The 144,179-nt window shown below is 37.5% G+C and overlaps 6 protein-coding genes and 2 long non-coding RNA genes across 17 annotated transcripts in view; 4 read left to right on the forward strand and 4 right to left on the reverse strand.

Annotated features, from left to right (window-relative positions):
- Positions 1 to 13,835: 13,835 nt before the first annotated feature.
- On the reverse strand, positions 13,836 to 29,359 carry zbtb7a (zinc finger and BTB domain containing 7a). 4 transcript variants are annotated; one of them, XM_087304265.1, is made up of 4 exons: positions 29,255 to 29,359; positions 18,846 to 19,382; positions 17,914 to 18,758; positions 13,836 to 15,789 (listed from the first exon to the last, which is right to left on the reverse strand). In XM_087304265.1, exons 1-4 carry the CDS (start codon positions 29,261 to 29,263, stop codon positions 15,327 to 15,329), a joined length of 1,854 nt encoding a protein of 617 aa, XP_087160391.1. In that variant the 5' UTR covers positions 29,264 to 29,359; the 3' UTR covers positions 13,836 to 15,326. The 4 variants fall into 4 exon arrangements, with proteins under 4 accessions (XP_087160391.1, XP_087160392.1, XP_087160394.1 ...); XM_087304266.1 differs by lacking the exon at positions 29,255 to 29,359 and adding an exon at positions 28,484 to 28,623; XM_087304268.1 differs by lacking the exon at positions 29,255 to 29,359 and adding an exon at positions 27,183 to 28,623.
- A 2,030-nt stretch (positions 29,360 to 31,389) lies between these two features.
- Positions 31,390 to 44,825, reverse strand: map2k2a (mitogen-activated protein kinase kinase 2a). The gene is given in 11 exon segments (NM_001037391.2): positions 31,390 to 32,581; positions 32,975 to 33,020; positions 35,208 to 35,269; positions 35,408 to 35,472; positions 35,634 to 35,847; positions 36,043 to 36,167; positions 38,829 to 38,880; positions 41,252 to 41,329; positions 41,401 to 41,547; positions 43,945 to 44,155; positions 44,231 to 44,825. Coding segments are annotated over 11 exon segments (1,194 nt in total). The 5' UTR covers positions 44,314 to 44,825; the 3' UTR covers positions 31,390 to 32,470.
- Positions 44,826 to 48,412: 3,587 nt separating this feature from the next.
- Positions 48,413 to 61,223, reverse strand: pias4a (protein inhibitor of activated STAT, 4a). Its single transcript, NM_213403.2, is given in 11 exon segments — positions 48,413 to 50,808; positions 53,077 to 53,228; positions 53,327 to 53,487; positions 53,578 to 53,651; positions 55,121 to 55,226; positions 55,316 to 55,444; positions 55,604 to 55,694; positions 55,784 to 55,825; positions 58,805 to 58,889; positions 58,990 to 59,371; positions 61,179 to 61,223. Coding segments are annotated over 11 exon segments (1,518 nt in total). The 5' UTR covers positions 61,206 to 61,223; the 3' UTR covers positions 48,413 to 50,539.
- Positions 61,224 to 61,391: 168 nt separating this feature from the next.
- LOC147831564 (uncharacterized) lies at positions 61,392 to 64,580 on the forward strand. Its single transcript, XR_015521931.1, has 2 exons — positions 61,392 to 63,239; positions 63,301 to 64,580. It is a non-coding gene; the product is annotated as an uncharacterized LOC147831564 (long non-coding RNA).
- A 4,223-nt stretch (positions 64,581 to 68,803) lies between these two features.
- foxq2 (forkhead box Q2) lies at positions 68,804 to 71,002 on the forward strand. The gene is made up of 2 exons (NM_001104941.3): positions 68,804 to 69,289; positions 70,532 to 71,002. The coding sequence occupies exons 1-2, from the start codon at positions 68,909 to 68,911 to the stop codon at positions 70,883 to 70,885; spliced, it is 735 nt and encodes a 244-aa protein (NP_001098411.3). The 5' UTR covers positions 68,804 to 68,908; the 3' UTR covers positions 70,886 to 71,002.
- An 11,840-nt stretch (positions 71,003 to 82,842) lies between these two features.
- Positions 82,843 to 96,826, forward strand: LOC141380317 (uncharacterized). Of its 6 annotated transcripts, none has more exons than XR_015521928.1 (6): positions 87,340 to 87,370; positions 87,647 to 87,705; positions 88,749 to 88,808; positions 91,433 to 91,505; positions 94,739 to 94,775; positions 95,798 to 96,182. It is a non-coding gene; the product is annotated as an uncharacterized LOC141380317 (long non-coding RNA). The 6 variants fall into 6 exon arrangements; XR_015521929.1 differs by lacking the exon at positions 87,340 to 87,370 and adding an exon at positions 87,449 to 87,533 and having other exon boundaries at positions 95,798 to 96,826; XR_015521926.1 differs by lacking the exons at positions 87,340 to 87,370; positions 87,647 to 87,705 and adding an exon at positions 82,843 to 83,375.
- Positions 96,827 to 102,898: 6,072 nt separating this feature from the next.
- Positions 102,899 to 120,055, forward strand: onecut3a (one cut homeobox 3a). The gene is made up of 2 exons (XM_087304269.1): positions 102,899 to 104,457; positions 114,284 to 120,055. Exons 1-2 carry the CDS (start codon positions 103,407 to 103,409, stop codon positions 114,586 to 114,588), a joined length of 1,356 nt encoding a protein of 451 aa, XP_087160395.1. The 5' UTR covers positions 102,899 to 103,406; the 3' UTR covers positions 114,589 to 120,055.
- Positions 120,056 to 120,057: 2 nt separating this feature from the next.
- Positions 120,058 to 144,179, reverse strand: part of atp8b3 (ATPase phospholipid transporting 8B3) — a 34,312-nt gene continuing 10,190 nt past the window's right edge. The window contains exons 7-28 of one of the 2 annotated variants that reach the window (XM_087304263.1): positions 143,176 to 143,248; positions 142,933 to 143,003; positions 140,298 to 140,389; positions 140,018 to 140,176; positions 139,826 to 139,914; positions 138,265 to 138,458; positions 137,677 to 137,885; positions 137,578 to 137,600; positions 137,346 to 137,502; positions 135,238 to 135,426; positions 133,317 to 133,429; positions 130,229 to 130,393; positions 130,007 to 130,118; positions 129,851 to 129,926; positions 128,047 to 128,167; positions 126,927 to 127,113; positions 126,625 to 126,848; positions 126,165 to 126,248; positions 123,594 to 123,818; positions 123,372 to 123,510; positions 120,789 to 120,919; positions 120,058 to 120,711 (exon numbers count right to left, since the gene is read on the reverse strand). In XM_087304263.1, coding sequence (XP_087160389.1) covers positions 120,472 to 120,711; positions 120,789 to 120,919; positions 123,372 to 123,510; positions 123,594 to 123,818; positions 126,165 to 126,248; positions 126,625 to 126,848; positions 126,927 to 127,113; positions 128,047 to 128,167; positions 129,851 to 129,926; positions 130,007 to 130,118; positions 130,229 to 130,393; positions 133,317 to 133,429; positions 135,238 to 135,426; positions 137,346 to 137,502; positions 137,578 to 137,600; positions 137,677 to 137,885; positions 138,265 to 138,458; positions 139,826 to 139,914; positions 140,018 to 140,176; positions 140,298 to 140,389; positions 142,933 to 143,003; positions 143,176 to 143,248 — 3,073 coding nt within the window. In that variant the 3' untranslated portion in view covers positions 120,058 to 120,471. Of the gene's footprint in view, positions 120,712 to 120,788; positions 120,920 to 123,371; positions 123,511 to 123,593; positions 123,819 to 126,164; positions 126,249 to 126,624; positions 126,849 to 126,926; positions 127,114 to 128,046; positions 128,168 to 129,850; positions 129,927 to 130,006; positions 130,119 to 130,228; positions 130,394 to 133,316; positions 133,430 to 135,237; positions 135,427 to 137,345; positions 137,514 to 137,577; positions 137,601 to 137,672; positions 137,886 to 138,264; positions 138,459 to 139,825; positions 139,915 to 140,017; positions 140,177 to 140,297; positions 140,390 to 142,932; positions 143,004 to 143,175; positions 143,249 to 144,179 lie in introns of both variants that reach the window. The other variant, XM_087304264.1, reaches the window with a different exon arrangement.

A 144,179-nucleotide genomic window follows, 5' to 3' on the forward strand; every position in this document is an offset into this window, starting at 1 on the left:
CAAACACGCCTACAAGTTTAAACGATATATAGGTATTTTCTAAATGTGAGCATGTGGTTTGTAGATGTAGAGCTAGAAAAATGTTTCAGTGGGTGGTGGTATGTTTACGTTAAAGGGATAGTTTAGCAGAAAATAAAAATAAGTAATTATTTACTCACCTTTACCAAAATCCCCTTTCCTGTGGTTCACAAAATAAGAGACTCAAGCAGTACAAGTTGTTGCTTACTATAGAATTACAACTAAAAGTATAATTCACCCAGTTAAAGGGGTAGGTAACCCAAAAACGTCATTCAAATGTCAGAATCATCATTTACTCTCCCCCGTGTGGTTTTAAACCTTTAAACCTTTCTTACTTGTTTAACACAAAATTAGATATTTTGAAGAATGCTGGTTGCTGGGACCCAACAACTCCCATAATAAAAAAATACTATGAAGTCAATGAGTTTTTTTGTAATAAACTGAAGAATGACACAAGTGAAGGGTGAGTAAATGATGGCAGAATTTCCATATGAGAATGTTTGTCAACATCAAAAATAGTTCAAAATTGTTCTTATGCACTCAGGATTGTTTGCTAATAGTACATTCATTCATTTTCTTGTCGGCTTAGTCCCTTTATTAATCCGGGGTCGCCACAGCAGAATGAACCGCCAACTTATCCAGCAAGTTTTAAGTAGTGGATGCCCTTCCAGCCACAACCCATCTCTGGGAAACATCCACACACACACACACACATTCATACACTACGGACAATTTAGCCTACCTAATTCACCTGTACCGCATGTCTTTGGACTGTGTGGGAAACCAGAGCACTCTGAGGAAACCCACGCGAAGCCAGGGAGAACATGCAAACTCCACACAGAAACGCCAACAGAGCCGAGGTTCGAACCAGCGACCCAGCGATCTTCTTGCTGTGAGGCGACAGCACTGCCTACTGCGCCACTGCCTCGCCGCCAATAGTACATGACTTTTTAAAATACTTTTTACAATTTTACTATTTTTTACTATTTATAACGGGGCTCAGTGGTCGCTGGTTCTAGTCCTGGCTGGGCCAGTTGGCATTTCTGTGTGGAGTTTACATATTCTCCCGTGTTTGTGTGGGTTTCTTTCGGGTGCTCCGGTTTCCCCCACAGTCCAAAGACATGTGGTACAATTGAATTGAATAAACTAAATTGACCTTAGTGTGTGTGTGTGTGTGTGTGTGTGTGTTTCCCAGTACTTGGTTGCGGTTGGAAGTTAAATGCCGGATTAATTGACAGTTCATTCTGCTCAAAGTACATACCATTACAGACTCCTTTCTGAAGATGGTGATAGTGCATTTAAATAGTCATCAGCATCTTAAATCCTCTAAAGTTTTAAATATTGAATTACAAAAAAAAAATAGCTAAAGCTTATGCAAGGGATTTCTAATGGATCATCTATGGGCGGGAGAGTAAATTTGACAGTAAATTCTTCTGGATCCCATTATCAGTATCACACATTTTTTTAAGTATTGATAACACTATCGTAGAGTTTTCTTTTTGTTGTTTGGGCAAATTTAAATACAAAAAAGTTTAATTTAAAGTTTATCCAACTATGTATCCGCTAAGAAACCTGGAAAAAAGGGTCAACTGTGTAGGCTAAAACTATGATACCTTGTATGTTTTCAGTCTATAGGTGTATAAGTACTTTACAATCAGAATAATAAATTATGTGTTGGTGACAATGTGGCTCAGTGGTTAGCACTGTCACCTTAAAGCAAGAAGGTCACTAGTTTGAGTCCCGGCTGGGCCAGTTGACATTTGTGTGTGGAGTTTGCATGTTCTCCTCGTGTTAGTTTGGGTTTTGTCTGGGAATTCCGGTTTTTCTTATAGTCCAAAGACATGCGGTATAGGTGTATTAAATGAATTAAATTGGCAGTAGTGCATGTGAGAGTGTATGGGTGTTTTCCTGTACTGGGTTACAGCTAGAATTGCATCCGTTTTGTAAAACCATCACAATATCACAAAAATTCTTAATTTTTTGATTTAGTGGCTAATTCATATGAATTACTACAATCTTGTTTGTACAATTTGTTGATTCCCCAATGACAGTTGAGTGTAGGGGCGGGGTTAGGTGCCACTCATCCTTTATAATCGTACGTTTTTGCACTACCGTCATATGAATTTGTACGAATTAGCCACTAAACTGACAAAACATAAAATAGTTTTGTTTCCTCGTGCGATCAGGCTGGTAAAACATATGCTGGATAAGTTGGCGGTTCATTCTGCTGTGGTGACCCCTTATGAATAATGAGACTAAGCCCAAGGAAAATTAATGAAAAAAAGTGTGTGTTTCTTCTAGGGATGTCTAGTTTCGATCACGTAACAGGATATATATATATATATATATATATATATATATATATATATATATATATATATATATATATATATATGCAGGGCTTAATTTGTGCCGGAACACACCGAATCTTTATCCGCCACCTCATTTTACCGATCCCCCTCTTCAACCACCCTTGTTCCCATCCACTGTCCACTTTCACTTTCTTCCATGACTCCTCAACTCTCTTCACTTTCGTCTGCAACAACCCCCCACTCTTTACTTTCGACCTGCATCTGCAACACCCCATCCAATGCCCCCCCAATACCACCTACTCCCAACCACCAACCCAAACCCCAACCAAATATATATTTATATAAATAGCGTGACTATGTCTGTGATCTGAAGGTATTTTATGTATTATAAAAGTATTAGATTGTGTTTCGGTATCGGTAGATACTCAAAATCACATGACTTAGGCAAAAAAAAAAAACCTGATCGGGACATCCCTAGTTTCTTCACTATATGACATCGCCAACTACGGGCCTGGCATGCATTTTACAGTTTCTGTAGACATTGTCAACCAATGACAAAACTTTTCTACTACCCAATTTAAGTCTCTTGCTGGTAAGTTATGATGGGATCCTGAGCCAGGAGTGTTAAGCATGAATCAGACTGAACTGAATCAGCCTCATGGATTCACAGATGAATCATTTAGACAGGCTTTGTGAACTGACTCAACCAAAACTTATTCCTTATGTCTTCTTCTCCCATAGATGTTTAGTGACATAAGACTTAGCGTACAGAATATCCAAAATAATTTTCGCACATTTTGAATGAAGTTAACAAAGAAGAAGGCGCAGAATGTGAAGAGTAAGAGTAAAAGAAAGCGAGCCAGAGAGATGGATGTGGAGGGTGGAGGGGTGAAGCGGGAGATTGTGGGTGTCGTGGGACTACTTCAGTAACAATAACAGCATGTTTGTGTGTGCCTGTGTGAGAGAGAAAGAGAGAGAGAGCGAGGGAGTGTGAGTGGGGGGTGTTTTCGCTTGCAAAAGTGATGAAATAACATCTCCTCTCCACAACACAGCTGGTGCTGCCATGCAGACAGTCATGCTACCTGACCTCTCCGACATTCTCTCTGTCACTGTCTTTCTTAAGAACTCACCTTCACCGTGATATGCCGTGAAACAAGACGTCTGTCAGCCGGATGTACAGCATAGCCTTACAGTATCCTGTTTATTGTTTAGAGAGTCTTTCAGAGGGCCTTAGGAATGTCAGGGTTTTGGATACACTCTTATCAGGGCCAATTGTTAACATTTCTGGCCAATGTTTTTCGACATGGACGTCGGATGACCCATACACATTACCGCATTGTTACGGTACACGACTCGAGATAATAAATGAGATCTTTGCAGCTTCCATGGGGGATTATATGATTACATATAGAGGCGACTTTTTAATATTTTCCTCTTTTTGTCTGATTCTTTCATCCTTTTCTCCTCGCTCCCCTCCCCCCTTCTTTGCAGATTAGAATTCATTAGCAATCAAAGAGCCTCCAGAGAGCTCCAGCTCTTAATTACCCACTCATTTGCATTTTTGCATATTAATGACTGCAGAGTTTTGGTGGGGATTTTTGCCGCAGTGGTTTAAAGGCACCTCGCTTCTCAGTCTCTAGAGGCTGAGAGATGTCCAGAGGCGAGGCTCCGGGGCTGTGGTGCGGCCCTGAAAGCATTTTGTGTGGGGATTGGGGTTGGAGGGGGGGGCGCTGGCGTGGAGGGATGTGAGGTTCAGGGGTGAAAGGTCAAGGTCCCTAATCAACATATGAAAGGGGGTGTTGTCGAGCGGCACCAAATTATTGACATATGGAATAGTTACAGACAATTCCGTACTTGAAAGGAGACTAGAGTGATACTATTACCCTTTCCATCATTTAAATAACCAGTGCAGTGGGGTTATTTAAGTGTACCTGACAAGCCATTTAAACCACTCCAAGTGTGATTTTATTATCATTTGACTTCCTGTAATAATAGGCTGTCAATGAGACCGATTAAGACATATTTTTCCCTTGGAGATATACCTCCTGGAGTTCATTGTTGGAAAATCTGCAGGGGTTTTATCTAGTCTTGTCATAGCGTGAAATCTCTCTCAACTGACTCACACACACTTCGCAAGGGGGGAAAAAAAGGAAGAATACAGAGAGTGGGCCTGCAGATATCTTTAAAAAAAAACAACTCAACGGGCTGCTTCAGGGTTTTCTTTGATCCCTGTGACCCTGTTTCCAACTCAATCTGTTCGGACAGAAAAAACACCCCTGAGTGAGAAAAACAATGTAACCCCTTCGCCTGCTCTGTTCTGCTTAATTATTAATCACCCCATAATTCTCTGTTTTCATCCTGTTTCAGTCATGTCTGGGACGTTTGAAAGAGGAGGAGGACACTACCCATAGCCTCAAATTAGGGATTTACATAAGAGGTGGGAATAATAATCATATTATTTGAAAGTATAAAAACACAAATCACCACTTGACCTAATGTAAATTATTGTATAGGTATAAATTTATAAGCATTTTAAATGTTAGTGTCACACAAATTTTGTCATGCTGGATGTTTTAAAATGAGACAAACCAAGTAAAAGCGCACACACACACACACACACACACACACACACACACACACACACACACACACACACACACACACACACACACACACACACAAATCTTAAACATATAATAAAAGAAGAAACTGAATTAAAACTATACTTGACATAAGTAAAAACAAAAATAAATTAAATGGAAGGCTTGTAATTTGTGAAAAAAGCTAATTCTATATATAAATATATAAGAACATTATATATATATATATATATATATATATATATATATATATATATATATATATATATATATATATATATATCAATAAAATCTATGTTTTTGTCTCTAACATTGTGATCCAAAACGCAAAATTAAGAGACTACAAGAAATGTGCTGCATCACAAGAATGAACAATAGCTACATGAATTTTGTTAATTATTTGTATAGGAATAATTATTTGAGACAGGCATGTTATAAATGGCATTCACTACACACAAAGAACAATGCAGCTAATTTTTGAACATAAACTCAATCACGTGGGATAGCTGGAGAAGTTTGTGTCAAGAGAACCGTTAAGGTTTGGCGCCATCTTGTGGTCACACAACTACATAGACATTTAAGTTTTGAGGTAGACGAAATGTTCGAAAGTATGGATATAGGCTACTTGATTTCACATTATCTACGAATTAAATTTAACATTACAAATAATTCGTATAATCCGAAAGTCTGAACATCAAATTATTCTCAGCATCCAGTTGTTTATGTCGTAAAGCCTCGGTCTGATTATAATAGACGCGAACTCACCGTTTGTTAGTAACGTTAGCACGTTCTTCATTGCAAAATTGTCTTAGTTCTAATACATTTTTGTAAATATGAGGACCACTGCATCTGGCAATAACACAAGGTAAGCAATTATTTTTCAACAGCTGTTACACACGTCTTGTTGTAGTCACATAAACTGGTAGCAGTATTATAACACCTAGCTTATGGTTGTTTTGAGCTGATAATTAACCAGTCCAATGTGATTATTGGCTGACTGACAAAGTATCATCTTTAGAACCTGTGTTAATTTGCAGGCCAAGATGGACCATATTTATAAAACCTAACAACCTTTTTGTTTTAGCAGACTGATAACCTTTTACTTCAGTTTTAGTCACTGTTTGGGGGGAAAAACTGGTTGCCGAACTTCACTTAAAACAGTTTATAGCTGGGCAGAGCTGAGCAGAGATAATTTAGCCAACCATCTACAACCTTAAACTAGTATAACCATCTGGAAGTTTAGGACCAAGATTGTCTACCAGAAAATGACTATAAAGCCTCTTTGTATTTTCAAAATTGGCACAAACTCAGCATTAACTAGCCTACTGTAGTATTTGGAAATATATGAATTCACAATTTCAACTTGTAAATATGGAAGCCACTTCAACTGAAATAGAAAAGGTAAGCAGTGAAAAACTATGCAATAACTATCACACAAATCCTTTTATAGAGACAATATTAAATAGGTAAGATGTATTTCAAAATGTAGAAGCTAGCTTTAATCTGGTCAAAGCCAGGTCAACATAATTATTAGCTGGTTTACAAACCAACTGCCATTGGGTAGTATGCAGGACAAATGTGGTCTATACCCTTACGAAAATTAGACATATTTGTAGAGCGCAGTAATTGGCGAAACTGATTGTTAATTAGTCAGCTGTAGAATACATTTACCACGATATCAGAGAATACCTTCACTTTAATAAACTTTTGTAAATATGCTACTAAGTAATAATTATGCTATAGCTATCATACAAATCTTGTTGCAGACACAATATTAAACTGGTAGTTGTTTTGGAATGTATTATGCTAGCTTAAATAGCTGGCCTGAGCTGATAATTAACCAGTCCAAAAAGATTGTTAGTTGAGTCACAAATTCCCATAGATAAATAGTAAGACCATGTAGTAATTTAGATTTTGGAGGACCAGTGTGGTCCCAGCTACCAGCTTGTTTATGTCTGCTGTGATTTGTCCACATTCAGAACAGTAGTTTGTTTACAGTGATATTCATGCAGTGACACACACACACACACACACACACACGCACACGTGCACACACACACACACACGCGCGCGCGCACACACACGCACACACACACACACACTACAGATCTTTAAACGATTTAATACATGTTATCTAGTAAGATGAGCTAGTGTGCTTGTTTGAAAAGTATGGCCGGAAAAAAGAGTTTTTTACTCCATGAAGTGATCTTATGGGACATGTCTAGTTCAGATCAAACGACCAGTCATGTAGTGCTCACTTTATCTCTTTAACCTTCACTAAAAACAGATTTCATCTGAGGAACATGCTTGCAAAAATGGCCTCATTAACAAAAAGGTTGTGTAGTGCTGCATCCATGCTGATAGGTGTCAGTATTAAGATCTAAACTACTTAGGCATCTTTAAAGGGCATCCATGATGAAAATAGACAGAACTGTCTGTATGTATGGTGTGTCTTCTGTCATATTGGAGTGATACAAACACAATAACTCTATTTTTTTTTTATTTCCTGACTTTAAAATAGGACCCAAATCCCAGTGATTTTAAGGCCCACCGCAACATGACATAAGAGTACAGTTTTCCCCACCCACCGAATTGATTGACAGGTGCCATGTCTCCATAATATCATGTATAAACTGGGATTAAAACATGTTACAACTCTCTATGATCAGCAGCACTTTAATAATTCATTTTATAGGTTTAAACCTCTATGTTTGTAATAGAGTAAAATCACTATGTAATTCTTAACCAATATAATCACCACGGCCGCATGGTGTCAGTAACGCACATGTGTGCGTGTGTACTGCAAATTACATTGTTTCTGACTCATCGTTTCAGAAAGGCTTGAATGGATTCCACAACAAATAGATCAACTAAACTTTTATTTTTTGACTAATGAGCCATATTTCACCTTCATTTGTGTCTCTCTCTATCACTGACGGCTGTTTATCCGACGTAACGAAGAAGCATCAGACAGGCACGTCAGAGCGGTGTGCGGGGAGAAACAGCTCATTTGGATTTAAAGCCACAGGCTACAAAAGCATCTGAAATGTTTTCAGACACCTAAATGGGCTGATTTTACATCATATAATAAATAATGTGATGGTTATTGTGAGCTGAATTCTTATCTTATATCTTGTAAGGGTAAAATAGTTGCCCTTTAAAAAAATTCTACCAAAGATAAAAGCAAAACAGAGTTTTGTTGACTCTGAAAATAATTTTTAGACCTTAGCGCGGACTCACACTATACTATCCCAACCGTGCCCAGGCCCGTTTCCCGGATCGTTTGAGAAGTGAGAGTGCTCTAAATCGGGCTCAGGCTCGGTTCAGTTGGCCAGCTCTGGCCTGGTTGGAAGAGGTGTGCCAAAGCGCGGTTCACTTGGGCGCGGTACGCTTGTGGAATTTTGAGTGCAAAGTGCGCCTGAGCCCGAAACTAAAGATGAGACGTGACTTTTACAGGACTGTTTCATATGTGTTTATTAATCATTCTTATTGTTCAATGAATGCAAACTGTAGTAGATTATAATCATAACGTAAAGCCCTCATTACACAGCAGCTGCACCTTTAGCAGACCTCCTAATTTCTGGAGCACGAAGACCAGATGGTTGTTTATGAGCATCAAAAGTGGCTGATCTGTTCTGCAAAATATTTGCCGGCATGTTACTGCATCCCAAACAACTAAAAAGATATAACTAAAGAAATCTCCACTGTGCTGAGCGAGAGCGCTTATTGAACAGGGCATTATTGATGACAAAACCGTACTCAGGCGTGAATGAAATGTGAGTGCAGGGAGGGGGGCACAAACGTTCTTTGGCCTGGTTCAAGGCAAGTGTACATAGGGTGAGTATGTCCTAAGATTTCATGCTGAAAGCAGGTTAGTTGGTTTGTTTTAGGGGAGTTTTGGGCTTTTAACTTAATTTAAACACATTCATTTTAAACATACCATCAGTGAAGACTTGTCAGTTTTGAAATTATAGCAAACAAACACATGGAGGTCGTAAACATTCTGTTTTTAATAGAAATGTCTTAAATTTCTTAAACGTCAGACATTTTTGGATATACTTTGTAAAAAAAAAAAAAAAAAACAGAAAAAAAAGAATTAAATGAAAAAGGAAAACAACATGGAATTGTTTGATTTAGCCGATGTAGATTTAGTGGTCTCATATACAATACAAATTCATTTCATCGCCAAAAGTGCAAATTCTCCCAAATTCTCCTGTACATCTCAATAGCTTTAACACACACAGACAAACAATGGAAAGAAACAGGACTTGAATAAAAAAAAAAGGGTTTCTGTGGTCCAAGCCTGAGACACTGGGAATTTTCTGCCGCCCCAAAGTGTTAAAAAGTGCCCCCAAAGCAAGATAAAGGAATTACTGTTTTTTTTTTTTTTTTTTTGTGCAGAGCTTGCGTCCATTCAGCTATTGCCCACATGGTGAATTAAGCTAACAGATTTGATACAAGAAATGTGAAACGTACAAGAGATGATAGTTTGGAATAGAGTATATGATGAGTCCCTTATAAACTCTTACATTTTATGCAAAAACATTGTGGAAAATAGTTTACCGGCTAACAACATAGAATGAAGGTAATTAGAGAGAGTTTTTGTTGTCCATATGCAGGAAAGTAGTATAAATGGTCCAAACCTGACTGCCTTGGACAGGGTGGATTGCAAGTTGAGTATCTGTAGCGTTTTACTGGATGTTATTTGGGATAGTTGCACCCCAATAATCTAGATCTAATATTTCTATCTTATAAATTCTGTATTTGTCTACGAAGTATCTTGCAGAACAGTGGAAACCCAGGAAGAAATGTCCTTTGAAAAGTTCTTGTGATGAAATTTGGTTTTAAAAATGGCAAAAAAAGGAAAAGAAAAATGTACGACAACTTGAACGTGCCATTCTTTGTTTCATGTCTTTCCAGAGATCTGTGTGGTACGGGGCGGCAGTTCAAATGGACTTCAACCCAAATATATCGCATGTTCAAGTTTCTTTTCTTTTCATGTAGTTTTTGCATTTAAATAAATCATTACATCCACAATGAGATAACAAAACTCATCAACAAATTGAAAACAAAAACAACAACAAGAACAGTAATAATGAAAAGAGACAGCACACAATATTCTGGATGGCCTTTCGCAAAGTGCTTTTTTTTTGTTACAATCACAAAACTGCTTTCAGCTTGATGGCTTTGTGAAGCCCAACACGCTCCCTTCCCTGCACATTCTAGGTAGAGGAAAAAGAAACAAACTTAAAAAACCACCTCATTTCCGTCTACCGGCATCTGTTCGTTCTAACAACTATTTAGAGGAAGTTATGGAATGCATCCTTGACTTGTGGAGCGCATTAGACTTGATGTCTCCATTCCACAATTCACTGCTGTCTTGGCCTCATTCAAAGACAATACAGCCCTACTCGCTGTTCTAGAATGATAAAAACATGTCTAGAAACACTGCCGTTATTTTTCTACGCTAGAATAGAACATACAGTTATTAGGCAAAACAAAAAAGTGAGGGTGCCGTGGTCACATGGGTAGTTGGCTTTTCGGTATCACCTTCAAAACTCATAACATATATTCGGTTGGTGTACTCTCAGTACAATAAAGCTTTGATTACACAGAAGGCAAAATTTGAGCTTAAACCAAATAACAAAAGTGGACATGGACTGCCGTGACTGTTTAACCTGAGAAGCATAGACAATGGCCCATAATCCCCAAATCCCCCTGCCTCCTACAACAGCCTCTGACATCTGCTCTCCAGAACATCTCCTTGATCAGTGAAACATAACCAGCTGAGGCAGTCAAAGAAGTAGATGGCTATAAATTCCTTAGGTACACATGGCACAGCGATACCTGACAAGGCTTTCCAAAGCCCCTTCTTAAGACACAGTTCCCCTGCCCGACCTGCACAAAAACGCTACCCCACCCTCCCCAATCTGTGCAAACTAGTACCCACCACCCATGAGCCGCTCTCCTTGTGCAACGTGCCCACTGGGCATCAAACAGCAGTGGATCAGGTGAGAACAACTGTGCGGATCTAGCCATGTATTGTATCACCCTCAGCAAGCTGTGCTTCCACCCGGCCAGAGCATCTACAGAACATCTAAATCTTGCAATAAGATAAACCTCTATGATTATTACGGTTATCACTGTCATTGTAATCTTAAATATTTGTTTGACATCCTGGCCAATAAATTAAACATAATAGATTAAGATTTGGAAATTACAAACAGGGTGCTTCTGAAGTCATGGAAATGGGTTTTCTTTAAGACACTCCCACTGTAGTGTCTGTAAGGGGAGTCCCGAGATAAGGGCAGAAGCAATAAGCAGCGCTAAACGAAAGATGTCACAATCAGCAATCAACCCAGGAGACAATTTTAACTAGTTGTATTTACAAGTTGAGGTGCATTAGACAATCTCCGAACAAAGATTCAGCAACCTTTCTTCAGAAATGTTCACACATAAAACACAAGTATTCAAGAATTAATTGGGAAGCAGGAATGGAAGCCATCTTTTGAAGAATCCTCCAATCTTCTTTTTAAGTTAAGGCACGTTCTCTTCACAATCCTTCTCAACTTATCAAGCTTCAAGACTCTGCCCCGATTCCTTTTTGGACCCACTGAACAAAGCTTACATCCAGACCAAACCAATGAGTCTGTGTGAACTCACAAAGACCTCTAATAACTCCACCAAACTGCTACGTAGACACAGATGCTTAGGGTTTGATCCTGTTAACCATTGGAAATAAGCCATTCTGTGAATACTGTGTCTTTCCTCAAGCTGCTTATTTCTGTTGGAGTTGCATTGGACTCTTGACCTACACTCGTCTTATAATGATTTTGTTTACGTTGTTGTCAAATTTTTTCGGATTCGCCTCTTCCTTTTGTGGTCAAGAACTGTCTTGAAGTAATCCTAGTCTTACCCTACTTTGGTTTTCAAAGAGTTAATTGCAGATGTAAGTACAGGGAAGTGAAGTGGAGATTAAACAGACTTTGTGTTCACAGAAACTCAAAGGCCTTGCCCAGTTCTCTGGTCCCCCTCCTCCAAGGACAAGGACATGAGTGACTTTTAGTGCAAAAACTCTTTCTTAGCTAAAGCACCATTTCCAGTGCTATCAGGGTTTGTACCTCCCGTGCCCTCCCACCCAACCAAACCCTCCCTATAATCCACCACCATTTAACCCTAAAACCCATAAACACAGCTAGCATTATTTTTACTACAAAAAACAAACAAGCCCAGCAACATATTTTTCAACAAAATCAAAAAAGCATAACAAAAGTTTAACATTTCTCAATATCACAGAAGAAAAAAAACTATAAACAGAAAGGGAACTCAAGTAGGCTTATTCCACAACAATTCCACTCCAACTTCTGTTTTTGTAATGAGGGAAGATAAATTTGGGTTGTGGTATAAGGACAAAAACATCCCCGAAAATTAAATCTACAGCAAACTATTGGATGATCAGAGGAGATGAGTGAAAGTAGATAAGAGATGGTCTAGGTCAATGTGTTACCACACAAACGCTTGCAGGCATGTGATGTATTATTAACTGAGTGTTTTGGGGTGTGAAAACACTGGAATTTCCAGAAGGATTATTTCTGCCGTGGCGTCCAGTCACACAAAAACTTACAGTAGTGTGATGCTAAGGGTGTGGCCTTTAACAACAAATTCAAACAGAACACAACATTTGATCAGCCCAACTCAGCATATTAAAAGTCATTGACAGAATATAGTTGGTTTAAATGGAAACTGTAGTTGTAGATCTTTGACAATAATCCCTGCAGATGCTGCCACATCTTTACGGTCATCTGTATTAAGACAACATAGAGAACTTTTCAATCAGCTTCAAGTGCAATTAATCATTATGCATCTGCACATATATCCTTATCTAAATATATATATATATATATATATATATATATATATATATATATATATATATATATATATATATATATATATATATATAAAACCATCTTTTGTTAGCCTCTCTTAAGTTAAACGTCATCAATCAACAACTGGAACAAAATCTACACCCTGTACCTTCTCTTCAAAGACTGTGCACTTTTTTGGCAGCTCGGTGTCAAGACTTAAACAAATGGAACGCATACGAACAAGCCAAAATAATTACTATTTAAAAAAAAAAGTATCACCACTCGAATGGGCCTTTTTATTTTTAGCACATTTGCTTTTTTTGTTTGAAAGTACCCGTTTCTAAAAAGTGCCCTTCTAAGTAACAAAGTGCATTCAAATCTTTCTTCTTTAAGGTGCAAAAGGCCAACAAACAGGGTACAGCACTGCGGAAGAAATGATGCCACAAATTACATCCTCAAAACGGGTCATCCACAGCTATTGTATACATAGAGATCCACTTGAAAGATTTAGCAAGGATCACAGACTGCTTTTAGGATGCATGCGCCTGGAAAATCTCTTTCAAATCTGCCACTTCATCGGCTCCGCCTTTGTCAATTCTTGCCCTCACACATACCTTATTTAAAAGAGAGTCCTAACTTAACCAAAGCACCTATTCTGCTGGATTTTGGGGGAGCCTGTCTTAACGTGCCCACAAAGTGCATGCTGACGCTGCAGGCCCCTCTCAATGAGTCATCCTGCTCTGATGTGGCCATAGGATCTTGCTGCACCCGCTTCCAACAGTGCAAGGAAGCACATGTTACTTTAAAATAAAGGTCTCGTTTTCAGGACACTTGCTTTCAAAACTTTGGCCAATGATTTGCATTGTGAAAAGGTTATAAAGTCTGTATTATACTATTTTGTATTTATATACATTGCATTAATTGATGAAGTTTCAGATACTAAAAACTGGACCCTCTCCCTTACTCTACTACAGCTATGTGCTTATTTAGACTTAAACATTATTTTATTGCTCACCTTATCGCTCAGGTTCTTTCAGTTTTCTTTTCTGTGGTCCCTTGGACTAAGAACTCGAGTAAGCACTTTGTATCTCCTCAACCCAAACCGTCTCCTTAAATAGATATTTCTACATCTCCATTGGAAATCTTTAGTAAAGCAGTGCAAATGCATAAAAAGGTGCCTGGCTCTTTCTCTCTCCTTCTGCCAAACGGACAAACGAACAAATAAAAGAATCCCTGCTTAAGTTTTCCACTGACTGTCTGTATAACAGCAGTGCCCTCACTCATCTTTTGCATACAGTTTCACTCTCCTGCAGAAAGACTCGAAATGAAGCACATTTATCACAACTCATACTTTGGGCGGGAACTTCTGGGTTCCATTAAGTGCAGCTTAGGAAAAAAAATGGGTTTCTCAATTATAATGCTCTAAAACATCAAACAGCATATTCCCCCTGCAAACTTAACGCAGTGAGAAACCTGGAGTGAAGCTGAAGGAAGATGTGACCCTATCTATCTGTAATATATCTCTTATAAAGGGTATCATAAGATTACAACCTAATATATACACACGTATACAAATGTAAAGTGTCAAGTACCCAAAATAGTCAACTCAAAGTTCAAAAAGAGAAATCAAATAACAAATTATTAAGACAATCCCCAAAATAAGAGAAGGTAAAATGCAAGACTGCCAATAAGGAAAAGCAGGCCTGTGAGAGGTAAGATTTAACATGATTGTGCCCAGTGGCGATCAGATGAAGGTAGTGCTTTAGAAACACGGGACCTCATCCCTTGTCTTACCCTCTCCCTGCTAGAAACAAATGAACAAGTTCTCCCCATGTGAATTCATCTCGGATCGGTAACCTGTTACACCACATAAACTCTTAAAGAAAAAAAAAAAAGAAAGTTTATAGAGAAAGTAACACTTTAAATCAACCCCCTGCCCAATTCTTTCTGGAACATTTAGAAAAAAGGTGCTGCATCAGAACATTGCATATGTTGCAATCTGAGACGATATAACTTTATAGTGTATTTACATGTTGCTCGTTGCATTAGAAAAAGAGATCTACTGGTTGCATTGATCACATTATAGACCATTCATAGCTAACCTCTCGAAGCAGCAGTTAGCCTGGTGTTTGACACCTTACTTTTTAAGACAAGGCCCAGTAGATGCAACCCAGAGATGAGGAACTTGTTTAAACTGCATAGTAGCTTTTTCTCGTACGCACATGGCTATGCCATTATTATAAAAACACCAACAAAAAGACCCAGAAAGATGGTGACAGCACGGGTGAGTGATTTGAAGTGCTCTTCGCTCTTCCAACAGACCAGTATCTTGGTGGTTAAGTCTCTATTCGGAATGAAGAAGCTAAAAAATGAAGGAAAAAGTAACTAGAAGGTTAGATTTGCGTGACACCCTGATTTGTTTTGTGTTTTTTTAAAGAGGACCATGTAGTTTGTAGTTAATTTTTCTTATTTTTTCCAATAATTCTTCCTCTTGTTTTTGAGTAAAGCCCTCTCTGACAAAGTCTTATTCATGTAGTTGTGGGGTCCACTTGTCCCGAGGTCAAAACTTCACTACCTTCCCCATCGGCAACAGGACTGTGCGTGTGACTACCATGATTCTCCTCCATGACTGATGGTGACAGATGGTGACTAATGGTGCCCCTGTCCGGATGCCGTCGACCTCTTTCGATGTCTGTTTCCGGGCCATGAAGTTCCAGAGAACCTTCAAGAAGCTCAGAATCTCGAATGCGTGGCTTGCGGCCTCGTCTGGAGGGAATTCCATTGCATCCGTCTTTCTTGAGATGGCGGTGGAGGTGGTCCGAGCGCACAAAGGTTTTAAAACAGCTGGAGCACTGGTAGGGGCGCAGGCCTGTGTGCACACGCATGTGATTCTTCAGGTCATAGTTGTGGGCAAAGGCGGCACCACACTGAGTACACAAATAAGGCTTCTCTCCCGTATGCTTGCGCATGTGAACCTTTAGTTTGTCCTGCCTGGAAAGAAGCACATACAAAAAAAAAATAAGAGAGGCGCTACCCATGGGTTTGAACAAATTAAACAAATTACCAGTGACAGACTGAACAGGAATTCAAACTTAGGAAATCAACAATAGTGTGATATACAATACATAAGAACTTAATACACGCACCCACCTACAATACTTAATGTCCTAAAAAGTCTGTTTATTATGGTGGGATGAGTCACTAACTACTGCCTGATTAGGTTAAGCCTAAGGTTAGCCACATAGATCATTATTTAAAGCAAGCATTCACTAATATATAAACTACAAATAAAAACAAACCCAAGGAAATGAATACACAAAAATCTTTTCTTACACACCAGTGACAACATGTATCCTCAAAAGGAGTCTGACCTCCTTATCTTCACTTTCAAGTGTAAAGTCAAGTTTATTTATCATTCTTTTGTGCTGAAACACTCAAGGTCATATGAGGAAAAGAGCCATAAAGCTCAGAGCTTTATCGCAATAAATTTCTTTTTAGGCCAATGAGGCACTGAAGAGCTCAATGTTCATTTTATGGTCATAGTGGGCAACGGTTTCCCACAAGTGATATTTTCAAAATGGTGAAAGACCAAAAGTTGATATCTTCAGTAGAGGCTGAGTTCAACAGAGGAGAGCTTGTAGTTCATGGGAAGAAACTAATGTAAGATTAAAAATCAAAAGGTGTGCTGGGTTGATGAACAGGTTTGGAAGAATGCGGTTTAACCTTTAATGTCTTTCCTCAATTGTCCTCCAACCATTTCAAAGCACGGCTAAATCTGTAAAATAATCATTCAACAAATTGTGCACCTCATATAGTTTATTTTTTAAGCAAAACTAAGTTTTTAGTCTTTTGTTAGCATGTATTTCTGACATTGACACACCCTTGAGGCAAACTGGTCTGAATGGCTAAAGAGTAGACTATCTTCAACCAGAGACAGCTTACTGTCAAAGTGTATTGTTTTGCACCAATAAGGGAGCTATAGTGTGGTGTCAAATGCAAGGCCTTCTGTTGTAAGACTCTGCTCTCAGCTTACCCCTCAGAGTCCCTCCCTCTAAGCTTGTGACCAGGGCAGAGTACAGCTAAACAAACTAGGGTGGTTGACCCGTCCAGAATACTGAAGGCTTACTGAACACACAAAAGTGCTCACAAGCATCCATAGGCAGACACACACCCGAATATGTAAACATAGACATGTGCACACGTTGACGCCTGCTTGTGTATTCAAACATGTTTGAATGCATCTGGAGATTCTCACTCTTATTATTTCTCACCTTTCCTCCACTTTTTACATACATTTATCGAAATACAGGTTATATAAGGTATGCAGACGTTCCTCATGTGTTAAAACACACACCCCCATTGTCTTATGGAGTGGGTCACAGACAGATGAATTATTTAGAAGACAGGATTGATTTATTGCAGTGTGAGTGAAGTGCACTCTTAACCCTGATCAAACAGGATTAAGATTACAATTCCCCCTTCCCAATAGGTGGCGTATTTAGGTGGCAAATTTAGATCCATCCCTACACAAATAGGGTACTGGATATTTTTGGTGCAGTGTCTATTTCCAATGCGTGTCTCCTGATTAATTCATTAAGGCGATGGTTTCATGGAAGAGGTGATGCCCTTAAGTGCAGGGTAAGCCATGCTAACAGCTTGCGAACCATGATTCAGTCTTGTAACACAGCAGTATTTTTCATCAGCTATATGTTTGGAAGAGGGGCTGTATGTGCCAGGGGCAATAATCAACGCAACACCCAGGGTCACAAGTTCAGCTGACTCACTGGTGTAGAAAGGCCATCGTGCTGTAATCCCTTTCAATATCGGCATGGAGAGTTTTATAACAGCCTCATCCCTGATAACAGGAGACCAGGCTGTGCTACCACCACCCACTTTTATTGGACCCCCTTGTTAAAATTCCAGGACTTTGTCATGCAACCTTTCTGTCAACATAAAACACAATTTTATGGCTGACTGTATTGTCTTATGTGTGCTGAGACTCTTAGGTGAGACCCGACAAATGAAATGCGACCGCATTCAATAAGCTAAAGTGTATATAAAAATATAGCTTTCAATTCTCTACGAGTTATAATTGAAATTACTAAAGAAAATTACCTGGTGAATCGCACTTTGCATATCGCACACTCATAGGGCTTTTCTCCTGTGTGTGTACGGATGTGGCGTGGAAGCTTGCCTGCACCTTGGATGACCTTAGAGCAGATGGGGCACTTTTGAAAGGCCTTGGATCGCATTTTCCTTTCACCACTGTTGCCCCCTCCAGTTGCTTGGTTTCCACCTCCATTGCCCCTGACTGGCCACAGTGGTGCCAGACTTGGAGATATGGGAGCACTGGTGGGCCCCTCGGGCTGCGCACTAAAGTACTTCAAGTAAAACTCCACGTCTGGCTCATCACCAACAGGCCCATCGTCCTCACCCCCACCACCTGTTGTGCCCCGTTCCCTTTTCCGCTCCAAGGAGTCCATCATCTGTTGTAGCAAAGCACTGGCGGGGCCTTGGTTATGCTCCCTGTCACCCGTCACCTCCACTTCTCTCTCGGATTTGGGGTCTGCCTGATGGAGGTAGTAATGTCCATTCTGAGTGGGAGCAAAAAAGGGCATCAGACCCTCTGCAACTTTTTCTCGAGCTCGAGCTACATCCTGGCTCTCCTCATCCACATTTTCGTCTTCGGGGTCACGAGGCGGCTGTGAAAGGGCCTGGGCCAGTGGGGAGTAGTAGTCAGCAGGGCCGATGGGTATGCCATTTCTGTCAGCGCCATTGCGTTGGCTAAAGTGCAGGTGTGCGGGCAGGTCCCTGAGCTCTGGCGTGCTGCAGCTGCTACCCCAATGCGCCCCCCTCTGGAAGAACTCCAAGTATTCTCGGGCACGCAGCCGGATGCCCTGCTCCTTTCCATTTTTTCCTCGCTCCTCCTCTTCCTCATTGTCTTCTTGCTCATTGCCCGCCTGCAAAAAGAAATGGAACTACATAATCATATCACTCAAAAACATGCATCAGTTGAGCTAAAAAAAAAAAAAAAGTTGATTACCCACCGGCGGGGAGAGCACTTTGGTGTCCAGCAGGTGTGTGCAGACGTCTTGGACGGGTGAGATCTCCAGCACATGGGCGGCGCTTAAAATGTCAACCACACTGTTGCGGCTGACTGTAAGTGTGGCTGTGTAGGCAAAGTCCAAGAGAGCGGCCAGCGCCTCAGGCCGCACAAAGTCCAGCTCATAGACTTTCTGACGGTCAGCAGCCGGACCCGAGGTGAAAAGATTGTGGAAGTAGGTGCTGCAAGAGGCCAACACAGAGCGGTGGGCAGGGAATTCTGTTTCTTGAGCCACTAGAAGCACATCACACAACAGCCCACTTAGCCGTTGCCTGTTAAGACTGCCCAGCAGGTCAGCACTGTGCTCAGGGAAAGGGATGCCTACTGGTCCTTCTTCTATCTCGCCTGCACCCCCACAGGCTCTCCCATCACGTCTTCCCCGCCCACCTGCTCCCGACGACATTTTCCACCAGCCTGCCGCCGAGCCGCCAATCGCAGCCGCCACCCGTCCGTCCGTCCTGCCGTCTGTCCGTCTGCCTGTCTGAAAATGTTGAGGAACAATACCAGTTATTCACCATAAAATGATGATGTGGCAGGCAGATATTTGAATAAATCATTATTACTAATTGAGATTTTACATAAAACTACTACAGAGTAGAGAAGACATTTTCCAAACAAGTTTTAACTCATCACCATCAAACTAACCAAACACTATATTAAAAACAAGTTTTAAACTTGAGTAATTTATGTGGCTTCTTAAGATTAACACTTACAACAATATTTATCCTGTCACTGCTCTCTGCAGTCTATTACATGGTAGAAAAGCCAAGCCCTGTATGTAAATTAAGCAGAGAGGGTAATAGATATTGGCCAAATGGCAGTCATTATATTAAAGACCACTGGTCAAGAGTATCCACAATACAAACCGAGTCACAAATACACAATGTTTAGTGGCAACTGGTGTAAATCACAAAATAAGGAGGTTATTCATTGTGCTTTTTTACATGAGCCATGACTCAAACTCAGCATGCCCAAAGTTGCCCAAATGCATTCACAACCATCAAACAGCATATCTGTTATGTACAATGCCAACAAAAAATATAGTTTAACTTCAGCTTGTGTCAGTAGAGATGCCAAAGTGCAAACAGGAATCAGTTTAGGATGTTGACCGAATTCAGCGGGCAGCAGGCCTACTGTCATGATAGCAGTGGGAAAGGAGAATCTGTAACTGTGCTGCTTTGCTGGGGTGGGAGAGTACACACACAGTGTTGGGCTGGGCACCATGTGCTCTGAATTGCGTGTCAGTTGGCTTCTGGGCAAGGGGGTGGGGGCAGGGGGGTTACCGGCTAAAGGCTTGAGTGGAAAAAAACCCACCAGAGGAGTAGGAAGAGTAGGAGGACACACGCAGGGCTGCAAGGGAACAGTATTAAATAGGGAGGTTGTCAATCCGGTCTGAGCCGGTTACCCCACCCTGCACTGAATGCCAAGTTTCAGGAAAGGCCTGTCCCCTTGATCACATGTCTGTGTGTGTGTGTGTGTGGGGGGGGAGATTAAAATGATCGACCGCAGTACAGGCAAGGGTAGAGGGAGGGGGGCTCTGAAAGGCAACACTCCTTGATTTGTCCATTGGAAAACACACGCTCACGCGTGAAAGCCAAACAGCCTAACTACCCCCCGCCCCTCCATCTGCCAGAGTGACCCAGCAGGGGGTGAGGCCATGGGGGGATTATACTCAATAAGAGCAATGCATTCAAATGACATTCCTTCAGATCAAGCCCCTTGGTATGTATGCAAGACCTGCTCAACCTGGCTGCTTGCTCCGTCTCACAAAGCCTTCCTACACACCTAGAGAGCTGGCACAAAGTCAGATCACAATTGGTGTAGCACTAGAAATAGTGGGAAGGTAAAAAAACAGCATCAAATCCAACCCCCACTACCTGTCTTGCATGAACTATTACTGTGCAGGACATTCCAGCTCACCTTGTGGGTGCAGTTTTTACACACCATCTAACGTTAACACACACGGTGAAAGAGCTTCTCGTCAGAATATGATAGAAATGCTGTAATGTAGGGCATATACTGTATGCACTACACACTTCTATATAGCACACTTCAGTGAAGCTACTCCAATAATAGTGCCCCACTAGACCATGTCTTGACTTGTTTAAGTTAGATGATAATGCCCATAAGCCAATGGCTTAAGCCCTTCTCTCTGTCTCTCCCTTCACCTTTAAGATAAATGATGGGCACCTGTAGGGTAGGCTTTGAAGGCACACACATTTGTCTTTAGTCTTCCGTTATCTCTCTGATAACTCTCCCGCCCGTTTCTCATCTGCTTGACTAACAGGTGAATTCTATTTCATTGTTTTATCACAGAATTTGAATAAGTCAAGTTAGAGGCCAGGCTGGAGGTTGGGATAGACAACAGAAGTGTTTCCAGGCATTGCACAGGTTCCTCGTGAATCAAGGTAAACGGTTTGATTTAGAAATGGCTTTGTACTTAATGAAATCTGTCATTTACCCACCCTCATGTTTTTCCAAAGCAGAATGACTTTCTTGAAATGATTATTTAAAAACTGCTCTAGGGCTTATTCGCCCTGGAGGGATTCTAAACCTATATGAGTTTCTTTCTTCTGTTGAACACTTCTTTTTAAAGAAAGTGGACAACCTGTCACCACTGAGGACAAAACAAACACTATAGAATTCAATATGTATGTATTGGCCTCCATAAACAATAGAATATAAATGCAAAACTGTGCATTTAATTAAAAGGGAGTAGCTTGCTAACACAAGGGAAGTTCCTAGTAGGGAAACTCAAAACCAAAAGTCATCTCTGCACTTTAGTTTGTGGGTGATAGCAATTCACCAGTTAAGCAGCATCTCTGTCCCTGAATAAACCCACAGCAAGGCTGAAAGAAAGAGGAAACAGTGCAAACAAACCTGATCCTGACACCTTCGCAGGGCTCCCAACATTCTTCATCACTTATTCATGGCTATGGGTGACAGGGGCCATGCAACGGCCCCAACGTCTCATTTCCAGACCTCTTCTGCTGGCCGCACGCACAGGCCTCAACTACTTTGCAAGTCAAACCACAAGTTACTGCGAATGCTCATCCCACCCCAGCCCCCACCCAACCTAACAACCCCTCCCAGACAACCTTAAAGGTGCCATATAGTACATTGATTCAATGAGTTAAATTATTCTCAGCTATTTAAAACGAAAGTTTGCAACTTTGGGAAGTAAAAAAAAAAAAAAAATCTCCAGAAATAGTTTTATGTGCTCATTTCTAAACAGAATTACACCTAGAATAATATTGACCATATTTGTAATGATTGTGAATATCAATGAGCTCTGCTCTGATACTCCCACAGCTCAGTCCCTGCTCTCTCACACTCTCTGAAATCAACAAAATCAATAATTAGAATTAATTCTTCAAAGTATTTTAACATCGAGTAGATCCCTTCTTAAATCTTTTCAGCTAAAGTGGTGGACATTCCTGCTTCACCTATTTTTCAAAATTAGATTCCCATATACATAAAAGTTTAGATAAGCTTAGATTAACTTAAAAAATAAGGAAAGCTGATCATTGTCATAATCTCATTAGGAAACATGATCATGTGCGCAACACAACAGCATTTTGTTTTGATTAGTATTTTACACTCAGGATTTACATGAGAATGAGGAAACATTGGCTCACACTCCATTTCCATCTACTGACTTCTTGTTCAGCTTCACCTAGGTATATCCAAATTTTCATCATTATGGCAGCTTTAAGAAACATTTTCCAAAACAGTTTACAGAGACTTTTAAATAGTCTAAACCAAGAACTTTTTCTTATGAAGGGCCAAAAGCCAAACTAGATTAAGGCTAGTGGGCTGAAGGTAAACATAGCTGTCATGGGTACTTCCTGATTTATTTAATAATGTTTTATTTTGTTTTGATTTAACTTTGTATTAACAAATGCAGTATTATATAATTTATTACAGTAAAAACAATCTCATTTATAACAGAAGGGGGTTACGCTAGTCAAGCTGCACCTGATTTTGCCTTGATATGCTCGCAGATGTCTTTTGCATAGTCTAATCTATCAAGTGACTGTATTTACAATTTTACAATTGACGTTTAAATGAAACATGTAATTTCAGTTGGCTTTTTTTTTTGTGGCTCAGCAATAAAATAAAGAAATGACAATTTCTGTTAAACTCATTCGCTCTAACCCTACCCATCATTTATACTTCTTTCATAGATGGGATGGTGGGCCAAATTATAGGTTACAACAGGGAAACTTTAGCTCGCGGAACTTAGTTTGGGCATTTTAATGTGGTAAACTACTAGTCATTTTGACCAATCTGTTGAACACTTATGTCCTTAAATCTTTGAAAGAGCTTAAAACAGTTTAACTCCACGCTGCAATATCAGTCTATAGCAAGCTTTACAGTTGTAGTTGCAGTTACAGTACATGGTGCTCTGCAGTATAGCACTGTGTAAATAAGTCAAGTAATGACACATGACTGGCAAATGATAATGTGTTATCGTGTAAAATGTGCACTCAATCCAATGGCTTTGTTAGCTCATATAGAGGAATTATAAAGCGAAAAATGTACGTTAAAAAAAAAAAGTGCTTCGCTTTAAGGCAGTTTCGTTGAATGCGACTCCCTGGTAAGTGGAGATTACAGTTCTACATCATTACATCCTTACAATAAGAAATAATAACATTGCAGAATGATGTCCCACATTCTCGTCTCATTTTTATTAGTCAGCGAAAATGTCAGTATATTTTTAGAATAGTGGTCATCATCGTCACCTAATTTTATTTAGTTTCGCTAATAGAAACTTATTCGTAAAAAAAATTATGATAAAAAATTTTCAGCAACAAATTTAAGACTGATTCATCTAGACATGTACATCATGGTTGCACTTTTTTCATCTTATTCCATTATAAGCAGAAATAGTTCAGTGTTGTGTAACCAGTTGAAAATAACACCGCTATCACATTAAAATCTTTTTTTACAAGAATCCTGAGGTAACTACTGTCAATCAAATTGTGTCATGGTTATTTAATGCGTTCGGTGATTAAGTTCTTAGAATGCATCTGCTTCTCTTCTCAACTAACTTTGAAACAAAGCTAATCCACTGAACGACACCAAACAGCAAATCTACTTGCTCACATGAACTGCATAAGGCCACCTCAGAATGAAACATGTCCCTATATAAGCCCCCGCATCTTAGGCAAGGCCATGCATTCCAGGAACACACGCTGACTTATGACATAAGCTAAAACAAGTAGCATGGTTTTAAAATAGTTCAGCATCTCTTAACTAACTTTAGTCATCACTATAGGCCTTCAATTTGTATTTCTCAAGAGCATGGGAATCCTTCGAAAGAGTCTGTTGAGAGTATTAACGACAAACATGTGAGTTATGTACATAGGGCATCCCTCTGACATACATGTCAGCTCGCTAAGTATATAGAAGCTTGTGTGTGTAATTAGCTCCTCCTGCTTCATGAGGGAGGGAAGGGGAGTCACTACACTAGGTTGACAGGGTTCAAGGTCAAGGCAGAGAGGATATTACCGGATAATCGTAAACAGTATGGAGAGGGGCTGACTGGTTCCAAGAAGAACAGGATTTTGAGCAAGGCCCTGCTAATGAGTCACTCCTGCCAGCGTTGGTTAGGGAAGCATGATTGGTTGCAAAAAGCAAGCAGGAAGTGGGTGAACAACTGATAAAACTGGACTTGTAGTGCTGTGCTGTTTTGCTGGAGATATGTTAGCAGGCTGCCAAAAATCCAGACTTCTAATTCATAATGCCCCCCAAAAGGTATTAGGAAAGGCTGCTTGAAGCATGTGTACAGAAACGCTTGAGATAGTGTGACTTTCAATTTAACTTTTTTTGTCCTGAGATTTTCGTTTACACAAAATCCCCCTCCCTCATTTCAAAAAGTGTCATGAGGTCAAAAAAAAGTTTAGGTGCAAGCAAACTATGACCCTTGATGGAAAATTCGAGGCACAGTTCACCCAAAAACGAAAATTACCACATCATTTACTCTCCTTCATGTGGTTTTAAACCTTGAGTTTCTTTCTTCTGTTAAACACAAAATAAGATATTTAAAATAATGCTTGTTGTGGGATCCATTGACCCTTATAATTCAATAGGTCACAGCAACCAGATTTTTTTTTTTAAATCGTCTTCGATTTCTTCGATGGAAAAAGGAAACTCAAAAAGGTTTTGAACAAGTGAAGAATAAGTAAATGAAATTAAACTATCTCTTTAAAAGTCCTAGTTGTATGGAAGTTTATCAAATAGAAGCACAGCAAACTGAACAAAAGTTACAGTGAATGTCATAAGAGGTCCAACTGTGATTGCAAAAACGTGCCATGATCCCTCTAGACCAGCAGCAGCTTTGTTAGAAGATGAAGCCCACGTGTGAAAATGCCACGACGCCCCCTCATAGTTTGACCAAACTTTTCCAGACCCAACTCCCTGTGTGTTGTCTTTGAGCTGCTCACAACTTCGGAGTCTTTAGGACAATATGTGGCTGGGCCAGAAAAACAAGGAAAGAGCAAGCACACCGACATGTGAAACAGAAAACAAATGTACTAATGGAGGCAGCAATACTTCAGCCCTTCTGGTGCCCTTGTGCTCAGGCCATCACTTGTGTCTCGAGCTCTCTGCTGCGGCGGCAGCCTGGCCGGTTGGGCGGAAGAAGACTTCCTGCGTGACTCTGGTGATGGTGTAACAGAACCCGCTCTGTTATCAGATGACCAGCTCTCCCAGACACTGCACTGCACACTCCACCACCAGTCTACCACAGCTTCCACTTCCCTCTTCTGCCTCTGCTGAGGAGGCAAAAAGAAACGACAACCCACCCAGGATTCCTTTTTCAGCTCTACCTCACAGCAGATCTCTGAACGATCACGCTAAGGTAAGTATGTCAAGGACTCCTCCACCCTGCTGGAGGTCGAGCTCCACAATAGCGAATGGGGCGAGAGCATAAACTTACAGCAATCGGATTCCAAATTACTGTCAAGAAAAAAACAAGAGGAAGGCCTCGTGTCGACAGACTCTCAGCAGATAAGGACAAGTGGAAGAAGAAGGCCCTTTAAAGAGCACAATGAGAGAATAATGAGATGAGCTCTCTGATTACCGATAGCGATGCTAGCTTGCAGCAGCCCATCTCCAAGCATCAGTCTTTAACTTGATCACTTTAAAAAATGTTTCAGAATCTGCCACTGAACATATCAAAACTAAAACGTGTCCGGACAGCCAATTCAGAGTCCAAAAAGTTATGATGAATTAAACGGTTTGATCAAACTAAAGCTGAGGGTAACTTCTACTACCTTCATCCCTCAATCATCCACTGCATAAGAACAAATGCTTTATGTGTCCCTAAAAACAGTTCTGTGTTCACCATTTTACGTTTAATAAAGTTTGTATCTCAAGTATTCAAAATCTACTCCAATATTGTTTAATTCACACAGGATGTGAGTGAATGATTGAAACTTTAAATGCAGACAAAGTTTGACAAAACTAATGTTGAGGAGAAAAGAAGCATGGCTGCACTTTAAGTTAATACAAAAGTGAAAATACTGCACGATGTCTATCAGCATGAAGTTCACACATACCTTACCTGTCATAAAGGCTGACCTGAAACGACCCTGTCAGGTAAGTTAACTGTACAGAAACTGGTTTATGGTGGGTAAGAATCTCTTTGGCACTTAAACAAGCAAAAGACAATAAAGAACAGCCTCACCCCAGTGAGACAAGGAGCCTTGTCTGTGCATTATTCAGACACTGGGCGTCATCTATGAATAAAAATACCCCTTGCGTCCTCCCTGTACCCGCACTGGTAAAAACGAGTCGAGCAAGTATGGCTTGGAAATGATCTACATACATCTTTGAATAAAAAAAGAGAGAGAGCAAAACAGACTGCAGCTTCCTGCAACGCCTTTTGAGTCCTGGACAAACATGCAGTCTTACTGATTTGACAATTCATAAGACCCCAGCTAAAGACCCTTACCAAGGGAGAACATTGATGTGCATTATGACACAGCTAGAGAAGCCTACAAAGGATCTGCCAAAAGAAGAGGTAAAAACTAAGAGTTTGTGAAAGATCTGAATGAACAGGATGTATCTAATGTGTATGTGAAGAAAGTTCATTTAAAATAGTCCCACAGTCTTAACAGCAATGCCAATGTGTCAAATTTAATTCATCACCTGATCATGTGACTAAAACTTAAATGAAAGCAACTTTCATTTGACAGTCAGAACACTACAATCAAAACAACATTCAAGATCAGTTAAAGTGGAATTTGCAGCACAGAAGCTCACCAAGTCATACCTTAACACAGCAGGCCTGAGTTTTCCATCTCTATGCCATCTGCAAGTGGGTCAAGCGCTCTGAACTTAATCAAGCCAAGTCCCTCTCTTCCCCTTTTAAGATTCCATTATTTCTCTTCTAGCTTGTTTTTCCCCATCTCAGACACCAGAGAGAGTAAGAGTGCATTTTGAGCTCTTACCGGCCGGCCAGAATTGTGTTTCCCTGTGGGTCAGCTCAGTCTCCCTCTGCCTGCCTGCCTCTGTACTTGGGCAGGGCTCTGCTCTGAAGCAACTGCACAAGAAACTTCCGAGTGGCCCTAGTTACACAGGCAAGCCCTTGCCTGATCCCACACAAGCAGACACCTACTAACTCCCCCACTCTATTTTCAGCCCACTGCTCTGGCTTCACTTCACCCTCTTGTGATTGGCTAGCCTGCTGCTCAATCACCACACCTCCCCACTAGGATAGGCTACCGGCTGTTCCCTTTCCTGTATGGCCAAGGGCAAGGCACTCTGGGAAGTGCAGTTCTTAAATAGGACTTCACCTGCTTCTAAGCCATTGCTACGAACTACAAGTCCCAAACGGTCTACTTTTGCCACCCCCACATCCCCGAGCTTGCTTCAACGTAAGCATTGAGAGCTGAATTATACACTACCGTGTGTTGCTAGCAGGATGCCAGGTATTAAAAGTACAGACCAGCCAACAAGCAGTGCCAAGCTTTCTACGTATGAAAAAAGGATCCAACCACAACTCTGCAGAACTTTAATACAACAAGCTAATAGTCACACTACATCATTTGAAATATTCAGCATTCCCAATATTCCATAACAGATGTAACCAGCGTAAACAATTCAAGACTAGAAGAAACCAACGCTGAAGGGGTGTGCACAAGTTATCAGAGCTGGTATCCGAATGAATGACAGCAAAGATAAAAACTTGGACCCTAGTGCGTAGCATTACATCTTGTTCTATCAAATTAACTCTGCCCCCTTCCTACTACCTTCTCCAATATCTAGCAAACACACCCCTTAGGGCCCCCTCCAAAACAACAACAAAAAGTAAACATCTGTAGGGATCGGAAGTTCATTAAAGCAATGCCAGTTACCCAAACGTGCACTTAACCAGTTATTAGGATGACCAAAGAAAAAGAAGAATAATTCCTCACTGGCACAGGAGCCCCCTCCTACCCCCCACACACATTCTCTCTCTCTCTCTCCTCTCTGTCCCCCTCCCTCATTCCTTCCTCCTCAGCCTTTCTCCCTTCGGTCGATAGGCCCTGGGCAGACGACATGGGGACAAGCTGGGGGGTGGAACAGGCTCACCTGTGATGGCCGTGGCGGTGCTTGTTATGGGTTTGCTTCTCCCTCCTCTTCTCTCCTCCTCAGTGGAGCTCTCTCTCTCTCTCAGCTCTCCCTGCTGTTCAAAGCTCTGTATGCGCTAACCAAGCACCAGCACTCAACTCAATTCCCTTCCTGGTTTCTGGAGGGCAAAAAGGTCCCTCCCTTTCTCTCGCTCTCTCTCTTTCACTCCCTCTCTCTTAAAGAAACAGCATTCCCCCATGCTGCTCTCTTCTGCCCATCTCTGGGGAATACAGTAAAAAGGCTGTCATCATGCCAGAGTGGCCACCATCACCCATTAACACAACGGTGGAGTTCACAAGGATGTCACTGGTTAAACCGGCCTGTATTTGTATAAAGTTGTTTGCAGGAGTGTTGCACGTGTACTTTGGGCGAGCGTGTGTGCCAAAATAATGAGAGTTAACCGTCCTTCTTTCTCCCCTGTGTGTGCGAATGTAGTCGCACCCACCCATCCCATTGCCTGAGGTCATGGAGTCCCACCCCAAAACAAGCCATGGCACATTCCAGGACACTCAGGGTCTGCCAGCAGTCCCCCCCGCAACACATACACACACACACACACCCTCCACTGTCTCAAACTAAGAGCTCACAATGTGTACCTACTCTCAAGGGGTCGTCAGACAGAAGTGACTCTGTAACACCTTTCTGACACCTCTTCCTCCATTCAATGTAGCACACAAAAAAGAAAACAGATATTTAAAAGTAAATAAACACATACTGTGATTCCATACTCACCAAAATCATACTGGGAGAAGCGATGAGTGCTGTCAATCCGCGGGACAGACATGGATTGTCTTCTACCACTTAAGACCCGCTCGCCAGTTTACCTGCTGTTGGACTGAGACTTTCAAAAACAGGAGGAGCATATGACCTCTCTGAGAGTGACTGTACAATTGAGGACTCTCCCGTAAAACCGGGGTGTGGACTTAATAATTACTGAAGGCACTTCTTAAATGCTGGAGTATTGAGTAGGAGGCAAGTATGATGAAGTGATATACATTTGCAACAGAGGGCGGTATAATAAGGATATTTTTAAAATTTGTGATTAAAATAAGCCGCAAAGGTGAACGAGTTACTGAATTTGTATTTCTGCCTTTTCAGGAGCAGCTGCCAAAGTATTAAGACGTGTCTCTGCAGTTAGGTTTTTTGTAATAACTCGCTCCTACCTGGTGTGCAGTGCAGCAATGACTAATGCCGAGTTCAGACTGCACGATTTTCAAAATAGTCGCATCACAGATGTTTTCACACTGCATGACTATCTGTAGCAGCGTTTCTTTGCTGCTGTGTTTACACTGTAGAATGGTTTGGCAACACTGCATGATTTTAGAATAGGAAGAATTGCCGACAACTTTGTCTCAGTCCGCAAACTACATCTCAACCAAACGCACGCAAAAAATGACATGGAAACAATGCAATGTCACACAGTTTATCTTTTTCATTAACTACATAATGAGAATGAAGCACCTAGTGGGGTAGAAAATGTACTTATTTGCTCACATGGCTTTGAAGGGAATTAGCAATTTCACCTCAACTATTTTTTTTCGAACTGGTATATTGCTCAAATCTTCTTCTTCTTTGGCCTTAGTCCCGTATGGTTGCTGGGTCGGCTCTTTTGAAAAAGCCATTTTAGACTTGCATATGATAACGACTTTTTTTTTACTCATTCTAGCCGGCCTGTCCTCTTGGCCTGTCACCCTCATACACTTCGGACAATTTAGCCTACCCAATTCACCTGCAGCATGTCTTTGGACTGTGGGGAAAACCGGAGCACCCGGAGGAAACCCACGCGAACGAATGAAACGTCAAATTGACACGGCTGCTCCTGCCAAATTTTCACCAGCCATTTTTTGGGTCCAAATAGACCGAAAAAAGCACTTTTAACTCTCTTATTGCCTGTAGGGGATTGCTGATGTTATTTTCAATCAGAAAACATTTGACACAGCATGATTTGAATCGCCGAGAGACCCTGACATTAAGCATGCCAAATATCTCACGGGTGTCGGCGATTCATCGGTGAATCTCTCAGATTGCATTTTTGATTGTTCACACTGTGTGATTACTCACATGAACGAGAACCGCTTTGCCTGTGATTTCAGGCATTTGTCAGCGATTTTTCAAAACCTGTCGACGAGTCAAAATCGTACAATATACAAACTACATTGTCATGCAAATTGTGTATGTATTGACACTAGCTTAATTTAATTAAGATTGTTAAATAATACATATAAAAAATACAATTAAAAAAATGTCTTCTAATAAGTTGTCCCATTTCTTCCATTATTATCTGTTCATCTGGCTACATACTATATGTGCCCCTATTATTTTTTGTTTTTTAATAGACTGAATAATAGATTGAAATTGACGAGACTGACCACAACTACAGAAGTAATCATTCACAAATAAGTTTTATTTTTATATTAGAACTGTATTCAACACATTCCATATGGTAATAAAATGACTTAGATCCTCTTCTCGAAAGTAGTCAAAAAAACAAAACAAAAAAAAAATGCTATTTTTAAGACTGAAAAACAGTACCGTTTGTACTGTACATATTTTATTTTATACACGCAAGTGTGGCAATGCATTCACTTGGTCAGAGCTGAATGCCAGTGTGTAATACAGTTTCAATGTTACTGAAAAGTACTACAGAGAAGAAAAAAAAGAAACACAAAGCTATTCAGAACAAGTGGGCTTTAGCCACACTTCACAATGCCCATCTGTAACACCCGTGTATTTATAAGACCCACTAATACGGTAATATCTGCTGAGGTTCATTGGATCTGCATAGCACTGTACATGGTGGCCTGAGACATTACTTTGCACTTTATATACCACTAAAGTTCAAACCATGAGTGTACCTGTTGTGGTCTTAGTTGGAGTCATTTGGATGTGTTCAAATTCATAGAGTCCATGGAAAAAGCACTGTGCAACTCTGGTTGTACTCAAACTTAAATCAAAGACATTAAAGCATAAATTACAAACAATAATTTTACCCAAATATACTTTTCTACAGATTATTTCAATAAAGCACGTTCTAAGAAAACCGTTCAAGCGCTGGTCGCAAAAATGAGTCAAGCATGATTTAAACTATACTTGAGAAAGATGCGATGAAACATTTTTAAGGGCCAATGTTAAGGGGATCAAATGGTGTTCAAACCAGATATGAATACTAAAAGAGATCTTTTTAACAGGCACAGCAGAACTAAGGGCATCTGATACAGGAACTTTAATATAGCTTTTTTTAATATGTGGTAATGTGTGCAAACTCACGGCATGGCCATTTGTTGGTGTGACTGGCCATGCAATGCACAAATTAAAAACTTGTACACATGTGCTTGATAAATTGGGGATTTGGCCATCCTGCATTTATAATAATCGCCTTATAATAAGTAATAAACCAACCATAGTGTATAATCCATAGTAGCCCTCTTTGGTTTTCTCTCATTCTTTTATCTTGTTTTAAACGGCAGTTGATTCATAATGAAATGCTTGCCATTGAACCAGGCTATACATCTTAACACAGTGTAATGCTAATTGCCAACGAATGGCACATTAGCAACAGAGATTGTGATTGTGATTAATTAATAAACAGACGGTGAAAAGAAAAGCATCATAAAGCTAATGAAAATGCTGTTATACAAAACCAAAACCCAGTTGATCTTAACCATTTTGGACACATTCCTGAATAAGCTGGTCGTTAAAAATACAGCCACTTCACTTAAGTGACTATAAATCTCCATATTCGTTCAAATGACCAAGTGTTCCAACAACAGAGGCTCCTATAAAACAATGCCCCCAGAACGCACTGTAGCGGAAGGGAAGAGCAAGCAGAGAACGGCAAAAGAGTGCACAGCGGTGTGTCGGAGGCTTACAAGCATACAGGCCTGTGAGAGCAAAGAGGACAGAAGTAGAGTGGAGGATGGCATGGGTGGCAACGGTATGAGCCAGCATTCATTCAGCGCTATGAGTGGGTGTGCTAGGCTGGTGAAGGCCCATGGTTTTACACAACCATCCAGCAAAATCCACCTCCTCAACCTCAGCCCGCTTGATGAACGTGTGACCCTGTAAATGAAGAGCACGGTTAATTTCATCATCAGCAGATTCTGACTTCAAATAGTGAATGTGCTTTATTTGAAATATATGCTGGTTTGATTCTGATCACAAATGCAGTGATGCATGAACTTGTAGATTGCATCATGATGTTGCTGTTGTTAACCTACAGGCATTACAGGACTGATTGGGAGGTGAAGGGGGAATATTTCTTATTCAAGTCATAACTAGAGCTAATTGCTCAACCAACGCAGCCAAAAATTGACAAACGTGCATTACTTGTTATTTTTACGATCACAAAAATGAGCTTGCATTGTCGTACAATGTTATTTTTGCCATAAGAAACTTTTATTTTACTATCTTTTCAAGTCGTTTTACAAATACCCCTAAAGGAAATGTACTTACCATTAGCATCTTGAGGTCAGCTCTGTCAGCAGGGTTCTTTATGAGGCTGTAAAACACACACACACACACACACACACACACACACACACACACACACACACACACACACACACACACACACACACACACACACACACACACACACACACACACACACACACACACACACACACACACACACACACACACACACACACACACACACAAAAAATAAACAAATAAATAATCACTTATTTCAACAACAAATAAAAAAAAATCTAATCAAAAACATTGACCAGAAATGTTAAGTTAGGGTTTGGCTTAGAAATAAGACTCCTTGTTTTGTCTCTTTTTGCCTTCTGAGCACAGAATTGCACGTTTCAATACACCTTTTCTAATCAAGATACAACATTTGTTTTTTATAGTCCAGTTACACTGTTAAAGCTTCATTCACACAGCGGCAAATCGTCAAGCGACCGTTTATTTTAACGGAGAGGGAGCGACTTTCGGTCTCTTCCGGCCACACAAGCCAAATATCAACCATTGGCTCGACACCACAAAGTTGAGAATCCTTCAACGTTATGCAAATAATGAGCGACTTTGTTGAGCGACAGCCAATAGGAGTACCAGTAGAGCTCATATGATCCCCTCTCAGAGGCCGGTTGTATTCTCCGAGCTGTAGGCCTACACATACCTGCGTTTGCAGCAGGTCACCACCCAGAGCGACAGGCAGCTACAAATTTGCTGCTAGTGTGATAGAGGCATAAAGCCTGGTTTATACTCAATACACGCTAAAGTGTGTGCGGCGAATGTGACGCGTGTTTGCAGAGGTTTGCTTTTGGTGCACGTGACATGATTTTGGCCGGCGGAGTGCATGAAATTGTTTAAGACGCATTTTACAGTTCGCGTGGCTCCGAATTTGATTTGAGTTGAATATGAATCATTTTGAAGATATTTTGTTTGAAATGGGTACGACCATTCATAATCATAGGAAGAACCAGATAAACAATATTTATTGGCTAGAAAGGAAAAAAGTTTTTGTTAAAAAGTTTAGAAAAACAAAGGATAAGTTTGTTAAAACCAAAACAAAAGGCAATGGCAAAGGTGGAGACCCAGGCCATTCATAGGTTTTAATTTAACAGTTACATGAATTATTTCTTTGATAACTGGAAAAGAATATTTGAACCCATCAGTTTACAATATAGGTAGCACTGTCGCCTCCCAGCAAGAAGGTCGCTGGTTTGAGCCTCGGCTGGGTCAGTTGGTATTTCTGTGTGGAGTTTGCGTCTCCCTGCGTTAGCGTGGGTTTCCTCTGGGTGCTCTGGTTTCACCCACAAGTCCAAAGACATACGATACAGGTGAATTGGGAGGGCTAAATTGTCTGTATTGTATGTGTGTGAATGAATGTGAATGGATGTTTCCTTGTGATGGGTTGCGGCTGGAAGGGTATCTACAGCGCAAAAACGTGCTGGATAAGTTGGCAGTTCATTCCGCTGTGGCAACCCCAGATAAATAAAGGGACTAAGCCGAAAAGAAACACAATATACTGATGCCGTCTTTCAAGGCTTTATTAGTGATGGTTTATTCTTTCCAAAATAAAAAATATATTTGTAGAGCAACCTGTGTTCTGTTTATATTAATATTTTAATACATTTTTTAAAAAAAGTAGAACTGTCCAAGATATGAATGTTTATAAAAATCTTTATAATAACTTAAAAAAAAGATAAAAATAACAAAGTTAAAAAATTTTCAATAATATTAATTACATGACGTAGTTCTGGAAACTTCCTACTTCTTTGTTTATCCTTCTGATTTTATGGTGGGTTTCTTTAGACTGCCCCCTGTCGTTTTCAAGTATATCGTATAACGATAAGTATAACGGCGAACAAGTCAAGTATAAAAGCCTCATCCGTTTTGTGAGGTCAGTGTTTGATCAGGGTAGGAGCAACACTGTGTAGAGCTGCGGCCCTCCAGCAATTGACTTTGAGACCTATGGTTTAGATCTAATCCAAATTAAATATGCGCCAGCTAAACAAGTAATTTAAAATAACCAAAATTGTGTGTGCATGATGAAGTTAAAGTGTGCAAAAAATTGGGCCTTTCAGGAACTAAACTGAATAGCCCTTTACTTTAAGGTTTAATGTAGCCAACATGCATACGTGCCAACACTGCCACTGTTCTTTCAATTCTGAAAACAAATTAGTTTTTGTACATTGCACTGTAAAACATTCAAATATATGACACGGGATCTTACCATTTTGTCACAAACTCCTCAAAGTCTGTGGTGAAGACGCCATGGGGGAGCTTGGGTGGAGGCTGCAGATGCAAAGACAGGTGGGGAGCAGAGAAAGGGGGTGATATTGAAGTGAAACTGCTACATGAAATGCAGAAATACTATAAAAGGCAAAAATAAGCACAAAGGAAGTAAGTTGCATGCTAAGCAAATCCTCTGACCTCATTGACAATGTAGTCCAGTAGCTCAAATATAGCCATTGCTGGCCTGCTGTCCATTCCGTGTCCTGGGGGAAAACAATTCGCAAGGCTCGGCTAAAACACGCATATTACGTAGAATATGGAGGAAAAATATAATCAAATGCATTTTAAACAATGTTAACTATTGGATCTTGACACTTATATAATATGTATCAGTAGGTCTACCACACAAAATTAGATGTCTTACCACTAACTGGTCGTCCTGGAGGCCTGGGTCTTGGAGACATGCTGTGACCTTCTGCCCCACCTGCATCCAGCACTGGCCGGCCAAATATGGCCTCCAGTTCCTTAGCATCGGGAGGGGGGATGGGGTAGCGTCCAATAGCAAGCTCAACCAGTGATAGGCCCATGCTCCACACATCCGACTGAACCGAGTAGTGCGTGCCCTGGAGTCTCTCCGGCTGTCAAGGCAGAGAGCAAAGAGCAAGTCAAGGCTCTACTAGGGTGGGGCGCCGCACCCTGCAGGTGGCCAGGAGGAGTGGGCTAAAACCTGGCAGCGAGATCCTCCTCTCCACATGGAAGAATCCTGGGCACTGGCTCAGGCCTTGGAACAAGAAGGGCTGGGGGTTGGGGAGGGAAGTGGGAGGGTGACTCACCGACATGTACGACCGTGTTCCAACGAAGGAGTTGGCCATAGAGTCGATGAGCTGGCCACTCACACCAAAGTCGCACAGTTTGATCTCACCGCGCGAGTTCACCAGGATGTTGGAGGGCTTAACGTCTGGAAGAACCAGAGAGAAAGAGAGAGAGAGACCAAGTAAGATGAAAGGCTGGGGTCCAAATCCCAGCGGCACCACCTGGCTTTTCATCGCCCTTTCTCCAGTGTTCTGAATACTGCAAAGCTAGCTCTGACAAAACTGTTGCAGCAGTAAGGACAGAGAAACATGTCACTTTCCAACTCCCTCGTTTTAAACACAGGGCAAAACGAGCAAATAACAGTGCACATTTGCAACAATTCTGTACATGACGGGCCCTTCTTCAGCCCTAACACCCACTGGGAGTGGACAGAGGGGTGAGAGTGGGAGAGGAAAAAGAAGGGAGGGGGTTGCAGGGTGCGGCTGCCATGTAATCACATCCGAGAGGCTGTAATTACCGGCTGGGCTCCTCGACAGCTCCTCGCGAGCAGCCGAGCGCTCTCTGCCACAACAGCACAACTATAGGTCTGACCCTCCCTGTCTAACCCTTCAAACCCAGCGTGGCTCCTCTAGACCCTCACAGACATGACTGAGAAACTGATACTTTGCATTTCCAGACATAGTATTATTGTTGAAATGCTGGCTGTGCCACACTTGAAGACGCTAAAGATACTCCATGGCTAATGGTGATCTATTTGGAATGAAAAGTATATTGTAGAAGTTGGCACATTAGCAACAGAGATTGAAAATGTGACCAATTAATAAACAGAATGTGAAAAGAAAACATAAGCATCATAAAGCTAATGAAAATGCTGTTATACAAAACCAAAACCCAGTTGATCTTTACAATTTTGGACACATTCCTGAATAATCTGGTCGTTAAAACTAGAAGCACATTACACATGAATATTAAAAGCATTCATGAATGCAACTGATGCCTTTTCACTCTTTAGTTTTAGCTAAAGAGATAGATCATTCAAATGAGAAATTTGTCTTAATTTATGGCTTGTTTCCACTGAGTGGTGCAGTAAGAGTTGGTACGCTTCTATGTCCGTTTCCACTGTCAAAAGGTACCAAAAAGCGAACCACTTTTTGGGTACCCTGTCCTTTACAAAAGGATACCAAAAGGCAGAGGTAGACGCGCAACTGAATGCTTTTGGTTCACAGAGAAACGTCACTAGTGCATGCACAAGCCAGAAGAATGACAACAAAGGAAGCGTCATTTTTAAATACACAGCCGAGACATTTCACAGTAATAATATATACATATAATAACGAGCCATGGTCGACCAGAGCTCAAACCTTGTCTTGGTCTTGATGAACTGCTACAAATCCAAGAAGAGAAGACTCTGCGTGTGTCCTGTTGTTATTTACGAGGCTGTCTAAAGCACAAGTGGTTTCACTTTCTCCAAAGAGCTTGTGTGTGCTTGCCACGCATCTATATTTAAAATAACAAACTTCTTGCTCTCATAATAATAATGTGGACTTGATTATTGAAGAGCTTCCAACAGCTGATCTTTTCATAAATAGACTAACGCAAGAGAGAAGTGCAAAAGAAACAAACAAACAAACAAGCTCGAACAAAGGAGCAGATGATTCTTTCAGCAACATAAAAGATGAACAAACTGCCATGTTTATTAATTATCATCACCTTTTCAGACTATTATGAACTTGGAATGACGAACTTACTTTAACAAGATGTTGACGTTACATGTACTGGTATGCAATAAAGATGAGAGGTTTGTACTGACTGTATCAGTTTTATATCATTTATCAACCCAAATTAGAACTAAATGTAAGTTTTAGTTATATTTTATTTGAAATTTAACATTTCAGAGACTGTAAGTCTCTGTATGCGTTCAAAAATGTTTTATTTTATATAAATTGCAGACGTTACATTAGGCTTTACATTATCATTAATCTGCAACTATAATCAAATCCTGTTCATAGAAAGGTTAGAAATGAACATCAATTTATACACAAGTTTTTATGTATATAAAGCATTTAATAAAAAGTTCAAGCGAGAATGACGTTGACTGCAACTTTGTTGTACACAACACCATAGGTACCCTTTAGCAGTGGAGACACAAGCCAGATAAAGGTGACCTATACCGAACCGTACCGTACCGTATCACTCAGTGTAAACAAGGCTTTACTCAACCGCCATTTGTTTCAAAATTTTTGAGTGTAATTTATAACATTAAAAACAAAAAATATTTTACTTTTTGCAAGATTTGAACTGGTTACTATTGACTTCCCCTGTAGGTAGGAAATAAGGTTTTCATTAGCTACTGGTTTCCAAAATTTTTTTAAACTAATGTGTTCAAAAGAAGTAATTCATATTAATTCAATAATTCAGAAGACAAAAAAATGTATGTTGGGTTAACCCCTTTAATATTTTTTAGAAAAAGAATACCTAATGTTTTGATAATATTTAATTCAATAATTAATGTTATATTTAAAAAAATAACAGTAGAAGACGGTTGTTTCACATGTAAACTGGAACACATAACTTCTTTAATGACAGTGTTGTTTAATCTCAGGTTAACAATTACTGCAGAGATGAAGGTCTCTGGTTAGTTTCAGTAAAGACCTTGTGAGGCCTAATCTCTCTATAATAATCATTTTTAAGCTTCTTATGCAATTTCAATGGCTGCATTAGGGGGCTACTTCCTGCCGCCCTCCAGCGCGTGTATGTACATGTACGTTTCCTAAGATATTAGTAAGGAATGTTGCTTTGTGCGTACCTCTGTGCATTATTTGGTGCTTCTCCCGAAGATACGCCAAACCTCTGAGTACCTGTGGAGCGAGAGCGTTATAGATATCATCAATGAAGTTTATCTGTCAACGGCTAGTGTGGTATCTGGCTTCCTGAATTTACAGCATGCGCTATATGGTCTGGTCTTTACAAAACAACTTCTGCTTTCTAATTACCAAAAGATGAAATGCACATTCAATAAACATTATGGACGCATGCATAAACAGATCTCAGCACCTTTGTTTGGTCTTCATGCCCAAGTGTTTGTACTTTGTCAGGATTAAAAGCGAAACGCTAGTTTGACCCTATTCATTTGGCAGAAAATGGCTAAACGAGTGTTGAAAAACCTGCATGTTTTGCTGACTCTGACTTAAAAGGGAGTTTGCACATCGATGGGTGTGTTCACAGCTTTATTATATTGTGGTCTATGTGTAATACTGGCAGACATGTTACGATGGAGTCTACGTACCATCTTTTGGGTTCAGCTTTTAGCCAAGAACAAGAAGAGCAGGTTGTCCTCTCTACTTCCTGGTTTATATATTATTAGAGCCGTTTCACAGTAGCCTGATAGTATTACATGCGCACTGACAATAAGCATTTACTTTACATATGCAAATACTATAAGCAGAGTTAACGAAAGTTAAAAACGGCAAGGTGGTATTATAAAACTACATTTAAGCAAGTGGTAATTATGCAGAATACGGAGATTATTTTATTTTATACTCAATGTGGCCAATTAACAACAAATGCCTAATATTACCAATTATATTTTACAAATAAAAAACATTTCAATTAAATCAATCAATTTTAAACGATACAACTACATTTGAAGCATCACATCAAAATAATGTCTTTACAGAAAACTAAAATAATGGGATTTAATAAATATTTAATTTAGCAGTTTTTCAATGAAAAGTGCACTTATAATAGTTATTTTCTTTTATGCACAATTTTACAAATAGCAAATAACATGGAAAAGATACATTGTGAACAGTTATAGTTAAGAGTTTTGATATTATTATTGAGTATTGTTCAATACCTTTAATATTGACTGATAGACAGAAACAAATTACATAATCTCAAATTGGGCTGAACAATACAGTGCTCAGCATATATGCGTACACCCCATTTTGAAATATTTTTATCCATTTCTCAGTGAATATGGGTAATATATATTAATGCATTTAGAAAAAACAGATTAATTAAACAGATATATTTATTTAAATAATATTTTAGTCACAGAATATCTGTAAAAATGAAAATATAATATATTATAAATTCATGTAAAATATTGCTAAACAAATGATAAACTACAACATTTCAACAGAATTTTATGTTTTTTTTTTGCTTCTGTTGATTTTTGAAAATTTTATTTAATATTTTTCCCTAACATATCAATTTGGGCTACTAATTTTTGAACCATTATTGCAAGTTATTTTGTTAGATTAGCTCCAGATTTGGCTTCAGTAATGACTAAACTAATGTATATGCACAAATATAATAATGTAAAGCATCCAATAGAGAATATATTAATTTAAATGAGAGATTCTTATTGCAATATTTATCGCAGAAAAAATAAACACTGCAATATCAGATTTTCCCAATATCAAGCAGCCCTGCACTCAAATACTAAATCTAACCCTACAAATTAAAGCCAACAAGCTAATATAAGCAGCCAACCTTGCTTTTAGTATTAGTCAAATGTATCAGTAGCTTTGTTCAAAGGGGGCATATTTATGGAACATACTGTAATTAAAAAAAATATATACTTTGAGGAAAAATACAACAGAAATGTGCATTCCTAAATTATTCAAAGGATTTAAAATGTAATAACCACAGGAAAATAAATAGTTGATCTTACTTGGGCTGTGCAATTTATTTAAAATCGAATCACAATTTTTTACACTTTCATTCTACCCAATCAGAACTTTTTAATTTGCCTCTTGCCAGCCATGTTAGTTTACTGAGTGTTCCATATATTTTTATATATTATTTTTGTTTGTATGATAAGCTACAATATCTCCTAATTTGAGTTGAACATGTTTACAGAAAAGTAACATCGTTTTATTTGGCTTTACAGTTTGCTCTAGAGAAAAAATTAGTTCAATTTCTGAATATTTAAAAACAAATTTGAATAAGTGTTCAAGTTAATTTTTTTTTTCTTTTTTAACTAACACTCACTGCATTTTAGCAGAAAGAAGCTACGACACAGATTACTGAGCTGAATCTTGACTATAAAATTAAATCGCAAATCAAAATCGCAATATCTGTCAAAAAAACGAAACAGTTTGATATTTTCCCCAAATCGCACAGCCCTAGACCTTACTACACATCTGGATATTCTTGTATCAGTTATCAGCGTATCATTGTATAGTAGATTTATCAGTCTCTAAGGAGAACCGCAATACTTACAGCTATGCTAACTTTGCCCAAAATTTCCTCAGGGATTCTTCTGGCTTCTTTGAGCACTTGATCCAAAGAGCCTCCATCCTGTGGACAAACACATGTCAAAGTGCTGTAACGCTCTTGCTACAAACCACACACAAGACCATCGGCCTCACCATGTGCTCCATACAGATGCTGATTTCTCCATCACTGTAGAAGGCGCCGTAAAACCCTACAATGTACGGTGAGTTACACTCGTGTAGAACCTGCAGCTCTCGAATAATCTGGTTCCTGATGGCTGGTTTGATTTCCAAGTGTATAAGCTGGGGAAAACACAAAAAGTTCAGCCAATGATAAGAATATCACACCAAATGATACAAGCAGGAGTGCAAGGTTTCCAAAGGTTTCCAAGAGTCGAATTTAAGACTTTTTTAAAGGCTATTATAAATGAAATTTCAGACTTACAAGAGGTTAAATGCTTTTCTAAGGGCCCAGATAAAACATTAAAAAAACTGTTAAAACAAATGTTATTGTTCGATAATTCACATTTAAACACATTAAACACATTTTCTTGACTTTTCCAAAACATTTTGGATTTATTTGTTTTTCCAAGACTTTTCCAGGCCTGGAGAAGGCTTTCAAAATTTCATGACTTTTCCAGGTTGTCCAGGACCGTATGAACCCTGGTTATTAAAAAGAATATAATTAAACCCCATTGGTAAAAAATGTAAAGTATTGGTAAAAAAAATACATCTGTTAAAATACCCTGGAGTAGGGCTGTACATTATGACAAGATGTACATATCTATCTATCTATCTATCTATCTATCTATCTATCTATCTATCTATCTATCTATCTATCTATATTCATATCTATCTATCTATCTATCTATCTATCTATCTATCTATCTATCTATCTATCTATCTATCTATATATATATATATATTTGTATATATATATATATATATATATATATATATATATATATATATATATATATATTATATATATATATATATATATATATATATATATATATAAAACTCTATTGCTACATAGATTGCTACATGTATTGCTACTGTCTGTGTCTGTGACTTTGAAACTAAAATATTCCCATATTACAATTGCTGTTGTTTTTTGATATTATTTTGTCTATTACTGCTTTTGAAACAGCAGACGCCATTTTTCCACTTGTCAGCGCTTTCCTGTTTGTTTTCTTTCTTTTATTGTCGGCATAGTTTGGTTGCACAATTCTGATTGGGCAGAATGAAATTGTGCTCACTCAATTGGCTAGTAAGACTGTAACACACAGCCAGCAATCATGCATTTGCTCTGTGTAGATGAAATTAAATAATACATATACATTTCATATTGCAGCCTCTTGCGATTAGGCATGTTGTAGGCATGTAGGATTCTGACGGTATAATAATCTTGTATAAAAATATCACAGTTTCACATTTTTTATGATATTACGATTATCACTCTAAAATATATTCATTTTAAATGTTTGGGTAAAAAACAAAAACTTTTTTACCCTTTGAAGACAATTTATTTTATTTTGAGTAGCTTTTAAAATGTTTCGGAGCAGTAACCAATCACTTATTAATTTTCTTTTCAGCTTAGTCCCTTTATTAATCAGGGGTCACCACAGCGGAATGAACTGCCATCTTATCCAGCACGTTTTTACACAGCGGATGCCCTTCCAGCCGCAACCCATCTCTGGGAAACATCCACACACACACACACAAATAATTTAGCCTACCCAATTCACCTGTACCGCATGTCTTTGGACTGTGGGGGGAAACCAGAGCACCCGGAGGAAACCCACGCGAACGCAGGGCGAACATGCAAAGTCCACACAGAAACGCCAACTAACCCAGCCGAGGCTGAATCAGCGACCCGACAACGTTCTTGCTGTGAGGCGACAACACTACCTACTGCGCCACTGCGACGCCCAGCTGTAAACATGTTAGGCTAAATGATTACAATGAATCATCGACTTCTGCTGCCTTTATTAGTTTCAAAAACACAGATTTCATTACAATATAAGCAGCATTGTTGTCCTAAAAAATGTTTAACAAAACAAACAAAAAAAAAACGTACACATACCTTAGGAACGGTATAGCAGAAAATGTTGGCGGTTTTAAAAACTTAAACCGCGGTATACCTTAAAAACAGTTATCGCCCCATGCCTACTTGCAGTTAACTGATCTCAACATTTAAAATTGCGATTCAATTTAATCGCACAGCCCTAGCCGGTGACACTTTTTATTAAATAATTTATACGAGCTCAATCTAACATGCCATTATGAAAATGTTGACAGAAACATGAATAACAGCATCTTTAAAAAAATTTGCAATCTTGAAAGTACAAGGTTTACATTTGGCATTTTATTTTACTCTATTTATTCTCATGTTGGACTTGTAATCATTAGTTTTTGAAAAGTGCTTTATATCTTAATAATATTTCTACATTTTATTTCAAACATTTGATCACATATAAAAGAGTAAGCACTTTACAAACGTGTATAATCTTTTAAAGAAATAATTCTTTAAGTGTGGTCAATATATGTTGTGTATAAACTATTAACTGATTGGATTTACAGAAACTGTAGTATATTATAATGCATGTTGTTATCAAAACATGAGATTTGATCATGATATGAATTTTGCCAAATTGCCTAGCCCTAAGCAGGTGCATAAGATCCTTTATCGCTTACCTTCCTGGCCATAACCAGTCTCGAGGGTTTGTGACGGACTTTATGAACCACTCCACCATTACCAGCGCCAAGTTCACATATGGGTTCGAAATCTTCATCCTTGAGCTCGCCCACCTGGGCTTTCTGGGTGAGGAAAGCTTCGAGGCGCTTCCTCTGCTGTTCATCCAAATCCAGCTCACCTAACTTCCTCTGCAAGGCCTCCAGGTTGGCCCTAAAGACAAAAAGACGACCAGGTGAGACGTGTGCAGGTACATAAAGGGACTGATATAGCTAAATAAATACTTACTCTGCTGCTGCATCAATGTTGGTTGACTGTCCCTCTCCAGTGGGGGTTATAATCAAGGGGACTGGTCTTCTTTTTGGTGCCATACTTGCAAAGTTATCAATTTCAAAGAAAGCAACCAGGTTGTCTCTACTGACATCCAATACTTCAAACTGATACACAAACCCTTGTAGTGGAAGTTTCTGAGATTAGCAAGCCCCAAATTTCAACACCCAACCATGCTCTCAAAAGCTGCTCCAGGTGAAATTAAAGTGTCAAATGAAAAAGCGAGTGGCTCAGAGGTAAAAGTGCAGGAAATGCAGTTTATTTAAGCGCGTGCATCGCTGGAATGTCTCTCCGGCACGGCCTCTGACTCGCGAGCGCTCCCACAGACAAAAGGCGGCAAAAGACAAGTTAGGCCTATCGTTCACAGCCTCAGGACCGGGCGAGAAACGCTGTCCGAAATAGTTTGGCTCGGAGGAGCCGCGAAAACAGAAGTTGAAATTTCCCCCAAGAAAAAAGGAGGGGGAAAAAGTCCGGCCAGGAAGCCGCTATCCAACCAAGAGGAAGCGTTTGCTCGATCTCGCGAGAACTGCCGCCAGAGAACTTGCGTCATCGCGAGATTTGAGAAAAACAGTCATTATATGAGAAAGAACGACATCTGCTGGTGAGCATAAAATACGTTATAAAAAGTTTTAACCAATAACCAATGTCAGAAACGCGAGGATTGACGTTCCTGAGGCTCGTAGCCAGGGCACGTTTAGGTGGTTTGAAAGACCCCCCCCCCCCCCCCCCTACCGACAATGGTCCAGAATTTGTCCCATACATAAACTCATTTCCACTGCTATTCCATCATACATTGTGAAAATAACACATCGAAGAAGGCTTCCAATTGGAATCCTCTGTTGACTGTCCTGACTTCAGCTAATCAGTTTAGGCCACTGCTAACAATTATTTTTCATCTGTGCAAGAAAACATACAATCTGAGGTAAGTGGTCATCTTTCACTGCTGACCTACTGTATTATTGCTAAATAGAGTTACTTTTATTCTAAATCTTGGACTTTATTCATGAAACAAAAAGTATAAATGAAAGGTGTGAAGCACTAAAGTTAATAAGTTAATTTTAATGCTAATCAGGCTATTGTTATCCGTATTTTTTTATTGAACTTTTTTATATTTTTTATTGAAAAATCTAAAAATATTGTGAAGCTCTTTATTATCCTTTTTTATTTGTTTACTTTTTTAATCAAGTGGCCAAATTTTAACTGAGGAAAGTTGAATGTGCTGACCAAAGTGTTATATATATATTTAAACAATGAACAATTTCTATTTTTTTCTTAATGATAAATCATGTAATAAATTAGTATTTGAGAGTATGTTTTTTTTTTTTTGCAAAATCCTTAAGGAAATGTTTTTTGGAACATCAAAAAGACCATCTGACAAGCTATTTAAACAAAAAAAGTGCTTAAAACATCTTTGAAATACAATATTTAAACCTCTTAATTAAATAGAATATGAGGCGAATAACTGCAAATAGGTTCCCTTTTTGAGAAAAAAGAAGCACTCTTATTACCAGGCTGACTACGGGCCTGCATGCCCTGTCATCTACAGTTTTACCAGTACATAAGTAGTTAAAATTTACAAACAACCTGATTGTGTATCATACTTACGATTATGACTAAATATACTATAATTGTATTTAGGTTTTGTGTATGAATGCTTTAGTCTTTTAGTGCGTATCAAAATGCACATTGTAATAATTTGAAGTCTTGCAAACATGTTGGGATGTGATGATTATTAAAGTCCCTAAAAAATCTAAACTAACGATATGATTTTGTTATCTCACATTGCCAGTTTTGTGGTGAACAATTCATCTGTGCAGGTCATTAAGAAGAAGAAGAAAAAAAAAACAGTTTGCTCTTCTAATGTTTAATTGAAATCTAAAAATAAAATGATCAGATAACGTATAACTTAGCAAATGGGAGTGGCTAACATACTAAATCACCTCCTCCAACTGTCAGTTTTGACAACAAACAGAAATGGTGAACAGGAGGTATCTTTTAGGTTGTGACAACTCTCCTCGAACACTTTCCCCCATTTTTGAATGAAACACCTACACTACTACATCTATTTAGCTCACAGTAGAAAAAACAAGCCACACCCACTTTTGTGTCATTTAATATTATGTTTCTCTCGGAACTGCGTCACAATATGAAAAATAATGGTCGCAGCTTCCAGTTTATGGGGACGAAAAGGGATTTGCAAGCTTCAAAACAATAAGGTTTCTGATAAACGCGGTTTCTCACTTACATTCATACGTGCTTTGTGTTCCAAGCATAAAGCAATAACTCATACTTTTTAAGTTATTCAGCCACTAAAAGTCTTTCAGCCTACTCAAATACTAAGAAATCTTGTCAGATACATTTACAACAATCGCTTGCTGGCATATTAAAAGAAAGTTTCTCAGATTAATAGTTAACTCAGAGATGTAGTCTCTGTTAGGATCAGACAGAATCTGCAGGCTTTTTTTTTTTGCTATTCTGAGATTTTTGTAAAAAATCGGCAGATTTATGCAGAATTATTTTGGGAGTATCATAACTAAAAACTTCATATATGAAAAAAATAACAGCTTTTTAACTTTTAAATAATGTTTACAATGCAAATCCATCTAGATCCACTTATTAGGTAAACAAAGCAAGTCTCTCATATAATATCTCTTCTCAAAAAAGAAAACATTACTTAACAAACTGTACTGTAAATAAATCAAATGAACACAGATTCTGTGATACAAAAAGGTTGCTGATTTGAGCCCTATCTGGATGTTGGCATTTCTGTGTGGAGTTTGCATGTTCTCCCCATGTTTGCACGGGTTTCCTCTGGGTGAGCTGGTTTCCCCCACAGTCCAAAGACATGTGGTCCTGGTGAATTGGGTAAGCTAAACTGTATGTAGTGTGTGTGTGTTAATGAGTGTGTATGGGTGTTTCCCAGTGATTAGTTGCAGCTGGAGGGGCATCAGCTACATAAAACATATGCTGGATAAGTTGGCAGTTTATATAGTCTTGCTACCAATGTATTGTAGTAAAACTAGTGACTGGCATTCTAAAGGAAACCTGCATTTCAGCCACAGCCATATCATCCTACAGCCTAAGACCGGTTACTTACTGAAGCTAAGCAGGGCTGAGCCTGGTTAGTACCAGGATGGGAGACCACATGGGAAAACTAGGTTGCTGTTGGATGTAGTGTTAGTGAGGCCAGGAGGCGGCATTCAACCTGTGGTCTGTGTGGGTCCTAATGCCCCAGTATAGTAAAGGGGATGCTATACTCTCAGTGAGCGCCGTCTTTCTGATGAGACATTAAACTGAGGTCCTGCCCTTTTGTTAAAATTATAAATCCCAACATTTCTCGTAAAGAGTTGGGGTGTAGCCCCGGTGTCCTGGCCAAATTCCCTCAATCATCCCGATCCACCGAATTGGCTCTAACACCGTCTCTCCACTCCACCTATAGCTGGTGTGTGGTGAGCGCACTGGCGCCATTGCCCTGTGGCTGCCGTCGCATCATCCAAGTGGACGCTGCACACTGGTGGTAGTGTGGAGAGACCCCCCCCCCTCATTATTGTGAAGCACTTTGGGTGTACACGCTGAGAGCATTATATAAATACACACTTTACTTTACAAGGGACACTTGTTTGATATATTCCCTCAATAAATAAATGAAATAAATCCAAGATCTAAAAATCACTGCAAAGACAAAATCTAGATTTATTTTAAATCAGTTTAATTGCACACAATAATTGACAGGTGTTAGAGCTTTTACAGTTTGATTTCACTTCAGAGAGGAACAACTGATCCGCTCCTGTATTATCAAATCTAAAGCTGAGGACATCGTTGAAGGTCACCAATTTACATTATCCTCATGAAGTTTGAGAGTTGCCAATAACAATGCATTTGTGCCCACCTGCTGGAGCAACTGGAGGCAATTGGAAACTTGATAAAATATTATTATTTTTATTGGCTTTTATATGAACATATAAAAAGACACAAACAAAACATTTACATCAAGAACTGCAAGCCACTGCCCATGCTATCTTAAGCACTGTAACAAGAGGGGATGCCTCCATTCCCAAAAAAAAAACCCACTTCAACCTCACCTGGCTACACAGAGGCCATTTTCTCCTCTGAGCTGGAAATATATTGTCGTCGATCACCTTTTATTTACCTTTTAATCGTAAGCAAATGTACATTTTATCCACATTTTTCTAATAGAACGATCTAGAATATCTAAAGATGGAAGTCTATTAAGTTCCTTACCTTAAATGTGAAAAATCACAAAACTGGTCAAATTTGTAGGAATGTACTACATGAAGGGCTTATAATATGAAGCTGCTTAACAGCAGCGCAGATAATTCATTTAAAACAAAAAGGTGAAAAAAGTTGGGCGTATCATGAAAAAAAAGGATGGAAGACCATGCCGACCCAAAGACAATCCTAAAACTGACCCTTCATGACGGTATTCTTCTGATGAGACTTTCCAAACACAGATAGGATACAGTACAGAGTATTCAAGTCAGAATTCAGGATTCGTTTGAAGAAGAAACTTTAAAAAAATTGCAGTGGGTTTAGTGCAGAGATTTTTTTGAAGAACAAGGGAAGAAATCATTGAGCTTCCTATGCCATGAAAGTACATTTAAATTTCCAGATCAGAGACCTTGACTGCTTTACGTGACCTGATGGTGAAGGTAATATTGTACGCGATGCTAGAACCTGTCAGGGTTGACTGAGAAGAAAATATGAAGACAAGTAGAACTAACGCGTCATCCCTGAATCCTCAGCAGATCAGCCTCCTGGATGTGCCATTTGTATTTGGTCATTAAGCACAAGTTAATGCTTGCGAGGTTTAGGTCAAGTCTGCATAGTCCTGACCAAGCCTCCCACTTACGTTCAAACTGCCGCAAATGGCTGAATGTGTGCGTCCACCAGCAGGCTGTGTGAGGACACAGCGTTTTCTACCAAAGCAACATGCTGACATATTTAAGAACTGTGGCTGTGCGAAGCCCACAAAACATTTCGCGAAAAAAAAAAATTCAACACCTCTTCATCTGCTGAAAATGAACGGGTAACCTCAATAAAAACGGGCTCAAACAAATCAGCCATTAGTCTAAAATAAAAAGCGAAAACTGTCAAGTCGAAATTTAAAATAAATTTCAGATAAGATCAGGTCTAATATTTACTACAGTCATGTCTTGAAGAAGAAGAAAACATCACCTTGTCCTCTCCTAAACCTGATTTATTAGTCTGCGTTGACTTTGCAGACCAAAACGACAAAAAAATAAAAGCAACAAAATTAAATTGACACCTGCGATTTCCTAATATATGATCAGAAACGATACATTATAATTATTAGCTTAGCTATCATACAATATTTACCCGCTGACTAGCATCTCACAATGACCGTTGATGTCAAAACTCCATTCCCTCTGGATTTGCGCACTACATCCAATCAGTACACGCAAGTTGACCGACAGACTTGACCAGAAACTCGTTGCTCGAGTCAATAGCTTTTTAATATGATGCCTAAATGGGCAAGCACAAAACAATGAGCAATGCTTGATGCCTCTCCAGTGTTGCTGCACAAGAAAAACAAAGGGATCGAAAACAAAACACAACCAAAAATCATCATGTAAGGGATTCAACGCCCTTTCAATAACCCTCTGGTCAAGTCCGCTGTCAGACTGAGGTAGGTTGTCAACTTTTGTGGACAAATAAAAACAAAATATTGTGAGAGAGATGGAAATTCTTCAGTGATATCTCCAATCACACCGAACAGTTAATATAAACATCTTATGTGAAGGACTAACAGAAAGCGCCTCTGAGTAGATTCTATGATCACAACTGAAGGAATGAAGTTTTTTTTTTTTTTTTAGATACTGTGGCTCGTCTCAATGCCTGAACAGCTTCATTTAAAACGAAAACTGGCAAGATCTTAAACGCCCAGTATGGTTAAACCTGTCGAAACTCAAAAGTGGAGAGGAAATGTTTGATGACAGAGCAGAACTGAAGGTGGTGTTAACTCTTCCATGGCCTTTAAAGGGAGGATACAGAATTAAGATGCAGTGAATGATTGGGAATGGCTTTACGGGGCATCTGAGAGTTCGTCATTGCAATGCCCGCCTGCTCCAGAGGTCTGCAGCGCATGAGTGTGCATGTTTGTGTGCGCGCATGAGTGTGTATGCATTCAGGAGAGGACATGGGGACATGTTTCTTGAATTTCCAAGGCTCAGATCCCACCATCTACAACCCCCTCCCTCCCCAATGAGTCTATGTGTCCCGCCGGTCTCAGTATGCGGTGACCAGGTCTTTGTCATAGTCGTATCTGCCCCGTTTAGGAGCGGGGCTGTCCTGGCTGTCGTCTGTTTCCTCGCTGTCCTCGGCTCCTCCGCCTCCTTCTTCTTCTGACGAGTCGTCCAGAGTCAAATCCACCACAGTGCCGCCTCCTGACCCCCCACTGGTGCTGCCGGTTCCTGCCGACGCACCTCCCGATCCAGACTTCCCGGTCTGGTTTGTGCCGCTGTGTGCTGGGGAGTGGCCGTTCGCCTCAGGAACACCTTGAATGAAAGTTACGTTGTTTAGATCACATAAAAATAGAGATATAGACCAATTCAAACACATTTTCAGGGTAATTTAAGTCATGAGAAGATTACATCTTTATTCCCCTCACACATTGCTTTTGGGATGAAATAACACTTTTGTTTCATGCTGACTTTAATCATTTAATCATGCTTGTGTGGTTCCAATGTCGCATGCCCTTCTTTCTATTTTTTCTTACCCCCTCACAAAATATCCTGCTGTGCACACACTTATCCATTGTGAATAAACACCAGTATTACAATTTGTAAAAAAAAAACACACGAGTATCAAAAGTCTCATGGTTTTGACTTGTCCTACAAATTTGTAGGGGTGTATCGGATCACAAATCTCACAGATCACACTACGATTTTTTTGGACCATTTTTTGGATCAGCAAATAAGGAAGGAGACAAATATCATATGCTTTCCATTTATACAATATTACTACTCCATAAACCATTAGTTTTAACAAACAGAACTTACAACCTGTAATTTTAATAAAAATAAAAATCAAGAAAGAACCTGCTGCTGTTGCTGATAATGCTAAATATAGAAATCTAAAATCTTGTACAACATATATTTAGTTTCAATAATGATTCAACATTTCACACATAAAACTTAATGTTCGATTAAAGGTGGATCAGTTTTGAAAGCCTATTCAGTGACATCATTTTGATGGTTGTTTGTCACCACCTATTGGTTAAACAATGCAACTGCTACAACATTCACCAGCGTCAAGTTCTATTAAACTGTGATTTTATTCTTTACCATAAACATCAGTGTTTAAATCTGAACTATAAACTGTTCTCCCAGCACTTCAACAGATTATTAAACATACGCAAATCACGATTACTTATTCATGTTGCGCAGGTTTGAATTGAGATCAGTTTTTTTTAATGTTTAATCATGCACTGAATGCATTAATGCAGGCTAAACAGTGACAGAACACCTTTAATTAATAACCTAAGACGTATTTTGGTAGGTCTCACCACAATTTTTTCCGTCATCATTATATTTTTCAGGGAAGCCAAAATGCTTCTATACACATGATTTGAATGACGCGGGAGGTGATCTCTCTGCAATTGTTATAAATGTTGAATTAACCTACAAGTTCAAAAAAAGTTATTAATATGCGGGTCACGTATGTTCCAAACTGTGGGTTGTGATTCGTATGGATCACGGATCAACTGTGATTTATTACAACCCTATAAATTAGTTTTTTTCTTAGCCTAACATGTATAGATAATTCATCCCAAAAAGTTTTATAAATGCATATACGTTTCCAAATATAGCGTAATGAGCAAAGTGTACCTATAAATGCATCCTTACGATTTAGCAGAAATCCTGATTGTGAGGTTCTTTTCTTTTGCAAAATTATGATTTAAAAATTATGATTACTAGCAAACCAATGCCTAAGGGCCTACTTACACTATGGTATCCGAACCTTGCCTGTTTCCCGGATCGTTTGAGAGTGCTCTGAATCGGGCTCTGGCACGGTGCTGTAAATGTGAAGCACGGTTCACTTCGGCTTTGGCACGGTACGCTTTTGCGTGAGTGCAAAACGCGCCTAAGCCCGAAACTGAAAGCAGGGGGTGACTTTTAAGGGACTGTTTCATACGAATTAATTAATAATTCTCTCTTCTGTTCAGTGAAAGCAAACTGTCATAGATTATTAAAGATGCAAACCCCTCACAGCACGACAGTTGCGCACCTTTAGCAAACCTCCTGATTCTCCTCCTGACTTTATGACTGTTTATGAGCGTCAAAAGTGGCTGATCTGTTCGGCGAAATATTTGAAAGCAAGTCACTGCATATCAAACGACTAAAACGAAATAACTAAAGACATCTCCACTGTGCTGGGCAAGAGCGTTTACTGAAAAGCGCAGCAATGATGACGCAAGCATGCCCAGGCCCGAATGTAATGCGAGTGCGGGCCGTCAGGGGAGATAGGAGGGGGGACAAGTGTGCTTTGGCCCGGTTCAAGGCAACTGTACATAGTGAGTACGACCTCAAACTCCCCATGATTTAGTATTGTAATGTAGTTTCCTAAACAGCAAATCTCCAAAGACCTCCAATTGTCAAATGATGGTCATAATGAGATGAATATGACCACAAATTATTATTTTTTTTAAATTATTGATGCCTATAGAAGTGCACATATCCTGTTTTTTTTACATATGGTACTTTAAATGTACAAAAAGGTCCATTGCAAATGTTGTCACTTCAGAAGAAATAAACCCTTCTTACATATATCCACCACTGGATAGTCAGGCGTGCGGCTGTTTTCTCGCTCTCTTTCCTTTTCTTTATCATCTCTGATTGGCCTCCATGAGCCGTCAGTCAAATATTCAATCTCCTCTACATCCTCTGGTGTCTCTTTTAGAATCTCGGACAGTAACCTGAATAAAGGTCATAATCTGTAAGTTTTACTATCATAAAACATATGTAAATAAAAATAAATAAATAATTTTTATATGCAAGCGGCTGGAGCATTTACCCGTCGATAGTAAGGAGCTCAAAAGGAGCTGGTTTGTCACATACAGGGCAGGTCCACGTGGGCTTTTTCTCGTTCATTTGAAGAAAGAAGACTGCGTCAAAACATTGCAGGTGGGCGCAGGTGAGCACTCGACACGGCACCCCAAGTCTCATTTTCACCAGCTGTTTTGAAAAGACATTTGTTAGAACTACTGTCGATTTTTACACTGGTACCAAAAAAAAAAAAAAAAAAAACATCAGCAGGACACTTACAGGGCAGATGAGGGACACTCGCAGTCCTGTAGTGGCAATCTCACTTTCAGGATCAAAGCGCAGCTTGTCCTGAACTGTGTACAAAAAAGAAACATGTTTAAATATTTTTTTGTCCCAATAATAACAAAAAGCTTAGCATTTTGTTGCTTTCTATAAAGGGGAAAATACAAAATAAAAATATTTGGACTATCTTGTCAAGAAATACACCGTTTTGACACTCCCTGATGTAGCATAACAGATAAATGTTTGTTTGCCTCAATTCAAACAGAATAAGTGAACATGGTTACATCATCTTTTTACTACAGGCTATAGCACAGAATAACAATGTATGAACATCCAGTCTAATTACTTCATGCGTTTCAACTATGAAAAGAAAGCAACCACTGCATAACGATCTCTGGCAAGTCATTAGCTGTTTCTATCCACCTATTCTTATGCGCATTTTTGATATACGCATAAAAAAAAACAGTTGACGGAAACGCCAAGATGCTTATCAATTTTGAAAATGCACATAAAAAAACATATGCGCATAACCAAGTAGGATAAAGTTTTTAATCGACAAGAAAAAATGCGCATAAACTACGACGGAAACACTTTTACGGTACAAATTTCAGCATGCGCATAAAAAAAAAAAAAAAAAGTCATGTAATTTTATTACAAGAGATCATGTAATATAAAATTGTGTGAATGGACAAACCAGCAGGCTGAGCACATTGTAAAACACCTGAACTGTTGTTTTGGTCATTCTAAAAACGCATCTCAGTATTGGTGTTATTATATTATTAATGACCTCCAGAATCAAGAGCATCTGTGCTCCGCGTCTCACGCCTTCAAACGCCACTGAACGTTCACTGTGTGTCAGGATTGCCTTCTGGGGCACAAGTCATTTATTTAATGAAGAAAAGATTCACGCAGCTTCTCCTATCACAGGAAGTTCGATTTTTACTGTTGATATGTGGCATCAGATAATCAGCAAGTGACGATTTTGTTTGCTTTGATTTGTTGGATAGAAAAAAAAAGTCTGTTAATTCAGCAGTCTAATAATAGTATTAATACGAATATTTGCTCTAGATTTACAAGATAGTTCACCCTAAAATAAAAATTACGACATCAATTACCCTCCCTCTTGTGGTTTTAAATCTTCAAGACTTTCTTCTGTTCAACACAAAAGAAGATTTCCTGAAAATGACAATTTCATTCTGAGGTGAACTATCCATTTAACCTTTATATTAATTTATCCTTTACTAAACCTGTTAGCAAAGTTTTTATGTAATCCATGTTTCAATCTGTCATAAAAACAAGTTTCAAAAATGACATTTATGCCACTATATTCCAATAAATCGAAGTTAAAGAAAAATGTTGGAATTAGATTAAAGACAAAACACCTTAAGACTTGTTAACCTAAAAATCATTTAATAGATTAATAACATTAAGTGTCTGTCCAAAGGTGCAATAGATAGGTGTTTGAGTTCTAAAAAAATTGTAACTCTTATTTAACCTCTGATGATGAAACAATATATTATATCAAGGCAATAAAACATACTTCTTTCACGACAACGATCAGGATTTTCCACTGAACAATGCTTCAGCTGGTTGAAGAGCTCTCCAGATGTGAACACTCTCACTAGGTACACTGCCACTGAGTATCGCTTCAAAAAAACAAAACAATAAAAACACCACAGTCAGCAACAGCGCAAGCATCTAAACACAAATGTGAATAATCAACACATCTTCATACCTTCCCAAAGTTTCCCCATGTGATGGTAACTCTGTTAGTGACTGTGGAGAGGTGTAACCAGGGTGTGATGTTGACAGGTCGACAGGGCCGCCGCGGCTCCACACCCGGTTTATTAGAGGGATAGTAACCCTGAACCAAAATAAACACATTTACAGCAAAACATTTTGAATGCGATTATGAGAAATGCTAAAAACAAAAGTTATTTATATAAAGAGTTCAGATTTACGATCATCCAAATCTGTAAAACATTCCTCTCTCTTACAGCCTAATCAGATTCACAACACTTACCGGTACATGACAGTAGGACTGATTCACTTTCACAGCAATATTGGGAGGATACTGGTCCTCCTGAACGCCGATAGAGTCTGTGTAGCAAATTCTGGGAGAAGAAAAGAGCATGTTAGTGTGCAGTAAATGCCTCTGACACTAAAAGTTGATTTACCGGTAGGATTTTGCCAAATTATTTACCTGAGAACGACCTGAACTGATTTCATCCCTGGCCGTAGTTCACTGTACACATAAAACAAATGGTTGAGTGCAAACGTGTTTTCATTTGTCATAAATACACAATTCCTTATTACATAAAGTGCACATTAATTTATTTACAAATGAAGAATTTGCATGCTTGCTCAATTAGTTTATTTGTAATTCAATATCCCAAAATGTGCATATAGAGTGGTGTGAAAGTGTTTTCCCCTTACTGATTTCTTTGCATGTTTGTCACACTTGTGTTTGATTAAACTTAAATTTTACACAAAGATAACAAACAAATGAAGGTTTTCAATAATTATTATAGGGAAAACTAAATATAAAATTACATAGCCCTGTGTGAAAAAAGCGTTTGCCTCATGAACCTAATAAATTGGCAGCAACAACTGCAATTAGGCATTGTTGATAACCTGTTAAGAGTGCTGAGGAGGAAATCTGGCCTGCTCATCTTAACAGAATAGCAGTAATATAGCCATATTCGAAAGGTTTGAGCATGAACCGCCTTTTTAAAAATCATGCCACAGCATCTCAATTGAATTCAGGTCAGGATAGGGCTGTGCAATTAATCGAAAAGCCGGTTACGATTATGATTATGAAAAAAACATTAATCGAGATGAACAATTGTTGCATCATATGCCGCCCCGTTTTCAGTTGTATACATTTGTTGCTCTGCAAAGCTCAGCTTTACATGAAAATGACTAAAAGCATGTGCTTTAAGTTAACATTTGCATGACCAAAACAACAGTTCAGATGTTTTACAATGTGCTCAGCCTGCTGGTTTGTTCATTCACACATTTTTATCATCACATGATCTCTTGTAATAAAATTACATGACTTTTTTTTTTTTAACGCGCATTAACATCGTTCACTGACATACATTCGAATCATGTTTTTAAAAGCGCGAACGAGACCGCATCGGTCAGCATTTGCACACTGAGAAGAGCAGAGCGCACACATCTAAAATCATCTTAACGAGAGCGCTTTCAATGGTCAACTAGGTGTCAAAACGCGGTGTTTAGTGATTATTCACATTAACCCTCATTTGTGTAATAAACAAACGAGTTAAGAATCAAAAGACAAGTGAAAGAGAAACCATTAAAGTTACAGCGAGCAATATTCCTGCTGCCGCCTGTTTTTATCATTATTAATCAAACAACAAAAGGAGATAATCACTCACTGCTCTTGACTGAAGGACTTTTGTAGCTAAAGTGTTTTTCTGACTGAAGATGCTTAAAGCACAGATTGTTTCATATTTTTATTCAATTGTATTTTTTTTTTTATTATTCTTTCCTAGCAGAGAGGAAAGTTAAAGTTGAAGTCAGAATTATTAGCCCACCTGAATTATTAGCGACCCTTTCCCCCCAATTTTTGTTAAATGGAAAGAAAATCCTTTTTTTAAAACCCATTTCTAAACATAATAGTTTAAATAACTCATTTCTAATGACCAATTTATTTTATCTTTGCTCTGATGACAGTACATTAAATTTTATTGGATATTTTTCAAAATACAAGCATTTAGATTCAAAATGTAATTCAAAGACTTAATTAGGGTAATTAGGCAAGTCATTGTATAACAGTTTCTTCTGCAGACAATCAAAAATATATATTGCTTAAGGGGGCTAATAATATTGACCTTAACATAGGTTAAATAATATTTAAACCTGCTTTTATTCAAGCTAAAATAAAACAAATAAGCCTTTCTCCAGACGAAAAAAAATATTAAAAGGTAATACTGTTAAAATTCCTTGCTCTGTTAAACATATTTTCTGAAATATTCATTCAAAATAAAATTCACAGGAGGGCAAATAATTTTGACTTAAACTGATAATTGTTTTAAATAATTGTGATTACAATTATGACCAAAATAATCGTAATTATGATTTTCCCTAAAATCAAGCAGCCCTAGGTCAAGACTTTGACTAGGCCAACCCAAAGTCTTTTTGTTATTCATTCAGCCATTCAGAAGTGGACTTGCTGGTGTACTTTGGATCATTATTACAGGAAGTCTTCCAGGACCTGAAGCATCTAAATAGGCCCAGACAATCACACAGCCACCACATTTTACAGTTGTGCTTTTTCTGAATTGCGTTGTTACTTTTATGATACACATAATGTGACAAACATTCCTAAAAAATTTCAACTTTTGTCTCTTAAATCCATAAAGTATTTTCCCAGAAGTTTAGGAGATAATGAAGATGTTTTCTGGCAAAACTAAGACAAGCCTTTATGATGTTTTTGTTTAGCAGTGGTTTTCATATTGGAATTTAACCGTGCAAACTATTTTTGCCAAATCTCTTTCTTATGGTGGAGTCATGAACACTATCTGAGGCCAGCAGTTCTTTGGATATTGTTATGGGATCTTTTGTGACCTCTTGATTATCTCTGTGCTATTGGGGTAATTTTGGTCTGCCGTACACTCCTGAGAAGATTCTCCTCTGTTTCATGTTTTTGCCATTTGCAGATTCACTGTGGTTCAATGTAGTCCCAAAGCCTTAGAAATGCCTTCATAACCTTTTCCAGGCTTATAGATCTCCATTTTCTTACTCATTTGTTTTTTGAATTTCTGCATGATGTCTAGCTTTTGATGATCTTTTGGTCTACTTCTATTCATGTTAAGTTATTATGTTTTAAAAGGGGTAAACACTTTTTCACACAGGGCATATACATGATATCTATCTACCTTTATAATTTTTAATGCATTTCACTAGCACTTATTAAAAATATAAATTGCATAACTTTTGGAAAAAAAACTTTTTTGCATTAAACCATCTTGTTGCATGATTATTACTGAGTCATAATGAGTAATTATAAAGGTAGCCAGAATAATGGATTTATGAAAGTAATTGTTGAAACGTGATGTTGGGCGTTACATCCATTCAATCCACTAAAGCCTACTAATTTTCCACCATTAAATTTTATTATGTGCATATTAACATTACACCTCGATTCCGGTACTATTAGCAGCTATCATCAGGCCACAAGATGACTGCATTTTCTTACCTAGAGTTCCGGATCTGATCCACTTGGTTTGGTGTTAAATCAAAAACACACTGACTCTCTTGCAGCTTCTCGCTATTCTGAGCAACTGGGAAAAAACAAGAAACAAAAATTGATATTGACATCCCCATCAACTTGATGAACCTTTTATAATCATCCGATTATATCTGCATGCTAATTGGACTCACCGAGTTCTGTGGGTGGCAGCAATGTTTCTAGGTTGTGGTAGAATGGCAGGGGCACCAGTTTGACTTCGGCTGCAGGAGGTGGGGCTGGTTTGGGGATCCCGTTGAGGTAGTCTGTACCCTGGCCCGTGCCTCTGGGCGAAGAGTTGAGAGCAGGGTAGTTTACAGCCACGGTCTCTGGGCGTCGGGCAGCCAGCCAGGCTGAGGCTTTGGGGAAGCGCGTCTCATAGAGCTGCCGGACGTTTTTTAGCAACTCTGGACTGTATTCGGTCTGCACAAGACGAAGAGCTCTTCCCACTAAATCTTGCTTTAAACCACTTTTACTGCGGCCCATCGAGGCCAGTAGAGTCTGCAGATCAGACACCCGAAAACTCTTCACCATATTCTGAGGGAAAACATAAACAAGAGGAATCAGAAAAGAAATGTATTATGAATAGTTAGGACTAGCATCAAAAACACAGCACAGAGTTTGAAATCTGGGTTGTGATTCAAAAGGCTGAGGGTTCAATTACACAAAAACAACAACAATGCCCTTGAGTGGTGGTCTAGTCACCTCGAATATTAAAAACGTGAATTGTCTATTCAGACCAATATAAGAACACATTGAATCTGATGATGCTGGTGTGGATATTTGCACTTCAGAGACTTCAAGTCACGTTATGCTTATCTATATAATGCTTTACACTGTAGAGCTTTAATGTTAACACCTTACTATTTTAAACGTGAAAACACTGTTCGTTTTGGGCTGGTCTTGTTCAAATTGAGTTTAACAGTTTGTTGTTAAAGTTCAGTCTAAATATTTCAAGATTTACATTAAACACCATCTAACAAAAGAGTTCAGAGAAATTCTGTTTTCTGCTAAATATTCTGCTATAATTAAGTCACAGTTTTATGTGGCTGGACATTTATCTGTTTATTCTCTGTAGTGGAATGTAGTAAAATGATTATAGTATTAAAAAAATCTTTGACACGAATGTATTGCACTGGGTGCAAGTGATTCTGCTCATTATTTGTAAAAGATACAGAGGCAGCAATTTATCCAGATTTAAATGTTTAATCGCAGTATCACAAAACTGTTAAATTATGTTGTTAATGTTATGTTAATGATAATTTTGCTGTAAAATACACAATGCAGTTTGTGACTAAAAACTTTGTGTTTTGCCATTTATTTATAAAACACCAATGTGTTAAGGCTATAAAAAGAAATGTTGTGTGAAGGGGCTGCAAAGTGTGAACAACAACAACAACAACAACACTAGAATCTCAATGCATGTTAAAATGTAACCTTAGATCATTCTCTTGTTTTTCCCCATACAGCATGTTTACATATTACATTTGTTATATTTAACAAAACTTTATTACTTCTCTAAAAGTCGTTTATAAAACAAACATCGTCTTGACTTGCCAATGTCTGTCTAAACTACGTCTAAACATCAACCTCATGTTTACCCTGACTGAACCAATACAGGCCAATGATGCCCCCATATAAACATTACACAGAAATCAGCTCTGCAAAACAAGTCACACCAATTAGGTTATCCAAAAAAATCTAAATATATTCATAAAAGAGTATTGGATGCAAGCGTGAACGCAAGTGCTTGATGTCCTGCAGTAAGTTACTGCACAAATGAGAAGACATACATATTGTCAAGCAGCCCACATGGATCAGTACTGCATGTGACAACAAATCTACACATTGACATGCAATACTGCAAATTAGTTGCAAACGAGGGTGTGTTACAGCTACACTGAATTAATGCAGGTTGGTTTTGTTTATGACCAGCATAGTCGGTTTTGTTTTGTATTGCATTGTGCAGACTCAATCATTCATTTTCACAGGCAGCGCGCCCCCGCGCGCGCGCACAGACACACTAGCGGTGTCTAAAAAGCCCAGTGGGCTGTCTATCCTGACTGTTTTTAAAACATCAAATATACGTTCAGAAGGTTTAAAAAAATGTACCGAACATTAAAACGTGCCAAATATGCTGGCTATACAGACACTTCACTGGCTTTTGAGAGACAGCCATTCACATACACACTAATTGCCAACACACTTTACAGACTGTCACTTGTCCTGTGTGGGCATAAAACACCACAGTATGAAACTAAACTCGTGTTGCTTCCGTAACCACCGCCTTTGGATCACCTGGCTGCTTGTAATACCACTATTTTTACAAATCTCTTCTACTCACCATCGCTTCTACCAGTTCGGCCGCCATCTTCGCACAGCAGCCCCGCGAGAGCCTGAAGCGAAAGGCAGCGGTGAGCCAATGAGAAGCCGAGAAGGCGTTCGATGACCGCCGCCAGTGTCCAATCAACGCCGCGTATTGTCCACAAATAGGCGGGGCTGCTTGCAAGGAGGCGTGACGACGAGCTTTAAAAGGGACAGTGCGGTCAAAAAAAGAGAACTTGAAGCAAGGTCTACCCTTTCTGATAGGCCTCTGGTTCTTGTAAACCTACCCACCGTCGCCTTAACTTCACAGTCTGATTTGCCCACTTTAATAGTCTGGTGTGAGAGCGAAAGCACATTGCATTTTGCAGTCAGATGTGATGTAAGAGGTGGGTTTCCCGCGATAAATGGATGAGGAGCGCATGGCTCCATCCGATCCATTCCGCACGGAAAAATCCACTCCGTAGGTTGCAAAAAGCCGTGATATTGAGGACTGAATGCTTTGTGTAATTTCGGCCCGAAAACGAACACAGAAGCATGCTAAAACGACTCACAGACACATTCACTAGCATACTGTGTTTATAGCGTGTTGTTAAATACAAATCAACAAACATATTCGTTAATTGAGGGCAGCTGGATGAACTACATTTGAAGAATCCACACGAGACTGAATCCTAAATCCCGAGGAAACTCCATGTCGTGTTTTCCTTTATTGTATGTGGTGGGGGAGGGGAACGTTTGAAACAGTTTACTGGGGTAAAAATCCGACGAGCAAAGCAGCTGAAGAAATCAAAACAGATACATTGAACTTTGCACACGTTAATAAACCAAAGGTGACTACAATATGCATACAAAAATACAGATAAAATAATACAGTCATCATAATGAACCTTTACCCTCAGTTCATAGTACAATTCTTCTTACTGTTTTGGTTAAAAATGATGAAAGTGTCGTGTATTAAAGTGTATTTTAATTTATTCACCCTGAAACCATATAAATAATGTATGATAGTATATAATAATTCTTTGAGGCACACATTGAGATGTTTTACAGAGTTACAGCTAAACTCATCCACTTTCATTGTGGAAAAAAAACACATTGAAAGTTGACTAACAGTGACTAAGGTTATTTATCCCCGTTTGTGTTTTGCTTGAAGTAAAGTTTTAAGAACATTAAGATAAGTAACAAATGCCAGATTTTTAAATACCGGTTGAAGACATTCTTTAACTATACTGTATTCATTCCCTTATTCTCACAGTGGATGGCGCTGTTGCGTAACAGTTAACCTTTGAAAGTCTTCACAAGCTATTCAAACGACAGACGTTGATGATCTTTAAGAAATTTTAGAGAAATACTATTACAAAGCCAAGAAAGAAAGAAATTTTGCAATGCTAAACCGCAAGCTAGCAATATAGATGATGGAAAAAATGGTTTGGTTCAATTAAAGAGATCATTCATCCATAAATTAAGCTTTACTCAACCTACACTTGTTCCAAACCTGTTTATTTATGAGTTTATATTTTATGTTATACATAACATATACATAACCACCAGGGTGCATTTAAAAACTTGACCTGCAGCTGCAAGTTAACAATGATTTTATTCCATGGTTTTCCTACAGCAACAACAAAAACATGTAAACTCACTTCCTGTAAGGGAACTTAGTGTGGCTTTAGGAAAAATACAGAGGTGAATATAAAAACAGTTCTGTTTATAAGTCAGATTACAATGTAGTACTGATGTTTAAGTATTGTAAATATATATATACACCACAAGCCTTTTTTCACTCATTAAATTAAAACTACAGGGTGAAACCTGTATCAATATTTTGCTGAAATAAGTTTCAAGTTCTAAAGAGCGCAATATTTTGTAAATTTAAGGTGATACAGCAATTCCGCAATATTCTGTACCAAACATTCATGCGAGAACATTTAATTAAATTAATAACCAAATAAAACACATCATGATGGCAGAACTGATAATATACAAAATAGCTAATATTTATTTTGCAACGTGAAAATTTAATTGAATTGGATTTCCCTTAGGGCTGCATAATATATTGTTTCAGCATCTATATCTCATTGTGATCATTCGCAATCGCAGGCCATGTAATGATATGCAAAATCATTTTCTTTTCGGCTTAGTCCCCTTATTAATCTGGGGTTGCCACAGCGGAATGAACCGCCAACTTATCCAGCATTTGTTTTACGCAATGGATGCCCTTCCATCTGCAACATATCACTGGGAAACATCCATACACTCTCATACACTGCGGACAATTTAGCCTACCCAATTCCCCTGTACCGCATGTCTTTGGACTTGTGGGGGAAACCGGAGCACCCAGAGGAAACCCACATGAACACAGGGAGAACATGCAAACTCCACACAGAAATGCCAACTGACCCAGCTGAAGTTCGAACCAGTGACTTTTTTGCTGTGAGGTGATTGTGCTAACCACTGCGCCACTATGATGCCCTGATATGAAAAACATACATATATATTTTGAGCTCTGTGACTGTATAATATTTTTTTAAAAGAAGTCAGGCATAATAAATTGTACAGTTTGTAACTTCATTAACCATTAATTTTATTTAATTATTTTTATTATTCAATTACTGTTCTTGAATATGGTTAGTGTGATGTGAAGTGGACGCTGGACAAAGAAGTGCAGATGGAAACGCAGGTTTATTCATGCAGAGAAGTTCAGGCAAGCAGTGGTCAACTTGGTCCCAGTGGTCCCAGTCATAAAACAGGCAAATGGACAAGGCAAGGAAACCGTGTCATAACGTACACAAGCAGTATAACAAGACTCAGCCCAGATGTGTGTGTGTGTGTGTGGGTGCGTTCTTTATAGTCCATGTAATCAGATCATGAGCGGCTTCAGCTGTGAATGTTTGCAATCAGACAGGATCTAGGCCAGCTGTGTGAGTGGTGCAAGACTGGATCTTGTAGTTTTGTTGCTGGTAGATTTGTAGTTCATTAGCAAACTGTGTTTACCAGTGATCTGCACAGGCTGGATAGCTGGTGATCGTGACTCGAAAAGGAACAAAACACTGTTTATTTCAACACTGTTTATAAATGTATTTATCTATGTTTGTAGATTGTTTTTTGGATTTTATGTAGATGCACTTCTCTACAGAATCATCACAATCAATCAAAAGTCATCTTTTTTTTCTCAAATAGAGATATATAATTCATCTGTTGAAATTGTAGTCACATTGCAATATATACAGTTGAAGTCAAAATTATTAGCCCCCTATTTATTCTTTCCCCAATTTTTGTTTAATGGAGAGAAGATTTTTTTCAACACATTTCTAAACACTATGGTTTTAATAACTCATTTCTAATAACTGATTTATTTTATTTTTGCCATGATGACAGTAAACAATATTTGACTAGATATTTTTCAAGACACTTCTATACAACTTAAAGTGACATTTAAAGGCTTAACTATGTTAATTAGGTTAACTAGGCAGGTTAGGGTAAGTTATTGTATAATGATGGTTGGCTTTGTATATTAAAAGTATATAGCTTAAAGGGGCTAATAATATTGACCTTAAAATGATTTTTAAAAATTAAAAACTGCTTTTATTCTAGCCAAAATAAAACAAATAAGACTTTCTCCAGTAGAAAAAAATATAGGGAATACTGTGAAAATTTCCCTGCTTTGTTAAACATAATTTTTAAAATATTTAAAAAAGAAGGGGAGTTAATATGTCTGACTTCAACTATATATTGCAGAATCACAAAATATCGCAATGTTAGATTTTCAGCTGTAATATTTCAGCATTTGTGCATTACAGAACTGATATTTGGCACATATAAGGAAGTTCTTGTAGTTATTTTAAGTCAAACATGCGTGTGAGTCACACTGATTTGCAGTAGCCCACATATCTAAATTCTCCAGCTCTCCTACCTATGGAGACACACTACATCCCAGCGTCAGGTCAACAACAGGCAAACAACCACACTAACAGTGGACTAATAGGAAGACAGTTTCACATGTAATCCAATCCTATAATGAACTAATTGACTTTGAACTAAAAGTCTTTTAGGGTACTCGTTTGGATAATCTGAAACCAACACAAGTTGCTTATTCCCGTCTATGATAAGATGACTCAAGGCAATGTACTAAAAGTGCACATTTTATAATGTGAAATAGAACTGTTCGTGCGTGTCGACACAGAAAGAATTAATAAATCTCATCTCACTACTGTTACGTGCTGTGCTGTTATGCAATGTCCTGTGGTGACTGTGAGTCTTAAATCTCAAAATAGTTTGTAAAATTAGCACCAGCACCTGTAGGAGCAGCATGGTTAAATCAAGATAAAGTTAACTCGACGACTTAACTTGACGAAACAAATTTAGTTTTAAACATATATACTGTACGCACACATGTATTCTTGCAGTTTGAGAAGTCTCTTACCTTTAGAAATGTTTTAAAATAAAATGTTAAAATACAAATGCTGTATATTTGGTGTCAGTGATGATGCAGAATTATCTAAAAATCAACGAACATTGATTAGATTTAAAACTGTTTTGGCACGATTTTACTGAATTGGAAATGAATCCTCCCCGTTGCTTCACATTGGTAAAAAACGTCTTGTCTTGCCTGCAGCTTGAGAAGCTAAGACTTTCCCTTAAAAATAAAACTAAGAACTTCCATGTAACATGGAATCCATTTATTGAGTACTTACAAGAGAGCAATGATTAAACCCTAGTAGAAACACCTCAACCCCCCATGAATACACCTCAAGTATTCATAGCCCATCACTATTTCCACATTTGTTATGTTACAGCCTTCCTCCAAAATAGATTAAATTAATTTATTTCCTCAAAATTCTACACACAATACCCTATAATGACAAAGTGAAAAATTTTTTTTTTAAACTGTTTAAAATTTATTAAAATTAAAAAACCTGAAAAATCACATGTACATCAGTATTCACAGTTTTTGCTGTGAAGCTCTAAACTGAACTCAGGTGCATTCTGTTTCCACTGATCATTCTTAAAGATGTTTCAGCAGCTTCATTGGAGTTCACCTGTGGTAAATTCAGTTGATTGCACATGATTTGAAAATGCATACACCTGTCTATATAAGGTCCAAGGGTTGGCAGTGCATGTCAAAGCACAAACCAAGCATGAAGACAAAGGAATTGTCTGTAGACCTCAGAGACAGGATTGTCTCAAGACACAAGGCTGGGGAAGGTTACAGGGAAAATTTCTGCTGCTCTGAAAGTTCCAATGAGCACAGTGGCCTCCATCATCCATATGTGGAAGATGTTTGGAACCACCAGGACTCTGCCTAGAGCTGGCCGGCCATCTAAGCTGAGTGATCGGGGAAGAAGGGACTTAGTCAGGGAGGTGATCAATAACCCGATGGTCACTCTGCCTGAGCTCCGGCGTTCTTCTGTGGAGAGAGGAGAACCTTACAGAAAGACAACCATCTGTGCAGCATCCCACCAATCAGGCCTGTATGGTAGAGTGGCCAGACGGAAGCCACTCCCCACCAGGAATTTGCCAAAAGGCATCTGAAGGACTCTCAGACCATAAGAAACAAAATTCTCTGGTCTGATGATACAAAAATTTAACACTTTAGAGTGAATGCCAGGTGTACGTTTAGAGAAATCCAGGCTCCACTCATCACAAGGCTAATACCATCCCTACAGTGAAGCATGGTGGTGGCAGCATCATGCTGTGGGGATGTTTTTCAGCAGCAGGAACTGGAAGACTAGTCAGGATAGAGGGGAAGATGAATGCAGCAACAAACAGAGACATTCTGAATGAAAACCTGCTTCAGGGTGCTCTTCACCTCAGACTGGGGCAACGGTCTGGACAGCAGGACAATGATCCAAAGCACACCGCCAAAACATCAATTGAGTGGCTTCACAACAACTCTGTAAATGTCCTTGAGTGGCCCAGCCAGAGCCCAGACCTAAATCTTATCGAACATCTCTGGAGAGATCTAAAAATGGCTGTACACCATAGCTTCCCATCCAACCTGATAGAGCTTGAGAGGTACTGCAAAGAGGAATTGGCAAAAAAATCCAAAAGACAGGTGTGCCAAGCTTGTGGCATCATATTCAAAAAGATTTGAGGCTGTAATTGCTGCCAAAGGTGAATCAACAAAGTATTGAGCAAAGGCTGCGAATACTTATCGTCACCTTAGAATTATAAGGTTCTATCTGACATTTTTTGTCACAATGGAGTTATTGACATATTCTTATTAAATGACAACTTATTTACATTATAAGATACATTTTTATAAGTTGTTTACATTTTAAGACTTTTTGTTTATAAAAACAAATGCTAAACATATATTGTTTGCTATGGAATGCAAAAACTTTGAAGCTCATTATCTCAAAATCATTCAGAACGCAGATAGAATCTTATAATTCCAAGGTGACGTTATGAACATGTGATTTTTCAGGTTTTTTATTTTTAATAAATTTGCAACAAAAAAAACTTCACACTGTCATTATGGGGTATTGTGTGTAGAATTTTAAGGGAAATAAATAAATTTAATCTATTTAGGAATAAGGCTGTAACATAAAACATGTGGAAAAAGTGAAGCACTATAAATACTTTTCAGATGCACTGTATGTAGAAGTTATAATTTGTACTAATGTAAGAAATTTAATAAAGAGAATGTTTAAAAAAATCAACAAAAATGTTGTAATTTAGAGCACTTTTTAAATAAAGTAAACAGCTGCCATATTTTCAATCTTCTTTATATTACGTTTTAGACAACACAATAACAATGTTTTACCTTCAAAATTTAGTGAAACACCCATGCTTATCAGTCACAACAAAATAAAAGGTTTATTATTCAGACCAATCCCCAAAAAATAAATGCTCTAGCATAACAGTTTAGTGTAATTTTATGTTCTAAAAAAATCTAACTAACACTGGGAGTTAAATTTAAATTATTACATTTAAGGTTTCTTACAGTCTGCTTAAAATAAGCAATATTTATCGCATCAGTTAACTAATTCCAAACATTAAAGTTACAATTATTGAATTTTCCAATAAGATTACCTTGTATTGATGTTGAAGGACCTCATACTCTTTTTTGCCCCACAAATTTTTTTTCAATTATGTAAAAAATGTAATCCTTCGTCTTGTTATTAATGTGTGAAACCTGACTTTTAAAACTATGGAAATCTAAAATGCAAAATGCTTTTGTTTTGGTCCCAAAGACTTGACCCAAACAGGATAAGCACACCCAGAGGTCATGCTGTATAACTGCAGCAACTGGCCGAGACAATTTGTGTACATTAATCTGCATAATCTCTCGTAATTACAAGGACTTGCTTGGGTTAATAAAAATAATCCCCTTCAATGAGACCCCCTGCCTCTAACTCTCTTGTACCCCACTTTGCTGCTAATTACATAGTTGAATATGCAGAGCATTTAAATTAAGCGGCGTTAATGCACTGGTCATTGTGAGGGAAGTCTTTCTGGAGGAGGCTTTCTGGGAAGAATCGCAACTGGTGTTGTTATTGTTTATCAGTCCGAACAGGTGGCTAAACGAACAAACACGCATCTTAACAGATGTACTTACCTGTTTACCCGTTTCACGCATGCCTCAAAGACTGACGTCACAATTGTTTGGCGAATTAATCGTTTGTTGGGCTAATCTTAGACAGCACTTCTCAAAAGACAAAACGCACTAGGAAAACCGCACAAAATGTTATGAACTTGGATCCAAAAACTGAACTTTCAGCCACAAAGATCTCTAACAACACAAAAATGGAGGACAACGTGTGCCACAGCAATCGAGAACAACTTGGACTTCAGTTTACCATTGACTATTTATTGTATAATAAGGGTCGCAGCACTGGAAGAGCAGAACCAGAGGACAACGTCAATCCATCAGAAGATCTTCAAGGCACAGTAAACGAACCTGAACAAAAAACTCTCTCAGAACAGGACAGTGAAAAATCAGAAGAGCAGGAAAACGACGAGGATCACGAGAACACACATGTAAAGAGCGAAGGAACAGACGAGAAGCCAGCGCAGTCCTACATTGCCCTCATTTCCATGGCCATCCTGGATTCAGACGAAAAAAAGCTCCTGCTATGTGACATTTACCAGTGGATCATGGATCACTATCCTTACTTCAAAAGCAAGGTATTGTACTTTAATAAAAGCCACTATGCGCTCGTAATAATAAAAAGGATTATTTGTTGTCATCAGTGGTTCTATGAAGACCTTTTACATCTATAGAAACTTTCCATTGTTCTTTAAAGTGGAGAAGCATTGGGTCTTCAAAATGTTCCTCACAATAAATGGAACAGTCGACTTGGAGGCTCTTTGAGAAACCAAAAATGGTTCTCCTATGGAATTTCTGCATAAATATTATTTGGGAACCTTTATCTTTAAGAGCGTAAGCTTCCTAAAGGAGTTCTGTTGGCAAGCTGTGGCTTGCAAAAGCTATTTTAAACAAATCAGTTAATGATATCCTTACTATTATATTATTTACTGTACTTTTAGTCTGTAATCATTACTAAACTGTTATTTTAATGAAACATAAAGCTTCCTTATTTGCATCATTGGTTCCGTGAATCATTTTAAACACCTAAGTTTCCATTTTGCTAAAGGATCTTTATAGTGTAATGTGTTTCTTTGAGATTTAAAAACATTCTTTACACAAAGAAAAATCTTCTTTTTAAGAAATGAAAGGTTGTTTTGGAACCAAAAATGGTTCTTAAATGTGCCCAGGCAGTCAACAAACTATTTTACTTATCCTGTTGATCACAAGCTCCTTCATGGCAAAGCAGAAATTATAAAAAAAAAGGTCATATATTTAGATCATACTCTGCAAACCAGAGTTTAGCGTTCAGATTTTCCACAATCTGACAATCTTTATTTTTAACATTAATAACAAAACATTTTACTCTAATTTGTACAATTGTTTAAGACTCACAATATTAACATTTCAGACAAATTTACATCAACAACTAACTAATAATACACAAAAGTAAAAATGTTTCAAGGTAAGGTAAGGGGTTTTGCAATGAAGACATGCAAAATACCAAAAACCCAAAAATGTTTTGGTTCCCTATAGAACTCTTTATTTCTTAAAAGAACCATTTTTCTTTGAACAAAGCAAGAAGTGTAGATCTAAAGAACACTTTTCCACTATAAAGAATCTCTTGTGGAATGGAAAGGCTCTTTGGATAATAAGATTATTCACAGAACCTTCAATGCCAATGAAGAACCTTTTCTTTTTAAGAGTGCACATAATTATGAACCTTCACAAACAATAGATCTATAACATTATATAGATCTTTAATACTCAGATTCATTACTAGATGTCAAACTTTTGACCTTTATAGGAGTCATAATTGCTAATCTCTGCTCTTCAAACAGGACAAGAACTGGAGAAACAGCGTCAGACACAATCTGTCTTTAAACGAGTGCTTCATCAAAGCTGGTCGCAGTGACAATGGCAAGGGTCATTTCTGGGCAATTCACCCGGCCAACTTTCAAGACTTCTCAAACGGGGACTACCATCGGCGGAGAGCTCGGAGAAGGATCCGCAGGGTAACAGGGCAGCTGCCCTACGCTCTGCCTGCACATTACCAAACCCTGGGCCACCTGAAACGGACACCGTGCTGGTGTTGCCCACCGTCCCATCCGTTATTGTGCTTCCCGCCTAGAGTCTACTGGAGCTGGGCTGCACTTCAGACACAACGCACACCAGCCCTTCATGGACTCATATAACAAGATCTGCTCTGAAATTATTTCTGCATGTGCTGGAAATGAATTTGTACATATATTTAAGCCATATTTTAAATATGCACATTTGTTTGTAAAATGAAAACCAATAAATATAGATAAGAATTATTGTCTTCATTCATTCATTTTCTTTCGGCTTAGTCCCTTATTTATCAGGGATCACCACAGCAGAATGAACCACCAACTATTTCAGCAATCCAGCATTTACGCAGCGGATGCCCTTCCAGACTCATTTCAGTGCTGGGAAACACCCATACACTCATTAGAATTACTGTCTCTTTCTATGAATTACAAGTTATTCTAATATAGGAACAATTTGTGGTGTGTTTATACCGCAAATCCAGCATTTTATTAAAAACCTGCAAATTATGATGCAACACCAATTTTTAAAGCACCTAATAGCAGAAATCCATATCATTTGCTTTAACATTACTCTCTTATTAAAGCTTGCAATATTTTTATTTTATCTATAAAGACCTGTTCACACCAATAAGGATAAATACAGGTTAGCTAGCCATAGAGTTTTAAAAACTGTAACAAAATCCACACCATAACGGCAATGTTCTTGGCACAGAGAAATGTTATCATTGGAATCACTTTTAATATATTTTTTTCTTAAAAGCATTGACAGCCAATCAGAAACCATCCTGCTTTAAGCATTTAACCCTTTAAATGTCACCCCATTTTCTGAGTTCTCACTTGAATACTATATACATGGATAATGATCTATAGTTTGTCAAGATTAAACCGTTAAGGGTACTAAAGATGCAGTAAAAATATGGTTTAAACAACAGGCAACATTGAAGACCATCACATGATATTTATTAACAAAAGCATGTGCTGATGCAGTTTCTTGATGTGAACTATGTTTATCTTTTTCGTGAGCTGAAATAAAACGAAACATAAATAAAAAACTTTTTATTTTATTATCTAGTTTCTAGGGTAATATTTTTCATTTTATTTACGTTCTAAAATATGAATAAAACTGAAATAAAATGAACAAAACCTGCATAGACATATTCTTTAAAAACACAAAAACAAATGCTAAATCCCCACTTCAGAATGACTAAAACTCTTCCTAATATTGAAATGAAAACACAAATAAAATCGAATTCCTAATTTAACACTAATAACAATTCTAACAATAATATATATATAAATTAAAAAGTACATATATATATATATATATATATATATATATATATATATATATATATATATATATATATATATATATATATATATAGTTTCAAGCCTTAGCAGAAGTTCACCCTGCAGGGGGCGCCTATGAGGATTATATAAAGTTATAGGTTTATGGTTTAGTGTTAAGGTTTAAGGTTAAGGGTTTAGGGTTCAGAGTGTAGGGATATTTAGTGTTAGGGTTCAGGGTTTAAAGTTAAGGGTTAAGTTGCTTATAGGTAAGGGGGTAAAAGCAAGTTTTACCCTAATTTCTTATAAATATAAATTTGCCGGCCACTTTATTAGGCACACGTGTCCAACTGTTCGTTAACACAAATTTCTAATCAGCCAATCACATGGCAGCAACTCAGTGCATTTAGGCATGTAGACATGGTCAAGACGACCTGCCGCAGTTCAAACCGAGCATCAGAATGTTGAAGAAAGGTGATTTAGGTGACTTTGAACATGGCATGGATGTTGGTGCGAGACAAGCTGGTCTGAGTATTTCAGAAACTGCTCATCTACTGGGATTTTTTGCCAAAGCCTACATGAGTACTGTTGCTAACTATGTTCATACCTTTATAACCACAGTGTACTCATCTTCTAATGGCTGCTTCCAGCAGGATCAGGCGCCATGTCATAAAGCGCAACTCATCTGACTGATTTCTTAAACATGACAATGAGTTCCCTCTACTCAAATGGCCTCCACAGTCACCTGACATTAATCCAATAGAGCGCCTTTTGAATGTGGTGAAACGGGAGATTCACATCATGGATGCGCACTCAACAAATCTGCAGCAACTGCGTGATACTATCATGACAATATAGAAGAAATCTCTCGGGAATATTTCCAGTACCTTGTTGAATCTATGCCACGAAGGATTAAAGCAGTTCTGAAGGCAAAAGGGGGTCCAACCTGGTACTAGTAAGGTGTACCTAATAAAGTGGCCGGTAGACTCAGTAGACTGAACACTTATTATTTCTTAATCCACCTAGAATAATATAAAATAAACAAAACTACGGTGTACAATTAAAGCCTGAACTAATGAGGTCCATAAGGATGATAAAACAATCCAGTGTGCTTAAACAGATATACGAAAACGGTGTGAAATGAGGTTACCATAAAATCTGCAACATAACAAATTATTAAGTACATTAATACATTAACACCGTTTAATTTCCAAGTGAGTCTGAGCTACACTTTACACAATGCATTGGTTTAAAAAAGTGAACACATTCCTCTCGGATGCGGCCACTCCAGATAATAATTAGACAAAAGAGTTTAGAAGCCAAATCTTTAGTCCTAAGAGATTTCGGCAGGCTGCCCGAAGCCGACTCCGGGATAAGTACCCAGATAATCCCATAAATCTCCATGCAGTTTCGAAAAATAGGAAGCTTATCACACAGCATAATCTGGTAAGCGTTCCTCGGGTGAAGACCTACACGGCAGTCAGTGTGGGCCGTGATGAAGCCTCAAAAAACTGTACAAGAGGGTCGTGTGCTAATATGGGACATCTGGACAGAATAATTAGAGGCTAAAATGTGATTTCGGCTTACGTCCCTTCTGACGCCTCTATAGCAGCTTCTGGAGAATGACTCACCTCACTTTCGAAGAGATGAAGATGTACAAAGTCACTCATACAATCATCTGGAGAACTCAGATTTTTGACCCTGTTTATATGATTAAAAATGACATTAGGTGTTTTGAAATGGAATAGTTCACCCAAAGAAAAATCCTGTCATTTACTCTTCCTTCAATTGTTGCAAACCTGTTTGAATTTCTGTCATTTGTTGAACACAAAAGAAGATATTTTAAAGAATGTTAAAGAATGGAAAACAGCCATTGACTTTACTTGTATTTTTTGTACTTGCTCTGGATGTCAGTGGCTGCTTTTTTCCAACATTCTTCTGAATATCTTGTTTTTTAACACAAGACATAATATTTCTGTTAACATAAGAAAGAAATTCATAAAAGTTTAGAACCAGTTGAGTGTGAAAAAAATAGTGGAGAAATAGTGAGGAAATTCTCATTTTGTGTGAACTATTCCTTCAGCCCTTAGTTATTTTAAACCTGGGTTATTTTGTTTCATGCAAACCATACTATGAATCAGAACATGACATTGGACCAAACTTTTGTGGGCTCATAACTTGTGCGCCAGACTGTCATGCAGACTTAAGGTTGGGCTCGTTCAACTCAGACTACCAATCTGCTAATCACTGATGACTTTTCAACTTACTAGCCACACCCTACCAACTACTAATGGTGCCCTAGCAACTGTCCCATAGACTTCCACTATAAAAAACTGCCATTGACTTTACATTAGACATGCTAACAACATACTAGTCCATACTAACAATATAGTAAAGATACTAGAAACATACTAACAACATACTAATCATAGTATGATAAGCAACATGCTAGGTTATACTAAAAACATCCTAATTTATACTAGATCCATGCTAATGTCATGCTAATTTATGCTAGACACAAATTAGAACCATGCTAATTTGTGTTATCAACTGACTAACAACTAGTCAGAACACCTTAGCAACCTCCTAGCAACACCTTATCAACCACCTAGCAACCACTCAGAGCAGCCAAGCAACCACCTAGAAAAACAATGATTTAGAACACCTAAGCAACCGCCTAGCAACACCTTAGCAACCACTTTGCAGCACCTTAGCAACCACCCAGGACAGCCTAGCAACCGCCTAGCAACTTCTAGTAACCACTCAGAACACCCTAGCAATGCCTTTGCATCTGCCTAAAAGCCACTCAGAACACCTTAGCAACTGCCTAGCAACTACTCAGAACACCCAAGCAACCACCTAGCAACACCTTATCAACCACTCAGAACAACCTAGCAACCACCTAGCAACCACTTAGAAAGCACCTAGCAACCACCTAGAACATTTTAGCAATCGCACAGCAGTGCCTTAAAACCACTCAGAACACCTTAGCAGTCACCTAGCAACATCTTAGCAACCACAAAAAACACCCTATCAATGCCTCAGCAATCACTCAAATCACCCTAGCAACCGCCTAGCAATGCCTTAACAATCAGTCAAAACACCCTTGCAACACCTTAGCAATCACTCAGATCCCCTTAGCAATCGCCTAGCAATACCTTAACAACCAGTCAAAACACCCTTGCAATGCCTTAGCAACCATTCAGAACACTCTAGCAACCACCTGGCAACACCTTAGCAACCACTCAGAACACCCTATCAACCGCTAATAAAGTAACATGCCAATCCATGCTAGAAATATGCTCACCTATATGTAGCTATCTATCTATGCCGACTGTTTCAAACTTCCTTAAAACTACTTCAATTTTTTAAACTTTAAAACTACCTCAAACTTTCAGACGAGGCTTTTTTCAAGCCACCATAAAGTTTGTCTACGGACTTTCCTTTTCTATTATAACTAATATTAAGATGAATTCTGAAGGATCCACTTTCAATCAGTAGAATAAATAATTAGATGTTAAAATACATTCACATAGATAACAGTGAGTCTACATTTAAGTATCACTTCACAATATTTTTTGTAAAATACATTTATTTTATAAAAAGTATAAATAGCATTTATTATTAACATTATTCAACAATTTATTAAAAGAGTCGATTATTATTATCAGTTTTCTATGTATTTTATTGTGACATGAAAACAGCTAATTATACATTATGGGAGTGAGGAGTGGGAACTAACCCAAGAAGCAAGGTTTTTAAGCAATTATCACTGTTACAAAGCCTTCTAATTAATATTTCTTAACCAAATCTTTCTTTTCTTTGCATTAATTTGCTTAATTCCCATGAATGGTCCTCGGCATTAAATCCTCTTGCCTTTGACAGCTTTAGGACGTTAATTCTCTTGCATATGCGCGCCTTATGCTTGTAAGATACAAGCTGTTGAACAGGTTGCAATTTGCACTCTCTCTCTCTCTCTCTCTCTCTCTCTCTCTCTCTATCTATCTTTCTTTCCTTTACACACACAGCTTTTAAGTTTTCAAATTATAAAGGATTTTTGACAAATAGTTACATTACAGCCATCATGCAATTTCAATACAATGACAGACCAGGGGTAGATCTACTGGTACGGGGTGACAACTGACACCATAGAAAAAGCTTTGCCACCCCAGCACTGGTAAGCCAGTATATTGAATATGAATCTGCTTCCTCAAGCGATTTACATCAGGGTTGCTCATCACTGTAAAGACAAAATTAGCACATGGGCTTTTGACGTGAGGTTGCATTTTCACTGTTTACACATGACACAATTTAATATAATTAGTGCTGACATCATTTAAAATTAATATTGTCTGCCACGGCCTTCTTGTTATTACTGTGTTATTACAATTTTTGAGCCAAATCTTCAATCTGTGACTGTCCCAAGCATAGTTCAATAAATGACAAATCATTCATTCATTTTGCTTCGGCTTAGACCCCTATTTATATGGGGGTCGCCACAGCGGAATGAACCGCCAACTATTGCGGCATAAATGACAACTAGAATTTAAAAAACATTTTTTTACAGGTGGATAATTTAGTAAATAACAATCTTTTTCCATTCATACTCTCTATTCATCCATATTAATCCATTTTAAAAAACACTGGAGCTTGATACATATCACTGAAAAGCCCCCTGTGAAGCTCATGAGGTGCACCTGTTACATTTTTGTCTTCAATGTTTTACTTTTTTTGGAACCACTGTTAAATTTTTAAGTTTTGTTATACTTTGGTGTGTGATCCGTCTAATAAAAATGTCCAACATGTCATAGAAAAAAACATAACCATAATATAGTCATAATATTATGTAAAATAAATAGCATTATCATGACCCGATGGCTCAGTGGTTTACACTGTCTCCTAACAAAAAGAAGGTTGTTAGTTTGAGTCCCGGCTGGGTCAGTTGGCATTTCTGTGTGGAGTTTGCATGTTCTCCCAGTGTTCGCGTGGGTTTTCTCTGAATGTTCTAGTTTCCCCCACAGTCCAAAGATGTGCACTGTAGGTGAATTGAAAAAAACTAAATTGGTCGTAGTGTTGGCACTAGTCGAGTTGGTGGTTCATTCGGTTCATTCGGCTTTTGCGACCCCTGATGAATAAAGGGACTAAGCAGAAGGAAAATGAATGAATGAAAAAATAACTCTGACGATAAGTGTCTATGAATGAAAATAAAACACTCTCATGTTATTTATATTTATTAAGTGTTGTTTTTCTTAATTTTTCTATGTCACACCATAGGCAAAAAACAACAACAACAGTAAATTAATTGATAAAGTTGCTGACCTATTATATTTTCTCAAACATCAGACCTCAAACTAGATGAATAACTGTTTTCTTAAAAAAACAATTGCAATTTTAGCAAATCATGTATCTCACGAGGAAATGTAACTATTTTACGTTTTGTCAGTTAGTTGCAGAGATGTCCAAACTAGGGCCCACGGGCCAAAGTTGGCCCATGGTAACCTTTGATTTGACCCACCATCCCATCTGAGAAGGGAGTTTTTAAATTTAATGTAGCCTTTTATTTGTTGGTTTTATTGTTAGGCTACAAAACAGCTAACTGAAATTAAACATTTGAATTTAAATGGTGTCAATTAATCAAATTAAGCTTAAAATGTGTAAACGTACGATCACCCTGCGACGATTTAAAGTAATGTTTACTATTTATCTTTAAATATTAGGACATAAATTAGGTAAGTAACCATGGCAATATTAATGCAAAATAGTTTGGTATAATTTATCTTCGGCCCACAGCTATCAATGATATTTGGGTTTTGGCCCTTCATACAATAACGTTTGGGTACCCTTGGGTACAATCAAAGTTTTGATTTAGTGGCTAATAGATAATATGCACAGCTAGTGTTTTTCAGCCAATGATGAACTTCCGGTGAAAGATTTATGACTATTTTTAATTTCAGAAACTTCCTATTACAGCATTGATGTTGTGATGTTATTCAAATATAATCAGTTAAATAGACCTAAGCATCCATTTGGTTGTTAAAGCACAAAAAGAGTTGAAAGACTCTGTTTTTTAAAGAAATCAGATCTTAAACGCTTTGATTTTGTATGGGATGACAATTGATTGAAAGCTGTGGGGCTGGCTGACTGAAATTAAAAGTCTCTGTCCATATACTATCATTGGCCAACTTGTATGAAGTTCAGTCGTATTCAAATTTATGATTTTAAAAAGGAGGCGTGGCACCCAGTGTTGCCAACTATTTCCAATGAAAAGTAGCTAAAGCCTGACCGAAATATGATACATATATAGTTGACTATTTGTAAAATACAAATACTTTTTGGTAAGAATTTTTTTTTTTTTTTATAAATTACTTACCATGAACAATTACATTTTTTTAAACAATCACAGCTTGTGCACTGTAAAAATATCCATAATTTTACGGTTTATTTCTGGCAGCTGGGGTGCCGGAAAAAAACATTAAAAAACGGACGTTTTATTACAGAAATTTACTGTAAAATAACAAAAGTTGAAATTTTGAAAATTTACCAGAAATTAAATTTAAAGAAATTTCTGTAATTTATTGTAATTTAATATTTTACGGTAAAGGTCTGTAATTTAACAGCCAGTATTTTACTTTTTTTTTCCAGCACCCCAGCTTCCAGAAGTAAATTGTAAAATTACGGGTTTTTAATAGTGTGTACTTACACTTTTTAACGTGTTAAATTGACAAATTTGCGACAAGTGAAAACAATTACAGCACTATTGGAATTTATTGCTACCTACATTACCAACGATTATACATGTTAACAAATATCAGTAAATTAACATATATGAAAAACAATCTGAGCTAGCAATTTACTCTACTGAGTAAAGCCTGCAGCCACTGCTCTTTTGAGTCACTTTTTAAAAATTGTTAAAAGTAGCCAAATAAATGTTAAAAATGGCTAAATTTGTTGCTGGGTGCTTTTTAAAACAACAACAACAAAAAAAGTAATTAAGGTAGTATGAAAGGTTGCTAAATATTCTAGCAACAAAATTGCTAAGTTGGCAACACTGGTGGCACCCAACCCACCTAAAAACAAACCGTCATTGGGGCATAAGATAAGCTAATGTACTAAATTGTACGAATTAGCCACTAAATCAAAAAGTTACGAAATTGTCACTCCTCCATAACATTTTCTTAATGTTTCTTGTAAGTTACAACCAAATATTTTTGTTGTTGTTGTTGTTGTTGAAGCAGTATATTTATAGCATTCATAACAAATCCAGTGTATTGATGATTGCTTTAGTGTTAGCCACCCCTCAGCCTCATGCTTTTCTTGCCACTCCATATATAATTTTCGAAGTCCGCCCCTGATCTTGACCCTACTGAAGGCCCATATGCGTGCATTACTGACTTCTGTTCCTTCTTTTATGCTCACTCTAATCAAAAGCCTGTCCCCTCAGCCCCATTAAGCCGTGGTAGAGCAGTGCTTGGTGTGTTGATCCCCTTAATCTAATTAGGAACATGGGAGGGGACAGGACGAGGCGGAGATTAATGGGCCTGATTAACGGACTGTGGGGTAAGAAGAGATGAGTCGTAGGGCAAAGGCCGATCAAAACATTCTGGCCACGGTTTTAGTCCTATTCAGCATTCCAAAGCTGATTTGATCAAACGCCTTCGTGGTGCCAAAGCTTTCTGCTACCTGGTGATTAACAGCGGCGGCTCAGGATCGGCACAGTTTGGTTAAGACAGACTTAGCCCAGATCATCAGATTTTTTCAGGCTGCCTGTTAGTACAGATCAGAATCCTCACTCACAAAGAATGACACCGAAACATTAGGTGATTTTAAAGCAAATGTATTTGTTACAGTGAGATTTACACTAATATCAGCGTTGGAGAAGGTTCTTTTAGAAAAAAAAATATTAAGCCTAATTATTAATTATGCATTATAGACGTACTTAAATGGGACTTTCTCAGCTTTCTCAGACATTTTTGAAGGTATCGATACACAATATAACCACTAGGTGGCACAATATACTTACTTATGAGAGTAAACACACGACTTTTTATCCACTGTATCTGAAGGTGCTCAATATACGGTGTCATTTGCTTCCAGTAATTTTAGCTGTAAAGAAACCATTTTGCTGACTTGTGTTAGCTAAGCCATTTATTTTATTATCGGTATCATAATCACACTTGTTTTTTTTTAGCCAAAACAGAATTCCGCTTTACTGCACTGGGTTATCAACCCTTAATTGCAAACATTAATGGTTTTAATAATATTAAAAACCATAGCTATTATAGTAAAAGGAATTTATATATATATATATATATATATATATATATATATATATATATATATATATATATATATATATATATATATATATATATATATATATATATATATATATATATATGAGCAATTCCAGCGATTATGGATGTGGATGTGATATTTGCATTAAAAACTCAAGACATAAATTTACAGAGAAAGTATATGTTAACAATATATTGATAGATCTGTTTATATTTTCCAAAACAACTGACCACAGAGTTAAGGGATCAGAATATCAATCCGTAAAAAATTTCTATATTTTAAATGAGGAAAATAAACATGCTTTATGCATCTGACCAAAAAAGTCTACGAGTTTGCAATACACAACATACTTTGGAGAAATCCTGTGAATTAAACTGCACAAATTTCAAAAAGTTTGAAAACATTGACAGACACATTTTGGAGTATTTCTAAAGTACTGTAAAATACTTTTTTTTCACAAAATACTTGGAAACAGTTTCCTCAATATGGTGAAAACTTTTTCATGGCAAGGTTGACATTTGCATAGAATTGCTCTAATACATTTTATTAAGTTGCACTTTTACTATAACTAAACCATGGTTCATTTTCATAACGGAAATGTTTACAGGAAATAGCATTCATCTGCACTGAATAATAAGATGAAAATTAAGATGATTTCAACTTGATTTTTGATTTTTAATTACAATTTTTTTTAACTCCGTTATTTTAAATACATTTTTAGACTTCTGATAGAGTGGGGGAAATAAGTTTTGAACACAGCACAATTTTTTTTCAGAAAGCATATTTCAACCTATAGGTTCATTCTGATTACGTACCCCTATATAGGTTTTTGGACAGAGCAAAATACGTCCTAGTAGCTAAGCTTCTTTAGCAGTTTTTATTTTTACGATTCCCCCAGAGGTTGCAGTGTACACATTTTGGGATCTCAAATTTCTCTCTCGAATGCCATTCGTGCCTGCTCTTCTCACGTAAATTCACCAGAGGCCGCTGTTGACTAACTCACTGACTTACACACCAACCGACCGATGCCCCCACCCTCCCCCAACACTAAACCCAACCAATAGCATTTTAAAAAGCACAGATTGACCTAAACACCCCTGTCCCTAAACCCAACCGCAGTGTTTTGAAAAGCAATCTAGAAAAAGAAAAGTCCCCTGATTTTTACCACATTCTCACCCTGTCATTTAATTGTTTTTTTTTTTTTTGGCCTACCTGCTTTCTGGAACCGTTCTTCACCGGACTCGAACCCCATCATCGTGGTCAACTCCACTCTGCGTCTCAAGTCTGCCGACATACGTGTCGAGCTACCAGATAAACTGGTAAGTGACAAGAGCAACAGTGCCATACCACCCCATAGTGTTCGTTTGAAAGATGATTTACGAACTCCAGAAATGTATATAAAGGAATGAGCCAATTATGTTTCTAAAGGTGCTGATGACTTTCACCTGATGTTGGTAACAACAAAAGAAATCCATATCTACAAAGAAAACAACGTTAATTAGTTTATGAATTATTATATAAAATGATATGACACTCAGTTGCCATTTCTGTGGGGAGATCTGTGTGCATGTTCTCCCCGTGTTCGTGTGTGTTTCCTCCGAGTGCTCCGGTTTCCCCCACAAGTCCAAAGACTTGCGGTACAGGTGAATTGGGTAAGCTAAATTGGCCGTAGTGTATGTGTGTAAATGAGTGTGTATGGATCTTTTCCAGTGATAGTTTGCATTTGGAAGGGCATCCACTGCGTAAAACATGTGCTGGATAAGTTGGCGGTTCATTCCACTGTGGCGATCCCAGATTAATAAAGGGCCTAAGCCGAAAAGAAAATGAATGAATGATACAACACAGAAAAACTTGATGAAGAAAGGGGGGTGTAGAAAGGCAGAGAAAGCCCAGACATTAGCTGAAATGTCTCCAGTTCTTTAGCAACCCTCTGCTCTTCCTCATTGTAAATGAATATTAGCTGCTTCAGTCCAACATCTACGTTTCCAGGATGGTGAAGATGAAACCAAGGTGGACATTTCAGCAAGACAATAATCCAAAACACAGCCAAGAAAACTCTTAAATTCTTTCAGAACAGGAAAAAAAAATTAAGCTATAGAATGGCCCAGCCAATCACCTGACTTGAATCCAATAGGAAATACAAAATAAAGATCAGATTTGATAGACAAGACCCACAAAATTATCAAGATTTTCCACACTCTGTTGAAGTCCTGAGCAATTCATGTTTCAGAGGAGAGGCGAATTTAAGCAGCCATCACCAAAAAAGCCTTTACATAAAGTGTTAAATATGTTTCAATAGTTCAGTACTTCATCCTTGTGTCATTTCATTGTTATTACACTTATTTTTTCAGATTTATTTTTGTTTTGTGTATTTTTATGCTTTTAGTGTTTGGGTTTTCACCAAAATCTGGTTCAACCCCAAGTTAACAGCCCCGAATATTTTTTTTCCAGAAAAACATGACGTGTTGAATGCTTATTCCCCTATTGTATGTGCACAGAAAAAAATGAAACAAAAAAAGCCAGTGGACCTCACCAGCTTCGCTTTTCAGCCTTAAACCAACTGTTTTGACCAGCAGGGGGATCCTAAAGCCACAAAACCACTGGACGATGAAACAAAGAGGACCTCTCGGCAAGCACCATGATCTCCCCTCTACCTCCCTATCTCCATCTCTCTCTTGTGGTTTCCATGACGACAACTCTTGGACCTGATCCTTTTTTGACCCCTGAGGGTAACCTTTGGCCTGAGGAGTCATGGCCAGGGTCAAGAGGTCACGAGTGGCCAGAGGGCAATGAAAGCACTTCTACGATTGGCTCTCTTAGCAGCCCACATATTTTCATTTAGAGGCTTAAGCACAGGCCTCGTCCCTCAGTTCTGCAGATCAGCACACCAGAAGACTGTAAATCTTCTCTAAATACATGGACACCTTGTGAAAAGCTCAATCGGACATCATTTTGATTACTCACAATGTATGAATGCATCAGAACACTCAAAATGAAGCATCGATCATATTCCCCCTGCGTGAACGTGTGGGTGAGTGTTTGTATGAAACTTCTTGTTAAGAGCTACAGTATCTGCTTTGCATCGCCAACCGGCCTATTCATTTCTTTCACACCTCGTTTATTATCAGTTGAAGAGAAACAGCAATGAAGTGCTTTTAAAGACCGTAATGTGTCTCCTTCCTCTGCCTCGCATTGAAAGGACTTCATTCCAGGTCTCCATGCATAATGGCGTCAACTAAATGGCTGAAACATAATGTAAGACCCGGTGGTCACATGACTATAGCTATCCACAGTCCCGTAATTCATTCTTCGCATGATGGGTCGTCAATATTGATTTATGAGCGTAATGGTCATGGACTGATAGAAGGGTAGGATTGGGGGGGAAGATGAGTTAAGAGAAGATGGAGAGGGAGAGAGATAGAGGAGGATAAAGAGGGGCATAGGTGAAGGTGGATGGCGTATCTCTAACAAAGGCACCAGGTATGTGCTGCTATTAATGAATATTCTGTAATAATCTGCATTACAATGTCCGTGTTGGACCTATTACAGATTTAATTTATTACAAATGGAATGACAAAGTGCATGGGATAAGTGTAAATTACATGTTGTCCATTAGTACTACTTCCGAATTTGCTCTGCCCTTCACTTTTATATTGAATACTGTTGAATGTAATCTGAAACCATCGTTTAAGGTGCACTAAGTAATTATATATCACTGCACATCTGTTGTGCTTCTTTATAACATTTATTAATGCACACATTTAGGGTGAAATATCATAAACAACAGCTAAACCTGTTGTAGTCAGACTCAAAATTAAATAGATACTAGACTATCTTTTAAATTCAGATTTTTAATAGGAAGCTACACAATATTTTATTTGTGCATGTACATTAGATTAATCAGTACTGAAGCCAAATCTGGAGCTTATCTAACTACTAAAACTAATAATCTTACTTATGATAACGCTCCAAAAACTAGTACACCCAAATTTATTTGTTATAAAAAAATTTTAATACAAATTTAAAAAAAGAAGAAAAATCAAGAGAAGCAATTTTTAATGTACTTGAAATTTTATATTTTGTAAATTTTGTTTTTGCAATATTTAGCTTGAATTTAATTTTATTATCTTCAAAATATGTTTGGTGACTAAAATATTATTTTATTAAATATATATGTTTAATAAATATGTTTTTCTTAAATATGTTTTTCTTAAATTGCCTATATGGGAATTAACCTACGTCACACGTGACATCACATGGGTTTAACCACGCATACCAGTTGCAAAAAAAGACCGGTTGTAATAGCAAACATGTCGTGTTGTGCGGTAGGATGCCAAAATCGAAAGTCCAAAAATAGAAAACTTAAATTTTGTCGTACACCACACAGCTTTTAATGCCAACCCCAGACATCATAAGACCTGAATGAAGTGAGGACCTAATTTAAAATGCTTGACTTTAATGATTTTATATCAGGTGAGTTCACGCTACGCTAAATCATACGCATTACTCATTTTTGATTGCAGCAATGATTTTAGCAAAAACAGTTAAATATGGTGAATTAAACTGCAGACACCGAATGCTTTGAATGAAATGTAAAAATGTAAGTTCACATACCCTGCCGTACAGGTGCAGTTCGCTGTCAGAATGCAGTTTTGCTTGTTGATGATTACCCAGGCCTTGTATAGCTCCGTCTTCTTTTCTTGTCTTTGGCTAGGCAGAACCTCGGTTTTTAGCACTACAAAGTTTTTAATCTGGTAATCATGGAATATTATTTCCTGCACATGACCACACAGAACAACATTGTAGGCATTCAAAGACTTGTAGGCCTTTAACTTCTCTCTTGTAAAATTACTTGGATTTTCAATGAGATAGTTTTATATTTAGGGCCGGATGCTTGGCCATTTCATCTTATTTTATATTACATATTTCATCTTAATATGTAATCAATATAACTTATTTCTAATTCAACAACAAACTTTGTACCACATTGGATGTCATTCCTTTGCTGTAAATGCTATAGAACTCCCGTTTTTTTTTTTTGCAACCTCCCTGCGCGTGCATCTTGAATGTTTACAAACTGGCAATTCACCTATATTCACAGAGAAATGCTTATTATGCGGAGCACTGCATGCAATTTTGTTATATTTAATAAAAAACCTTTTAAAATGTATCATGCGTTATAAATAACAGATTGAATAGAGTGAATGCATGCAAAAATAAACAAACAAATAAATAATCAAACTCAAAAGTGAAAACTCTTCCTTCATTTACTCATCCTCAAGTGGTTCCAAATCATGTTCAAGTTGCTTTCTTCTGTTTAACACAAAAGAATATACTTTGAAGAATGTTATAAACTGGTATCCATCTACTTCTATTTTATATTTCAGTGGCTTCTTTTCAATCTTATTTTGTGTTCAACAAAAACAACAAATAAGGAACCCAAACTGCAAAAAATGCTGTTCTCACTTAGATTTTTTTGTCTTCTTTCTAGTCCAAATATCTAAAAGTTCTTATATCAAGAAGCATTGTCTAGGCAAGAAAAACATGTTGTCTTATTTTCAGAAATAACATGCCAAAATTAAGTGAGTTTTTCCTTAAAACAAGCAAAATATTCTGCCAATGGGGAAGGCAAAATAATCTTATGTCAAAAGGAAAAAGAAGATATTTTGCTTGTTTTAAGGAAAAACTTAACTTTGGCATATTATTTCTGAAAACAAGACAAATGTTTTGCTTGTCTAGAAAATTCTTCTTGATTTAAGAGTTTTTAGATATTTAGACTAGAAATAGACCAAAAATCCAAGTAAGAAAACCATTTAATACTCTAAATTTTTTATGAACTACCCCTTTAAAGGAAACCGCTAACTTGACCAGCACTCCCACATTCTCATTAACCGGTCAAGATATATTCAGAGGAAGCATCCCTCATATGCAGGTTAACAACGTCCGGTCAAGCCAATGCTATTACATAAGATCTCTGAAGGACTCTTAAAAGGTATTTTAATAGGAGCTGTGACCCTTTACCCTCCAGCACTGACCTTAAGCTTATGACCCCACTTACAGACACCAGCAACACTAGTGTCACTTTAGTCCCTTCTTCCTATTCATCGTTCTCTCCAGCCTTACAAAACACTGACCACTGTTTTACACACACAAGCATCATGTTATCCCCAAATGAACACAATTTACTACAGTAGTTTATCCATATTTAATATCTGTGGTAAATCCGTCGTTAACTATTCATTCATTTTCCTTCGGCTTAGTCTATTTATTGATCAGGGGTCACCACAGTGGAATGAACCGCCAACTTATTCAGCATATGCTTTACACAGTGGATGATCTTCCAGATGCAATGCGGTACTGGGAAACACCCACACACTCATTCACACACATACACTACGACCAATTTAGTTTATTCAATTGCCATACAGCGCATGTCTTTAGACTGTGTGGAAAACTGGAGCATCTGGAGGTAACCCACGTGAACACGGGGAGAACATAAAAACTTAGAAATGCCAACTGACCCACTGTGTTGCCTTATGTGGTTATTATTACACATTTACCATACTAAAACCTTGGTTTATTTCCATTACAACTAGCAAATGTTGCTAATTTCTCTTGCTTCATTTTGTAAAAATATGAACTTATTTTATTTAGGCCCATGAATAAACATTTTTGTAGTAGTTTTCCAAATTTATGTTTTAATTATTGCAGTATTCAAATACAATTATTTAAATGACCAAATTCGTCACATTGGAATTATACGATTATATCTGCGATCTGAATGATTTTGAGATATTGAGCCCCAAAGTTTTTGCATTCCATAGCAAAGTATGTATGTAACACTTGTTTTTTAAATAAAAAAGTTTTAAAGTGTAAAAAAAAAATTTAAAACACATCCTATAATGTAAATAAGTTGTCATATAATAAGAATATGTCAATAACTCAACTTTGACAAAAATAGAACCTTATAATTGTAAGATGACGAATTGTTTAGTGAGGTAACCATAGAAACAGTTCGCTATTGTGGTATGTATGGATTGGTCAGCGATATTATAAGTTTAAATATAACATACTTTACAAAAGCTAAATTATTTTAAGATGTCCATGCTGTGTTGTGGAGAGCAAATTTCCGTGACTACTATTTTGTTTACAATGCTAACGTTAAGTGCTCTAGAATGTGTTTTAAATGGCAAGTGCTGTGGAACTGACAGGTATTATTTATAACGTCCATGTCGACCAGCATTTTTGTATAATTTAAATACGTACTCACCTTTAATTTTCCTTTTATGTGAATCTGTAAAGATGTGTCCTTCAATTCCACGTGTGAAGATTTTGCTCCTAAATAAGTGCACATAAGAGTCGTACGACGTCACGTCGCTAAAAAACATTACGGATGCTTTCTATCGGTTCTTATTACAATGATGTAACGTTACACTAATTTTTAGACACCATCTCATTCAGTTATTTATACATTATGCACGTAAGTGTTTGTTTACATGACGCAGATACAGCAATGTTTTGCCTTGACGTACCTCAGAATATGAATATCTTACGTAGAATTTCGAATTGTGGAATGTTAATACGACGTTGTGGGATCAATAGTGTCTGAAATCGTCAATATCATTTTATAAACCTCCGGAAGGCCGCAAAATATTTGTGTTCCTGCCATGCTTGTTACATTTAGCATAAACCGACTAGCATAAACTGACTCAGAAGGACAATCAAAATTAACTGATTAAACCTTTAAAAAACCTTACTAAATTAAACTGGGGATTTATTATAGTAAACGTTTTTTGACACATTTATTACCATTATAACTACAATTTTACTACAAATTCCTTGGCTTTGGTTAGTGTGGCAAACCCATGGCTGATTTGTGGTTATATTATTAAATTATGTTTAAAATATGTTTAGAAAACCATGCTTAATTTTAGTTCACAGAAAGTGACACGGTGGCTTAGTGGTTACCACTGTCGTCTCATAGCAAGAAGGTTGCTGGTTTGAGTCCCGTCTGGGTTAGTTGGCATTTCTGTGTGGAGTTTGCATGTTGGCATGAGTTTCCTCCGGGTGTTCCGTTTTCTTCCACAGTTCAAACACATGTGCTATAGGTGAATTGAGTAAACGAATTGGCCATAGTATATGGGTGTGAATGAGTGTAAATGGGTGTTTCTCAGTACTGGCTTGCAGCTGGAAGGGCATCTACTGTGTAAAACATGTGCTGGATAAGTAAGTGGTTTATTCTGCAGTGGTGACCCCTGGTGAATAAAGGAACTAAGCTGAAGGAAAATAAATGAATGAGTTCACAGAATAAAAACAGTAATATGGATAAACATTAACTACATTTGTTTACAAGTATCCAAGCACTACATTTACACCTTGTTTTTGCCTTTTATTTCCACTGCAGCATGTAGAGCGAGCCAACAAGGAGCTGTTTGGCTTTGTGCGCTAGGAGAAAACACGATTAGTGACACCATTACAGCTGACAGAGGTTAAGAGATGTCAAGACTCTTGGATAGCAAAGGAGGACTCTCCAGTGCTAGGACTAACACCCTACAGGACCTCTTGGCTGATTAGCTGCAGTGTCCTCCACTAAAGAGGCTCTTGCAATCACGCTCACATTTAACACCATGACAATACAACACACTGCAGAACACGTTCTTTTTCTGAGGCGTGCGGCATGACATTGTGACACCACTGCTTCCTGATTTTCTTCGAGAAATCTGTGACTATAACAGCCGATGTCCACTCTCTCACATGAGCAAGCAATACCACAGGGTGTTCAGCTAAAGGTATGGATCTCATACACTATTAGCAGAGGTGTGAGGAGCTCAGTGGTTTTTCATAGGGAGGCCTGACGCTACAGAAATGGATTTCTCACACATCAGATAAGTGATAGGCATATGGGCAACAAGGTGTCAGATCATGTACAGCTGTGTCTTACAGCATGTTTGTGACACAATATGTTGTTATATAGAGCTTTTGCTGGATTTCCATGTAAATTAAGTGAAAAGTCAAATGTTTTTAGGAAGTATGACCACGTATGACAAATCATTGAGCTGAAATGTAGAATTAATGGTGGATTTGCTGTGACGAATTCACACATTTTCATTCATTCATTCATTCATTCATTTTCTTTTCAGCTTAGTGCCTTTATTAATTAGGGGTGCCACAGCGGAATGAACCGGCAACTTATCCAGCACATGTTTTATGCAGTGGATTGTCTTCCAGCCACAACCCATAACTGGGAAACACCCATACACACTCATTCACACACATACATTAGCTTACCTAATTCACCTATACCTAGGGTTGCACGGTTTACCGGTACTATGGTGGTATCACGATACTATAGCTCCAAAATACTGGCAGTGCCACTGTAGTTTGTAAACGGTAGTATCGTCATTTACGGTTTATCTACAATAGATAATGTTGCATGTGGAAAAGTTATTAAAATGCTCACACATTTGTGCAACAATAGATCATTTTATTACTTAGTGGATCCCTTGAAGGTTGCAAAACTGTGTAGAATTAGTGCCTTTTGTTGTAGCCTATTGCATGTTTTCTAACGCTTCATTTCGAACGCACATCTGCAGTTTATTTCTGTTCCTGTTAATGAGATTTAGTAGCTACAACAACTGCGATAATCTCTTAAAAAGAACGACTTACAAAGTGAAATTGTTGAATTACTTTGGATTGTTACCTGATAAGACTGAAGAAATAGATGAAAAACCGAAAATAGCAACATAAAACATTGAAACTATTCATATAGCCTAATTTTGTTGGCTCTTTTGTACAAATTGTGTTCAGTATAATTTATATCTTTATTTTAATACATTTTTAATGGTCATTTTTTAACAAAAAGAATTTAAAAATTTCAGGTTAAGTGACGTGCAAATAATACTTTTTGAGCTTAGGGAATTATTAATTAAATCCAAGTATTATAACATAAAATATAGTATTTCTGCCAATTTTCTTTATAATTTGAGTTAAGAATTACAGTATCGCAATACTACTTGGTATCGCGATACTTAAGCTGGTATAGTATCGGAAGACTAATTAATGGTATCGCAACAACCATACCTATACCACATGTTTTTGAACTTGTAGGGAAACCAGAGCACCCTGAGGAAACCCATGCGAATACGAGGAGAACATACAAACTCCACACAGAAACGCCAACTGCCCCAGCTGAGCGATTTTCTTTCTGTGACGCAATTGTGCTACCCACTGCGCCATCGCATCACCAATTCACATATTTTCCCCTTTTTAAATCAAAGTCCATTAAAGGCAAGTCATTTCACTCGGCGGCCATCTTTAAAACGCCTTTCAGGCAGTATGCTCAGGCATTCTGTTTAAATGGGGAAACATCAAATTCTTCAAAATTGCTTGCCAAGCTGACGATTGGATTTCATATTAGGAATCACCAATAAAATTAAACAACAACTGTCTCTTTAGTTGATTTCTAAACGTCCAAATCACACAAAACCTGCAGAAAGTCATGTCTGGTTTAAGCCCCAGATTTTCATATAGCGATTGATGATTGGCTTCTGCACTAGAAGGCAAGCTTTATTTGTTATATAGCAATTGATGATTGGCTCTGGTCTAGAAGGCGGGCTTTATAAGTCATATAGCGATAGAAAATTGGCTCCTGTACTAGAAGGCGGGCTTGATTCGTCATATAGCGATCAATGATTGGCGCCTGTACTAGAAGGCGGGCTTATTTGTCATATAGCGATCAATGATTGGCTCCTGTACTAGAAGGCGGGCTTTATTTACCATATTGACGTTACACTTTTCCCCATTCAAAAAGATTTTAGTGACATGTCTTGTGTATTCTATAGTCTTTGTTTAAATGTAGTTAGCAAGGTGCAGGTTCAACAGAAATAAATTCTGCCAACAAGAATGATTTGAAACATTAATATGTCAAGAAATCAAGGTATTAACAATAATTGAAGATTATTTGGCCGTCATGGATCCATGTGGTCAACTATTCAACATAAAAGGTCAACATCTATGACTTTTAAGGTCAGTAGTTGGACCCAAAGACATTTTATGATCCTGACCTACAGTATTGTTATATTTCTGCAGGTACAAAAATCTCTGTACTGGCAAAACTCTTGGAAGCTTGCTTAAAGGAACATGCTTCCTCAAACTGAGCAGGGTAAGTACCATGGAGGAGAGAAAACCTTGCGAACAAAACTTTCATATCTGTATCTCCAGGATTTTAGATTTAAATGATGTAATCAATGAGTCCCGCAGGCCAAAACAAAAAGGGAGAGAGATTAAAGAACGGCAAAAGTAGACCAGCAATATTTATCAATCCTTCTTCCTCTGGGCTGTGATGTAGAAAATGCGAGGATGCAGGGAATGGCTGACAGTGATAAAGAGAGGAAGGAACAGATAGGGTTGTTGGGGTGTGGATGATGGTTCTCCACACCTTCGCTCGGTTCCTTCGCTTTCCCTCTTTTGAAAATGTTTTTATTAGCCCTGTCAGGTCGCAATTTGCCTAACTGCAAATACACACAGCAGGTTTAATTAAGAATTTTTGACCAGGGAGACTGTCAAGTCCGGAAACATTAAGGAGATGAAACCAGGTGTCGTAAAGATAGATGGACACAAAAATGGAAGGATGAGGGATGAGGAGAAGAGAAAGAAGGGAGGGGGAGGAGTGCAACAACGTGGTATTCTTCTGTTGCTCTGGGCGTCCAATTGAGATGGGGAGGAAAACATGGGGACAAACGATTTTTTATGCATTAACAGCCTGGTGGTGGAGAGCAATAACAAGGACGAGATCGCCGCTAAAATGTTTGACATCCTGCGCAGAGATCAATGCAAGTCCAGCTTCACGCATTAACACGCCATACACACATATCACCACACATCCGCCTACGATACCAGCCCAGATAACATAGCCTGCACCCCAAACACTGGAAAGTGTAGGCCAGCAGGCTTCACGTATGGATCAATTCGTACTTGCTATCAAAACCAGAGATAAAGCTTAGTAAAGGTTATTAAGTTGTACATACTGTTTTTTTTTCTTAGGTGGACAAATATTGTTTAGCGATGTAGGGTTAAAAATACAAACATGGATAATTCATTCAAAAATGAAGAATGAAAATGTGTTCACCATCATCATGCTCAAGATTTTCTTTCTTCTCTGGACCACAAAACAAAATACAGTATGTTGAATAGATTGTGTGTGTACAGTGAAGGACAGTGAGCTCCAAAACAAAATGGTGTCCATAACAGATTTTTCAGAACACCTTTTTGGTTCTATAATATGAATAATTTCTTATTGGTAGACTTTCAATGCAGAGGCACAACAGACACAGACTAAAGTTCACATAATGTGTTTTGGCAACACGGTTTTAAGAAGGTGAACTCTGCCCCATGAGTCAGCCAATCCCACAATGCACCAGAACTGTTTCAAAACAGCCAAGAACGAGGAGACAAACAAGATCACCTGCTACCAGTAGAAGCATTCATCTTCTAAACAGAAGATTTCAAAAACCTGCATTTCACAGTCAGCCCCCACCGCCTCTCTCTTTCTTCCTCGTTCGCTTTCTCTCAATTCCCCCAACTCCATCCAATGAAAATCAATAACCTATTGATCAGTTCCCTCCATTTCCATTATGCCCCGACGACAAAAGAGCCTGCGATTGTTGCTGCAAAATTATATGCTTTTCATCCATTTTGCAAATGACTAACTTGCAAAATTCATAGTGTACTTGAATGGGATTGTCTGGTAAAAGTTAAGCACATGTCAAATCACTCCAAGGAATTGAAGACGTGTTGAGGAGCAAAGCTGATGAAGATGATTGTGTGGTATTTGACGATTCAAGGATTTTATTAAAAGTGGAAAAAACACAGTATTTGAACCCATTTTCTGCTTTAATGTTGGAACCCCCCTCCTTCCTTACCCCCATAAAACACATCCAAAGACTCTCACACACACATACCATAGACAATGCTACAGGCAAAATCAATATTTTGAGAAAGAAAGGGAATATTTTTAGCAGTGTTTGATACAAAATGTTTGGATAAATCATGACTGTGGTAAACGAATGGAATCTGAAGTGGAGAAAAATAAAGAATGCAAAACAAAGAGGCAGAGTATCTAGAAGATATCTAAAATAGAAACTGGAGATTTCAGCAGGTCAACACTAAAGGTCAGTGGGAAATTATTCAGGACGAAGCTCTGTTATGTACAGTATGCCAATGTACAGACTTTAGTTGGGGAAGATGGCCTATTAAATGTGATATACATATAAAACATTCGCAAACAAAATGATGAAAATATTTTATTCCAAGACAGTTCTAACAATAATGATGAAAAAGGTTTTTATAAAAACCCCCAACACTTGCTTGTTCAAACTATTTATTTAAAATGAGCTAAAACAACACAATTCTTGAGATTTCATTAGGACAACTTAATTTTTTTTGTTCAATCCACATAAATTTGTTAAAAGTGTAAAATTAACTTAATTGATTTATGTAGGGACAACATGAATGAATTGTGTGGATTTTTTTTACAGTGAAGGACCATAAAGATAATATTAATAATAAAGATATTATTTTAAAATCATGCTAAATTTTAAAGAAAATAAAATGTTAAAGTCTACGCCTCAATAACATGGTCACTATTTCAGATATCACTTCCATAACATTTTTTCCCCAGCAGATGAACAGCCAACCAAAGTTTTACTTTAAAGGTCCCCTAAAGTGCTTTGAACACAGAGTTATTTCTACCCAAAAAAGAAGAGGGTACACATTCCACATTCATTCGGGTGGTTTGAAAGACCCCCACCCCCTGCAGAAAAAGTCCAGAATTGGGCCCCTATATATCTTATTTTTAACTATGACGTCATAAATTGTAAAAATAACAAATAGAAGAAACTTTAAGACAAATTTAATTATTATTATTTAAATGGACAAATTCTGACTGAGGAAATGAGGTGGCCAGTTTGTTATTTGCCTATAGTCTTTCATTTAAAACAATTTTTTAACAGATTCCTAATTGTTTTTTATGATGGATGATAACAAATTGGCATTTAAAAAATGTGTATTTTTTCAATATTCTATTTTATTTGAACATAATTTAATAGAAAATAAAGCAAATAACTGCAAAAAGGTCCACTTTTTGAGAAAGAACTACCCTTTCTAATAGGCTGGTTACAGGCTTTGTTTCCCTTAGTGAAACATGCACCCTGATTTGAAATTAGAAGTCACACAGAAGTGTTAATTTAGCTTACAATTAAACAACTTTAAATATTTTTTAAATATTTTCAGTGTTTTTATTTGTTTTTCTGGACTTTGAATGTCTCAATACTATTGCTGTCTATGAAAGAGCTCTCAGATTTTATCTAAAATATATTATTTTTTTGTGTTTTGAAGATGAAGAAAGATCTTGGGAGATCGGAGCGACACAAGGGTGAGTAGTCAATAATTTTCATTTTTGAGTGAACTAACCCTTTTGAACATTTTAGAAATATTGCATTTGACAGCTTATGTCAGCCACAGCTCCAGAGGTCTCCCCCCTTCTTATCACTTTAAAATATAGCATTATAATGCAGAATTAAAATGGCTCCTAATACGTTTTATATACTGTTTGCTATTGTGTCTTTTTACTGCAGCAGATTGCATTCTGTGGTCTTAAAACACTGTCTAAATCAGAGATGTCCAAACTAGGGCCCGTTGGCCAAAGTTGGCTCATAGTAACCTTTGATTTGGCCCACCACCCCACCTGAGAATCGTTTAGAGATTTAAAAATGTAAAATTCTTATAAATTTCATTTCAAATTTAATGTATCCTTTTTTTATTTGTTTTATTGTTAAGCTACAAAAAAACTGATTGTTTCAGTTCAATTAGAAATTAAATGTTTCAGTTTAAATGCCCTAAATTTATCAGATTTAGTTTAAAATGCACATACAACAGATAGAGGACAATGCAGAGACTTTGGTGAGTGAATCAAGGCAAATGCAGATTCTGCTGAACTAGTGTATTCAGCATTAAACTTCACTGTGTTATAAATATGATTGTTTATGTTTTTATTGGAATAAGTTCTAATTTAAAAAGTTATTCTGCATTAGTTAATACGATTTGAAGTAAAGTTTTCTATTTATTTTTTAATATTATGAAAAAAATTATATGAATTAGGAAATTATGCATTGCAACTTTAATGTTTAATTAAAAAATAGTTTGGTCTATTTATCTTCGGCCCACGGCTATCTATGAGATTTTGTTTTTGACCATTTATACTATAAAGTTTGGACACCCCTTGTTTACATCAGTTATCCCATAGACATGCTGTTTGCCAGACAAGAATAAAGTAATTGCCTAAACAAGCAAAAGCTCACTCATACAATTTTTTTTCGTCTCAGTCCCTGATTTAGCAGGGGTCACCACAACAGAATGAACCACCAATTGCTCTGGTGTATATGTTTTATGCTGCAGATACCCTTTCAGCTGCAACCCAGTTCAGTACATACATAAACCCCTGGAAAACACCTATGCATTGTCATTCACAGACACACAATACAGCCAATTTAGTTAATCCAATTCACCTACTGCATGTCTTTGGACTGTGAGGGAAACCGGAGCATCCGGAGGAAACCCAAGTAAACGAGGAGAACATGCAAACTCAGATATGCCACTTGACCCAGTTGGGACCTGAACCAGCAACCTTCTTGCTACGAGGCAACAGTGCTAGCCACTGAGGCACCTTGCAGTGCCAACAAGTAAAATCCATGATTAAAATTCATAATAATATTACAACTGTCATTTATGTTTCATGGGGACTTGCGTGAGCATGGTTTGAATAAAAAAATTGTGTAGATTCTCTTGTTTTCAAAGAGTTTTTGATAGTTGTACAATCAGTAACATGTCTTTACCATATACGCTTTACTACATCCTTTATTCTCGATTGGAGATATAGCTTGTGGCGAGGAAGATTATTTTGACCGCTAAGTTCATCCAGCTCCCTTGCCAATGCCAATTTGATTGACTTCATCCAACGTCGTCCGCTGTCGATCCACACTAACCCAAACCCTATTGGCCGAGGCGATCCGTTGATCCAATGTCACCTGGTCTGATTGGGCAAAAAAACAAAGGGGGTGGGGGTGGACATTGATTTATCTGTGGTATTAGGAGATCAATTAATCCCCATTGTGTGTGCCAACACAGATAGAAACCAACGTCTTATTGCTTATGGCTTGTTTCTGCACGATGAAGATAAGGATTCCCCGTGGCTTTCCAGGGTAGAAGAGTTTGAGTCATGCGCAGAAAACTCGGATCTGAGTGAAGCAGTTATTTCGATGTTGCCACAAGTGCAACATGTAAAAGGCAATAAAAAACAGACGGGAAGAAATGAAGGAAAGTAAGAAAGAAAGCAAAAGAACGAACGAACAGCGGGAAGGGGAGGGGTGCTGATTCCTACTTTTCAGTTTAAATAAAGATTGGCGCTGGATAAGGGCCATTAATGGAGGAATCAGACAGGCCTTGCTATGTAGGACAAGAGCTGACTGCAGGGAGGTGAGTGGAAGGATCAATACACAGTCGATACACTCAACACTGCTCTGTGCAGACACACTGCAGGGTGTGAGTGCGCGTGCGTGTGTGGGGCTTGCAATGGGGGAGTGGAGGGCATCTGTTCGGATCGGTCGAATTGGACTGTGAATTGCACACAAAAAGTCCCCCAATCAGTTGCGACGTATTCGAGGCAGGTGGACGGACACTTTTGAGGTCACTCAGAAAATGGCGGGAGTGACTGTTTTGGCGGCGGCAGGTGCGAGTAGCTGAGACAAAACAATGTTTTTTTCAACATTGCAGTATGATTTTCGCTTTCTTTCTCCCTCTCTCTTTCTCTGGGTCACTCTCTCCCTTTTTCCCTCACTCTCACCGGAATTGATCGAGTATGCCTTTTCAATCCATCTCTCCTTCGCCTGTCGCCTAGCAACCGGTGCTTTCTCGGCTGTGGAGGCTGGGAGTGTTTTTTCCTCTCTATTTCTCTCTCCCTCTAAAGCCTTTATTGAAAGCTGAAGGTGCGCGCACACACGCGCGTACACAGATATTGATGACTCTAAATTCACTGCTCTACCAGGAGTTATTACATACTATAAATGAAAACAATTTGCAGCAGGTACAGTATGTTGACTTTGCATAACAGCATGCTGAATGTGATTCTTTCTAGACAAAAAAAAGTTCTGGGCTTTGACAATTAAAGACTTTTACAATTAACTAAAGTTATAAATTGTTTTAAGCTCGTTCGAAAGTTAAACACACGACTAAGATGACAAAAACAGCTAAATAACATGAATATGATTATACAACATAATTTAAATATATAACATGAATAAAACGACTTAAATATAAGGTGATAATATTTAACTATATAATAATGGAGTAAAAATAATTTAAAACACCAATCGGGTGTTAAGGAATTTAACTTTTATTGATCACTGATAATAGCCTATTTAATTATTATGTTGATATGAATATTTTTAATTATCATTGATGTAATTAAAACTGTAAACAATATTGTAAATTGTGTCTAACAATAATTTTTGATATAGGCCTAAATTTGGCCTATATGAGCTTTAAACTACGAAATTAAAAAGGGTTACATTTCGTATTAAGGATTTGTTTTCCCCTTTAGCTGCATAGCAAAAGGATACACATGCCAGTCTTTGTGACAAAGTTGGTAATTTACAATCTGACTACAAATGTTAATATAGACAAAGCAAAATATCCGACAGACATGTCTCATGATTTGCGATTCTTTTATTACTTCACATCCTGCAGACTCACTGTAAAGTAATAAATCCGAGGTCAGACTTAAAGTAAAGTAGGCCTATGACATCTGTGGAAACAGGCTACAATAATCAAAATAATCGATCATATTTAAATGACTCTGGTCATTAAATGATGATAAGACCGAGCATGCAGAAACCTTTTTAATATTTCGTTTTCATCTGTAGCCTACAATAAAGATATAATACAATTCAGAAAATAGACAAATAAAATGCGATATAAATCAGTTTTAATATATAATAACTGAAGCGTCTGTCAGTAGGCCTTCACGAAAAAAAAGTATCAGGTCAAATAATAATTATTTTGAATTCATGCCACACACATTTGTAAAAACGTATAATGTTTATCTTTTGATTAGCACCAGGCCCAAAAATAAACGTGTTTTGTGTAAATCTTTAACAGACAAACTTTGTGATATTGTATATAGGCCTAAGCACTATTGCTATATCTATAGCACTATATAATTTTTAAATGCAATAGGATATAAAATAGCTTACTTAATATCAAATATTACTTAAATTATTTCAAAAATGTGAAAAATCGCACATCGAAAATGCTGAAACATCAAATGTTGAACAAAACATTTTTTACTATTTATAAAAACCTAATTGTTTTAAATGCGGCGTTTGGCTTAGACTTAGTATTTTCTGATGAAGGCTTTTAAATCAGGTCCCTGAGAATTCTGCCATACCAATCGATCAGAATGCGGATATATCGATCAGAGACCAGAGCCATAGATCACATGCTCTCTTTCACAAAGCATTTTCAAATACACAGGTCTCTAAATATACGAAACACACTGACAATCCGTTTCCACGCAGAGAAAGGCTGAGCCTCAGAAAATGCGATTATTTGAATAAAAGCATTTGCAGTTTTAAACCCTTTTCAAAACGAACCAAATGGTGTAGGAAAATGTGTTTAAGGGTCATTAATAATAATTTAACAATATAAATATTTTTCTCTGATGCATTAAACAAACAAATACACCAATACGAAAATCAAAAAGATATAAAAACAAGAGGGTCCACCAACAAAGTTATTATTTTAATTTCACGACCTCCTTGCTGTGTATAACACCGAGATATTTGTTATTAAAAATATATAAAGACAGTATTTCAGAGTTTAAATTAACTCAAAAATAGTATTTATACAAGTAATAATATAAATAATAATTATACAAGTAATTTGGCATAAAATTAACAACCATTTCATGAATAAATAGTTTCAGACCTATACTAAGAAATTATGGCTTCCATAAAAAACTTGTTTATAACTCATGGAATTTAAAGATTTTAAATGTTTTGTCATAGACAAATGTCAACGACAAAAGTTTCTTTATCAAACATCGATTATTCACTATACGTGGAATAATACGGTGAAAAAGCTAAATTTTGAATACTTCGTTATCTGAGGGGAAAATAAATTTCAAGTCTCACTTAAGTCCATGCTGCAATGGTCAGTTCAACAGGACTGCTTGACTTCTGCCAATAAACCGATTCAGGTAAATTTACTTTAGGGTGTGATCGATCAGGCAAGTGATACTACTAATGCAGTCAAGCAAATTTGAGTCTATCTTTGTCACACTATGTGTGATCAAACTGATCAAACCCATAGAAAGAATAAAGCGATCGTTAATGAGCATTAAACAGCTGCAGCAGCAGTACGCATTTAGCTTTTTTTCGAATGACGAGTTTGAAATCATGTACATAAGAAAACAAAAAAGTACATTTTTTAGATATAAAAACATTTATTTAAAGACAAATCACATGATAGACAGTTTAAAATAAAGTTCTGAATTTTTCTAAAGTTTATTTGAAGTTCGGTAAATTAACTTTTTAATTAGCTTTTTATATTGTTCTTTGAATAGCTATTTCAGGATATTTCGTTACTGGATAGATTATTGAAAGCCTGTTACTATTTAGAATAGAAACACGATCATTTGTGATTATGGGGACAACTTTTTTTTTTTAATATTTGTAATGTTTATGTGACTTTTGCAATAAATACAAATATACTGTATTATAGTTCAAGACACATTTATTAAGCAATTGTGTTCGCAGACTTACTTTCCTTAGATATCCAAAATAAAATATTGAATCTCTATGGCTTTCCTAGTCTCTATTTGGATATCGACAGCTTTAATATTTCATACTATGTAAGCCACAGGGTACGTCTAGTTTATTTGAATATTCGAGCGAAAATTAAATCAGGGTCTGCTCTCTAATAATGTATGCAGCAACTACAATCTTACATTATAAGCTCCAAGACATTGTTCAGACAATCAAAACACTATTAGAGACAAACTTCTCCCCCCATACGAATGTTAAATATGCAATAGCAAACCTCTCGACCCACACAGGCCCACACAAATAATTACAATTAGAAAAACTGCATACAATTATGCGATTTTAAAACAAAGGCAATGTGTTTCTTGATGAAGCATTTTGCATTTTAACAATATATCGGAAAAACAAATAAGGTTTTTTAAGCTACTGAAAATATTTCGATCAAATTATCAAAAGTATCAATGCACATCATTTTTATTCTTATACTATAACTTTTTAATTTTTATTTTTAGTTACCCTTAGCAAATATAGTAACTTGTTAAAAAATCGACAGGTATGCCTGGACTAATAAGCTGTGCGCCACTCACATAAATGAAAGGAAATGCCCAAAACTTGTAACAAAACTGACTGTAGAATCGTCTCCCCAAACGAATCAGCTGTTACCGCTCATCTCCACATTAAACCGCATTCAATTATCCTGTCATAGCAGAGCATGATTTTGTAAATAGCAAGGAACAAATCAATGCAATAATCAATTGTGGTTGTGTCCAGATATATGAGCCTGAAATATCCGAACCATTTTTTGTCTTGTATAGCACATACGGCCGCCACATAACATTATTATCCTATCTCTGACTTTATCTGATATAATCTGGATGTTTGGAATTATTATGTGCAATAGTATAGTGAACATTAGACTTAATACTACCCTGGCGCACACTTAAAATTTACCTGTAATAAACACAGGTATACTTGAGTTTATGAGTGTATAGAAACTGCGATGAGGCCGTGAATTAAATTCTGCAAGACTGCAGCAAACCAGTTAGATTTGTGAGCGGCCTAATTCATTTTCAATAACACTGATTGCAAGGATCAATAAGGAAACAGCAATCCCAACGGACAAGGCTGTTTTTTTTTACTGTCATTGTCCTATTCATCATTATAATACAATTAAAAGTTCTTAGTATTTGCAGTGAGGTTAAGGTAACTATGATACAACTAGTATTTGTACCTCAGTTTGTCGCTTTTTGCACGATTAACATCAAGTAAAATATACGAGCGAAATTTTTCGGCATATAAAATATCGAATATTTTATTCCGTTTAATTTATTGATGGTAATAATTATAGTCAAATAAATTAGTGGGTGTATGATAGTCAATGACAATGGAAATATGCATGTTCTTTGGGAAAACAAATACATTACATTTATGACCCATTCCATTCCGGAAGATCAATTTATTGATCAGCGACTGAGTGCATTAATAATAAGCTGAACCGGAAGTGATCATCTGAAAAAAGGGCAAGCGTTGTCACGTTCACTTCATTAAATGAATTTAATTGTGTGAACCATTATTTCAGAAAAGAATATACGCGTATTACGCATAAATTGTTTGTTATAGAAATCTATTTACTTTGGCTGTAAAAAAAAGGAGGCTAAATTGCGTATAAGGCGGCCTGTAATAGTTTGATGCTTAAAAAAGTAAATACCCAAGTCTGAAGTGCAAAGACAGTCCTATGTAAATGTAACAACTACGTAAACCAATGAATGTATTTGCATGCTATATCAGTACACAACTATCATGTAAATGCAAATAATATTCTTTGACACACACACACACACACACACACACACACACACACACACACACACACACACACACACACACACATATATATATATATATATATATATATATATATATATATATATATATATATGTGTGTGTGTGTGTGTGTGTGTGTGTTATCAAATAATATTATTTGTATTTACATGATGGTTGTGTACTTAAATAGCATGCAAATCTACCACATTCATTGGTTTACGTTGTTTTTTTAATTGGTTTATATATATATATATATATATATATATATATATATATATATATATATATATATATATATATATATATATATAAATGTGTTTATTTTTCCACTGTTAAAATTGTTGCGTTAATTACATCACATAAGTTTCTGCCACAACATAAAACAGTATAAAACTGCAAATTGCCCCTTTGGTTAGATAATGCAATTTCGTTAAACATTTAAAAGATTAACACAAATATGATATGATTAATCATGTGATCTCATGTCGTTCAAAAGGAATTTGACTATCTTATCTACTTGGGGTTTGGGAAATCCATTAATATTTAACCATTAAGATGTCGCTCGCTGGCGCCAAGTTAAGCAACTTTATCAGGACAAACCGATGAATCATGTCCATAAAGGAATCCCCAATAATTCAAAATAACACTGTTGGTGTCAAAGTGTGTAGATGTCACCCCCATATAAGTGTAAAACTTGATTACGTTGTCTTGTTTAAAGACCGAAGAGGGCGAGCAGTGAGAATAAGTAAATCATCTAGGTGCCTCTCGTCTATTCAACAGACAGTATTGGTGACGTCAATATAGTCTGCAACAGTGAGTGTACACCCTTTAAATAGTCCATGGATCTTGAAGTTTCACAGCGATTTTCTATTCACTAGTTCTTTACAACAGCCGTATAGTAATCCTATAATGGTGCTTTAAACTGCCTAGAAACCCATAGGCTGAAGATTCTTTAAAATAAATAAAGACATTTTTTGATATTTCAGATTGAAGAACCACCATTTGTTGTGAACAGAGAATGAGGCGCTTTTCTGAACTCAAGAAACACAGAAGAACGTTTATACTGTCCGGTGCGCGTGCCCGTACACTCAGGCACAACACATCTTAATATATTGCGCGGTCACGAGGCAGACACTCTCACTCGGTCAGCTTCGACTGTCAGTAGTAAGACGCGCGCCACGGCGATAGATACAAGCGTTTAGACACCAGGCGTACGTACATGTGCGTGGTGAAATGCTGGATTGACTAACACTGAAGATCTCGGGGATCAATGGCGCGCGGCTTTGAGATCGTTTAAAATTTATTGGAAGGGAGAGTGTGAGAGAGAAAGGAAAGAGAGAGAGGGAAAACAGTGTCTTTCAACAATGGAACTTACAATGGAAAACATTGGGAATTTGCACGGCGTCTCACACTCCCATCAAACGGGAGACTTGATGAACTCTCCTCACGCGCGACAGTCGGCGACACATAGGAACTTGGTATCATCGCACGGGAGGTCAGCGATGGTGTCCAGCATGGCCTCGATACTGGACGGGGCCGGGGAGTATCGCACGGACCATTCGTTGTCCGGTCCTCTCCATCCAGCGATGACCATGTCGTGCGATTCGAGCATGAGTCTGAGCAGCACTTACACCACCCTGACGCCGTTGCAGCACCATTTGCCTCCCATATCCAACGTCTCAGATAAATTTCACCATCATCCGCACCCTCACGCTCATCACCACCCCGCGCACCAGCGTCTCGCAGCCGGGAACGTCAGCGGCAGCTTTACGCTGATGCGTGATGACCGGGGCCTCGCGTCTATGAGCAACCTATACGGCCACTACTCCAAAGATTTGTCCGGGATGGGACCACCTTTGTCACCTCTTTCCAACGGCCTTGGGTCTTTGCACAACTCTCAACAAACTCTAAGTGCGTACGGTCCGAGTGCTCACCTGGGGAATGACAAGATGATTTCCTCGGGGGGCTTCGAGTCCCATGCTGCGATGCTCGGACGGGGCGAGGAGCACCTGGCGCGGGGTTTAGGGGGACATGGAGCGGGTATCATGTCTTCTCTCAACGGCATCAATCACCACCACCACCACAGTCACTCGCACTCTCAGGCGAATGGTTCGGTGCTCTCGGAGCGGGACAGGCAGGCAGGAGCCGGCGGACAGGGTGGTGGGTCGGGTCAAGTAGAGGAGATCAACACCAAAGAGGTGGCTCAGCGAATAACGGCGGAGTTAAAGAGGTACAGCATTCCACAGGCCATCTTTGCCCAAAGGATCTTGTGTCGCTCTCAAGGAACTCTGTCGGATCTCCTGCGGAATCCAAAACCCTGGAGTAAACTCAAGTCAGGTCGGGAGACGTTCAGACGGATGTGGAAGTGGCTACAAGAACCAGAGTTCCAGCGCATGTCGGCCCTTAGGCTCGCAGGTGAGTGAAGGTCACTTGAGTTTCCTTTTGCAAAAAAAGGAAATCAAAACAGTCACATTTATATATATATATATATATATATATATATATATATATATATATATATATATATATATATATATATATATGTGTGTGTGTGTGTATTACTTGTATTTCATTTTTTCCAGTAATGAAATTAATGCAATGTAAGGACCCAGACATTTGTGTTGTTAATATGTGCTTGCTTTCTGAGAGATGTAGGTGAGATGACTGCTCTTATTACGATACAACATACTTTGAATCAAACAGAAAAGAAGTTGGACAAGTTCATCTTTTAATGAACTACAACAACTAATCTGAATTATATTGTATTTATTTTGTATTTTTCAATTATTACAAGATGTAAAAGATTTGAAAATGGTGAGCTCAGTTGAAATACTTTAAAAGTTAAAACACCACCTGCGGCCTGTAGAATGTTATGGTTTGTGAAAAGGCTTTAAGGTGGCCTATTTTTTTAATAAAGTGACATGTAAATGTTAAAATAAGCGTTACTTTACGAAACAATTATTTTTAAAAAGCTTGACTCAATTGACGTCTACGACAATAACGAACTTTAGTTTAACCTCACCACATGGCAATATTTGTTTTAAGAAAAGTCCGCTTTTCATTTTACGTCAAATATCCCAGATTAATTTTAAAACAATGAACTCAAAATGTTTCAATGAAAATAAAGTATAGCAGAACATTTTAATTAAACTGTGTGTACATAACATTACCTTTGTTGGTAGAGAGGCCGCTGACCCGTCCAAACCTATCGCCTCGCGTCGTATTTCAGTTGTTGGTTCAATTAACCAGGATATAGTGGCATATTTTAGTTCCAGTCAATGCCCCGTTGAAAAACACTTAATGGAATGTAAATTGTTCCTTTACGCATTTAAAGTTGTTCTGGTAAATAAAGATTTAAACGCCATCCAATTGTCCTCTTAAGTGCCACTGCTGTTAAAGCTAATTGGGCATCGAGATTTTTTTTCTTCTACATCCTATTAAAAGCACCCTAAAAGCAAGACGAACTCCACTGCTACAGGTAACTTAGACAAAGTAACTTAATGTTTTTTCGGATAAACTTTTTGTGCAGGCCTTTCACTTACACGAACAGTGTGACCTCTAATGTTTTAAGATTATACATGGATATAATTATAATAAAAATATAATAATAATACATTTTTAGATGAATAACATTTTCAAAATACAATTCTACGAACTTTTTTGCTTTTATCAAATGAGTTATATGTAATTTAATATTGCAGAAAAACTAACTTGAAAAATCCTTGCATTCTTTAAATAAAAAAAAACAGACTATTTAAAAAGCTCCCACACGTTCAGTACCTATAGTAAATTTGGCTCAGTGAGAAATTACTGTAGTATGCAAATAACAATAGCAAGTGCATTTAAATGAGCCATTATGCACTGCGCACATGTAGAAGTTGGGGGTTGTGTTTCATAGAGAGTCTGGGAATACTCGTTCACTACATCAATCAATAAATTCAAATTACTATTCCAAATTCATCACAGTCACAAAAATCAATGCCGTGGCACTGCTTGGCTAATGTGAAAATGCCCGTATCTGTGGGATCATTTTGTGTTCTCCTTAACGCTGAAGCGTTTTTTACATTTATACAAGTTAACAACAAACAAAACATTTTACAACGGTTAATAAAAACAGAGCTATAAATGCAGAATATACAAGACATAAAAACAAACACTTTTGTCAGAAAAAATGCACCTCAATTAATGTGCAATGCGCAATGTTTAAAGATTGCCTTAACGATGAAAAACAATTCGTCTCAGCATCTGTGCTGTATTCCACACTCCATCTCAATGTATTTGGCCCAATCAATACAGCGATCAATAAAGATAGCCAGTACATCTATCAATTATACCGGCTCAGCACTCTCTCTCATTGGACTCTGGATTTACCTACCGTTTCGTTTAGAAGATAGGATGTAGATTTTAGCCAACTGTATATGGTTTCTAATCTTGAACGTGAAAGAAGAAAAGGATACGATTATTTGTGTATAGCCGCAGTGTACCACAACAAAATAATTAATTTTTAATTTCATTAGGATACACGAAATGTGAACAAAGTACACTCGAAATCTTATTTAAAATGAACTGAAACAACACAATTCTTGAGATTTCATTGGGACAACTTAATGTTTTATATTCAATCCACATACATTTGTTATAAGGGTTAAGTTAACTTAATCGACTTGTGTTGGGTCAACATAAATGAACCGTGTGGAGGCTCAGCCTCTAAATTGACAATCATGTGAGAATTAGACCCACCACCTACCCAGGTGGGGTTTGTGTTTCTAAAACCACTTGAGCATCTTTGTTAAACTTTATAGATAAGCAGTGCTCTCCTGCAGGAAACTGAGGGCAAATAATCAATTTAGAAATAGTACTACAAATAATATACACACTTTAACACGTTTTAAGTGTGTTTGCTTTCCCTCAACATAATCATCATCATCGCCTTCCTCATCAAAATGACTTCCAGTCTCGCCTCCAGTTCCCAGCCCACGAGGATGGACACAATTGATTTAGGATTAGCGAATCGAGGCATTTTCAGGGGAGACGGGGTTTGGCAGGCCAAGAAAATGATCGATGCTGACCTTAATAATTGATAGAGCCAGAAGTGAAAAATGAAGATGCGGTCACCTGTTTGGTAAACACATACATGTAAGCCGTTTGAAAACACGATTATTTCAGGGGTTTCAAAGAAAATCTTATACTCAAAAGCAAATTTCTTGATCACGCCTCGATTTGTTTGTATGTGCTATGTGACATCAACAGCCTCGCATAGTTAGGGTCCATATAACAAGCAGTAAATTTGTATTGATTTCAATGGCACGGCTTGCTATTTTAATAGCTTGAGTTGATGTAAAAGGCAGAAAGTTTACATCTGTCCCTTCCCCCTTTGGCCTACTTGAACGCTTTAAAGTTATAGTAAGGGTATCCATATTGTGTGCTTAGTTTAATTAGCTACGTTCAGAGGGTCGAATTTTATAAGATTGCACCTGTGAAATAATAGGCCAACATGCTCACCAATTTAAGCATATAATTTAGGATAGCCCATTATTTACAAAATAACGCGAATGCTTTTGCGATTTTTGGGCAGCCTGTATACATAATACTAACTAGCCCAATGTACAGTATATTTCTACATATGTCGGGAGAAGGTAAACTTTCGATTCTAAAGGCCATTATTACAGACAACGTAGGCTAAATTACTTTATATATTAATACAGGCAATAATTACAGCACCTTACCGTTCCCTAAAATAACTGATGACAAAGTAAAAGATGTACGCGACACCATAAGCTAACATTGTTGAAGTTTAATGCGTGCAGTGCCGTCTCCACAAGCTTAGATTTTCATGATCAATCTCTGAGCTCGCCCGCCAAAATGGATCGATAGGAGAGAGTGACCTTTAAATCAAATTGCTAAGAGACCGTGCCGCCTAGGAGGAGAGCATCAAAGGGTTAAATTGCATTGCGTCACCACTAAATTTTGTACCAAGGGGGATTTAATAATTTTTACATAGCTGATATTACAGCATAACGCCTCCGAATCGTTAGAGTCACGGCACAAAGCACTTGGGCACGTTGAAAATATACTTCAGTGTTTTAGTTGATGCATCTTAAAAGGTAGCTAAAATGTATACATTTTCCATGTTCTCTGTATAAATAAATACTTGGTGGGCTAATGTTAAAAAAACTCATGTGAAATAAATTAAACAGAGGTTAAATTAATTTACATCACAATTTTGCATAATGTAATACAGTATATGTGAATTGTCTATGTCCTGGCAAATAATAATTTTTAATTATTATTATTATTATTAATTTTCATTCTTAAATAATGTTCATACATTCATAAAATATTCATGCATTTTACATACAAAATATAACTTGTGTTTTATTTAGTAATCCATATTTAAAACAAATACAAAATAACACCACAACCACATTCAAACTAGACACTGTGGTCAGATTTAAACCACTCTCCCTCGAGAGGCTGAGAGACTGATGGGTGTTTGACACATCTTGAGGCAACAAGAGCCATTTACAGAGCAGTGACTCTATTGGTGTGCTATTACACCATTTACAGACTGACTGAACCCGCAATCTAGTAACCACCTGTAACAACTTTGAACCCCTGAGCTCATCATCATTTAGCAGCACAGCATCATCGAGAGTTATAGTTTGTCAGCATTTAAAATACTCTGTGAAGTTGGTTTTTATGAGATTCATATGTTGGCAAATTTAAAAGCAATATCTTAGTTACATGGATTTTCCAGATTAGATCACCGGTGATTTTCTGCCAGCAGTTGGGGAACTGCTTTTTTGGTTTTGTCTGCAATCTTTATTCTAAAATTAGTGTAGTTGTGCAAACTCAATGACAGCTTAGGCTCACTTAAGAAATGAAAGTTATTGATCAATCCTGTGGTATTTTCAGAGGTCTTAAATGGTCTTTCAAGACTTTGTGCATGGATGTTTGGTCCCTCAACCCTTTAGACCTCTTAAACTCACTTCACTGTAATTACAGGTCAAGCAGTCTTTACAACCAAACACATGCCGATGTGTCGATATGCCTATATAGAGTGGATGTTTAACTTAAACAACTCTTTTATTAGACCGTTCAATTATTGATCTCTCCACAATAGTCATGTGCTATCATTGTGCCAGTAATAATTAAATGCGTTTAAGCAATCCTTCCTTTTCCAAACAAAAGTTTTGAGAACCTGGTTGTACAGTAGTCAGTCCACAGAGTTGGCCCCTTACCTTGTCCACCTTCCTTCTCCGTGGCTCACTCAGCAGAATTGGCCCCTGTCAAAACATCGACCTTTGAGACGATTAGCACCAAGTAATGCTGATAAAAACAGTGGACATCCAATAAATCAAATCAGAGAGAGAAAGATAAAATCAATCCATGATAAGTTCTAAAGGAAAGGTAGACTATACTAGTGGGTTGTTTAAAATGTGAGCAACTTTTTAAAGTCATGTGCTTGTTTAGTCAGACTACCTGATAGAGAAAACAGCTGGAAAAAGGTGTAACCTCATTAGCAATGTTGTTGCAAGACAAGAAGCCTCACCCACTCCATACTAGCCTCACGTATCAGCTGTTTACATTAGTATTTTCCAACCTGAACACCCAACAGATTATTCATTATGAATTTGGTCTCCACAATTATAATTGCACTAATGTTAAATATATTTACACAGCATGAAACACGCCTCTATTCATACAACAGAATAGTTGCTGATGATACCAATTCATGTTAGTACAAGGGCAATTTCATGACACACTGACTTTTTAACCACCGTTGCATAGGCCTCTATGGGAGCCACTCCGCTCCCAATTTCAGCTCAGCCGCACTCTGTGCATCGATCCTAGGCAGACTGGTCGGCTGAGCGGCGCGGCCAGTCATCGATCCTTGCACTCCCTCAGTCCTCCCACTTGAAATCCAAGAGAGTGCGCATACACCTTCAGCTTTCACGGGAGGCAGCATTTATTTATTTTATTTTATACTTTCTAAAGTCAAGAACCCTTGCACTAAATCTTTAGAGCTTGGTTATTATAGTTCCAATTAACTGTGATGATGAAACCTTAAGTTTAACCCCCAAAGAACCTTCCATGGACCTATGAAGCTAAATGTAGTCCTATACTTCAAACGTGTACGACTGCCTTTGATGAGAACTACGTTTATCGTTTGGCCCATACATTTCACTGTACCTTCAAAGACACGCTGTATTCTGTGATATAAATATTTTATCATATGGCAACGATTCCCATCGTAAGCTTTGAACATATAAGGCCGTAAGGCCGACAACCACTTGACACGCAGAAGATAGACTGCTTTATACACGACATATACCTTCACACACAGGCTACATACATACATATACATACACACACACACACACACACACACACACACACACACACACACACACACACACACACACATATATATATATATATATATATATATATATATATATATATATATATATATACACACACACACACGCACACACGGTAATAATTCTGAAATTATGCGATAATTGAAATAAAACACTGTTTCAACATATAGTCGCCTCAACAGATTGCGCCATGAAGAGCAAGTTGACAGAAATATCTTTCAAAAAATATGTAAATAAATAAATAACTTTCCCGCCTAAAATAATTGTGGACCATAATTCGCAAACAAAATCCGCAATATGCAAGTCTAGAATACATTTTACATTACAAAAACTGTCAAATGTTTTACATTAAATAGTTTACCTTTTAGTAGGCCTTTTAAATATCCATCAACACACATTTCTGAAGTTTAATACCAACGGTTATAGCTTCTACCCAACTTTAACAGCTTGAGGTGTTATTTTAAATTGCCTGAATATTAGCATACTGATCTTTCCTTATTGCATTACTCCAAATTTAGTCGAGTATTTAGAGACAGCCTTGAGCACAATCTTGTTTACAAGTGCGGCAGCTAACCATTTAACACGACCAGACAAAAAAGGCAGAACACACGAAAAACACACTAACTCTAAGCTCTTACTTTGGTCTTGATTACCTTTTTTTTGACAAATATTCAGACAAATATTTATACTTACCGTGTACATATGTTAGCAATATAGGCCTACATTCTTTAAATTGTAGTTCGTGAAAACACAAACTTTCACTAGTAGGCCATACATAAATCATAAAACAACGATTGATAAGAAAAATGATTCATCTAAGTGCTCTCATTACAAAACGCATTTGTATACATAGTCTAATAGCTTATACCTCATTTATTAAAAAAACGTTCGGGAGCCGTTTGCGGTGAATACTGAGCAATTTAAAAACGTAGGCTACCTACGGTTGGCCAATGTGCCACATCGAGACTAATTAACAGCATCATAGGCCATACATAAATGAGGTTTTCTGGACGCTTGCAGTTGTGTTTTCTAGTCATTATTCAGAATCATTCTGCAGTGTGTCCTCATTTGTCATTCCCCACACCGCACAGCACGCAGTACTATTAAATTGGTATTATTTCGAATTTAGAGTCAGCGCCCCATTGGTACAAAGCAGGCCTACCGTAGTTTCTGGCTCATTACCAGAACCTTTTTCATGGAACTATAATTAATTAGATTAAATGAATTTCAAAAACGAATTATTTACGGATTTATCGACCGGTATTGAACACCCAACACCACATGCCTTACCCGCGTTTCATTTGTTTTGCATGTCCGAAACTACTTCTGTGAAAACATTGTAAAATGTGAGCAACTCATAATTGCTTAAAAATGTACACCTTACACATTTTAAAGATGGTTTTATGAAAAATGTATCATTTTTATATAGAAAAACATTAAAAAGGCGAGGTTTTACCCATGTGGCATTCACAAAACTGCATCAAGCTGTTATGTTAGTAGCTATATTTCTTTAAAAAAAGATTCGCATCCTTTCACTGTACACTATTTTGCTTATTTATTTATTCAGGCACGATCCAGTATTTTTTTTATTATTAAGAAATAGTGCAATTACTAATAAAATTTTTTAAAGGGTGAAGAAATACTTAAAAATATGAGCGGTATTCTTTATATTGAACATATTGTAGTGTCTAAGTAAACCCTAAGTACACTTTCTGTCATGTGGACTAACTTTAAAGACAAAGTTTAATAATTATCATATGTATCAATATATGAACAAATATCCTAATTTAAATAAATAAATATATATTTTTAATTTAAGTCTCATTCGACTCAAAGATCTTAAGATAAAACAAAAGAACAAGCAGCGGAACAAAGTTATCCAAATACAACTAGCACATATCAATTCCAAAGGCACTAAAAAAGGAAGAAAGAAAATACAGAAAAAGGCTACAGTCTGGGTTTATTTAGACTTTGTGGAATTTATCAAACGTGCAAATAAGCGAATAGAGGGCGTCAAAATCTCATCCGAAAGCTTCAATTCACTTTGTCATTCATTGGCTTATTTTTTCTTTCTTTCTGTACAATATATTTGTGCTTCTGTCCCATTCTCTGTTCACTGTAGCTCTAAAGTCTGCAGCTATCGATTTTTTTTCCTTTTCTACGCCGAGCTTGGTTCAGTAATCAGGGCCCCCTTCCCAACCGATCGATCAATATTGATTACAAAATCTTACGCCTGTAAACCGTTTACACCAGGGAATAGCACCAGCGACACCTGCTGGTAGACTCTGATTGGAACACCGAAATCACAACCTTACAGGTTTGTTTGATCGCCGATGGGGTGTACATTCAAAATAAAGTGTTGGTAGACTAAGAGCCATCGTCATTAGAAAAGAAAAACAAAATGCTTTGGTAAATCTCGCTGAAAGGATCGTCTGCGTCGGAAACGCTGAGGTTTGCCTTTTCAGACGTAGTTATTTCAGTCGAGCAACACAGACGATTCATTACAATTTAAAGGTTTTAAAGCTTCATCATTCACTTCAGACTCGGCGCTCCAAGACACCTTTATGCGATGGGAGTAATGTTATGCGAAAACAAATATTACAGACACGTTAAAGTACCGTCAACATTTAAAGCGTGCGCTTCAAGTGTACAAAGCCTTTAATGGCGAGTGTGAGCGCGCGCGCGCAAACGCAGAGCGGCTGATATGGAATCTGAATATGATGGATGCGGTCCAGGCAGTTAGACGCCTGTAGTAAACAGATTTGACTGCGAGAGGTGACGTGATCAATGGGCCTCAGCTCAGTGTAATTAGATACATGGCACCACAGTTTGGCTCCAGTCACTCCACAAACGCACAGACAGATAAAACCCGAGTAAGCTGGTACTGCTTTTACAGGCTATTGAGGTAAGAAATGAATGATCCATTCACAAAAACCGCTGAGAGAAGCAAGAGCTCTGGGAGAGCACGGGACAAGAAGAAAACACTGGTCATTATAGTCACCTTGTTTTTATTTAAATAAATAATAGATCACCTGTTCATACAAACTAAAATAATATGTAATGTGCTTGCAAGCTGTAAACGAACCAAAACATTTCTTGGCATACTCGTGTTTCTTAGCACTTTGGCTCAACACTTGCAATGTTTACTGCCCTCAAGTAGGCAGCCAGAATCTCTCTGTGTGTGCTGCCAGGACAGAAACATACAGGGAGGTGGTGGTGTGAGTTAAAGGCAGTTTGAAAATACTCCGCCTCTCTTAGGTCTGTGCCCTCCAGTGGCCTCTTTTTGAAGTCGCAGACTACAGACCTGCTGGAGGGGCGTTCAGACCGAAGTCTCTGAGGACGACCCCACCTCCAAAAACAGACACATGCACACTAAAATAGGATGAGTCAATATCCCCCTTGCATTCTTCTATTTTTTTATTTCTCTTTCTTCCTTTCTTTCCTTCTCTCTCTCTCGCACACACACACACAAAGACCCCTACTTTTGTATACCAGTCACTCGCTCTCCTACTGTGAGCCCAAACTGCATTAATATTGAATCAAACAGCAGTGTCTCCAACGACCAGGCTGAGGTGCTCACCGCTGGCCTGCTCTGTCTGCTCTCTTTAAAGGGATGATTTTTGACCTCTGGGGAGATAGAATGGATTTGTCTTAAATCACTATTAATCCACAGCCAAACAGGAGAGTCTGAACATTTCGACTCCCTGCAAAGCTGTTCATCGGTGGAATTTGCTCTGAAATAGGGCATTGAAGTATGTAAAGCAAACAAGAGTCTAATGAAGTGTTTTTTCTATCAATTTTCTTTGTCCACTTCACTTTCCTTGATCTTTTCTTATTCATCCTCCTGATCCCCACAGCCTGCAAGCGAAAGGAACAGGAGCAGCACAAGGAACGCAATATGGCGCCCAAGAAACAGCGTTTGGTCTTCACCGACCTCCAGCGTCGCACACTCATCGCCATTTTCAAGGAGAACAAGCGGCCCTCAAAGGAAATGCAGCTGACTATCTCACAGCAGCTCGGCCTGGAACTCAGCACCGTCAGCAACTTCTTCATGAATGCACGTCGGCGATGTGTTGACCGCTGGCATGAGGAACACCATCACGGCCATGTAGCCAGTCCTGGCCAGCCAGGCACCTCTGCCACCACCTTTTCCAAGGCTTAAATCAAAACCCCCATTCCCTTGGGTGGCTGAGACTGGATATTCATTCCAACCTCACATAGTCACTCGTTGCGTGCCAATCAATCCCACTGCTGCCAAAAATGGCAACGTTTCCCGTAAATGCAACCTTTTACTTCTTTGGGACTGTTATGAAACCAAGCCAAACATCTTAACAGAGAAAAAGCACCACATAGCATTCACATAAACCAGAAAAAAGTGAGCTGAAGAGGCCTGTTAGTGCTTTCTTCAAGCAGTTGTGGACAATGAGCATTTTCAAAGCTCACAGCACAGACAGCTTGTTACTCAAACAAGATTGTCAAAGAAAGCCACCACCTGCATCATCACTCTCAGGCCCACAGCGGCACAATTCCCTAATGGCCAGTTGTTTCACAGAGGCTCTCAGATCATATGCTAAGCTAATGAATTGAGAGACTAATCGATACAGACAGAAAAGCAAAGGACGTCGACCTCTACTGAAGGTGAAATGGAACGAGCTCCCACAACAAGGACTACCATGTTCGCCCAGCATGGCTCTCCATTCGGTTTATTTTGCACAGATGGAAATGGAGTGTTACCTGGGCTGTAACATTTTATGGCACTTGTGGTTAACGCATGTTATCACAATCCGAACTCTCTTTAATGCAAGTGAATCAGTCAACCACTATTTGGGGGCAAAATACTGGACCATTTTCAGCAACGGTGCACCCTTTCTAATCTCAAGAGACTGTAATCTCTGACATTTCAAATACAAAAAGAATATTTTTCATTCCGTATAGATCCACAATAAGGTCAAGACAGGTACAGCCAAACACAACGAAAGGCACATTTTAAATACAAATGGGAATTTTTGTTACAAAATGGTACATCCATACACAACTGAAATATTACTGACAAATCAAAATGTTATGTTTATCCTGAAAAGTGGACAAGGGGTAAACATAGTGCAAAATGTTACATAAAATCTAGTGCCAATAATGTTTGCCTTAATATAAAATAGAAGTTCACACACCCTCAGCCAGAGTCCACTTCCAAACCGGCATTACGTGCCATAGCAACCAACAATCATATTTTAAAAAGAAACAGAATCTTTTTTAATTATGAAAATAATCAATGCTTTAAATCATTCACTACAGCTAGTCTATAATAAAACTAAATGAAAAGCTAGAAATCGCTCTGCAGCAACACAACAGGAACAGAAAAAAAATACTAAAATATTTCTGTTCCTTCTCCTGTTTAACTCTTAATCCCTTATTTTTCTCTTAATGTCTCCCACTTGCTTTCTCTTCATAATATTAAAGCGGGTAATTGGTACAAAAGTATTTCTATTTCTTATTAAATTTATGATCCGTGCATATGTAAGGCACCTTGTTGATCATGTGAAAAAATCATTAAAAAAAAGACTTTCTAAAAGAATAACAAAACTTGAGAGGACTGAAACTGGACATCTCTGCATTGCATGTGAACTACCACAGGTCATAACAGAAGAAACTTTAACTGACCACAAAGGAGATGTAACTGTTGAAAAGTAAACCAAAAACGAGATTTCCACCCAAAATTCCTCTTAACATCCTCAAAAACCCTGCCAAAATGGGTGCGAAACAAGGGCACAAGCTTACCTCCATAGGGAGATGTTAAAATCTTAGAGGAGTCTTCTTTTAGTACATTTGAATGCAACAGTAGCATTTTCTGGAAATGTTGCAGGACTTGCTGAACAGATGAAAGTGAGCACTGTTAATTCAACTATGCTCTGAGCATTGAGTTATAAGCAGACCCACAAAGAATCTGCAGAATTTTCAGGAGTCAGCGGTATTCTGTTGAGTAAATTCCAACATGGTCCAATATGTAGCTGAAAGCATAATCATCAAATTTGCCAAAACGTATGAGTGGGACAACAGACTGTGTGAAAGACAGGATTTCTGCGCACAGAATCCATGTGGGCCTGGTTATGAGCATTAAGAGACAGCCGATTTGTGCAACACAAATCAGTGGGCATCTATATGTACATTAGCTGATAAAACAGACCTTTTGTTTGTAGTGAGAACCAGTGTGGCTACCTCACTGAGCTGGGTGGTTTGTGAAACAGCCACTGATACCAAAGATTCTTTGACCTGCCAGTCCTGTGCTGCCAAAGGGAGGAATACACACACAAACCAAAAGCCCAATAGCAAAACCAAAGCTGTTACAGATGCATACATACTTACAAACGGATCGTTACGCATATGCTGACATATACATAATCTCACAGTGCAGTCAGACTGCATAGCACCGCAATGAGGGATACGGCTGCTATGCAGGTTGAGTTGAGTGCCTTTTTCCTTCAACAACGGGTGGGACTGCACTGGAACACACAACAACACGCAGCACACTTACACATATTAAGTTTATACACAAACCGGAGCTGCTTCCTAGGAGTTTTCTCTGCATAAACATGGGTTACACTTACGCGTTTGACCGTTGACGGGTTTCGCGGCATTTTAGTTAAAGAGGCAGCATCATAATTGAGTACGCGTATTAACTCTTGCGTTTACTCCCATTCTTGTCACATTTAACCACAAGCTCGCGTTCACACATTCACTCAAAATACGAATGTACAGCGCATAGGCATATAGATATCGAAGCAGGGTGTGATCTTTAGTTTTAACTTATTAACTTTAGTAACCTATTAACTTTAGTTTGATATTAAACTGGTGTTTAAGCACTTTAATGACCTTATTTATTATTCCTCCATTGTCACTGCATTATTTGCGCTCAGAGCTCATACAAAATCAGAAGTACCTTCATATTAGGCTTGTCTAATAATAGAGGGATGCCAGTTTACTGTATGCACTGGCGAATATTCGCAAAATATTATTTTATATTAGCTAGCATGATCAATGCTATACACACCCTGATTTCCCTCAATATGCCTCAGTGCTGTACCCACATGTGGCCTGTTTTCATGAGCACTAATTGAGGAACGTGGTTTGCTAAAATGAACATTTTACATTGATTACGGTGCTGAACAGATTTTGAATGAAATGTTTAAGTGATTCAGGAAAAACGGCCATTTCACAAAAAGCATTGAACCATTTCCCTCTTATATTTCTCCCATTGGAAACCACACAGACTTGGCAGGAAGGTGTTGACAATTGATTCTGAAATACCTCAAATGTTTTGTGTAAAGTTTATGTAATTTAGATTACACTAATGTTAATTACAATGAGTACACTAACACTACTAAGACTAATAATAGTTAGTTTTTGAACTTGTGACTTGAAGCTTTATACTGTTAAATTGTGTTTTTGTTGGTGTTGTTCAGTTCACTCATTTGCCAATTGTTTTATTTATTTTTTTTTGATCAATTGTGGTATGTAATTCTTTATAAAAGAAAGACATTTGAATGTTTCTAATGAAAGACATGACATGAAGGAAAAGGAAAACTGAAAGAGCGAAATCACATTGCGCAGAATTTCCAATATATGCATCGATTTTTGTCCTAATCATTTCAGTTTCAGCATTATTTAAACTGTAACTATTTCAATTTCTTTCCTCTTTATTTAAAGCTAACCTGATTGTGTTAAGTGCTCCTAGCATTAATTTAAAAGACAAATGAAAAAACAAACTCCTCCCATTTAAAGTGGCGGGGACACTTTTTTTCTGCATGAGTAATTGTATACTGTATAGAGTAAAGCTGGATCGACCTGGACTTTGGTGGGTGCGACTAGGATGAACAGACCCCGGGGGAGGTTGGAGATGGGTGGGAAGGGTGGTAAAGGTGTTGGAGGGGTCTTTATTTTGTAGAGTTTTCTGTCACTGTTGTTTTTCACTGGTTGTGTGCATGTATTGTTGCAGCTCTCTCTCTCTGCCCTCCTTGTATTTCTTTTATGTATATTACTCTTAATAACGGGGCATGACCGTGTATCCTGGGCAACTGAATTTGGTCATGGACCCAATGTACACGTCTCTTCTAAAAATGTAATCTTGTGTGCATTTGTTTACACGTGGAGTGTTTCTCAATTTGGGTTGCACGCCATTTCATGCAAAACTGGAATGCTACCAGCCAGTTTTTTGCAACAGACCCCTCCAACCAGAAATGGTCTCTCATCGACTGTAAAACAGCATCATGTACATCACGTTTCTCTCCGGGTCTGTTTGCAGATCCAATCCCCCCCCCCCAGTCACACTGTGCTCTTCCTCTTCTGTTTCCTGTCAATCAATCAGAACCAAGTGTCTTTGTGATGGTAGAAGACAATCAGTTTCAAAACAAAGAGAAAATAAAATGGTAGAGAGAAGACAGGCTGAGAAGAGGAGAAAGGAAGGAGGAAAGAGGCTCTCGTTTGTCGCAAGTAGGCGACCACTGCCCTATTTAGCTTGCTGTGGTGCTTATGGTGTGCTGACTCCGCAAACACTCTTCCCTGTTATTTTAAATGCAATCCATAGAAAACATTCAAGTCTTTCTAAATTTGTTATAATTTTATCTACCAAAAATATTCAGAGAGTAATTGTAATGTCAACTATCAGCATCTAGCGAGATACTAAACCAATTGAAAAGAGCTAGCACAGTCAAGTGCTAATGTTTGGGCTAATAATGCTCTCTAATAACCACAAACCAGTCAATAAAGAACTGATGAGACTGGTTGTCTTTGCACAGAAAACTATGCAAAAATCCAGAGAAAAGCAAAACCGTTACCTCAATCCGAATTGATGTTGCTGGTTCAGGCTGCTTTTCAGTTTCCCCTAACTCCACTTCAACAACCAGGATGATGTTCAAGGATACCTGCACCAATTACAGAGTGGCAGAAAATGTTGAAATGTTGCACTAAACTGAACTGGTTTGCTGGGATTAGCCAATCTGGTATGTTGTTTTTTTTATATAGGCGTTGGAAGATCAACAAGTTGATTAGCTATCCTAGCTAAGATCAGCAAACCACACTAAACACAGGAAATGTATGCAGTTTAGCAAACAAACCTGGGTTAATTGAACAGTTTTCAGGGAAGAGTGTAAGCAAGACCCATTTACATGTACAGAAACTCTCCTTAGAGCACATCTACCCAAGCCAAAGACTGATAAAAGGGTAAAGACAATCCAAACAACCAATCAATGTGTGTTTCTGAAGCTGTAGATATGCTCCAGCTGAACTTTTGCATTCAAGTTGAAAATCAAGGCCCAGTAAAGAAAGATGGCCTGTTTGTGATCAAAATCTTATGCACAAGAATTTTCCAGTTTTAGTATCCAGTGAAGCTTCACATGCACACAAAAACTTGTTCTCAGGCAGCTGTTAAAGGTTAAAGGGCACATCATCAAGGAGAGCCTCGTTCCTCTTTCTGTCCTACAGGGGGAGCCAGAGAGCCTGTGGAGCACTTTTCATTTAGTGCAAGTGGACACTCTTCAGAAGGAGACAAATTGGAGTAATAACTGTTACAGGAAAAAAAATAATAAGGAAATATGGGTAATTTGCGTGTTTTGAAATAAAATACAACCATTGTTGAACATTTTCATGCTACAGTCTCTTTATTTACCTAGCCTGGATTTGTTTGCAGCAATAAAGAGTAAAATAATAGATTTTTGATTAAATTGTATTGTATTTATTTATTGTAATTTTTATTTTATTTATCTAAAATCACAAAACTAAAAAATAATAGGATTTATCCAATTATTTTGACATATCATGCTTACTGCTAACAGGCTTTACTTATTTGTATTTTAATAATAAAAAAATGCATATAAAAATTTATATTGACAAAAAGTTCCCTATCAGTGGGTTTATATATATATATATATATATATATATATATATATATATATATATATATATATATATATATATATATATATAAACAATGATTGTTTAGCACAGATTCTTGATGCTACATTCGCTAATCCCAATCCTGTCATGACTAAAGATGCTAGCATGACACACCAGCTCTATTCATTTCTATGTGTAAACCCTGTGGAGATTCATTCTTCAGGCTTTCTGCTGTAACTCTCCCATCCTGTCGAGGCGCTGCTGAGGGAAGACCAACTCCTGTGGTGATTAACTTTCCGAAACCTTTCCCTTGGGAAACAGCGTAGGATGATCGACGCTGAACAGTACCTCTTTGAAACCACGACTGAAGCTCTACGGGTTCATTCGCTGAGCTGTGAATCTGCAACAACAAATAAGGTGAGCATAAACAATGTCAATGCTTATTTTATGTAAACTGGTACAAAAGTAAGGAGCAACCTTGTGTTTGTTGGGGTTTGCTAGCACAACACCCAAGGCTCGTGTTGTTATTGAGGGAAGGACTGCAACACAGGTGGTCACAAATATGGTCAGCCAAACCTCAGGAGTGCTGTAAGCATTTTGCGATGCTCCTGAAAATATAAAATACAGATGGGATTGTAGCATTCAGGGAATGTGATTTGAATTAATTGCAAATGCCTTTTGCAATTTTTTTGGTGATAAACAGTCTGTTAACACTGCCACCTGGTGGACTACATTAATTCTTATTTTAAAAAGGGTAGTCACAAATATTCTTTAAGATTATAAATGATACAAAACTATAAATACACTTATCTATTATTCTTTCATTCTTGGTTATACATGAAATAGTCACTTAACTAAGTATATGTATATAAGCTTATCCTGCTCACCAAGGCTGCATTTATTTTATAAGAAATACAGTAAAAATGTGAAATGTTATTGCACTATAAAATAACTGTTTTCTAAAACAGTTTTCATAAGACAACTGATTCTGGTCATTTTATTGATGAATTTTCAGCTTCATTACTCCAGTCTTCAGTCACATGATCCTTCAGAAATCACTCTAATATTGATTGTTATTATTATTAATGGTAACAGTAATAAAAGCAACAATGACTGAAGTAATAATATCATTTGAAACTACATACAATAAGTAATAAAAAAATATTTTACAATTTTCTTTTTACATTTAATAAATGCAGCCTTGATGAACAAAATAATTTCATTTAAATTATTAAATATAATTAATAATATAAAAAAACTGACCCTAAACTTTTGACCAGTAGTGTTTGTGTATGAAGAGTTAAAGTCAGAATTAAATGCCCCCCTTTGAATTTAATTTAATTTTTTAAATATTTCCCAAATTATATTTAACAGAGCAATGAATTTTTTTTTATTATTCTGGAGAAAGTCTTATTTGTTTTATTTCAGCTAAGATAAAATTAGTTTTTAATTTTTAAAAACCATTTTAAGGTCAAAATGATTAGCCCATTTAAGCTTTAATTTTTCAAAAGTCTACAGAACAAACCATCGATATACAATAACTTGCTACACTAACTTGCCTTGTTCACCTAATTAACCTAATTAAGCATTTAAATGTCACTTTAAGCTGTATAGAAATGTCTTAAAAATATCTAGTCAAATATTATTTACTGTCATTATGGCAAAGATAAAATAAATCAGTTATTAGAAATGAGTTATTAAAACTAATATGTTTAGAAATGTGTTGAAAAGAATCTCTCTGTTAAACAGAAATTGGGGAAAAGATAATTCAGGGGGGCTAATAATTCTGACTTCAACTGTATATGTTCTTTAAATCTTTAGTCAGTTACATTATATGGTAACACTTTACAAAAAGGTAAAATTATAGTATTTACTAACACTTATTTATCCTTCTTCGTTAATGTTAATAAATTAATTATATATATATATATATATATATATATATATATATATATATATATATATATATATATAAATGTTCATTGTTATTTCATGTTAACTGAGTTTTGATAAACTATGATTAATTAATGCTAAGTATTAAGTATACGGTAAGTATTGTTAATTATTATATCACGTTAGTAAATTAATAAACGAATAAAACCTTATTGTAAATTGTGATAAATCCTTTTTGAACATTATATAAATATAGTTATAATATAGTTTTATCTATAGCTAAAAAATCATTAACATTATGTTTTAAAACTATTTCTATTCTAAAATGTGTTTTCTAATAAATTATTCACAGTTATAAAACTTGTAATCAGTTAAAAACAACATTTAAAACTTATAACTATTTTGAAATATGAAGATAAATAAAAAAGGGCAAATATGCATTTAAAAATATTACTAAAACAATGAAAATATTACTGCATTTGTAACTATAGTGGGTCAAATTGCTCTTTGTGAAGGCTTAAAAAAAACAACCACAACAAAAAACAAGCAGATTAAATATGAAGCTTACAACATAAAAATATATTTTCTTCTAGAGCAGAGATACCCAAAGATGGGCCCGCGGGCCAAAGTTGGCCCATTTGGCCCACCATCCCATCTGAGAAGCGAGTGAGAATGATGGAGAGGGTTGAGGCGAATGCCTTTAAAAGAGATCGTCATTTCTAATTTGACATCATTTTGTTTGATTTTCTGTTTTATTGCTGAGTTACAAAAAAACATGTTTCAATTTATAAATGACTCTGATTAAAAAAAAAATTTAAATAAAGTCTTGATGGATAGAAGACTATGCAGAAGACACCAGTGAGCAAATCAAGGCAAAAACTAGTGTAACTCCATTCTGTTATAAATGAGATTGTTTTTTGTATTTACTGTAATAAGTTAATTATAAAAATGTAAACAATATATGATGTAATAGTTAATATAAAGCAATGTTTTTCAGTTATTTTGTAAAATATTTTTAAGAAATTTCTCATGGCAACTATCTTTTCCTTCGGCCCACTAGCCTCAATCAAGTTTGGTTTTTAACTCTTCATAAAAAAAAGTTTGGGTAACCCTTTTCTAGAGTCATGTGATGAACACAATAATAATTTCTTTTGCAGACATTCATACCTAGGAAGAAGTAGTCTTTAGGTGAGGCGGTGAACAGGCGAGTGCTATGGAGAGCCAGTGTGGACAGAAAGAACGCTGCTAGACTAAAAATGACTGCTGCAACGTTCCACTTGGTCCAGTATTTAGTGCAAAGAATAACCTAGAAACAAAACAAGTCTACCATCATTAATGTTTCCTTTCCAATTACCTTTTAATCCGAATGTTATTTATATAAATAGTTACCTCCAAAGTGGTTGCGAACAGCACAGATGTCTCAATAGTAATGGCTAAAGTCTGGAAATCGAGAGCAGAGTACTGCAAGATTCCCATAGGGACGAAGAAAAAGATGATGGAGGAGTAGAAGGAGTAAAGAAGTGTGGATGCCAGAACTGAAGGATTGAACAGCTGCTTCTTCTGTCCAATCGAGTAGATCTCTGGCCAGCACAGACAACTCCTAGCACTTATGTCCTGAAGGTAAACAAACAGACTAGCAGGTGAACCAATCAGCCACGGAGTACAAAGTATATATTTTCTGATGCATACGTTAACTCAGTGTTTCCCAACCCTGTTCCTAGAGGCACACCAACAGTACATATTTTGGATCTCTCCCCTATCTGACCCATTAACTTCAGGTTTGAAGTCTCTTTTGAGCTTTGAAGGCTCATTTGGTGCAGACCCAGGGCAAAGGATTATACATTGCAGCATTTTTCTGTGTTTGTTTTTTCATATTCTTATAACATTTCCTTTATTAATAAGCACAATGTTTGTATACACATATCCTATAAGCAAATATAGTCACAAATACAGCCGGCATTGTCAGAGAGAGAGAGAGAGAGAGAGAGAGTGTGTGTGTGTGTGTGTGTACGATCAAATTTCATGTCTTTAGAGACTTTTTTTTTTTTGGCACCGACTGCCTTCCATAACTCTATGGAGCTGTGCTAATGAATGAATTCCCACAACGTGTACCCTAACACAATGTTTCCCAACCCTGTTCCTGAAGGCACACCAACAGTACACATTTTCAACGTCTTCCTAATCAAACACACCTGCTAAAGTTAATGGGCCAGATAAGGGTGACAAAAAATGTTCTGTTGGTGTGCCTCTAGGAACACGGTTGGGAAACACAGCGTTTTTTTTCATGTGTTAAGCCCCTAACGCTTGTAAAAACCAAAGCAAATTTGTATATTGATCAGAATTAGCTGATTTTTAACTAATTCCCACAGTATATACCTTAACACAGCGTTTCCCAACCCTGTTCCTGAAGGCACACCAACAGTACACATTTTCATGTTTGTAGTCTTTTGGCACCGACTGCCTTCCATACTGTGCTAATGAACTAATTCCCACAGCATATACCTTAATGCAGTGTTTCCCAACCCTGTTCACATTTTAATGTCTCCCTAATCAAACACACCTGAATTAACTGATCAGAACATTAGAAGAGCGTCCAAATCCTGAAGTTAATGGGTCAGATAAGGAAGACATTCAAAATATGTAATGTTGGTGTGCCTCCAGGAACAGGGTTGGAAAGAAGTGGGAATAATATGTATGGTATCATGTTCAGCTGCTAGAGTCAAGAGTTTCTGTTCGTCTTTAAGGTCATGGTGATGTTTTGGTGGGTGTTTCACATCTGTGGTTTGGCACATAGTGCAGACCAAAGACAAAAGAGTAAACTTTGCAATATTTTTCTGTGTTTGTTTACATATATGCTTATTACATATTCTTCATGAATAAGGTGCCTACCATAACTTTTTGGTTGTATTTTGCAATGAACAAAATCCCACCACTTATACCTTAATGCAGTGTTTCCCAACCCTGTTCCTGAAGGCACACCAACAGTACACTTTTTCAACCTTTTCCTAATCAAACCCACCTAAATCAACTCATCCGAACATGAGAAGATCCTCCAAAAGCTAAAGATAATGGGTCAGAGAACATTCAAAATATGTACTGTTGGTGTGCCTCTAGGAACAGGGTTGGAAAACACTGCCTCGACGCATGTAAAAACCAAAGCATATTTTTTAGTGATCGGAGTTTTGGTGATTTTTAACTAATTCTCACATCTTAATACAGTGATTCCCAACTCTGTTCATAAAGGCGCATCATCAGTACACATTTTCATGTGTTTATAGACTTTTGGCATCGACTGCTTTCCGTACTGTGCTAATGAACTATTTCCCACCGCATATATCTTAACACAGTGTTTTCCAACCCTGTTCCTGAAGGCACACCGACAGTACATATTTTCAATGTCTTCCTAAGACATCTTCCTAAGGCCTACATAAGCTCGAAACAGTGATTTATGATCAGCTTAATCCGACTAAAGTCATAACTGAACTAAACAGAAATGGAATTAAGATATGTGGAGTTTATATTAGTGGCATTATTGTAGTAAACACCGCTATCAGTAAACACCGTCACGTAGAACTTTTCGGCATATTTTCTGACAAAATCCAGACATGCGGCTGTCAATATAGGCCCACATGCACGGACACACACACACATGAATGAAATGTTCATGAGTTAAAGTGAAACTACCGAACTGCAGTTAAAGTCAGGCATCCAGCTGATTTGATTTAGAAGGACACTTTTTTTGTCAAAAGGCTCACCGGTCACGTATACATCAAAATATCAAGGTGAAAGTCATTATACTGTAGCTTGCATAGAATAGCAACCAAACTTTGAGAATAGATTAACGGCGATATTTTTTTATCGCGCGATAAGAGTCTTGCGTTAACGCCAATATCGGCCCACCACTAGTGGAAACCAAAACATATCTTTTTTAATGATAAAAATTTGCTACATTTATCTTACCTGTTCAAAAATCCCTGTGCACTGTATAGGCAGCGATGTGTATGTTGTTGTGAAGAGGCTAATATACCAGCTCTCATACATAGGCTGGAAAAAAGAACAGAAATGTGTAAAACTGAGCTGCTTTTCATAAATTATTAAAGAAACTAATTGCATTTTCAGTCTTAAACATGTCTCCAATAACAGATCCCAGCAAACAATTTTATTGTTAATGTATTGCAAACATCTAAACGTAGACAGCTTGGCTAAAACAAGGCTAAACTTGGGCTGTCAGTAAAAATCTAATAGAAATCTAAGAATAGCCCAAAACTAGACTAGTCGTCAAATAAACAGATTAGACAGACTTTATTTGTGTAGTCATTCATTTCTAACAGACATCTTTTATAAACAAAAAAATGTTTGCTGGGATATTTTCACTGTGGTTTGCTGTTAGCGGGTGCATAAAGTGACCTATTTGCTCTACCTGAGCGCTGAAGCCATTGTAGAAACTGTACCATGTGTGCACCAAAGCAAAAGCTGTGGTTTTGTACAGGAAATAGCGCAGAAGGATGCTGATGCGGTAGTATGACCAGTGGCCGTGCACCAGCAGAAGCTTGCGGAGAAAACTGAACTGCGCCAGAGCAAAATCTGCATTCAGCACCGCCTGACTTCCCTCCACGCCACAAAGACCCACGCCAATATGAGCCGCTGGTGGGAAATGTAAGATTTATAAGCAATAAGAGAATTGGAGGATTTCTGTGCACTGACAGAGGTTCAAATTCTCACTCTTAATCATGTTGACGTCATTGGCGCCATCTCCTATTGCCATTGTAATTGAAGCAGAATGCTTCCTGACCATCTCGACCACTTCGGCCTTTTGAGCTGGAGTAACGCGGCAGCACAGCACAGACTGGCACTGGCCAGATAGAGCAACAAACTTTGCCCCCCATTCCGACGATTTGGTTAATTCTGCCTGTAATACACAGAAAGTGCATTTAGTCAGAGAAATTTAACACAAACAGACAAGCATTTATTCAAAATAGAAATCGCTTGTACATTATAAATCACTTTACTTTCAGTTTTGATCAATTTAAAATGTTAGTTCACTCAAAAATGCAAATTGGGTTATTATTTACTTACCCTCTTGTAGTTCCAAACCCTTTGTCCGTCTTCGCAACACAAATGAAGATATTTACATCTCGTCCATAGGAAAAAACAACCCTAAGGTGTTCAAAGTCCAGAATAATATGAAAAACATCCTCAAAGCAGACCATATGCCTGCAGTAATCTGCAAGAATAGCTGCAAGAATACTTTTGTGTCATATACTCATAAAACACAAATAATGAATTTACTCAACAGTTTTTTCTCTTCAGTGTCAGTATATTGCGCATGTTCATGAGTACTGTGCACTGATGTATACCCCAGATGCCAGCAAATGACATTCTGTGACGCATAAATGCACCTATGCAGACACTGTGGAGAGGAACCTGTTGAATAACGTGGTTATTTTTGTTTTATATGTGAAAAAAAGTATTCTTAAAGCTTGATAGTATTCAGATTGAACCATTGAATGTCTATAGTCTGTTTTGAAGATGTTTTGGGGTATTTTTCAGGACTTTAAATGAGTCAGGAATATTTCTGTCTATGGAGGATGAGAAAACAACTTGATTTGTGTTCCAAAGATGAACAAAGATCTTGGGGGTTTGTACTGACATCATGATCAGTAATTGATAACAGAATTTTAATTTTGGATGAACTAACCCCATCCTTGCTGAATTAAAGTAATAATTTCTCAAAAAAAAATAAAAATAAAAACTTACTGGCACAAAACATTTGTATAATTATTCAAGCATTTAAAAATTTAAAAAAAATATTTAATTTTTTTTATAGTACTGATATTCTCACCAGTTCTGGACCTGAGATGACTAGCGCAGCTTTGCTCATGACTGCTTTTTTGTCTGTGATCCAAACCTCTGGCTCTTTAGATTTGACATCAACATTTGGAGATGGAGACTCTAGGAGCTGCCTGAAGATGTTGACAGAGGTCATAATGTGTTATATTCTCTCTCTATCTCTCTCTCTCTCTCTCTCTCTATCTCTCTCTCTCTCTCTCTCTCTCTCTCTCTCTCTCTCTCTCTATATATATATATATATATATATATATATATATATATATATATATATATATATATAGATATATATATATATATATATATACATACATACATATATGCAGATACACATATACACACACACACACAGTAAAAGTCAGAAATATTAGCCCCCCTTTGAATTTTTTTCCTTTTAAAACATTTCCCAAATGATGTTTAACAGAGTGAACCTATTTTTTTAAGCGTTTAAATCTCACTTTAAGCTGTAAATAAGTTTCTTGAAAAATATTAAATAGAAAAATATTAAATTGAAAAAAAATAAATAGTCAAATATTATTTTCTGTCATCATGGCAAAGATAAAATGAATCACTTATTAGAGAAGAGATATTAATACTATTATGTTTAGAAATGTGTTGAAAAAAAAAGTCTTCTCTTTGTTAAACAGAAATTGGAGAAAAAACAAACACGGGCTAGGAATTCTGACTTCAACTGTGTGTGTGTGTGTGTGTGTGTGTGTGTGTGTGTGTGTGTGTGTGTGTGTGTGTGTGTGTGTGTGTGTGTATATATTTATTAGGAATGCAAGAAATTGGAAAATCTGATATTCCGCTATTTTATTTTACTGAGATAAGTATTTTGGTATAAATACTGTTCAGAAGATGGTTTGAATAGCTCTATTTGATGGATTTCTGAGTCTAAAATTACTCCGATACAGAAATTATATAAATCACACCGCAAAAAATGCTTTTCTTACTTTGTTTTGACCTGTTTCTACTCCAAATATCAAAATAAATCTGAGTAAAACATTATAAGAGATTGCTTGTTTTAAGGAAAGTATCTGCCTGCAGGCTAAGTGAAATAACCTTGTTTTCGCTTTGAAACGTAGATAGTTGGACTAGAAACAAGAAAAAATGCTAGAAAAAATTCTAAGTAAGAAATGTTTTTTATATATATATATATATATGCCATAAGAAACACAAGCAATGCTAGGGTTTGGTAAGAAAGTAATGTGTATTTATATATGTATGTATTTATATATGTATTTATATCTATTCTCACGAATGTGAAGCACTTTGGAATACGGGTCTCTCCACTCCTCCACCAGTGTGCAGCATCCACTTGGATGACGCGATGGCAGCCACAGTACAACAACAACACCACACACACCAGCTATAGATGGAGTGGAGAGACAGTGATCAATCCAATTCAGTGAATGGGTATGATTGGGAGGCCATGATGGGACATTTGAAATTTGGCCAGGATAATGGGGTTACACCTCTACTCTTTACGAGAAGTGCCATGGGATTTTTAATGACCACAGAGAGTCAGGACCTCGGTTTAATATCTTATCCAAAAGACAGGTTTAAAAAAAGTTTGAGGTCATAAAATTGCATCATTAGCACATGCATACCCCTATAATAATTAAAAATTAAAACCAAGTCATTAATTAAACTAAAATTAAAAACTAATAATAATAATAATAATTACACAAAGGTCACAGCTAACTAGAATAAAAGCTCTGATTAACATGGTTGAAAGAACATTGTTCAAAATTGGCTAGGCATTGAGCATCAAGTCTGATAATGATGTATTTTCTGACCTAAGCTCCTCCCCTTGAATGAGAGTTGTGTCTGGATCCATCAGTTTGCATGCATATCCCACATTGACAGCTGTTTCTGTAGGGAAAAACAGCAGACAATGTACATTTTTGACATTGACTGCATTCTTCAAACCAATTTACACACTGACAAATCACCTGTTTTGTCTCCTGTCAGCACCCACACCTTCACGCCCGCTCGCCGCAGGGAGGCAATGGTCTCAGGCACACCTTCCTGAAGGCGATCCTCAATGGCGGTCACCCCCAACAGCTACACAAACAGCATTGTTTCATAACAGAAAGCAACATGCACTAGCTAATTTGCCTCAAGCTGACTCCAGAGACCATTTGTTCTATTTAATAATAACTCCCTTTGAGTACCATTAAGTCTTTTTCCATTTGATCATATATCTCTTCCAGCAACGTCTCCTGGTTACCCGTGGCTGTGCCCGCCAGATTGAGAGCTCGGCTCCACTCCGTCCACAGGGCTTCAGGAACCGGGCGCACCGCCACACACAAAGTCCTCAGACAGCTCTGAGCAAACAGCTGCCAACCGCAAACACAAGCAAGAACATGAACAATCGCTTCACACGTTGTTAGCACTACTGTATTGTTGTGGTCTTGGGGTGTGTTCACACTTGGCATGTTTGGTTTGACTAATATAAATTCTGGTATAGCACTATAAATGAGTGAGAACATGGGCCCTTTGAAGCTTGATTGAGAGAAGAGGGCCTTGATCACACCTGGTATTAAAATGCATTTTTATTTACCTGATCATAATTGAACACGGATAAGTACAGTTGTGAACAGGTTGTGAAATGTTTTGTCTACTTTGAGCCCATCTAGAGATGGTCGAACAGGCATTTGATTAAATTGCTCTTGTAGGGAGGACGTACATGTGGTTGAATGCATTAGAATAGCTGGTAAAGATCGCCTTCTCTCCACATATCTCTCCTACAGACACTGATTTAAACTTTGTCATTGATAATCTTAAGTACATATTACATTGGAGGTGAAGACATTAATAAATTAAGATGATCTCTCACCAGCCCCAAACCCTTTGTTTTTGGTCAAAAATAGCTATATGTTTGACTGCAAATTAGATTTTGGAAAAGGCTATGGCGGCTTCATTCTTTCATACAGCAGCGCCACTGAATCAGTGTTGTTTTATACATGCAGCTTTGCGATTTTTATTTCATCATTAGTAAAGTCTTTAATGCGTTTTTAATAATTTTATAGTATTCAAATGATTATTTAGGTCCCCAATTTATGCCTCAAAAATTTTGGATGACACGATGGCAGCCATATTGCACCAGACCGCACACCATTCTGATTGGCGGAGAGGAGACAGAGTGAAAAAGCCAATTATGATATGGGGATGGTTAGGAGGCCATGATGAACAGAAGCCAGATGCCGGGGTTAAACCCCTACTCTTTTTCCAAGTACATCCTGTTATTTTTTTAATGACCACACATCTTGTTGTCTTAAGACAGCACTCACTGAGCAGTATAGAGTCCTCTTCACTATTCTGGGGCTATAAGACCCATAGAGACTGCAGGTTGAACACCCCCTGCTGGCCTCACTAACACCACTTTTGGCAGCAACATAGCTTTCCCATAAGGTCTCCCATCCAGGTTCTGACTGGCCACAGCCCTGCTTAGTTTCAGTGGGTGACCAAGTGAGAGTTGCAGAGAGCTAGCTTTGCATAATGAATTTTTAAAGACACAAACACAATTTAATTCGATGTTCCAAAATATCTGTTAGATTTAATAAAAACAAAAACACAAAGGTTGAAGCTGTAACAGAAATAAAAGAAATCAATTCCATTTTCATTAGTTGATGCTGTTAGAGCCATAAAGAGCACTGAGAGATCTGTAATATTTTTCTACAATATTATATTATATGTACTAAGATATGTAGTTATTATTTTTGATACAGCATTTGATTTGTATATTTTGAGATATTATATTACATACATGACATTTAATATTAATGGATTCAGATTTCTGCCTTCCAGTTTTTCCCAGCATGGATCAACGTTTATCCTTTTCTCATTACTTTATTAATATGATTATTTGAATCAGTATTTAATCTTGAAATGATTTTGACTGATGAACAAAATAAAAACACACTGCTTAATTTAAGAATGTTCAGTGCATTTGCCTGCCTCTTTGTAACTTTTACCAGCAGCCATTAAAGCAGGTCAGAGGTCACGGAGACCTCTTTAGTGTAACTGAAGGGCTTGTTGATTGAAAACAACTGTTTTCCTATTTATATTGCTGTATTAATACAGTCTAAAGTGATTTTGATATTATTATTATGTGTTAATTCGGTTTAAAGTGATTTTCCTTTTAATTCAGATAGACTTTGTGTAGTGAGGATATAGCAGCCTTAATGTAGATCATACCGGTTTTTAAACAGTTTTGATAAAGCAACTGAGAGTACACTCTTGGGTAAGAAACAGGTTGTACTTTAAGTGTGCGTTTGTTCTATTCGATTGTGGATCCTTTTCAAAGGTCTGAGGTCAGCTCTAAACAGTCTAGTGGATGTCTGACGTTTGTAAGCTTGTGATATTGAGATATCGTTCAGACCTGTATGCACGCACCCATCTGGAAATTATCCAAGTTTATCTGTTCTTTAACCATTCAGGTTAAAGCACCTATATGTATGATGTAGTTAATTACGCTATGTAAGAGTATAATTGATGATGATTTGTGATTGTAAGCAGAGCGGCCTAGAAACTCATTGTGAGTGTTAAAGCTGGCTTCTGCTGATGAAACTGCAAACTATCTTCAGTAAACTTGATTTATTTGAATCTTTAACTCCGGCTCTTCTTCATCTGACAGACTGGTCATTCTTTAGGGATAAAGCTTTAATTTATCCATTTGTTAACTAATGTCATATGTTAGCGTAGGCAACCGAAAAAAATGACAAAAAAGAAGGAAGGGGCTTGATGGTAGACTAGATGGTAGTCTTTTGACTTTTCTTCAAAACCATATTTAAATTGAAGCTTAAAAAGGTGTAAATAGTTCTTAAGTTTGTTGTATCTTTACAAATGAAAAGTAAACAGGTACATCGCAAGTTTGTGTTTTTTTGCATCAAATCCTTTGTGCCGAGTCCCTATGGAAATGGCGGAGAATTGAAAGGAATAGACCGCCATTACAGATGCATTGAGTAGCCTATTCATACAGTAGTGTGTTTAATTGATCTGAAACTATTAATAAGGTTGTTTTCACATTATGAAAATTGTGCTAGCTGTTTCCCAGTACTGGGTTAAGGCTAGAAGAGCATCCACAGTGTAAAACTTATGTTGGAATAGTTGGGGGTGCATTAAATTAATAAATAAGGGACTAAGCTGAAGCAAAATGAATGAATGAAATGGTGCTAGCTTTAAAAGCCAATAAACACCCACAGACCCTCTCTCATCAGCGAAGTGGTCAAAAGTGGTGATTGTGTCCAGTCGCCTTACCTCTAGAGCTCTGTCTGTGCTCTCCTGAAGCGGCCAGTCCTTCTGAAGCCTCTCCAGAATGACGATATCTGCACCCTTACTGTACAGCTTTAACTGTCCTCCAGGGCTACGCACTACACACACACACACACACACACACACACACACACACACACACAATAGAGTTAAATTATGGTTTTTATGCTGAAGCTAGTACAGTAGCTTTTAATCGCAGTCCTCACGACCCATTGCTCTACCCATTTTATGTTTCTCTAATTGCTTCAGACTACCATAAGTAGTAAAAAGCGATACAAAAATGGTTTAAATAGCTAATATTGGCGGTCATTACAACTGCAAGGAAGGTATTTTTTTATCTTTAAAACTGTGCATAGTTAAAGGTGCAGTAGGTGATCTTCCACAATGCTAACAGCTTAGCATAAATCTCTGAATCACAGTCCCTCCCCTGCCGTCTAGAGCCACGCCTCCAGAAACACGAGCGCAGCAAAAGAACCCTCTCGTGTTAAAAGCGACTAGTGCTTGTCTGGCGGCATGCAGGAATTACACTCATTACTAAGCCAAACTGACATGCTATTTCAGAGTGAATATTTAGAATTGCATGATAAACAATATAGGGAGAAACTAGGCAGAATAGCGGTATTTACTTGTGTTTTGTCGTTAAACAAATTAAAATCTACATTATCGATGCTGTAAAAGGCCCCTTATGAAACTGCAAATAATCACATCAATCTTTCACCGGAAGATTTTAGTGGCTGAACAACTCTTCTGTGAAGATATAACCCATTTGTAACAACAACATCTAACGTTACATCAGCTTTGCGTGAAGCTAAAACAGTTTTGAAACAGAACATTACCTGTCTAAGAGAAATCCTTCAGCCATGGTGTCATCCTTTCTCCAGCGTGCAAAGGTAACTCCAATATTAATTAAGGTTTTTAAAAAGTTTAGATTCTGCATGTTTTTGCCGATCGCGCGCCCGTGCCCTCTCTCTCTCTCTCTCTCTCCCGTGACCGTGCAGCACGTCTATGCACAAAAGGCGGTCGGCGGAGCTGTGTACAAATGGCTGCGCAGTTGTTCAAATCTGCATTTGCTGACAGACCGTTTGGCCTACTTATCGGAACTATGAGAGGTGTCGGCCCGACTCTATTTAATTGGATGAACTTTTTTTTAAAAATTTGTTTTATGTCTTACCCAAAATATAAAAACACTTATAAACACATTTAGATCATTTACTTTAATCATTACAATTGGAATGTGAAGAGACTTTTAACCAGCACAACAAAAACTGCTTCTGAAGACAATCACCTACTGCACCTTTAAGGACATGGCCACTTGAGTGACAGGGTTTTGATGCTAGCTGTCACGTCACGTCAGCTAATTCTAACCATTGAACTTAAATGTGGTAAAAATGTCTTGTGATTATGCAGTAGGGAACACAGATCATGCATGGAGCTATCTTCTAAGATGTTATCTGAATCAGATGCGTTAATTAGGCGAGACAGGCAAAATATGCAGAGCGGTGGGTGGTGAAAACGGTTATGGAGAACCACTGTGTAAAAGCTCTGCACTGCTTGATTCTTCCAAACGCATATGCTAATTTTTTCCCAGCTAATTAGTTTATTAGCAAGACAGAAACATTAGGACGGTTAGTTCAAAGTTACATATAAAAAGTTAATCCAAAGTCAGAAAAGAAAAACATGACATAGAACAAACACAATACTGAAAATTGCAACAATTTGTAACTATTTAACGTTGTGGCAAACTGCCTCATTGAGGTTTCCCGAAAGTTGCACTTTTGTAACAATTCACATCATGAGTCTTGAAATGGCTACAAAGTTTCTGCTGAGACTCAACAATTTACAGCTAAACTGGTGAGAACTAGTGTGAGGGAGACAAAAAGGATGAAACTTTCCATCTGAATCTCACCCAGCACTGACATGCGTCTTCTCTTGCTGGTGAAGTCTAGAAGGGCCAGGAGCTGATAGTTTCGAGTGAGGCCCATCTCGCTGATGGTGAGAGTGTCACGTGTCCGGGAGAGGAACACCCAGCCCAGCTCTCGAGCTGCACAAACCAGAGCTTCTTCATCTGGTGACGCAGCCTGGTAGTGAGGTAAACCTGCATTTATAAAACAGAAGGTCAATTATACGTTCCTCTGGTTTTATTTGTCTACATTTTTACAAATAGAGCGCAAGATTAAAGAAAAAGATGTATACACATATAATGACTCAATATACATATACAAAATACATTCTTTCCTAAAAAATCAGAAAGTGGTCAAAAGAAACTGAAATATTCCTCCTTCTCCGTTTATGATCATCCAAAACTAAAAGTAATTTTGCAGAAAGTTCAGCATTCCCATCAGAGGAATAAATAGCATTTTAAATTTTATATATTCAAATAAAATAAACAAAACCTTCACAAACACATTTACAAAACATTCAAATATAATTATGACAATTAAACAATTAAACCAATTAAACTTCAATGTTATTCGGCCCTAAACAGAACTACACATTTGGCAAATTATTTATCATTAAAAAAAATGAAAAGAAATACGCATTCTTTCTAAATATTGCCTCAGTAATCATGACCTAGAAATAGAAGAAAAAAAAACCTGGATGGTTTTCAAAAAGAGGAGGAGACACATTTCATTCTGTTCTGCCCCAAATACACCACAACTAGAGAACTCCTTTTCCCCCAAATTTGAAACATAATTAATTAGTTTCTTTTTATTTTATTTAAATGACTAATAAAAATTTTACTATGTAGTCGGAGAGGATAAATTGACGTCTAAACTGGCTGCAAAATACAGTATGTATACACGCCATAAGAATCACAACTCATGGTTTGGAACACACGTGACCCGCAGATTAATACATTTTTTTTTTTTACTGGTAGATTCATCGTAAATTTTTAATGATCATAGAGAGATCACCTTTCACGTCTTTCAGGAAAGCATTTAGGCTTTCCTGTAAAATATAATGATGACTGAAAAGTTGTGGTAGGTTATTCGGGATGTGGTGGGTTTCTTAGGTTATTAAAGGTGTTTACTAAATGTTTAGCCTGGATTAATGCATTCAGTGTAAGCTGCATGATAATTCATTAAAAGATCGGGATCTCAACACCAACATTACAAAAAATTATAAATGATGGTGATTTGCATATGTTTATTAGTCCTCGAATCACTGCATTCAAATCTGTGTTTGAAAAACTCAAAAATCAAGAAAGAGATTGAGTCTTTATTCTTTTGAGTTAGTTATGAAGTTACAAACAGTCAAATAACCAAAGTACTGGGATAACAGTTTCTAGTTTATATAAAACCACTGATGTTTATGGTGAAGATGAAATTTACCATCATATGCATTTAACAATGCTCAAAAATGAATGTTGTAGACAGCAATTACATTATTTAACCAATAGTTGGCGACAACCAGCCATTTATTTTTTATTATATATATTCATTTTATTTATTATAAAATTACAGGTTCTCGGTTCGGTTTGTTAAAACTAAAAAGTGCCTTGCAGTCCTGTTTCTGTAATAAATGGAAAACAAATTACAATGGTCTCCTCCCCTTTTTGGCTGATCCGAAAAATGGTCCGATCTGTGACTAAAAAAAAACGTTATGTGATCCAAAACATAAGATTCATGATCCGCTACACCACTACTACTAGATGTCATGCCAATAAAGCAACTTGAACTATATTCAAATAGGTACCATAAACTGTAATAAGAGTTGACAATTACCGATTTACTGTATTTCGATCAAATATAAATGTAGACTCAAAAACATAAAGCTTGATAACTTCTGTTTGGTCAATTAAAAACATTTGTTTAAATCAGATTTTAAATGGCCAACACCCTAAGGGTATAATTTAATGCCCCCTTGTAGTCAAAAGTTGTACATTCTAATACATGTATTTTATTGCGGGCTCTATAAATGCTTCTTGCAGCAATATGTTTTCTTTAGCCACAAGAAAATGACAATACTGTGATAAATTGTGTCAACGGCAGAAAAAAAGTCCTTTGTACAAACCATCCTTCCACTCGCTCATGACAGTGTGGCAAAGGGCCAAAGCGGTGAAAAACTCTTGGCACTCAAGGCTGCCTCGTCCACGCAGCTTGTCCACCAAGCGCTGGTCAGAAAACTTCAATCCACCACAGGAGAACCGGTTCCAGCTCAAGTCTAAAGGCTTGTAGAAAACTAAGCGTCAGCTTCATTTGGGTGGGTACAGTAGACCAAGAATAAATTAGATTTTAGTTCTTACCTTGGACTTCTGTGATATGTCACCTGAATGAATGAACAGAAATGTGTTGTTATTAACTCTATAAAAAGCTGAAACAACTGTCAACAGACTTTAACTTACCATAAATATGTCCAGCAATGAAGCACTGGCGAAAAAGCAGGCGGTTTTGCGTTAGTGTGCCAGTTTTGTCGCTGAGGAGGTGGCCCACCTGACCCAACTCCTCATTTAGGGTGGTTGTTCGAGCATGAGCAGGGCAGTTGGTGTCCTCCCAATACATCTCAACATCCCAGCCAATCAGAAGACAGTGCACCATGTGGATCACTTCAAACCTGGTTTGACACAATGAAATACAATTCAAACAATGTCAACAATGAAAGCATGGCACCAATATACTAGTGAGCTTATTGAAATAACCTGTTATGTTGGTTAACCCAGTAATTCTCGTAAAATATTGTAACAAGACCTTATATTTTTTATGGTATTAACATCAAATAACTCTGCGTATCTAAACTTACAGTAGAGCTCAGCAATTAGCAATTTTATTTGCATATATTATGCAGCGTTTTGATTGTACCACTGGGAATGAGAACACATTTTTATAACTCCTTGAGTAAAGAAAAAGTTTTTTTTTTTTTTTTTTGCACTCAAATATGAGGACTTAAAACCTCAAAGAAAGACATAATCAAAATATGGAGAGCTGGTTTTTACGTGATATAGAGAGACATGGGCATAGAGGGACTCAGTAAAATGATGTAGCCCCAAAATGTTAGGAAGCCCTGATAGGCAGGAGACGAGTCGCGTTGTACAATGGAGACAACATCATAATTCGGAGAAATCCTGTACTCGAAAATCCCAGCGCCAATGGCCAGGAGGAGAGCTGTGGTCAGCATGAAGAGCAGAATCTGGATACAAAGAGGAGGGAGACAACATTTAATGACAGAATAATAATAAAGACACAAGTGTTATATATAATATGTCAAACAACAAAACAAAATTAAAAAATATTGTACAAAAAGTATTTTATACTAAAATTAATCATATATAAAATTTACTATATAAATGTCAAATACATAAAATTTTCCTAATATTTAAATTGCTATATGCAGTTAAAGGTGAAGTGTGTAAGTCTGACACCCAGTGGTTGAACTAGGTATTGCATTCCTGGATCAAAGCAAGCGCAAGCGCAGGTTGTCTGATCAGACCAACAGCAGCAAGTCTCAAACCTAACGACTGAATGTTATGTCCTAAATAAAAGCAACGGCACACAATAGGTGACAATTTTCCATATTAAAAGGAGTTTTTTTTTTTCTAACCAACACCTCAAATTAATATATTAGTAACGACTTCTTGCAGCTGAACAACAGAAAACTGACAATGATCACCTCAGGTACACCTCATGTGCCTTATTCAGTGTTAAATGCCAACAATGTGAGTTTGAATGACATTTATTGCCATACTACTGAAAGCAGCAGCAGATAGTTTACATCAAAATAAAAATAAAAAATAAAATGAAATTTAACTTTAGAACTGTGACTCAGTGCAAGCCAACAGATATCAGTGATTCAGCATGTACATTGAATTATGTTAAAGACGTTTAATATTTAATAATTATATTATAAACCTTACCATTTCATTGGAGTGCAGTAAGCGCACTATTCTGTGCTTATCACTGCAAATCTTGTCATGTAGTGTGTTGTTAAGACACAAGATTGCAATAATAACCTGCTCACATGTTCACATTCTTAATATTTATATTATTTGCAAATTAATAATCTCATGTGGAACTCTGAATCTGCGTCTCATTTTGGAGTCTGCTACTGTCCACTAGAGGTGGCAATTCGGTCATGGACACATGCTTTAAAAGCCTTTCTGAATGAATGATTAAAATACGCTGTTTTCCATGAAAGCAACTCGGGGTGCGGTGTTATAATTGGCTTCAGCATTGTTTTTCAGATAAACAAGAATGTTCACTTAGCATGTTTTTTTAAGTATCTGCAAACATATTATGGTATTTTAATGCTTTTCAAAAGTCAAAAACTTACATGCAGCTCCTTTAAAGATAAAAAAACACAGATTCTAACTATTTACACACCCTCTTGTGTTTCAAACTTTTATGAATTACACAATCAACGATTTTTATATAAGGCTGCTGGAAAAAAAACTGCCATTTTTTTTAATTGTGGATGGATGGATGGATGGATGGATGGATGGATGGATGGATGGATGACAATAGTTTGTGCAAATTTGCATGGTTTAGTTCTCCTCTTACCACCAATACGGTTTTGTTAAGCAGTATTTCCACATGGGTTTTCTTCAGTTTTAGACGTCCACAGTTTTGAAGTATTTTACTATCTGAGCCTGCAAGCTCAAAGAAAAAAAAGGTTAATTTTAATCTATTAACCAAATGACATTATTTGGTCATCCATTAACCAACATGTAGGCCATTTTTAAATAAATGCACCTGTGTATATGGTCAGTCCATAGGCATAGTCTGTGTTTCGCAGTACAGTTCCTCGGAGCAGCAGGTGATCAGTGCCCAGAAGGTGGCGCTCTCCCTTCCAATGAAACTCGCCTCTGAACGAATGCAGGTTACCATTTGGTTCTTCACATCGCACAATAGCTAAGGTAAAAAGAAAAAGGGAGAGAGAGAGAAAAAGAGCTCAAAGCAATGAATAGAGAGCTTATCTTTTAGTCAGTACAAATGAAAGACTCCAGTGTTTGCTCAAAGAGTCTATACAGACCATCAAATGCTGCCAGGTTTTGCTCAGTAGAATCTCCATTCAGCTCAGTATGAGTAACAGTCAAAGCCTGGCGGAATTTCAAGTTGGTTTCTCTGCAAACAGTAGAAAAAACAGTGTGAGAGCAAGGTAAAAAGTACTGCTGAAAGGCTGGGATTTAAGAAGGTAAATATAGGAGGATATATATCAGTTTTTCAGATATGCAAGCTTTATTCTGCCAGCAGATGCTACTATGTCAATGACTGATCATAACAATAACTGTTAATAACTAATCATAACTATATTGGTATGTAGATGTCTTCAGAACAGGAATTTTGTCAAATGTGAAGGTTTACTGAAGATTAAACGGCATGATTTGTTTAAAGCTTAATTAATTTACCAGCAGGTGGCGGAATGCCTGCAACTGAATCCTGACCAATAGCCATTCACACAGAATGCCTTTGTCTAAAAAATGTGCTCATAAACAGTTTAACAGTCCACAGTTGTCAATAAAACAGCTGTCATGCCAAACTTGCTACTGTAAACAGAAGCTTGCAATGTGTGCTTCGCCTCTGAGTTCTTCAGATTGGTCCACGGCTTTGTAACTTACATAAACAAGCAGTGCTGCAATGATTGCTCTGCCTCTGGTTCTTCAGATTGGTCCACTGCTTGGTATCTGACACTGACAAGCAGTGCTGAGTGTAAAAGCTGAAATTGTTTAACCTTGACATAGTGTCTTGAGGCTCCCATGTCAAAAAACACAGTTGGTCACAAATGTTGGTCAAGCACATTTAGATAGGAAAACAATGTGGAAAAGCAGTATATTATATTGGAAAAATGATTCCGTTTGAATGGCCCATGACTTTACGCCAGGACTCAAATGTGAAGCTGGGTGCAGATTGGACAAAAATGTATTTGTGTTAGTGTACTTGATTTCCTGTTGCCAGCATGTATATACTATAAGACTATAACTGAATATTGGCATCATGCAGATGTGTTCAGGATAGGATTTTTATCAAACATGCACATTGAGTCAGACTGAACGTTGTATGCCTGAGTTATAACATCTTCCTGTTTTGTGGTGATCCTTTAACAAAAACTCAAGATCTTCACAATTTAACATAGCAAAAAGGCCATTCGGTTAGACAGGATTGGATCTAAGTAATGATGTGGATCTAAGTAAATCCTATAGAAGTTCATTCAAAACCTTTATGAAAGTCTGTTCATACGAAACCTGAAAATGGCAAAAATAAAATGCCTGAAAATGGCAAAAACAGCACACAACTTAAAAAAAGTAAATAAATAAAAAATAAAAATTCTAAATAACTGACTTCCTATTGAGTTTTGTAAGTAGTGTTTTTGTTAGCTTTGGGATGTTTGGGAAGTGTGATATGCACATTAATATAGCAGCATTTTTTATGACACCGTATAACAATAATTTATATTTTTACAGTATTGCGACTGTTGGTTTTAGTGTTGGGGTGGGGGTAGGTGTTAAAAATAAAATTTATTGTGTAATTTAACAGATAAAAATAAATAATACTCTGTACAGCTACTGTTTTAACATTACTGTGACGGTTGGGTTTAGGGTTGGGGTGGGGGTAGATTGTAATAAAACACAATTAATGGGAAATTTAATAAATAATAGAAATAATTCTCGTTAACTTTCAGCCACAACCGTAACTGATCCAGCAACAACCTTTATAGATGGCGCTCTTGAGCCATTTTCCCACACTAAATTCTAAATTTGTCATAACATTTAAATAATAACCACTTCTGGAGTGTGTGAAAAGTTTTTGAGAGCATGTTTTTCAAAAATGTTAATTAATTTCCCTCAAAAATGTCATTACTTTGCAAGAAAAAGAAACTGAAAAATTCCCTGAATCACTTAGAAGGTTATCACTGGAGATTGGAGTCAGCTCCAAGTGGGCCTCCTGGAGTTTTCATACCTTTCATACCTCCTGGAGTTTTCAATACCTACACCTACCACAACGCTAAACCCAACCTCATAGCACCCTGTTGTGTTTTAAAAAACGTGTACACCTACCCCCGTTCTAAACCGGGCTTACTTGTGACTAGTCTCTCCCACTTGGAGGTCTCGGGGCTGCAACTATATTTAAGCTGCGGTCACACTGCACTTTTCTCCCCATAGACTCCCATTCATACACATGCGGATGCAGCAGATGAGAAACATAAGCTTGTGTGAGACTATTTGAAGGTTTGAGACTAGGTTTGAAGTCTGACCTAAGAAATCACATCACATGGCTGTGTGAGACCAATAGAAGATCAAAACAAGACCTCTCTGTACATTTACCTCTCTGTAATTTAAAATATGGACCAATCACTCTCTTTTTAATGTCTGATCATCTTGTTTAATTCTGCCCCTTTTTGCTGCACCATGTGACAGACTTGCACATGCTTAAACTGTAGTTTGACAGAGGCATTACTCTGAATCACTGATGCTTAGAACCTAATTAGTATTACAGCTGTCTGTCCACAATATCATATATCTCAGTGGTTTTTACTCACCGCAATATACAGAGTTTTTAGAACTGCTTTGAATAACAAATTTAACATTTGTTTATTGTTTTTGTGTGCTGAGTAGTTATGAATGAGCTATTAGTGGGTGTGGAAAGACCAGTCAGGCTGGCACTCTTACCCATCGATGTCTGCCGTTTCTACGTAGCAAAGACTGTATGGTTCAGTGCTGCAAAGTAGGAGCAGATCAGCCTGAGATTAAAAATAAAAGAGAGAGATGTTTAAGTTCAAATGTTAGATAAACTTGGTTCTACTTTATGTAAACTGGAGTAAAATCCCTGTAAGACAAAATATGGTTTGGAAAATGCAAAGGAATTCATATTTATCTGTGACTATAAGGTTGAAACCAAATACACTCACTCACAGGAATGACCTGGTCCTTATGAACTCGGAGAATGTCACCTACACAAACATCTTTCCATTTAACTGTTTTGAATCTGTAAAGATGATATTTAAAGCAAGGTAAATGGTATATAAAAACACGCATTCATTGATCACAATAAAAATTGCATATTTTGTATTAAAATGTTATGTACAAACAGGGATGGGCAAAATACATTGAAATGTATATTAAAATAAAATGTTTTACATGTATCAAAATAAACTACAAAATACAGCAGCCACAACAAGTATTTAAATAAAATATTGTATTTTGTACAAAATACTTTTACAAGGGAGCAGGAATTCTTCGTAAATCTTCCATCAATAGGCCTATTGGATCAATCCCTTCACGATTTGAACTGACTTAGGGAAGTAAACAATGTTTGACAGCAACTGCTGTTCCCTAAATTAAAGTCTGGTTCTCTGTCGACTTATTCATCTTTACTCCTGTACACTAGGGGATCTTCATAAACCTTTGTTTCTCTTAGATTTTAAAATACATTTTATACAAATTTCATACAGAAAGTCCTGTCTTGAGTTGGATCACAGAAATACAGTATATCTCTTTGTTGAGTTTCCATCCATTGCATGGCCAGTAAAATTAACACCATTTCTTAACATTCTTCTATGCTTTAAAGGAGTGATATATGAAGAGGTTATTTACATTTTTTGCTCACGTACTTTTTAAAAAATAAATTTCGATTTGCATCAGTCTTTCAGTATAGACTGGAGTATTATTATATATTTGTGTCTAATAGGGATGTAACGGTATCAGAATTTCACGATACGGTAATACCTCGGTATGAATGGCACGGTACAGTATTTATTGAGTAATTTACAGGAAAACAAAACTAATGAAAAGACTCGAAAGAGTGCCAAAAGTGTTTATTTACCTTAGCACTGAACATATCAATGACATACAAATTAGCCATCTATCTGTACGTTTGAAACAGGAACTTGATTTTTCAATTTTAATAACAAAAAACT

The sequence above is a fragment of the Danio rerio genome, chromosome 22 (genome assembly GCF_052040795.2).
Source record: "Danio rerio strain M-AB ecotype USA chromosome 22, GRCz13ab, whole genome shotgun sequence".
NCBI classification, from domain to species: domain Eukaryota; kingdom Metazoa; phylum Chordata; class Actinopteri; order Cypriniformes; family Danionidae; genus Danio; species Danio rerio.

Excerpts from the sequence above, each read along its gene's own strand:
- zbtb7a (XM_087304265.1), bottom strand. Across the intron at positions 18,759-18,845 it reads CCAAAGTGCTCTCCCCGCCG|GCGGGCAATGAGCAAGAAGA; the intron begins GTGGGTAATCAA and ends TTCTTTTTGCAG. Across the intron at positions 15,790-17,913 it reads TGCAAAGTGCGATTCACCAG|GCAGGACAAACTAAAGGTTC; the intron begins GTAATTTTCTTT and ends GCTTCTTTCCAG.
- onecut3a (XM_087304269.1), top strand. The coding sequence starts at position 103,407 with ATGGAACTTACAATGGAAAACATTGGGAATTTGCACGGCGTCTCACAC. Across the intron at positions 104,458-114,283 it reads GTCGGCCCTTAGGCTCGCAG|CCTGCAAGCGAAAGGAACAG; the intron begins GTGAGTGAAGGT and ends TGATCCCCACAG.
- foxq2 (NM_001104941.3), top strand. The coding sequence starts at position 68,909 with ATGGAGGACAACGTGTGCCACAGCAATCGAGAACAACTTGGACTTCAG. Across the intron at positions 69,290-70,531 it reads ATCCTTACTTCAAAAGCAAG|GACAAGAACTGGAGAAACAG; the intron begins GTATTGTACTTT and ends CTCTTCAAACAG.